The sequence below is a fragment of the Mesoplodon densirostris genome, chromosome 3 (genome assembly GCF_025265405.1).
Source record: "Mesoplodon densirostris isolate mMesDen1 chromosome 3, mMesDen1 primary haplotype, whole genome shotgun sequence".
NCBI lineage: Eukaryota > Metazoa > Chordata > Mammalia > Artiodactyla > Ziphiidae > Mesoplodon > Mesoplodon densirostris.
Window position 1 is genome coordinate 34,849,169 of NC_082663.1, and position 144,179 is coordinate 34,993,347.

At 39.6% G+C, this 144,179-nt stretch overlaps 2 protein-coding genes across 2 annotated transcripts in view; both read right to left on the reverse strand.

Moving 5' to 3' along the window:
• Window positions 1-2,072: 2,072 nt before the first annotated feature.
• Window positions 2,073-68,969, reverse strand: MROH2B (maestro heat like repeat family member 2B). Its single transcript, XM_060094321.1, is given in 46 exon segments — window positions 2,073-2,178; window positions 2,634-2,703; window positions 3,732-3,834; window positions 4,507-4,641; window positions 4,964-5,119; window positions 9,291-9,473; window positions 9,725-9,871; window positions 10,725-10,762; window positions 10,765-10,838; window positions 11,241-11,381; window positions 12,650-12,838; window positions 13,310-13,435; window positions 13,968-14,125; window positions 16,271-16,423; window positions 25,055-25,136; window positions 26,713-26,731; window positions 27,181-27,301; window positions 27,617-27,706; window positions 27,960-28,055; window positions 28,151-28,286; window positions 33,381-33,460; window positions 33,671-33,790; window positions 34,513-34,539; window positions 36,846-37,000; window positions 37,551-37,656; window positions 40,210-40,326; window positions 43,729-43,830; window positions 47,641-47,672; window positions 48,243-48,384; window positions 49,011-49,051; window positions 49,198-49,354; window positions 51,624-51,737; window positions 52,481-52,603; window positions 54,437-54,510; window positions 55,496-55,590; window positions 55,777-55,795; window positions 57,450-57,519; window positions 57,609-57,699; window positions 58,092-58,231; window positions 60,933-61,087; window positions 63,991-64,089; window positions 64,710-64,737; window positions 64,740-64,871; window positions 66,199-66,309; window positions 67,749-67,810; window positions 68,948-68,969. Coding segments are annotated over 46 exon segments (4,737 nt in total).
• Window positions 68,970-97,922: 28,953 nt separating this feature from the next.
• The window catches only part of C6 (complement C6), a 78,918-nt gene continuing 32,661 nt past the window's right edge, over window positions 97,923-144,179 (reverse strand). The window contains exons 7-17 of the mRNA XM_060091657.1: window positions 144,041-144,179; window positions 138,919-139,041; window positions 129,505-129,671; window positions 126,973-127,198; window positions 125,935-126,106; window positions 125,458-125,569; window positions 122,167-122,299; window positions 121,078-121,266; window positions 116,289-116,379; window positions 107,008-107,249; window positions 97,923-98,098 (exon numbers count right to left, since the gene is read on the reverse strand). The exon at window positions 144,041-144,179 is cut by the window's right edge and continues 102 nt beyond it. Coding sequence (XP_059947640.1) covers window positions 97,923-98,098; window positions 107,008-107,249; window positions 116,289-116,379; window positions 121,078-121,266; window positions 122,167-122,299; window positions 125,458-125,569; window positions 125,935-126,106; window positions 126,973-127,198; window positions 129,505-129,671; window positions 138,919-139,041; window positions 144,041-144,179 — 1,770 coding nt within the window. The remainder of the gene's footprint in view (window positions 98,099-107,007; window positions 107,250-116,288; window positions 116,380-121,077; window positions 121,267-122,166; window positions 122,300-125,457; window positions 125,570-125,934; window positions 126,107-126,972; window positions 127,199-129,504; window positions 129,672-138,918; window positions 139,042-144,040) is intronic.

Consider the following 144,179-nt stretch of genomic DNA (forward strand, 5'->3'; position numbering starts at 1 on the left):
TTTTACTAAAAAAATTACTCATCGTTAACCTGTAATTCAAATTTAATTGGGCAGTCTGTCTTTTATCCCATAGTCCAGTCAGTGTGTCAACTGAGGCTTCAGTCATCTGAAGCTTTACCCAGGGCTCATGGATCCATTTCCAAGATGGCTTATTAACGAGCCTAGTAAGTTAGCTCTGGTTGTTTGCAGGAGGCATCAATTCTTGGCCACATGGACCTTTTTTGGGCCGCTTGAGTGTCCTTATGTTGGCAGCTGGCTTCCCCCAGAGTGAGTGATTCAAGAGAGTGCAATACGATTTATGACCTTGGCTTGGAAGTCACACTGTTATTTCTGAACTATTGTATTGATTGCACAGGGCATTTCTGTTCACTGTGGGAGGGGGGTACATAGCCATCAGGAGGAAGGAATCATGGAGCCATCTTGGAGGCTGGCTCCATCCTCTGGTATTTCTATACAGATGTCATAGAGTATAAGCTCCATGAGGGTAGAATTTTTCTATTTTTTTCCTCACGATTGTAGCCCCAGTGGTTATAACAGTGCCTTGTAAATTATAGGCAGTCAACAAATATTTGTTAAGTGAATGAATAAATGGGACTCTGGCCTAAAATCTCTGACCTAAAAGATTCCTTTGGTCCTTAAAATGTTTTGTAGAAACAAAAGATGCTTTCCCAAAGAGCTTGGGGATGAAGGGGTTAGAATATAGGTAATAGGGGTTTATAAAGAGGAACATCAGTTTAATAAGTTGCTGCTGTTTGAGTAAAGCATCCTAGAACTTGTTTGGAAAACTGGGGATCTTTGAAGAATGCACTAACCATTCTGTCTCTAGACTGCTGTTCTAATCTACAGATTCTGGACTTGAGCTGCAACATTTCCAGCCTCCAGCCAACCCTGCTTACTTCAGACTGGCCTCCACAATCCCAACTGGCCAGAGCCAATTCCTTAATATCCTGTTACTGTTTGTCCTGAATTCAGTGGTTTTTGTATGCTGACAGACTCCTGGTTTTTCTCAAGTCTGAAGTTAAGGGGAGATTCTGTCAGCAGCCAAGGACCTCTCTGTTCGGTCCTGAACAGGTTTTTTCCTCCAATTGCATGGCTTGTCCCTATACTTGTGCTACTAAATGTATAAAGGTATATAGTTATGCCACCCCTTAGATTTTCTCTGATTATTTAACGTGCAATGTTAAATACATTGCACCCTTAAAGCTGTCTGTCCATTTATCTTTATTTCAAAAATCTGAACAAAGGGCCGGCATATACTTGAGCTCAGTGTTTGAAATTTAAATGTCAATAAGATAAAAATAATAGCAAAAAAATAATGTTGCTCATGAATGATCCTGATAGCGGTGGTGTTAAATGAGTCCCAGGCTCTGTGTTAGAAACTTCTTTGTCTGTACATGATTTCCCGTATGTAACCTTTCAGGTGTGCATTGTGAAAAAAGAGTGAAGAGTTATTATTCAGATGCTACGAAGGTTAACACATGCGCACCCGCATACACACAGTTCAAAGGGATCCATGTTCTAGGATAAAAATGGAAAGGAAACTATGAGGTTTAATAGAATGTCAGAAAGGGGCTTTTGTAGAAAAGTACCTGACACAGTCTTGACACATAAATTACAGCTTAAGAACAGGCAGGTTAAAGTTTGTTGTAAGACTGTTCTTTAGAGAGAAAAGAGTGTGAGTAGTAGGCCAAAGCTGGCAAAGATGTGAGACAAAAGGGCTCCATGTGGAAGATAGCAGTGGTTCTCTTCTTAATGGTGGCAGAATTGTTTCATGTTCTGTCATTTTTTGATACCTGCTGGGATGTAAGCTTCCCAAGATAGAGGGCTGTCCTATGCAAAGCCATGGGGCTGTCACCGCTCAAATCACAAGTTATTCCTCAAGTGAATTGGTGGGCGTGCTTTTTGCTAACAGAAGGCACCAGGGAGAGCCTGGAGGGTAAGGAAGATACCACCAGTTCAACATCCCCACACTAGGTGCCATCTTTTTCTCAAGATGTTGCAAGTCTGTGAGTTATGAGGATGAAGACAGGAATCAGTTGTAGAAAAGGCCTAGCAGTTTATTTCCTGATGGTTTATAGATGGATGCTCATCTCTTTGCACCTTCTTAGGAGGGTCTGCAAGGCAGCTTCGGCTGCTCTCTGGACACTCATGCAGGGGTCTTGTCGAGTGCTTGGAGCCCTGAAATGGAGAGAATAGCAATGTCCAGTGAATGAAGAAAGCCAAGGCCCAAGCTGTGCAGCACAGAAAGGCTCCCACTGAGGGTCAGTGCTGGGTGGGGCTCAGGCCCCCATGCTCACGTTTTACCCTAAGAGGTAGGATTTGGATCCACAAATTGAGCATCTGTTTTAACACTGAAATAAGGGAAGAGAAGATCCTGACCTTGTGAGCAGTAGGTTTATAAACAATTGGAAAATCGAAGTCTGTTGGGAATGATGCCTGCAGTGGGATGGAGCTGGGGGTCACCTTACACTCTGGAGAAATTCCAGTATCTAGGGAGTATCAGAGACGATTGATAACGGGGTGCACTACGATTTTACACTACGATTTTACGGCTGACATGGGACTTGGAGCAGCATTCGTTTCTCTTTCTCTAAGAATGTAACAGTGCTCTGGGCAGAAACTAGGGCTGCTACTCACGTGTGGTCAGCTGTTCTCTGTCTATTAACTCCACATATTGGTAGGTCAAATTGAGAACAACGGTGTCTAAAATCAACAGGAGAGAAAGTTACTGATTTCACTGTAGAGGAACAGGCCATGGAAAGCAGGTCGGGGCACACTCTGCACCTGGTAAGAAGTTAAGTGATCTAGCTAGTGAATGCACAAGCTATAGACTCCCTTTGCACCCCCAGGATGATGTGAGGGTGATGTCTATAGGGTCTTGAGTGCCACGTCTGGAAGTGGTCACTCACCCACCATGTATTTGGGAAAGCTCACACCGTGTCCTCCAGGGGGCGCCAGTTGTCAGGGTTTCAAACGTGAGTAAGCTATGGTCCCTGTCTTCCAAAAAGTTACAGTGTGGTTAGGGGGATCCTCTACATGATCCAGTAAGGAATCCTTAGGTTTTAACTCAATCTTAAATGTGGCCAACCAAGTGGGCCTATTTGCTGGGGGCTGGATTAGTTGGAACGCGTTTCATGATAAGACTTAGAATTTCCTAACAGAAGGATCCTCAGAGATTCACTTACTTTCCTCTTTTATTTTATAGATCAGACAAAGAGGCAGCACAGAGAAATTAAGTGCCTTGTCCAGAATCACACAGCAGAGCCAAGGTCCGCTGGTCCCCCGCCCACACACTTTGCACTAGTATCACATCGCTGCTAAAGCTCTCAGCTCGAACTGAGCTTAGAAGGTTGATTGTGGTTTATATTAAAGGATGATGCAAAGGAAAACACTTAGGCAGGGGCAGCAGGCTTGGATCAAAGACTTGGGGAAAAGAAGGAGCAATGACTTGGAACCAGAAGAAGCATGAAGGACCCAGTAGGGAGAATGGTCTGATGGAAAGAAAGTGAGTGTTGGCAATTCAGAAGCTGTTACTGTAAGTTTGCAAAGAGAACAGGTTCTTTTGAGGGAAGATGTTGTAACACGTCAAATGGATTCTTTCTGGCTTTCCTGTTTTTCTTTTTTTGGTCTTCCCAGTCATATCGGCATTCATGCTGGGGTAGCTTCCAGGCAAAGCAAAACTGGATGGCAAAGAGCAGACCTGTGAGTGGAGAGCGTGGACATGCCCTCACCTGTGAGTTTGGTGGCCGCACTTCTGATCAGCTCCCAGCTGCTGCTGAAGAAGGTGAATGAGTGTGTGTGGAGGATCCACAGGATTTCTTGGGTTTTCTTTGCCTGGAAGAGATGTGTGTTACAAAGAGGGCAACTGAAAGGGGGAGGGGGTAGGGGAGGGAAGGACTGGAAGTTTGGGGTAGCTGATGCAAACTATTATATATAGGATGGATAAACAACAAGGTCCTACTGTATAGCACAGGGAACTGTATTCCATATCCTGTGATAAACCATAATAGAAAAGAATATGAAGAGAATATATATATGTATAATTGAGTCACTGCTGTACAGCAGAAATTAACACAATATTGTAACGTATAGTTGTGTACTTCAATAAAATTAAGAAAAAAAAAGAGGACAACTGAGAAGCGACACTTTACGAAATTCAGCATCCTATAGGCCCTTAGAAGGGACATCTAAAGGAGTGAGCACGCATACAGCCATTAATTGTTCTGTTGGAGGGTGTGTTACAGCTAGTTCATTCTAAATTTAGTCAGGGTGGCACTGGGGCTTATAGGGCTAATCAACAGATGAGTTTCAGGAATTGAGAACAGATCCCAGTTGGGACTTGGGGACAGAGCAGAAGGTGATAGGACAGGATACCCAGAATCACTGCTGTCCTTCCCAGATGGTTCCGGCTCTGGCTAGGATTCCTTGCTATGCTCTTTGCCTTCTGGGATTTGCCTGGACTCTTGGCCTGCATTTTTTTGGAAGCAGCACCTACTGCACACTCACCAGGTTCGCACAGAATTGCCTGTAGAAATCCCTGGCCCTTGGTAGATCCTGACCATTAGGGAGATGATCTAATACCCCATAGAGTTCCTGGAGGCCCAGAAAAGGAATGCAGGTGATCAGGACATCACGGCAAGCCTGAAAAACAGAGTTTCTTGCATCACAGTCCATAATGTTGGCTCCCCTTCCAGATGGGAAGACACACTGACTGGTTGTGGGTTGGGAAAGGAGCAGGAAAAGTCAGTGATGTGATGCTGCCACCTTCCCAGTTTCAAAGACGGAAGTGCAAACTCGGGAAGTGATGGCAGAAAAGCACCCAGGATGGGAAAATTGGTTTTCAGGTTCATTTGCGAGTGGTGCCTTCAGACCTGGCTTCCGGTCCAGCTAGACCAGGCTTCCCGGCACCCTCTCGGCCATGGGGAGAGGAGGAGGTGCAGGTGTCTGTGCAAGGGCCACTTACAGTTCTCATCTTGGGATTGGGATCCCAGAGGTGGAGAAGGAATGAAATCATGCTCTTTTTTATTTCTTCAGCAAAAAAAATCTTCCACCTTCTTCCTGTTAGGGATGCCAGATTCGCAAATAAGAGGACGGCAGTCAGCCTCACATCATCCTGCTCCTGTGGTGACAGATACGTGTTGTGGGTGAGTCCTCCACATAGGCCATTCCCAGCTGGTACCCCTACCCTGCCCGCCCTTTCCCACTTCCGTAAAGGCAGGCTGGAGCCCTGGCGCACCTTTGGCATAGCCCCTGGGTGTCCCAAGAATACCTTTCGTTTCCCAGCAGCTCTCTACCCACACGACATGAATTTAGAGCTGGAGACTTCGTTTCTGACTCTGACGAGCTAGTGGGGAAATGTGACCACAGGAGTAATAAACAGGGAGAAACAGGGAGTACTGGCAGCACAAGGCCGGGGAGGGCGCTTGTTTGTCCTGTACTTTGTACAAATTAGCCTGATTGCGCCATTAGCCTGGAGTTATGGGGCCTCTGATCTAAATTGCCCAAGGCTGAAGACTCTTCTCCAAGATCCCAAATACTTTCCAAAGGGATTACAGGAAGCTCAGAAATTTGGGCCTTGTGTCTCAGAGAGAGAGAGCAGATAAACAAGTGCTTAGCCCTACTCTTGTATGTGAAGTTATGGAACTGCCTTGCTTTTTGTCCAAGAGGGTGGACAGTGCTTTTTAGTAAAAGATGAAGGATGTATGCGATCTGAAGAGAAACCAGAGTATGGCAATGCTTTTTAGAGCCAAAGGGTAAGGTGGTGGAGAAAGATGGCCTTCTGTTATGTCAGACACTTTGTTGATATGATTCAGAGTTCTGGTGAATTTTCTGGAAGTATTCTTTTTTTGGGGGGGGTATCTAGAAAACTAGTTTAAAATACCCATAGAAAGGCAGAGGGATGAGAGGAAAAACCATTTTGAGTATCAGAATATAATTTATTTATTTAAAAAATTAAAAAAAAATTTTTGGCTGCGCCTCGCGGCATGCAGGATCTTAGTTCTCTGACCAGGGATCGAACCCATGCCCACTGCAGTGGAAGTGCAGAGCCCTAACCACTGGACCACCAGGGAATTCCCCAGAATATTATTTAGATTAGCAACAAACAAGGGCCAATAAAAAAGCACTCCTATGAATATGACGGGGAGAAGATAGAGGAGTTTATTTTGATGGCAAAATAAAATGTCTGAGAAGTGGGCACATACACAAAAATGCCATGAAAAAGGAAGTTAACAAAGATCTTCCATAAAAAAAATAAAGATGGGTTGTTATGAAAAGGCTAGAAAAGTTAATTGAATAACATGAGGTGTGACCTCATAGAAGGGAAATATAAGTAGAACCGTTCTTTAAATGTACTAGGAGTAAGGTCAAGGTATATTTTTTAAGGATCTCTTTTTAGAAAAAGAAAACAAACCAGTAACAAAGTATCTAAAAGGTAGAGAGGTATTTACTTAAGAGTCCTCTGAATTTTCTAAAATCAAAGACCTAATGATAGGTCAAGGGAGAATCAACCAATTGGGATGATGAAAAAACAGAAAAGAGAAGGGGTAAAGTGTTTTGGGTGCTGGGAGAGATATTAAAGTATTACTCAGGTGCCAGCATGGGAAATAGCAGTGAGCAGGTCCTGGAGCATGGGACAGCAGCCATATTTTCTGTTGTACCACTTTTTCAAAGTGTAGCCATATTTTTAGATTTTCAAGAAAGTACTTAAATATTGAAGAGAAGAAAGGGAAAACTTAGAGATTACAGAATTGTATGCTTAATCTACAGAAAAATATAGGGGCAAAGTATCATAGTTGAATATATTTGCAGAAAGTGCGTTATAGGACTGTAAATAGCATGTCATGACTAAGACTCAATTTTTGTCAAACTTTACGTTTATGCATATGTGATGAAATTGATACCTATTAGGAATGTGAAAGGTCTAACCTAACAACCAGATAGACTTTAGTTATTTTTTTTTCTTATGCATTAAGACTGAGAAATATTCTCTTGACTGCAAAACTTGTAGATGGACTTGTGATTATTGGAGGCTCAGATCCAAGAGAGTTACTATCATTGGATCAACAACAGTCCAGGGAAACCTAACAGGTAGGGCTCTGTAGGGCTGACTTTAACCCTTTGTTGTTAAAGATTGTCATCAATTATTTGTTTCATGAAAAAAAGAACATCTTCATTATTTTACAGAAGATAATAAATTGAGTGAGAGCCCAGTAAGTAATTTTGGGGACAAGATGAGAATTAAAAGTAAATATTGGTACACTGGAGTAAATAGTTGGAAACCAGCAGAAAGCTGCTCTCAAAGGCCAGGTTTAGGCTAGTACACAAACAAGAGAAACTGAAAAATACAACACTGGAGGACGATTGACTGAGGGCATGTGTTGCAGACTGCAGTCTGGAGGTTGGTGTAGTTAATAAATTGCTAAAGAGTCAGGAAGAAAGGGCAAGATTAAAAAAATTTGGAGTGAATAAATAGGAAAGGATTGGATTTGAGAGGCAACTTTTCTTTAGATTCTATTCAATACTTCTCAGGTCTCATTTAGGGATACAACACAGTCACTGGCTTGTAAAATATTTAAGGAGCTGAAAAATTAAGTTTACGGTAAATAATGAAGGAAATAAGGACTTTTCAGTCTGGAGACTATCAGGTGAATAGGTAATTTAATAAAGCCTTAATGTTTAAGAAGGATGCATTGGAGGAGGCAGCCAGAAATTTCCATCTCCTCTGACCACATAACAGGAGCAGGCAGGTTTAGATCACAAAAAGTAGGCTTCAGTTAGATATGAAATAGATTTTTACATTGATGTCAGTGATTAAACCAAGATTTTTACATTGATGTCAGTGAATAAACCAAAACGAAATAATAAAATCTGGTTTCCCAGAAGGTATAAAGAAAAATGACCTTCCTTTGCCTAGGATTGTGTTGACTGACTTTTTTTTTTTTTTTTGCGGTACGCGGGCCTCTCACTGCTGTGGCCTCTCCCATTGTGGAGCACAGTCTCCGGACGCGCAGGCTCAGCGGCCATGGCTCACAGGCCCAGCCGCTCCACGGCATGTGGGATCTTCCCGGACCGGGGCACGAACCTGTGTCCCCTGCATCGGCAGGTGGACTCTCAACCACTGCGCCACCAGGGAAGCCCGACTGATCTTTTTTGAAATGAGGGCTATAAACCATGTCAGGGGTTGACAAAATTTTTCCGTAAAAGACCAAACAGTGAATAATTTAGACTTTGCAGGCCACATGGTTTCTGTAACAACTAATCAGCTCTGTGGGATGAAGTGTGAAAGCTGCCATAGATAATATGTAACCAATGAGCATGGCTGTGTTCCAATAACACTTCATTTACAAAAAGATGCTCTGGGTCGAATTTGACCGATGAGCCATGGGCAGTTTACTGACTCCTGGATGAAATGAATCGCGCAAGCATTTTGAGTCTCTGAAATCTTGCACGTGGAAAAGGTAGTGTTGGAGCCAATAACATCTAGCCCTGTAGGGAGTACTGTCATAAGCTGTGTGCCCCCAACAACAGACTTTCTTTTTCATTTTTTTGAATTTTTGAACTTTATTAATTTTTTATACAGCAGCTTATTAGTTCTCCATTTTATACATATTAGTGTATATATGTCTATCCCAATCTCCCAGTTCATCCCCCCCCCACCCTCTGTTTCCCCCCTTGGTGTCCATCATTTGTTCTCTACATCTGTGTCTCTATTTTTACCCTGCAAACCGGTTCATCCCAACAGCAGACTTTGAGATGGGGATTTAGGTGTAAGTCACTTATCTGGGAGGTGGGCCCAGGAAGCATGATAGGCAAGAGAGGAGAGCTACGAAAGGGAACATTAGTGAGTGTGGTACCCTTATGGACAAGTGGAGCACCGTCCTTCTGAGGGGTGAGGAAGCCAGGGAGTTTATCTACAAACTCTCTTTTCTTGTTGTTTGAGGGTCCTTTCCCAACACATCCGGCCCACCTTGCTCAAACCAGTCATGATTCATGGGCCAGAGAATACCCTCAGGCAGACACACAGGAAGCCAACAGGCTGCACAGGAATTGAACAGGTGACTTCTGGGGCAGGTGATCTCCAGGGCAGGTGATCTCTAGGGCAGGTGACCTCTGGGGCAGGTGATCCCTGGGATAGGTGACCTCTGGGGCAGGTGATCTCTAGGGCAGGCCAAGGCATGCAAATGAAGACCAAACTGGTCTGCCACAAGCACTACCTGAACCTCTTTCTGCTACAAGCACTACCCGAACTCACTTCTGGGGAGGGAAGATTCCTAAACAGGCTCACTTACGTCTTCAAAGAAGGTTCTTGTTTGCAGCACTATTTCTTTGAAGTAGAAGCTTACATCTCGGTCTGTGAGCAGCTCCAGGATCTTTTTTAGAGCCTTCAAGCTTTCACAGACCACCTCGGTGCGGGCTAGGTGATAGAGGCCTCTGATGATAGATTCTAACATTATCTGCTTGTGCTTCTTTAGCTATTTTGAAATAAGGTCTCTTAATCTTGAAAATTGTTCTATGTATATCTGGAATAGGGTAGGAGACCCCAGACAAGGGGATTGACATTCTCTTAGGGTCACGTGTCCTTCAACCCAAGAGCCACCACTTCAGCAACTTATTTGGATTTTCACTTAATTTTTATGCAACCACCGGGTGTGGGTTAGTAAATAGTTATTTTAAAACTCTACTTGGATGAACTATTTTGTGTCCCCGCCCAAACTCCTTTTACCTTGTGAGGGGCTCTAGAAGCAGTATTACTGAGCCCTCGGATGGCCATTTGCCTCAGAATGGCGTTGGAGTCCCAGGCACTCTGATCCATCAAGATCAGCACATCCTGTAGATTCCCATGCTTCCAAAGGATTGGCTCCTTCATGAGCTGAAAGTGACACACTTCTCCCCTTTAGTTCAGGGAAGGGCCTCCCTTCAGGAGAGTTCCAAAGGCATTATAGCTATGATTAAAGAGTAGGGCCCCAGCTGCTTGTGGGGCAGAGGAGGGAGCCCTCGGGTGAATTCAAATGTCTGGCAGGGGGCTTCCCTGGTGGTGCAGTGGTTGAGAGTCCACCTGCCGATGCAGGGGACACAGATTCGTGCCCCGGTCCAGGAAGATCCCACATGCCGCGGAGCGGCTGGGCCCGCGAGCCATGGCCTCTGAGCCTGCACGTCCGGAGTCTGTGCTTCGCAACGGGAGAGGCCACAACAGTGAGAGGCCCACGTACCGCCAAAAAAAAAAAAAAATGTCTGGCAGGAACTAAGCTCTAGAAGTGAGCACCCCACAGATCAAGGTTATGTGGTGATGAGAACCAAAACACCTAGTTAAGAAGGTATTTCTAATCTAAATGGAAACATGGAGCAGGGAAAACAGGAGTTACTGACAATTTCCTTCTTTGCATTGGCTGGGTCAGCCTTTATCCCAGAGTTTGAAAGGACCATAATATATTTGTTGGTTGCATTTTGTTTTGTCCCTTCCGGGTTGATTCTCTACCCTTCTCTGTCTTGGGAGTTAATGTCTGTAGACCAGAGGGCAGGGAGAGGATGAGGCTGGGTTCTTTTTCCTCTCTCTTTCTCCCTCTCTCTGCTCAGGTACTGTGTCTCTGGCAATAGCTGGCTCTCTCCATTGCCAAAGATCCCAGAGAGGGTCCCTCTTCCGTGGCTCAAATTCCCACTGAACTCCTGAGAGAAATACCCAGCTGGGACCCAACAAGCCTACTGGGATGGCTGTGCTCCCTTGCCTCAGAGAGGAAAGCTGTGCCCGTTATCCAGTAGTTCCTGAGGAGGAGGTCAGGGATGGGAAGAGTTGTTCCGTGATGTCCGGAATGACTCTGTGCTGCCACGCTGCCACGCTCCTAGAAAACCAAGGCTCCCATTGCAGCAGAGGCTTTTTTCTTTCTAAACAGTGGAAGACATTTTAGTCTATTTCTGTATCAGGAAACTAAATGATCCAAAAAGGAATGTTAAAAAGGAAAGAGCACCAAGGCTTAACTTTATAATAGCCTATCCAAGTGCCCGACTGAAGTGTAGTTTGCCTAAAAGTGTTCATTGTATCACTATTTTCTGCGGGGTTGGTGAGTTTGGGGCTGATCCTACTGTCTCTTCCCAACCCCTTTGCTCTTTCTTCCCTGTTTTTTTTTCCTGGACTCTTAAGTCCTTACTGAATCAGTTGCTGTCAGTGAAGTTGCCTGCATTGCATTTTTACTTTGTCTTCAGTTTTTTCCTTCATATCCAGTTCTGGAATATCTGCACATTACCTGGCCAGTGCACAGACTCCTATGTGGTGCATACTGGGACTGCTGAGGAGGGTCCACATGTTGTCCCCCTCGTCAGATTCTTTGGCCAGCCCTTCTTTCATGGCCTGGGCCTGCACACACTTCAGAGTTGTAGTCGAGAGCCTGAAGGAGACAGTTGGCATCACAAAAGTAAGTCAGTGCCATGCAAGGAATTGTGAATCCCCAAGTCCTTAATAAAATATCATCAAGCTGTCTGTATTCTGTATTTTCACTTATTATATCTTGGGGCTCTATATCGATATGTGTGGATCTGGTTACCTGTAAACACTGTATTCTACAGAATAAATATAGCACATTGTGTTTCTTTTTTAAAAAAATGTTCCCTACAGTGCTCCCTCACTCCTGGATGAATGGAGGTTGTTTCACTTGTTCTAAAACAATACAGCACCTTGGAAATCAGGATGCATCTCGCAATGGATAGTGCGTTGCAATTGTTGGCCAGACGGTAGTTGTGATGCAGTTGCTATTGCCTGTGTATACAATGCGTGTACATGCATGGATTTAGGTATGGCTCTTTGAGCTGTGGGCATTTCAGTAAAGTTACATGTACTATTGGAACTACATGTGCTGAGCCTAACTGCTATTTAAAATGTCTTTAAAAAGGTTGATTTGACATCGGAACAAAAAGTTAATGCAAAAGAACAGGAAAGCAGAGCAGTGTGATAAAGGATAAAAATCTATACCTGATAATCCTCAAAGAGCTTTTTGGATTGATATAAAATGCAAATTTAATAGTATAAGAAAGCACTGGGGCTTCCCTGGTGGCGCAGTGGTTGAGAATCCGCCTGCCGATGCAGGGGAACGGGTTTGTGCCCCGGTCCGCGAAGATCCCACATGCCACGGAGCAGCTAGGCCCGTGAGCCATGGCCGCTGAGCCTGCACGTCCAGAGCCTGTGCTCTGCAACGGGAGAGGCCACAACAGTGAGAGGCCCGCGTACCGCAAGAAAAAAACAAAACAAACCACTGATTCCTGACTTAATTGAGAATTTTTTTTTTTTTTCCTTAATGTGACGGGAAATAATGTTGCTTCCTTCAACTGGAGAAGTCTTAGATTTGAGGAAATGTGGTATTTATTTTTATTTTATATTCTTTCCTTGGTGTCCTTGAAAATCACAGAATTCCAACTTTCCTTGAAAGGTCTCAATGAACGAAAACAAAGGAAGTGGATTGGGCCCTCTAGGGAAGAAGACATAACTGCTTATTCGTTATGACCGTTCTGGGCAACTATGCCGGGTACCCAGGGAAGAAGAGCTACGAGGCTCAAGGATGGAGGGGCCTCGTTTCTTCACGGGTAGTTGAGGCCATGCCAGCCCCGTCTGGAGTCTGGGGTCAGGACTGCTCTGGAAGTCCCTCTCCGCCTGGCTGTTTACCTGCAGGGGTCTGCGATCTGCTGCCACTCCCCATGCTGCATCACCCGCCAGCGGCGGTTTAGGGTCGACATGGGCATCTTCTGGCCCAGTGTGCAGCTGACCAGCTTCAGGAAAAGGGTGAACATCTTTGAGTACAGGCCTGCGACAGGGGTGCCTATCGACACCACTTCATAAATTGCACAGGCCACCTGAGGGGAGAAAGGACCCTGTGGTCAGGCAGGGCTGATCTTCCAGTTTGTTTTCTCTACAAAGGATTGCTTTCCAGGTTGACCACACTTGTGGTAAAAGCACATAGAAAAGAGTGGGTTTATTTGTCTGGAAACTTCTTAACTCCTGCTGTGTTTCTCTCTCAGGGCTGCCATGTGGGGCGACTCCAAACTCCAGGGGGCACCAGTATTGGGGTCTTTCAATAACAAGTGGATATCTTGAAGACTAATTTGGAAATACAGAGACACAGATTTTCTCTGGGCTGATGAGAAATTTCCTTCTAAACATGATCAACTGCAGACAAAATCACTGCCATATTTGTCCAATATAAACTGGAATTGATTTAAAACCGGGGTATGAGAGGGGAAGAAGTGCGATTAATGCTGCGTCACCCAGTGCCAGGTGGGATGGAGTGGGACAGCATCCTGGGTGGGTGGCAGGTTGTCCAACTCAGAGATCGCCTCTGTCCCCGCGAGGTCATCTTCTAACTCATTCTCCAATTTGTCTATTAAGGCTCGCAAGAGTTTGCCACTGGAGCCTGGGTTCTCAGCCAGAGCCTTCCACAGTGTCTTTGTGTCCCTAGGGAAGCACGGCAGGAAGCCGATAAGGCTCTGCTCCTTGGGATGTGAGCTTTTTCATCTGATCCACTCTAAAACCGCATTATGACTAATCACAGTTGCAAGGATGGATGGACATGCCAACATGCCTGGGGATAATAAGAATGTTTTATTTAACAATCTAGCATTCTGGCCTTGGGTTGCTGAGGTTTGTTAATGTCCATCAAGACAGAAGCCTCTCATATAGATTCATTCTAGGCAACCAGAAAGGGGAGAAATATTCACTTTCTATTACTCACTTATTCCTATTAAAGAAACACACACACACACACACACACACACACACCCCTAAAACTCTCATAATCCAATGAGGACATATATTTGAAAAATACTTGGAAAACCATTACCTGTGATTCAAACACCATTTTTGAAATTATTCAGGTGAGGTGTTTTCAATTTTTATTTGCTATCTTTCTCTCAAACCACAGATTCTTCCCCAGTACCTTACAGAATGGCCTTCCCTAGGAAAAGGGACCAACTCAGTTAGAATCTACCTGTCAAAGGGCAGAGGTTTCTGTAAAAGGTTGGCAACAACTGCATCCATGTGAAAGCTGGCTATTTGGGAGATGGCTTCCAGCATAAACTGAAAACTTTCCCCCTTTTGTCTGAGGACCGGCATGTGATGGTAAATTATGCCCAAGATCTCCAACAGCTAAAAAGAGAAAGCCAAATCAAACACTGAGTTGCCATTTTTCCTCTACACAGATGGCTTAGGTCACGTACGGTCAGCATATTGTAGGTGGTGGTTGATGAATTAGAAATAATGTTAAAAAAGCAATTGATTCTACACAGGGCCTATTTCTTGCTCAGGATGATTATTGATAAATTGGGCATTTATTCTTAAATCAATTTAGCAAACATTTAGCGAAAGGCTGCATTAGGCCAGGTGCTGTGTAAATGCCAGGGGCATTTACCAGGGATGAATAAGATGCAACCCTTTCTCAAAAGGAATGGGTGGTCTCATAAAGGACATCAGCCATATACCCAAGGGCTGTGCACAAGGCTCTGTATGGCAAATGGTGTACAAGAGGTACAGGACTGATAGGGGAATCCAGAAGTAACTGAGGTCACTGTGGAGGGACATCTGGTCTGGGTCTCAAAGGATTAGCAATTCCAAAAGGCAAGGTGGAGATGGTGGCGAAGGTCATCCTCATCAGAAGGAAGAGCACAGGTAAAGGTGTAAAATCAGACACCATGAGAATAGAGCACAGAGGGTTTAGAGAGCAGTGAAACTGATCTGTATGATAACTCCAGTGGTGAACACGTGTCATACATTTGTCAACACCAAGAGTAAACCCTAACGTAAACTAAGGCTTTTGGGTGATTCTATGATGTGTCAATGTGCATTCATCGATTGTAGCACATGTACCACTGTGATGTGGGATGTGGGTAGTGTGGAGACAGGAGGTATACGGGAACTCTGTGCCTTCAGCTCCATTTTGCTAAGAACATAATGGCTGTAAAACCATAAAATCTATGTAGAAAAATGGCATGAGAGCATCGTAGAGGCAAATGTGGAAAAGGCTTATGGAATAGGAGAATGGTCCAGTTTGGAGCAAAGAAAGAACGAAGGTGATAAAAGGAAGATAACTTGATAGGAAAGATGAAGCCAGATGCTAAAGGGCATTGAGGGCCACCTTTCTGAGTTTGGGTGTTAATCTGTGTGCAGGAGGGAATGATATTACACATCTGGCTTTTGACATGGATAAGGGCATGTCTCCATGCTAAAGAACCTTTGCTTCTAGTGGAAATTTTCCCCGCTTACTTTGGATAGGCACTTTTAGGTAAATATAATATTTTCTCAGAATTATAATTCCTTAATCATAAATATCCTGCAAACATGAATACCACACAGTCCCATTTCAATGATTCTTGGAGAGGATTTAGGTCCCTATTGTAAGCCTTTACTTAGTGTGTGAACAACTTCCCCTTTTATGCTAAACACACAAATACATGGACATTCCAAATTTATTAACCTTTGATTCTCTCATGACTGGCCCAGGGCCTGCCACATAGTATGTACTCAATGAATGATTTTGAAAAAAGCTGACTGGACAGTAATTAGCACAGAGGTCATTTCTAAAAGTCATGCTTTGGAAAAATTTTAAATTTAGGGTGGTTGATTCTGGGCTATGGGGACCATAACTTCCTCCTCCTGTTCCCCTTGGAAAGCCTTTATTGAGTTAAAGATTCTTTTCCTCCTGAATCTCTGAATTGCTGGTGTTCTGTTTCTGACTTTAAGAGAGAGAATAGAGTATCTCCATTTGGAGCTCTTAACCAGGCTTCCTGAATTTAAATCCTGTTCTCTCTGCTTAACTTTCCAGTTGGGAGGAGGGACTGAGACTTTTCTTTCAGTCAATTCCCCAATGACAGCCTTCTTTACCAGAAAATACCTAAGGGGTGTTCAAGAGCAGCTCGCAGAGTGGCAGTGGGATTAGAAAATTTTCTTGGCCCTCAGTGGCCATCTTAAAGGCATTCGTTCACAAGGTCACGCTCATCCTTGCAGACCTCACAACCCAGTTTTCCATGATCCACATGCCTCTGACCAGAGAGTGGCAGTCTGTAAAGTTCTTATCATCACAGACTAGAGAAGCAATTGAGTCAGGCTAGACAGGCACTCAGCGTGAGCCTGGCTGTTCACACGCAACTTGGGTCTCTGTTGAGGCCTCCTGAGGCCGTGCGCACTCCTGCCTGTGGCCCATCAGAGGACCAGCTGAGAAGTGGCGACCTACTTCTGGTATTGGAATTTCAGAAGTGTTAGAATTCTGCTCAGTTGTCAGATTGACCCTTGGTTCACCTGATCTTCTAAAGCAGCTCCCTGCTCTTTCAGTGCAGCGATCATCCAGATGCCACATGCCTTTGTACACGTGGGGTTGAGGCTCTCCAGACCATCCAGCGTTTCCCTCAGGAACATGAGCATTTCTTTACTTGGGATGAGTCTACTGACGATCTGAGAATGAACCAGAAAGACTCATGTCATCATCCACCTCACTTCATATCTGGACACCTATGCTTGGTTTTAGGATATTAGAAACCACCGGGCTTTCCACAAAGTTAGCATGTGACTGGGGCCATAGAAACCGGAGAGAATACTAAAATAGGACATAGACATGACCTTTCAACTTTTTTTTTTTTTTTTTTTTTTTTTTTTTTTTTAAATTTTTTTTTTATTTTACAAATTTAATCAGTTATACATATACATATGTTCCCATATCCCCTCCCTTTTGCGTCTCCCTCCCACCCTCCCTATCCCACCCCTCCAGGCGGTCACAAAGAACCGAGCTGATCTCCCTGTGCTATGCGGCTGCTTCCCACTAGCTCTCTACCTTACATTTGGTAGTGTATATATGTCCATGCCGCTCTTTCACTTTGTCACAGCTTACCCTTCCCCCTCCCCATATCCTCAAGTCCATGCTCTAGTAGGTCTGTGTCTTTATTCCTGTCTTACCCCTATGTTCTTGATGACATTTTTTTCTTAAATTCCATATATATGTGTCAGCATACAGTATTTGTCTTTCTCTTTCTGACTTACTTCACTCTGTATGACAGACTCTAGGTCCATCCACCTCATTACAAATAGCTCAATTCCATTTCTTTTTATGGCTGAGTAATATTCCATTGTATATATGTGCCACATCTTCTTTATCCATTCATCCGATGATGGACACTTAGGTTGTTTCCATCTCCGGGCTATTGTAAATAGGGCTGCTATGAACATTTTGGTACATGTCTCTTTTTGAATTATGGTTTTCTCAGGGTATATGCCCAGTAGTGGGATTGCTGGGTCATATGGTAGATCTATTTGTAGTTTTTTAAGGAACCTCCATACTGTTCTCCATAGTGGCTGTACCAATTCACATTCCCACCAGCAGTGCAAGAGTGTTCCCTTTTTTCCACACCCTCTCCAGCATTTATTGTTTCTAGATTTTTTGATGATGGCCATTCTGACTGGTGTGAGATGATATCTCATTGTAGTTTTGATTTGCATTTCTCTAATGAGTAAAGATGTTGAGCATCCTTTCATGTGTTTGTTGGCTGTCTGTATATCTTCTGTGGAGAAATGTCTATTTAGGTCTTCTGCCCATTTTTGGATTGGGTTGTTTGTTTTTTTGCTATTGAGCTGCATGAGCTGCTTATAAATTTTGGAGATTAATCCTTTGTCAGTTGCTTCATTTGCAAATATTTTCTCCCATTCTGAGGGTTGTCTTTTGGTCTTGTTTATGGTTTCCTTTGCTGTGCAAAAGCTTTTAAGTTTCATTAGGTCCCATGTGTTTATTTTTGTCTTTATTTCCATTTCTCTAGGAGATGGGTCAGAAAGGATCTTGCTGTGATTTATGTCATAGAGTGTTCTGCCTATGTTTTCCTCTAGGAGTTTGATAGTGTCTGGCCTTACATTTAGGTCTTTAATCCATTTTGAGCTAATTTTTGTGTATGGTGTTAGGGAGTGATCTAATCTCATACTTTTACATGTCCCTGTCCAGTTTTCCCAGCACCACTTATTGAAGAGACTGTCCTTTCTCCACTGTACATTCCTGCCTCCTTTATCAAAGATAAGGTGACCATATGTCCGTGGGTTTATCTCTGGGCTTTCTATCCTGTTCCATTGATCTGTCTTTCTGTTTTTGTGCCAGTACCATACTGTCTTGATTACTGTAGCTTTGTAGTATAGTCTGAAGTCAGGGAGCCTGATTCCTCCAGCTCCATTTTTCGTTCTCAAGATTGCTTTGGCTATTCGGGGTCTTTTGTGTTTCCATACAAATTGTGAAATTTTTTGTTCTAGTTCTGTGAAAAATGCCATTGGTAGTTTGATAGGTATTGCATTGAATCTGTAGATTGCTTTGGGTAGTAGAGTCATTTTCACAATGTTGATTCTTCCAATCCAAGAACATGGTACATCTCTCCATCTATTTGTATCATCTTTAATTTCTTTCATCAGTGTCTTATAATTTTCTGCATACAGGTCTTTTGTCTCCTTAGGTAGGTTTATTCCTAGATATTTTATTCTTTTTGTTGCAATGGTAAATGGGAGTGTTTCCTTGATTTCACTTTCAGATTTTTCATCATTAGTATATAGGAATGCCAGAGATTTCTGTGCATTAATTTTGTATCCTGCAACTTTACCAAATTCATTGATTAGCTCTAGTAGTTTTCTGGTAGCATCTTTAGGATTCTCTATGTATAGTATCATGTCATCTGCAAACAGTGAGAGCTTTACTTCTTCTTTTCCCATTTGGATTCCTTTTATTTCCTTTTCTTCTCTGATTGCTGTGGCTAAAACTTCCAAAACTATGTTGAATAAGAGTGGTGAGAGTGGGCAACCTTGTCTTGTTCCTGATCTTAGTGGAAATGGTTTCAGTTTTTCACCATTGAGGACGATGCTGGCTGTGGGTTTGTCATATATGGCCTTTATTATGTTGAGGAAAGTTCCCTCTATGCCTACTTTCTGCAGGGTTTTTATCATAAATGGGTGTTGAATTTTGTCAAAAGCTTTCTCTGCATCTATTGAGATGATCATATGGTTTTTCTCCTTCAACTTGTTAATATGGTGTATCACATTGATTGATTTGCGTATATTGAAGAATCCTTGCATTCCTGGAATAAACCCCACTTGATCATGGTGTATGATCCTTTTAATGTGCTGTTGGATTCTGTTTGCTAGTATTTTGTTGAGGATTTTTGCATCTATGTTCATCAGTGATATTGGCCTGTAGTTTTCTTTCTTTGTGACATCCTTGTCTGGCTTTGGTATCAAGGTGATGGTGGCCTCGTAGAATGAGTTTGGGAGTGTTCCTCCCTCTGCTATATTTTGGAAGAGTTTGAGAAGGATAGGTGTTAGCTCTTCTCTAAATGCTTGATAGAATTCGCCTGTGAAGCCATCTGGTCCTGGGCTTTTGTTTGTTGGAAGATTTTTAATCACAGTTTCAATTTCAGTGCTTGTGATTGGTCTATTCATATTTTCTATTTCTTCCTGAGTCAGTCTTGGCAGGTTGTGCATTTCTAAGAATTTGTCCATTTCTTCCAGGTTGTCCATTTTATTGGCATAGAGTTGCTTATAGTAATCTCTCATGATCTTTTGTATTTCTGCAGTGTCAGTTGTTACTTCTCCTTTTTCATTTCTAATTCTATTGATTTGAGTCTTCTCCCTTTTTTTCTTGATGAGTCTGGCTAATGGTTTATCAATTTTGTTTATCTTCTCAAAGAACCAGCTTTTAGTTTTATTGATCTTTGCTATCGTTTCCTTCATTTCTTTTTCATTTATTTCTGATCTGATTTTTATGATTTCTTTCCTTCTGCTAACTTTGGGATGTTTTTGTTCTTCTTTCTCTAATTGCTTTAGGTGCAAGGTTAGGTTGTTTATTCGAGATATTTCCTGTTTCTTAAGGTGTGATTGTATTGCCATAAACTTCCCTCTTAGAACTGCTTTTGCTGCATCCCATAGGTTTTGGGTCGTCGTGTCTCCATTGTCATTTGTTTCTAGGTATTTTTTAATTTCCTCTTTGATTTCTTCAGTGATCACTTCGTTATTAAGTAGTGTATTGTTTAGCTTCCATGTGTTTGTATGTTTTACAGCTTTTTTCCTGTAATTGATATCTAGTCTCATAGCATTGTGGTCGGAAAAGATACTTGATACAATTTCAATTTTCTTAAATTTACCAAGGCTTGATTTGTGACCCAAGATATGATCTATCCTGGAGAATGTTCCATGAGCACTTGAGAAAAATGTGTATTCTGTTGTTTTTGGATGGAATGTCCTATAAATATCAATTAAGTCCATCTTGTTTAATGTATCATTTAAAGCTTGTGTTTCCTTATTTATTTTCATTTTGGATGACCTGTCCATTGGTGAAAGTGGGGTGTTAAAGTCCCCTACTATGATTGTGTTACTGTCGATTTCTCCTTTTATGGCTGTTAATATTTCCCTTATGTATTGAGGTGCTCCTATGTTTGGTGCATAAATATTTACAATTGTTATATCTTCTTCTTGGATTGATCCCTTGATCATTATGTAGTGTCCTTCTTTGTCTCTTCTAGTAGTCTTTATTTTAAAGTCTATTTTGTCTGATATGAGAATTGCTACTCCAGCTTTCTTTTGGTTTCCATTTGCATGGAATATCTTTTTCCATCCCCTTACTTTCAGTCTGTATGTATCTCTAGGTCTGAAGTGGGTCTCTTGTAGACAGCATATATATGGGTCTTGTTTTTGTATCCATTCAGCCAGTCTGTGTCTTTTGGTGGGAGCATTTAGTCCATTTACATTTAAGGTAATTATTGATATGTATGTTCCTATTCCCATTTTCTTAATTGTTTTGGGTTCGTTATTGTAGTTCTTTTCCTTCTGTTGTGTTTCTTGCCTAGAGAAGTTCCTTTAGCATTTGTTGTAAAGCTGGTTTGGTGGTGCTGAACTCTCTCAGCTTTTGCTTGTCTGTAAACGTTTTAATTTCTCCATCAAATCTGAATGAGATCCTTGCTGGGTAGAGTAATCTTGGTTGCAGGTTTTTCTCCTTCATCACTTTAAGTATGTCCTGCCACTCCCTTCTGGCTTGTAGAGTTTCTGCTGAGAGATCAGCTGTTATCCTGATGGGGATTCCCTTGTGTGTTATTTGTTGTTTTTGCCTTGCTGCTTTTAATATGATTTCTTTGTGTTTAATTTTTGACAGTTTGATTAATATGTGTCTTGGTGTATTTCTCCTTGGATTTATTCTGTATGGGACTCTCTGTGCCTCCTGGACTTGATTAACTATTTCCTTTCCCATATTAGGGAAGTTTTCAACTATAATCTCTTCAAATATTTTCTCAGTCCCTTTCTTTTTCTCTTCTTCTTCTGGAACCCCTATAATTCGAATGTTGGTGCGTTTAATGTTGTCCCAGAGGTCTCTGAGACTGTCCTCTGTTCTTTTCATTCTTTTTTCTTTATTTTGCTGTGCAGCAGTTATTTCCACTATTTTATCTTCCACCTCACTTATCCGTTCTTCTGCCTCAGTTATTCTGCTATTGATCCCATCTAGAGTATTTTTTATTTCATTTATTGTGTTTTTAATCGATGCTTGATTCGTCTTTAGTTCTTCTAGGTCCTTGTTAACTGTTTCTTGCATTTTGTCTATTCTATTTCCAAGATTTTGGATCATCTTTACCATCATTATTCTGAATTCTTTTTCAGATAGACTGCCTATTACCTCTTCATTTGTTAGGTCTGGTGGGTTTTTATCTTGCTCCTTCTCCTGCTGTGTGTTTTTCTGTCTTCTCATTTTGCTTATGTTACTGTGTTTGGGGTCTCCTCTTTGCAGGCTGCAGGTTCGTAGTTCCCGTTGTTTTTGGTGTCTGTCCCCAGTGGCTAAGGTTGGTTTAGTGGGTTGTGTAGGCTTCTTGGTGGAGGGGACTACTGCCTGTGTTCTGGTGGATGAGGCTGGATCTTGTCTTTCTGGTGGGCAGGTCCACGTCTGGTGGTGTGTTTTGGGGTGTTTGCGGACTTTTTATGATTTGAGGCAGCCTCTCTGCTAATGGGTGGTGTTGTGTTCCTGTCTTGCTAGTTGTTTGGCATAGGGTGTCCAGCACTGTAGCTTGCTGGTCGTTGAGTGAAGCTGGGTGCTGGTGTTGAGATGGAGATCTCTGGAAGATTTTCGCCGTTTGATATTATGTGGAGCTGGGAGGTCTCTTGTGGACCAGTGTCCTGAAGTTCGCTCTCCCACCTCAGAGGCACAGCACTGACTCCTGGCTCCTCAATTTGGGATGATTTGTTGTCTATTCATGTATTCCACAGATGCAGGGTACATGAAGTTGATTGTGGAGCTTTAATCCGCTGCTTCTGAGGCTGCTGGGAGAGGTTTCCCTTTCTCTTCTTTGTTCTCACAGCTCCTGGGTCTCAGCTTTGGATTTGGCCCCGCCTCTGCGTGTAGGTCGCCGGAGGGCGTCTGTTCTTCGCTCAGACAGGACAGGGTTAAACGACCTTTCAACTTTAAGTAAACTTTTCTTGAAGTTGTCTCTTGATCATCTCATTATTTATTAAATTTCAGGCCTACCAAGGCAATTTCCTCTCCAAATCTGAAGTTACATCATACCCCATAATGGAAAAATAATGCATAATGTTTATATGCCATTTTATATGTTGTAAAGTACTTTCACATACATTTCATGTATCATAGAAATAAGGCTTGTGTCTGCCAAAGAATAGCTAGGCTTGAAAATTCAGGAAATCTATCACTGTGTACTAAGTGCTGTGCTAAATACCCAGTGCCTCACAGTATCCATACAGAGGGTGCATTATTATTATTATTTTAACATCTTTATTGGAGTATAATTGCTTTACAATGCTTTGTTTCTGCTGTATAACAAAGTGAATCAGCTATACATACATATATCCCCATGTCTCCTCCCTCTTGTGTCTTCCTCCCACCCTCCCTATCCCACCCCTCTAGGTGGTCACAAAGTACCAAGCTGATCTCCTTGTGCTATGTGGCTGCTTCCCACTAGCTATCTGTTTTACATTTGGTAGTGTATATATGTCCATGCCACTCTCTTACTTCATCCCAGCTTACCCTTACCCCTCCCTGTGTCCTCAAGTCCATTCTCTACGTCTGTGTCTTTATTCCTGTCCTGCTCCTAGGTTCTTCAGAACCATTTTTTTTTTTTTTTTTTTAGATTCCATATATATGTGTTAGCATATGGTATTTGTTTTTCTCTTTCTGACTTACTTCACACAGAGGGTGAATTATTATGAACACTGTCTTTTGCTTTTGCATGTTTCAAGATCAAGAGTAGTCAATGAAAAGTGAAGAAAATAAAAACTTTGCAATTTTTGTCTCTAAACAAGAACTATACACAATGCTTGGTTGTATATGTCTCTCTGTGTGTATGAATGAAAAGGCAGGCAGGGGAGGTGAAAAGTTAGAAGTTTGAATAAAGTCCAGGAGCATTATCTGGGGCTTTAGCCAAGCAAGATGGTCATGATTATGAGTTTGTGGGTGTGAAAACATTCCTATTCACAACCGACTTTCTCCAGTATTAAATGGCCCGATGATGTTTGGTAGAACCATCTTTGAGAGGAAATGAGTTCTTTTCATGAGTAGTTGCATATCCCAGCCGGTTTCTGAGTTACCATGGCTCCAAGATCAAGGCCTAGACTCGTGCCTCTGTTCTGTATAACACGAAATACCTGCATGGGTCCAAGCTCAACAGTTATTTTATTTTATTATTATTATTTTTTCATATTGGGATGGATATTGGTTAAGGAAGAAAGGGAATTCATGTTTTCGAGCACCTCTCATGTATCAGACACTTTCTTAGGCATCTGACATGTTCCCTCCCTGTCCCCCACGGGCTTGTCTCCTATGTCCTCATCACCTTCTCATCCCCACTGCTGCCTCCTTAGTCCAGGCCACCTAATCTCATATGTAGATTCTTACAGTTTCCTTCAAACTAACCTCACTAGTTTCACTCTTGCCGGCCTATAGTCTAGTCTCAACATGGCAGCCCGATGACCCTTCAGATAATATAAGTCCGATCACGTTCCTCCTCGCAGAACCACCACTAGCCCATAAGGAGCTTTTGCAAATTAGGAAAAGTGCCCTGTTCTCAAGAGAGCTCTCTGTTACTGTCACAGTGACTGAGTTTGTTGGACCCTTTACTGCCCTCTGTAGATAACTGCCATAATAGACATATAAACCTATAATGTCCACGTTAGGAATGATGCTGCCTTACACAAGGGTGCCCTTGTACATTTCACAATTGCCACAGTGTACCTAGTGGTCTTGACTCTTCTCTTCAAAACCCTCTGCTGGCTTTTGATTCCAATTGGAATAAAAGCCAAGATCCTTAACAAGTCCTGGAAGGCACTTCAATCAGCTCTGGGCTGTCTCTTGGATCTCATGACCCACTTCTTTCTCCACCTCAGGGCCTTTGCACATGCTGTTTCCACTCTGCCTAGAATGTTCTTTTCTAGATGTCTTCATGGTTCTCCCTTTCAGAGAGGTCTTCCTAGGGAATCACCCCTCCCGTACTCTTTATTCCCTTCCTTGATTTTATTTTTCTCAATTGTCACTACCTGACATCATATTTATCTGGCTGCTCCATCTACTAGGATGCGAGCTCAATGAGGGCAGGTGTTTCTATCCTTAGAGCTTAGAAAAAAGTGTGGAATGTGGTAGGTGCACAGGGCATGTTAGGCGAATGAATAAATGAATGACTTGATTGACCAGTCCTCACAACAGCTCTGAGACGGAGGTTATGCATTTTTTTTTTTTAAGATGAGGAGACTGATCACCCAGTGCACACACTTCAAGCAGTGCACACAGAGTGCGTCTGACCGACCCCAAAGTCCTGTTCCTTCCATTTCACCCCCCTGCCTCCCTCACCCTGGAGAGGGCCACTTGGTTCCCCAGGTTTCCCAGAGTATGAAATGATCAGTAGCAGGTGTTGCCTGTGCACATGGACCCAGAGTTAATAAATGAGTGGACAAAGGTCTTTCATTCAGCTAGAATGGCTAGGCTGTTGCCCTCCTGGGTGGCAGGGTGTACACAGCTACCTCATTTGGAAATCAACCCGGAATCATTCTTACATCCCTTGGCCAGTCCTCCATATCTATTACCTTTGCTATTTTGGAGGAAATCTTGATCTGGACCTGCACATCATCACATTACAGCCCTTCCTGCAAGTCCTGTAGTCTTCCACTTCCAGGCGAATGCCTACAATCAACAAAGGGTGACATAGGAGTTCAAAGAGCTGATAGGGGTTGAAGAAGCTGTGTGTATTTTGATGTGACACTAATTCAGCTGCTGGATGCCTTTAACAAACCCACTAAAGCCTGCCGGATTAGATGGTGGGCATAAGATCAAACACTGATTGAGTAGTTTCTGCATTCCAGCAGCATGCTGAATACTCTGCACGTAATGATCTCATTGCTCCTGAAAATGATGTGAGGTTATTTGCAGTTGAGAAAGCTGAGGCAGAGAGGTGTAAAGCCATTTGGCCGGATCACGCAGTTAGTAAAGATAGGAGAGCTGGAACCTGAACCCTGGTCTGACACCAATGCCCAGGCTCTTACTCCTCTGCTCTACTGCTGTCTCTGTTGGAGCTCCATTCTGCACTGAGCCACTTTGGAGGAAGTGGTAAGGAAACCATTGTAAGAGGAACATCAGCAACTGTGTAAGTGACTGTTGATATCAGTTTGTAAATGCAGACCTAAACGGTAGTAATATTCTGTTTGTTGTTTGAATGGAGTATAGTAATTGGGGAAACTCACACCTGAACCACTCTGGAAGGCAGCCTAGCCAATGGGCAGACGACCTGGGCTCAAAGTCCAGCTCCACTGCTTTCAATTGTCCAAGCAACTGGTAAATTTCTTAACCTCAGATCCCTCATCTGCTTTAACAACTGACTGAACAACACCCATGAGTATTAAATGGGTATTTAATTTAGTATCACACTAGTTACTTGTATCTAGTAAAAAAAATAATCATCGTTTTTCTCTCTACCATATTTATTTGGTCAACCAAGAAAAAGAGTTAATGTGAATAATAAAGTATGGGATTTCTTGTTAACAAAGAATATTTAAGGACCTGAACTTTGTATGTTTCAGGAAAATAAAGGACACTGAAGGGGGAATAGGTAGAACAATAATAGAATTCTAATTCCTTTCTTCCTATGAGGTCCCTCTCTGGCACATTTCTTCTCTTATTAAAATGGTCCTTTAGTTCTCACTTCCTTAATTCATTTTTTTCCCCCTGGCTTTGGTAAAAGCATATACCCTTCATGAATTATCTTCCCATATCCCAAGGGACTGTCCCTTGACTGTCCCATATCCCAAGAGACCTATTCGGACTCTGTTGAATAGTTTGTCCTTTTTGACTGACTCTACCCTCTGCCCCCAACCAAATCCCACCTTTTGGCTCAAAAGCTTTTGCACAGCAAATCTAACATACTTTTCTTATGCGAATCTTAGAATTATAATATCTCTGTGCTTCCAGCATCAGAACAGTGCCTGACACATGAAAAGTCACTCAAGAAATGTTTACCGAGTACCTAAGAGAATGAAGAGCCAAGGGTGGGCATGAGCTGCAGTCAACCTGGCCGAGTGTTCCTGGCTGCACCTGGTCTGCAGAGAACTGTGCATACGATGCAGGGACCACCTCGGTGAAACACCTGCTTATTTAACCTGGATTTAATCAGGAAGCCCTGAGTGTTGGTTTCAGCCTGAGACTGATGTTTTAAAATTCCTTGTATTTCCTGACATTGACAGTTATTCACGTGTCCTGGCAGAGAGGTCCTGCTATGCAAGCTGGAAAAACCTCCACAAAGTTATCTCTCTTAGGAAACTCTGAAAGGCACTTTCGCACCATAATAATAGTGCAATTTCCTCTGGAAGAAAGCCGTGTGATAGAGAAAGCTTTGCTAATATGCCCAATTGCTGTGTGATTTAAATCGGACTCTCTCGAAACATTTTACCTGCTTTAATGACTCTTTATCACGCTCTGGTGTTATTAGCTTTATTTAAAAAAAACCCAGAAAATAGAGCCACTGAGGAAAAAGGATCTAAAAGAGAGACAAATTGTGTGACATAATTAAGGTATCAGAGCTCAGAAATGGCTGAACTGGGGGAGGAGAAAGAGAAATAGAGGAGGAAGGAGAGAGATACAGATGGACGAGGAGAAAAGCTGAGAACAAAAGAAAACAGGTATCGTCTCTGCATCTGTGGATTTCACATCCTTCCCTCACCTTTTATGCAGAACAGACCAATAGCCGAGCTAGCAGCCGCCTGGCGGATGGAGGGCAGGGTGTCACAGGAGTGAGGAACCAGGAGGCCGAGGAGTGAGCCGATTTTAAAGTTCTCTGGTGCCTGCAGGACAAAGGGGGACCCCAAGGTGACGGGGTGGCTTGATGATGTCCCAAGATAGTCCCAACACTGGATATTAAGTCCCTTGTTCCTTTCGTGCAGGCCCTTAGAATAAAATGGAATCTCGGACTTTAAGGGCGGTGGTCAAGTAAGCGAGCAAAGACGCTCTGGGTTAGGACAGACCTCGCTGGTGGTTCTCCGGAAAGACTCCACCTGGGACTGGAGATCCGTCACGCAATGAGTTTTGGATTCCAGCGGCCTCAGAGGTCGCTGCTGTTAGCAAGCAATGCCATCCATCCATTTTAGGGGCTTCCTTACCTCAATATCATTTGTCAGCACTTTCGCGGTGATCTGGAAGGCTCTTTCCCTTTCCCACTCTTTTTGTGAAACAAGCCACATCCGGAGAAGCTGTTGGTCAAAAAGTAAAAGTCTTTCTTTAGTATCCTCGTATTCATTCGCTCTTGTTCTCTCGCTCTCTGCCTCCTCTGGAACAGGGTGCTGGCCTCCCCACAAACCCTTTTTAAGTGGGCTGGCCCTCGTGGGGGGCCATGTGGGTCGAGCTGGACGAGTCCCTGTGACGAGGATGAGGCAGAGTTTGGAGGGTGCCTTGGAGCACCGATTAGGGACTATGAGAGTCCGTTTGAGCAGCGGCCCTACTCACGTTGAACATCTCTTGACAGTCCTCTGCTTTCACGTTATCCCACATCATGGTCCTCAGCAGCTTCCCCAGAGCATCCATGGATCGTTCGTAGAGAAACTGAAATCAAAGTGAGTGCGAGGGTCAGGCCGAGGGGAGCAAGTTCATTCATTCTACTCCACTCTGCGCTCCCCTCGGGCCTCGCCCCCTCATACATGAATGTGCTCCTTGTCCTTGTCTGTCTTGCCCTCATTTTTGAGTTTTTCCAGCAGTGGAAGGGACAGCAGCTCCCGAATGTTCTCCTCAAGAACATTGAGATGGTCATTCAGTGAGAGCTGAGGTGTCAGTTGACTGAAACGAGAACCACGTGGAGGAGTGGATAGTATGTTGACAAACAAAACATAACCCAGTAGAATTCCCAAGAACTGCCAGTCTGAAGGGGCTGAAGGGGTCAGGTACGTTTCTGATGGGTTGGGATGTTGAAGGAGGTGGTGATGGAAGCAGAGAGAGATTGGGGACATAGAACCAGACGATAGCGGTGGGCGTGGTCCACACGCTTCGGGTCTAATTTATTAAAGTGATAAACCATCACTTGGCTTTGCATTACTTTACCCTTTATTATTATATGACCTAACATTCATCTACTTGTTTTCTTCAGCACTTGATTGTGTGTGCGTGGGTGTGTGTCTGTGATAGAGAGAGAGAGAGATTCTAAGTTTGGAGCAGTGAGTTTTATAAATTCTATATGTCCTCTCATGTTATATGGAATGTCACACATACTGTAGGTTCTTATAAATGCACAAGTGAATAGATGATAATGGAATCTTCCTTCTTTTGTTCCTTTCTTTCCTTCCCCTCTTTCTTTCTTTCTGACATATACTATAGACATTACGAGGATATAAACAAACCTGGACATAACTTGGAAAAATGTAAATGTTCAATAAACATGAAAAACTCCATTTGTTATTAAATAAGTGTAAATTAAGACAATACAATACCACTTGTCAGCAACCAAATTAACAAAGAAGTTAAAAAAGATGACACTGTCAGAGAAAGGTGAAATTGGTCTCTCACTGGAGAGTACAAGTCAGTAACAGCTGGGACAGTGCTATTGAAAGTGTTAAATGTGTTGATAGATGCTGAACAATCTTCTCATCCTTACTGTCTGTCTGGCTGTTTAAAAAACTCAACTTATTGAGCTATAATTTATGCACAACCAGCTGCATCCATTAAAGTGTGCAATCAAATGAGTTTCATACTCATGGAACCACCACTATAATCAATATAGAACATTGCTATCATACCCCAATTTTTCCTTATGCTTCTTTGCAGCTCGTCTCTTCCTGTACCCTGGCCCAAGGCAACCACTGATTTGCTTTCTGCCATTAGCGATTAGTTTGCAAGTTCTACAGGTGTCCTGTCCATGTGAGGATAGCCATTAGCAACATGTGGCTATTGAAAGCTTGAGTTGTGGCTGGTTTGATTTAAAATATGCTGTAATTGTAAAACACTGGATTTTGAAGATTTAGTATGAAAATCATGTAAATTATCTTATTCTTTATTTTAAATACTTGAAATAATATACTGAATATATTAGATTAAAATTAATTATTAAAATTAATTTAACTTGTTTCTTTTTACACATTTAAAAGTGGTTACTAGAATATTTTAAAGGACATATGTAACTTGTATTATACTTTATTTCTACTTGACAATACTGTTCTGGAGCCTGGTTAATTCTTAATTTATCTTTAAGATTTATTTGCACTTTCTTTAAACCTCCCTCATCTTTGTAAACATGGCAACTTGTGCCTTCCTTTATTTTGCTTCTTATTGAGTTTTAGAGAAATTATGTGAATGTGTTTTGCATTTATTTCCCCTAGTTGACTAAAACTCCTTCAGAGCAAGGCCATATTTTGTTCAACATTGTCCTTTTAGAACCTAGCTCAGTGTCTGATACATGGATGCAACTCAATGATATTTATTGAAACAAATTGTCAACTTTTATAATTAGAAGTTCAGAGAACACTTTTTGCACAAGGGTGTTCACCAAAGTATTACTTACAGTTTTTAAAAACAAGAAATAATTAAATGTAGCAATAGGAGGTTGATTAATAATTAAATGTAACAATATGAGACATATCTATGCACCAAGATATTAGGCAGCCATTAAAAATGTTTGTTACCTCAACATAATAAATGCCACATATGAAAAGCCTATAGCTAACATCATGCACAATGGTGAAAGACTGAAAACTTTCCCTCTAAGATCAGGAACAAGACAAAGATGCCACTTCTATTTAACATAATACTGGAAGTTCCAGCCAGAGCAATTAGATAAGAAAAATAAATAAAAGGCATCCAGATTGGAAAGGTGAAGTAAATTATCTCTGTTTGCAGATGACATGATCTTATACATAGACAATCCTAAAGAATCTACAAAAAATATTAAAACTAATAAGCAAATTCATCAAAGTTGCAGAATACAGAGACTTCCCTGGTGGCTCAGTGGTTAAGAATCCTCCTGCCAATGCAGGGGACACGGGTTCAAGCCCTGGTCCGGGAATATCCCACATGCCATGGAGCAACTAAGCCTGTGTGCCACAACTACTGAGCCTGTGCTTTAGGGCCTGAGCGCCACAACTACTGAGCCCACATGCTGCAACTATTGAAGCCTACATGCCTAGAGCCTGTTGTCCGCAACAAGAGAAGCCACCGCAGTGAGAAACCCATACACTTCAGTGAAGAATAGCCGCCGCTTGCCACAACTAGAGAAAGCCCACGCACAGCAACAAAGACCCAACTCAGCCACACACACACACAAAAAGTTGCAGAATACAAAATCAACACACAAAAATCAGTTGCATTTTTATACACTTAAACAATGAACCATCAAAAAAAGAAATTAACAATTCCATTTACAATAGCATCAGAAAGAATAAAATACTTAGAAATAACCAAGAAGGTGAAAGACTTGTACACTGAAAACCACAAAATATTGCTGAAGGAAATTAAAGAAGACACAAATAAAGAGAAAGACATTCCATGTCCTTGGATTTGAGTATTTATTATTGTTAAGATGTCCATACAAAGCAGTCTACAGATTTAATGGAATTCCTATCAGAATCCCAATGACACTTTTTTTTTTTTTTTTTTTTTTTTTTTTTTGCGGTACGCGGGCCCCTCACTGTTGTGGCCTCTCCCTTTGCGGAGCACAGGCTCCGGACACGCAGGCTCAGTGGCCATGGCTCACGGGCCTAGCAGCTCCGCGGCATGTGGGATCTTCCCGGACCGGGGCACGAGCCCATGTCCCCTGCATCGGCAGGTGGGCTCCCAACCACTGCGCCACCAGGGAAGCCCCCCAATGACACTTTTTGAAGAAATAGAAAAATCCATCCTAAAACTCACATGGAATCTCAAGTGACCCCAAGTAGCCAAAACAATCTTGAAAAAGAACAAAGTTGGAGATCTCACACTTCCTGGTTTCAAAACTTATTACACAACTTCAGCAATCAAACCAGTATAGTACTGGCATAAATAAACAGACATACAGACCAATGGAATACAATAGAGAGCCCAGAAATAAACTCTAGTATATATGGTCAGATGATTTCCAACAAGGGTTCCAAGACCATTCAGAGGGGGAATGATTGGATTTGGTAATGATTTCTTGGATATGACACTAAAAGCACAGATGATGAATGTGCAAATAGACAAATGGGCCTACATCAAAATTAAAAACTTCTGTGCATCAAGAACACAATGTAGAGTAAAAGACAACCTATGAAATGAGAGAAAATATTTGCAAATCATATATCTAATAAGGGGTTAATAACCTTATAGAGAATAGAAAGAATATAAAATATATAAAGAACTCCTACAACTCAACAACAACAAAAAGAAAGAACCCCCCAAAAAAGGGACAAAGGATTGAACAGACATTTTTCCAAAGAAGATATACAAATAGGCAATAAGACTATGAAAAGAGGCTCAAAGTCATTAATCATTAGGGAACGGCAACTCAAAGCCACAATGAGATACCATCTCACACCCATTAGGATGGCTACTGTAAAAGCAAACAGAAAATAACAAAGTGATGGCAAGGATACAGAAAAATTAGAACCCTTGTGCACTGCTGGTGGGAATGTAAAATAGTGTCACTGCCAGAGAAAACAGTATGGTGGTTCCTCTAAAGATAAAAATAGGCTTGACATATGATCCAACAGGCCTACTTATGGGTATATATCCGAAATAATTAAAAGCAGGGTCTGGAAGAAATATCTGTGCACCCATGTTCATAGCAGCATTATTTACAATAGCCAAAATGTGAAAAGCACCCATCAGATGAACGTCCAACAGATGAATGGATTAACAAAATATGGTATACACATAGAATGGAATATTGTTCAGCCTTAAAAAAGGAATGAAATTCTGATTCATGCTACAACATGGATGGACCCTGAAGACATTGTTCTAAGGGAAATAAGCCAGGTGTCAAAAGATAAATACTGTATGATGACACTTACATGAGTTACCTAAAGTATAAAATTCACAGAGACAGAAAGTAGAATGGTAGCTGCCAGGGCTGGTGGAAGGAGGGAATGAAGAGTTGTTTAATGGGTACAGAGCTTCAGTTTTGCAAGATGAAAAGAGTTCTGGAGATTTCTTTGCACAACAATGTAAAAGTACTTAACACACTGAACTGTACACTTAAAAATGGCTCAGATGATAAACATGTATATTTTACCACAATCAAAAATAAAAAATTTAATAAAAAAATGACTGATGTCTGTGAAGAGTTGGTAATAACATGGGAATATGTAAGATGAGGTGAGAAAAAAAACCAGGATAAAAAATCATATGCAGAGTAGAATCTTAACTCTGTAACCAACATGGAAGACTAGAAATAAAGACCTAGAAATATACCAAAATGTTGACAATAAAGCGGGGGGGAGGATTGGGTTGATTTTTATTATTTTTAAAAACTTTCTATAGTTTCCAGGTTTTAACAGTGAACTTCTATTTCTTTTACTGCAGGGGGAAAATATTATTTTAAAAATGTGCTTAAAATTATTATTGTCTTCAGGCTTATTGCTGCTAACCAAACTAGGGTGTGATTAAGGGTTTCATATATGTCTAATGGGAAGATTAAAATTTGCCTACAGGCTAAGATAAATTATTTTTGCACAGAAATTTCAGTCCTCATATATCAATAAGTCTGACTCTTGTAAGCAGCTCCGCTAGTCCCTGTGAGTCAACAAATGATCAGGCTCTCAGTCAATTCTGTCACCCTGGAAAGAGAAAAATCCCCCATTTGAAATAACCTATTGATGAACTGTGTTCATGTTTGATCGGTGCACTAGAGTCTGCACCGATCGATAAGTCAGAATGAGGATATGGGGGAGGAAATATTTTTTCAATGAGAACAAACAAAAAATTCTCTACCTGAGGTATCTGATGGCGATTAAGGCTTTCCACCGAACAGGGCTAGCCAAGGAATCCAGGGGCTCATCCCTGATGAAGTCCTGCAACACAGACAAGGAGGTGAACTGTCTCAGGAAGGACCAGGGGAGTTTCTAGATGCAAAGAGGTGGAAACCTCATTGGACCGTTGGGCACCCTCAGGCAGAAATACGCCCAAGGTCTGCTCTTCGGGACCGGCGAGTTTTACCCATTACCTGCACTCTTGGTGATGAACTTCTCAGGGTCTTGCCCATGTCCTCCCTGCACACTCACCAGCATGTAACCCAGCAGCACCTCCTTGTAGGAAAACTTGAACTTCTCATCCTCAGCACCTTGGACAGCAATGCCAATTTCCGTGATACTTCTTATAAAACTCATCTGCAGATCCATGTCCTAAAGCAAAATGACTCACAGTGCAAGCCAGGGTCTTAGGTACCACACCAGTTCTACAAATAGGGTTGAAATATGTGCCCAGACAGGAGTGACATTCTGCTCCTTTTGCCATCTCCACCTTAGTCTCGGATCCAAGTTACAGGGAAGTTGAGAAACTAAGGTCAGTCTCCAGCCTCTCCAGCTCCCACCATAAATTGTTTCTCTAGAGCAGTGGCTTTCAAACATTTTTGATCAGAAATCAAAATAGGAAACAGTTTACAATTCTACCCAGTACTTATATGCACAATATAGTGAATATATATATATATAATACATAACTGAAATAAAAGTTTTATGATATTTATTATTCTATATGCAATGTGCTCTTCTATTTCTCTTTTATTTCATTACAAACATTTTGCTGGTTTTGATCTATTAGATATATTAAATTGATTTCATGATCTACCAGTGGTTTACAACCCACAGTTCTAAGAACACTGTTCTAGTTTACAGTCTAACTTCCAAACCACCTAGAACCAAATACATCTCCTTGTTCTGTCTTAAATTAGGCTCAGGGTTCCTGGCTTCAGAACTGGATTAATTAGTTATATTTTGGGATCCTTTCCTGTGGAATCAAATCAAGAGAACATTTATGCTTACTGTACTTCCAGGGAACATAATTTGTATTCAAATATATTTATACTCAAACACAGGTATTCAAATATATCACATATGCTGCATACCTTGTTCATCACAGCCATGCCCAGAACCTGAAAAAAAATCAAAGGCAGAAGCAGACACTAGAGCAGCAGTTAGAGTTCCCTCATCCCTACGGAGAGACCCACCCATTAATCTGAAGGACAACAGTGAAGCAGGATGCTGAGTCCTTCCAACTGGTGGGAGCTGTTGCCTCCCTCCCCCAGTTTCAAAGGGAAACCCTGTACACTGGTAGATTCTTTGCCCTGGGTGAATCATGACTAAACTACAGAAAGCAGCATAAAGATGTCAAGCCTTTGGGCTTCAGCCTTCTCATTTTAAAGAGGCTCTATCAGGCTTTGGTAAGAAAAAGGGTATTAAGGCTCTTGGCAGAAAGAGCAGTGAAAAGTTATAAAATGAAAGTTAATAGGGCAGCTGACTTTGGAATTGAGATATAGTTAGTTCTGCGACAACGCCTGTGTTGAAAATGCAAATTTGTTCCAACGAAATTGATACACGAGGGAGTACTTTTATCATATTCTGAATTTTGTGTTTGCTTATGCACAGTTTTGTCCATGAGAGCAAAAAGGTGCAACAGTTGAACTGAGCCTCATAGGAAGATTTGTGCACATACCTCGAAGATCCGTCAGCTGCCTTCGTTTACTGTGTGTGATGAGCTGCTGTCATTCAAATCTGGCATTACAGCTGTTTGTCAGATTTCAGATAACCCTCTTTCCCACCACCATTTCATAGTAGCTCATAAATTGCACAGCTGACTTCAGGTGTTTTTCAAGGAAACGTGCCATCATTTCTTGGTAGTATTTATATATTTCCTAAATGTTTTTAAATTACTTTTGAACATTTAATTCAGTTTTTTTTAATGTGTCATTGATTTTTTTTTTAATGTTGTTCCCCTCACCCCATTTCCCCCATAATCCCTGTGGTTTTTCTGGTACTATCTTGTGCAAATGTTGCCTTATAGCAGAACTGACCTCAAAGTGTCCAGTGATCTTTATCTGAAACACCTTTGTCTCTTTCCTTTTTTATTTTTATAATAACTTTCCTCAATGATGGACTAAATATTAATGTAACATAAAACGTCTTTGAAAATTTTGTTTTCAGTTCTCATCATTGCTTATCAAATTTTGGGTATGTCAGAATCCATTTTTGAGGAAGGTGTTAAAATTACAGATTCAGTGATCCATCCCTAAAGACTGATTCTTTAGGGATCTCCATTTTTAACAGGCTTTCCAGGTAATTCTCATGCAGCTGAGGTGTGAGGATCACTGCCTTACATCCTTCCACTAGCGCGTACCTATATCTACAATACCGTGAGCTCTCTATGAGTCCATTCTTCTCACATACACACATGAACAAAGGTCAAGGGCACAGATTTATCAAATAGATGGTTTGTGGAGGACACAGAAGAGGAGATAAAGGAACATAAAGTACAATCCCTACCATCAAGGTGCTGCCAATCTAATGGGAGAAGCAGATGTGTAGGTAATCAATGAAAACCCCTAAACCTGGCTGTGAATAAGAATCATTCATAAACCTTTAAAAAATACAAATGGCAGACCCCACCCCAGACTTACTGAGGCAACCTCCCTGGATAATGACTCTGGGAAGCCATATTTTAAACTTGATTGATAGGTGGGTCTTAGGTGGCTAACTTGGTACTAATCAGAAAAATGGCTGAACTGACCACATGTAGAAAGCATTTTATTAAAGATACAAAAAGTGCTATGGGGGACAGAAATGATTCGATGAATTCCAACTCGGTTTTGTGGTTCCGAGGCAGAAGCATCCTTGGCATGTTTGAGGAGTGTCAAGGATGGTCAGCGTGGCTGGGATGAAGGTGGAGGGGGAAATTAGTACAACTTGAGGTGGATTGAGTAGATTGACAAGTGATGCATTTTATTCACTTAAAAATACATAAATGGCTCTTACTATTCGTGAGGCATTCTTATAGATGGCTTATAAGTATTACCCTATAAAAGGTTAAAAAGCTACCATTAGCTACACATCAGAGACCATTACAGGGAAGTAATAAGCCAGCAACCCTAAAGTAGTACAGGAGTCATTGCTTTAAGTTTAAATGAGGGTGAGATCATGGTGGGTACAAGTGGTCTAGGAAGGCAACACAGGGGTGGTGGGATGTGAACTGCCCAAGGTCTTAAGAAAGAAACAAATCACTCAACTCTGTTTCATAATAAAATGTTCTCTTTCCATAAGTTCTCATCCTCCAAACATACTATACCATACTCTATCTTTCCTTTGGTCTGTATCCTTTGAGCATGAAGATTTCCAAGAGCTGAGTCCCTCCAAGTTTTGGGAACCCCAGCCTTGGAAATCGAGGTGTCCCTGTGTTGGTCATTACCTGAGAGCACTGGCCATAAAGAAACAGGACTTGGGATACAATGTCTTGATAAAGCCTGGTGAGGAGCTGCCTCTTGGGAGCATGGAGGGCCATGGCTCCATAGATTACCATGACGTCAGTCTTGGTCAGCCTCTTTTTCCCAGAGAAAATACCCTGAAGAGGAGGAAAGAGAGACAGAAAAAATATGACTGAAGGAGTTTCTTTTTCTCTCATATTTTTTCCTAATTCTATGGGCCACTAGGGGGTTAAGAAATGGGACTGAGATTATTACAATTAGTCTGAAGCTGACACTCTTGCCTATATAAATTTAAACACACGGGACGGTGTTGTGGATCTATCAGGCGTTAAGAGAGGTACCTGTGAGAAGCCTTGCATTAATTTTTACTCATTAAATTCTTCTCCTTTAGGGGAAGCAGAGTGTACACAATGGAAACTCTCCATGAGGCCTGAGCAGCTGGGACAAACCTAGGCACACACGGAACTCCTTAGGGCCTCCCAGGTCAGCATTAGCGACAGAAAGTGGAGGAGACTTGTTACCTAGCTGGTCATTCTTCAGGGCCTGGGTTTGGACAGTTCTGACCTGGAATAAAGACCTGGGGACGGGAGCAAGTATAATATGGAGAAAGGATATTCACTGAAGGAGTCAGTGTCATTTGCCTTTGCAATGACCAAGGGCTTTGGAGGAGAAAATTCTTCTTTTTATCTTGCATCAATTCATGAAAAACGTTTCCCGATCTTGGAATATTTTAAGAACTTTTAAAACAATTTCAAAGTGGTTCTCAGCACAGTATCCTAAGATAGATGTTATTCCCTAAAATCAGAAAAGATAGGACATTTTGAGTTTATTCATCTATTCAACAAATACATATTGAGCACCCATTATGTGTCAGGAACTCTTCTAGGTTCAGGGGATACAGGACTGAACAAAACACATCAAACTCCCCATCCTTTTGAGTGTGCAACCGGGGGAAGTGATGGAGAAGTGACATAAAGTGAACACAAATTTGGTAAGCATGTAAATGTAAATGTATAGTGTGTCAGAAGGTGATAAGTGCTATGGAGATAAGAAAAGCAAAAAAAAAAAAAAAAAAAAAAAAGTAGAAGCTGCACACTGGGGGGAGTTGGCAATATAAATAGGGTGCCCAGAGAAGGCCTCAATACAAGGGTGACATGGAGAAGAGTCCTGAAATAAGCAAGAGACTGAGCCATTGGACTACCTGGGAAGCAGAATTCTAAACAGATGGAGTAAGTGCAAAGGCCCTGAGGTCCATTGAGGAGGGCGGAAGGAACAATCAACGGGAAGGGCAGGATGAGGTGAGAGAGGAAGTGGGGGTTGGTCTGAGTAGGGCCTTTCAGGCCACAGCCAGTAATTTGGATTTCTAATCTTAGACTAGTGGGAAGCCAGTGGAGGTTTTTTTGAGCTAGAGCTGACTGTCATTTCTATAGGATCCCTCTCCTGCTGAACGCTCACTATATCTCAAGTGGCTAAAATGTTGAAAGCTGCTAGCTCCTGTTTCATGCTCTGTGGTCCTATTCCCCCCTTGCCCACATTCTTCCCACCTCTCTTGCTCGAGGCTCACTTCACCACTGTACCTTCATGGCAGTTTGTTTACGAGTCCTGTTATATTTCATCCGATTGCATAACCCGGCTAGAACCACCATGACCACTGTCACCAAGGTCTCAACCAGCACTGTCCTTAGTCCTCAGATACCAGGCCACATACTCTCCATTATCAGAAGATGCTTGGAAGAGATCTTTAAAGGCTGTGGCCTGATGTCTCTGTGTTCCTTGGTCATGGCCTAACATATAAACCTCTCTGTCTTTCAGCTTCTGGGTCCTGTCACCCCACAGTGCTCTGTGTTTCTCCTCTCACAACCCATCTTCCTAACGTCTTAACTCCTTCCCCTACTTTTCCACCTATGTCCCACTGTCTTTCTATCATGTAAGTCTGGCAAAACCCAAGCCCTGGATAAATCTGACTCCACATCTTGCCGATCACCTATCCCTACACCACATCTGCAGGAGGCTACTGGAAAAAAAAGTGACCCCACTGAGAAAATAGGTGCCAGTAGAAGATGATTTCAACCCCCCAATGGGGCCCTCAAATCTGCACAGATGTCCTACATCTTCCCCTGAGTCCATTTTCTCTCTCCAGTTCCTCACAGTTGCAACCTCAGCTCTTTTCTCCTGAAACTGTTCACTAAGCACTCTCCATGAATAAGAACTTTGAGAAGGGTTCTATTTTCCCTTATTTTACTTGGAAGAACCTGAGGGATGTAGGTAGCATGTTGTAGAAGCAAGACTTGAATCCAGCTAGTCTGACATCAGAATCAGAGCTCAGGTGTCACCTGAGGGAGAGAGTCATGCTCAAGAGATGGAAGGCCAGCAGGCTCAGTGAGACTAAGAAAGTTACGCGTTAACACCTTACCCATCCAGAGGTCATTCACTAAGTGACTTGAGTGTGTGGGACACACTCAAGAACTTGAAGTAAAGTTAAGTAAAAGAGGAATTTGAGAAGCTCAAATGGATGTCACAAAGTTCATCTTTTAAAGTTTGTGAACCCCTCAGACGTTGAATGACGGCCATATTGTATGCTTATATCTGAAATAAACTGACATTGTTTCCTAGCCCAGAGCAGAACTAAAAGGGTAATTAGGATGGGAAAAAATGGTGCTAGGAATAATGCCAATGAGAAATGTGATGACTGAATATCTGAGAAGGAACAGTTTCAAAAGTTCAGTAAGTCTAGTGGTTTCTAGCCATTTATGATGGGGAAAGGACCCTAAACATCTGAGAATTTCTTCGAAGAGTATATAACAAGACAGACTATGAAAATTTATTTTTTACTAGCTGGTCTTTATTAGCCTTGCAGAGTTTTTTTTTTTTTTTTTTTTAAACAGACATCCTCCTTTTTCTTCCACATTCACATATGCTCTCCAACTTAGGCTAGGGTAGGGAAGAGGCAAAAACACTTTGCAAAAGCTCTCCAGGTTATACTTATATTTTCTCTAGGTGGAAAACCAATGGTACATAAGCTTACTTTCAGCTTACAAGTTTAATGATTTTGATACTTACAATCATACTCTTAAGTTATAAAGCCAAGGTCAAAATATATTTAAAATACTCTTGTTAAGTAAGAGTGATTAAAATTCATTTTTCAATATTTTCACAAACCTGGTTAGATAATGAAGCACTGATATTTAAATAAGGAAGTTTCATTTTTTCTGAAAAATTCTGTTGGACTCTCTTGAATGCATGGATAATTCTGAATGAGTAAGACATTAATATAATAACTGTCAGAGGTTTTCCAGAGGGAATTCATTGTCGTTGTCATGAGAGGAAATTGAAAGAAAGGGGTACCACCTGGTGTTGATACCCCAGGTGGTTGGGAGCAGCCAGAGATTCCTTAATCTGTGAGCTTACAAAGCCTGTGTCTTGGCAGGATGCTAAGGTGGTTCCCAAGGCTTTCCAAAGAAATTTCTGGAAAACAAAGGACAAGCAACATAGTTAAAGGTTGGAAAGCAAGACTGATGAAAAATGGAAAGAGTTAAAACAGTCATTTAAAGAAAAGACATTGAGGTAACTTATGACTGCTTACTAACCATGTACTTTCCTATACTATCCCTTCAAAGCATTCCCCGCCCCCCCGCCAAGGCTCTGTCCTCTACCTGTGTTCTGCTCTGTCCTCTACCTTTCACTCTCTACTGTAATTTTTAATTTTCTTATTTGTCTCTATGCTCAGAATTTCAATTCTTGGTTGCAGAGGGTCTTATTGATTATTTCTAGTGGACAGTCACTGGTAGTTAATAAGTGCTCATTGCATTAACATGCTCAATAAAATTGGGTAATTTTGAAGATAATGTCATCAGATATTCTCAGACTCTACAGTATATTGACTTAGTTTATCATTTAGGAGATTTAGAGTATAGTAATTTTGAAAATAATACTTTGTATGCTCTACTATTATCTCTCTCCCAGGAGTAGAGTGAGTTGTTCAGAAGTGCTGCCAGAATGGTATTAGGAGTGAAGAAGAAAATTCACATAGGAACTTTTACACACGCATTGTGTCTTTAGTAAGGAACTCCTCTAAACTGGGAAGGGAAAGCACCCCATGGAGGAAAACTGGAGGCGGAGCATGTGGGGGATCATTCTGTGGCTTCCACCTCCCTTACAGGTGGTGAGAATGTTGGATTCATTATGCCAGCCCTACCCTGGTTACTTCTGCAGTGTCGGGATGGAGAAAAGGCAAGTAGGAAAGTCGTGTCTTCCTGTCATCCTTCGTTAGAGGCCATGTATGATGTAGAGCTATGCCTGGAGGTGTGGGGCAGCCCCTCAGTGGCTTGTGTTTGAACAGTATAGCACACTCCTGGATGTAAATAGGTATATGAACATGTGTGTGTATATATAGCTATATAATACCAGATTGGCATCTCTTTATTTAGACTGTCCATCTTGTTACACACAGGAGAGTAAAGTGGCCAGTTGGAAGTCCACTCTAAGGACCCTGCAGAGCTCCAAGGATTGTAGCTATGGAGTGGTCATTATTTTTTTTATTTTTTTATTTTATTTTTTTTTCTTTTTGCGGTATGCGGGCCTCTCACTGTTGTGGCCTCCCCCGTTGCGGAGCACAGGCTCCGGACGCGCAGGCCCAGCGGCCATGGCTCACGGGCCCAGCCGCTCCGCGGCATATGGGATCCTCCCAGACCGGGGCACGAACCCGTATCCCCTGCATCGGCAGGCGGACTCCCAACCACTGCGCCACCAGGGAGGCCCCTGGAGTGGTCATTATTGATCAGAAAGGATGTATGGCACAGGAGGAAAGGAAAATCTAGTAGTAACAAATGAAATTAAATTAGTACATTCAGGAGAAATTGTACACATTAGTCTGACTTGGGATGAGAGGGGGACCTAAGGTGATAAAACAGGTGGAAGAGCTACCAGAGTAAGAGTAAAATCAGAGTAAGAATCTGACAAGGTAGCAGCCACTTCACTCTCAGTTGTCAAGGCAAAAGACCCCCATGATCATGGAATCATAATGAGGAAAACTGTTTACAGCACTGGAGTAAATACTAATTAGGGTCAAAGCTGCTAGAGTCTATTTAACTCCATCTTGGGAGAAGGACAGGAAAGAGTCTGGAAAAGTCTTGTGCTGAGAAAAAATTGATTTGATCAGGGGGAAATATGATTTACATGTGAAGGGCTAGCTAGCCTCAGTGGCCCCCAGTACTGCTGATCTGTTGCTTCTCTGCTGAATTTGGTCAGATTCAATGTACAGTGCATTCTTACTTGGGGACTTGGCTAGGAATCCCAGAAATCAGAAACCCAGAATTGGAGAAAAAAATGTCATTGATTGCAAAAATAGCCATAACCTTTCTATCCCATCTCTATCCACACCTCCCTGCTATGGGAGTTTGCAGCTCTTATCAAGACAAGTCTGTTTCTCCATTCCTTGCATCTGGGCTGGTCTTGTGACTTGCTTTTGTCAATGGAATTGGTAGAAGCAATAGTATGCCCCTTCTGAGCTTAGACCTCAGGAGACATTGCATACTTCATCGCCCCCACCATGAGAGCAATCCTGGGCTAGCCTGCTGGAGGATGAGGGACTGCAAGTAGCAGAAAAAAGCTGTCCTAGTTAAGATCATCCCAGACCAACCAATCCCCAGTGCACTGCAGTGAGGCTAGTTGAGATCAGAAGACTGCCCAGTTGAGCCCAACTCAAACTGTCAACTTGCAAAATTATAAGCTAACTAGGTGCCTGTTACTTTAAGCCACCAGGGGTAGTTTGTTATGCTTCTAAAGCTAGTTGGTACACTCACTTTTCTGGTGTTAAGTGTAAAGGTTTAGAGCCATCTAAGCAGCTCATTGCTTAATTGCTCTGCCTACTCATACAACCGTTATCTTGGACTAATCTTGTGGGTTTGGAAGCTTTTGGTTGAATGGTACTACATGAGATGCACAAGGCTAGTTCGTGTATAAGAGGATGAGTCATTGCTCACAAAATTTTCCTGATGGGTGTGTCTGCAGGCTGGATAGACCAATTTGGAGAATCAGTACTCTGTACCAAATTAGAGAGTCAATCAGTGAGGGGAATTTTGAAAATTACATAGAAGAGTTGGAGGTTGCTAATAAAGAATTTGTGGGAAGAGACACAGTACTGGGAACAGTTAATGACTTAGGAAATGTTTTTTCAGGAAAAAAAATTTAGGAATAATATAACCACAATGATAACCACCATCTACTTTTTATTGAACACATGCCATGTGCCAGGCACTTCACTTGGGACTTTATCTTATTGAACCCTCATAACACTACAATCCTCAGAGGTAGATAAAATTTCCGTTTTGTTGGTGAGTATACTGAGGCTCCAGAGAGATTAAAAAATTTACCTAAACCTACATAAGCAGTAAGTAGCAGAAGCTGGATTCAAACCCCATTTGGAATGGATGGTTACAATGTGGAGGGTTTGGTAGAGGTCATGTGGAGAGAGAGGAATGAAAGAAGTGGCCTTTGAGCATTCTTTTTTTCCAAGTTTTTAAAAAATTGTAGTAGATCATTTCTCGTAGCCAGCCTCACAAGACTGGCCCAGTGTAAACCAAGGCATAAGCTGCATTAAACTAGTGCTATGGTAGGGGCTGCTATTTGCCTTCTAGTATCCATTTTTCTTCCTTCTCTAGAACAGAACCCCCGAATTTTAGTTAGGCATGTATTTGTCTTGAAGGCACTATACTCGGCAGTTTTCCTTGCAGATAGGTGTGGCCCTGTAACTTCTGGTCAAATGTAAAGTGAAGAGAAGGGAGCATTTTTCTAACCATTTCTCCCTCCTTTTGGTCATAAAGTAGAAGCTAAGGTCTCTGAGCTGAAAAACCAACCTTCTCAACACACGTGATAACTGTCCATTTGCTGGTTGAAATCCTGACTCAGTTGAATGGTCCAGGCTATGTCATTGATCTTCCATAACAACTCTTTGAGCAACCGTTGTAGGAGGTGAAAGTCAGATGCTAATGTGACGGTTTAATGTGCTTTCTTGGTGCTTTTTTGTTACAATGTATTCTAAAAGTATAAAGTATATATTACATGGGATTATTCCTTTTCTGATAACAACCTGTTCCGAATTCCCATTAAGAATTAGATGCACAGGAAGGGCAAGTAACTCCGTGTAAGTGCCTTCCTTTTTCCTTTTAAATAAAAATTGCCGAAAAACTTAAAATAGAAACTCATCCAATCTGAAACTTAAAATTGAAGTTAACATCTTTCAAGGTTTGGGTAGATTTGGAAAAAAACTCCATTTGTCAAAGTTAGTTTGCTTTACACCATACTAAGAAAAAGGGACATTTTTGGAATAGTGAATTAAATGCCTTGAAGAACGAATTAGATATACAAGCACAAGTTGCCAACTTCAACTCGAGTAGTGAAATATTCCTCATTTCATCAATTATTTTGAGCCAGGGCCACAATCAGTTTTCTGAACCCATGTCCCTCTTCATTGAACAATACATAAAAAGGTGTTTTTGTCTTTTTGGAGGACAAAATCCATTTGCAATTTCTATAAATCTACAATTTCTCCTGTGTTTTCTCTACCTTAAGCTTAGAAAGAACACAATGTCAAAACCAGTGAAAAGATTTGTATTCATTTTCTTAATAGGAACTCATTCAGTGGATCCTTTGAAGAGAAAAAATTGTACAACCTTGGCAGTATAAGGGAAGAAAGCAACTGCAGACAGTTTGGAAAAAGAAGCCAAGAAGTATACTCAAGATTGGAGGAAGGAAAAGAACTGTTCTCAAGGATTCTCAAGAAAGAACCTTCCTTCCTAGTAGGAACAGTTATTTTAAAATGGTAGCAGGGGGGCTTCCCTGGTGGCTCAGTGGTTAAGAATCTGCCTGCCAATGCAGGGGACATGGGTTCAAGCCCTGGTCAGGGAAGATCCCACATGCCACGGGGCAACTAAGCCCATGCACCACAACTACTGAGCCTGTGCTCTAGAGTCTGTGCCATAACTACTGAGGCCACATGCCACAATTACGGAAACCCGCGTGCCAAGAGCCGGTGCTCTGCAACAAGAGAAGCCACTGCAATGAGAAGCCCACGCACCGCAACAAAGAGTAGCCCCTGCTCGCCGCAACTAGAGAAAGCCCACGCCCAGCAACAAAGACCCAATGCAGCTAAAAATAGAAAAAATTAAAAAAGAAAAGAAAAAAAAAATAGTAGCAGGGGAAAATAAGATAAAAATTTCGAGAGAGTGAGGGGAAGATAAAAGAAGCCTGAATATAGGAGGAGAGGTGGATCCCAGAGTTAAGGACCAGTAAGCATAGAGCCATTGCTTTCAAACCTCATATGAGATAAGATTCACTGTGGGTATCATTAAGACCTGTGAGCTCGCAGGTACCCCACCTACAGATTCTGATTCTGGAAGGGGGGTGTTGGGGGTGGGGTGCTGTGGAGAGGTCACTGAAATCTGACATTTTAAAGAAGCCATAGTTCACATGAAAAGAAGCTCAACACTGCTAATTATTAGAGAAATACAAATCAACCCTAAATGTCCATCAACAGAGAAATGGATAAAGAAGATGTGGTACATATATACAATGGAATATTACTCAGCCATACAAAAAAATGAAATAATGCCATTGGCAGCAACATGGATGGACCTAGAGATGATCAAACTAAGTGAAGTAAGTCAGACAGAGAAAGACAAATCTCATACAATATCACTCATATGTGGAATCTAATTTTAAAAAAAAGGTACAAATGAACTTATTTACAAAACAGAAGCAGACTTATAGATATCAAAAACAAACTTATGGTTACCAAAGGATTTGGGGGGGGAGGGGGAGGGATAAATCAGGAGCTTGGGATGAACACACGCACACTACTATATTTAAGATAGATGACCAACATGGACCTACTGTATAGCACAGGGAACTCTTCCCAAAATTCTGTGATAACCTATATGAGAAAAGAATCTAAAAAAAGAATGAATATATGTATACATATGATTGAATTACTTTGCTGTACACCTGAAACTAACACAACATTGTAAATCAGCTATAATCCAATAAAATTAAAATATTTTAAAAATCTAGCCAATTTTATAATCAAATTCTTCAAAAATATTTGACAGGTATTTTTAAAAATATAAATTTAAAAACCATTAAAATTACCCTGAGCTTTCTCTAAAAAAAAAGAGTTACCTATTCTATAATAAATAGTAATAAATACAGAAAAACCCCACAAAAAAACAAAAACAAACTACAATGAGGTACCACCTCACACTGGTCAGAATGGCCATCATTCAAAAGTCTACAAATAACAAATGCCAGAGAGTGTGTGGAGAAAAGGGACCCTCCCTACACTGTTGGTGGGAATGTAAGTTGGTGCAGCCCCTATGGAAAACAGTATGGAGGTTCCTCAGAAAAAAAAATAGAGTTACCATATGATCCAGCAATCCCACTCCTAGGCATATATCCAGAAAAAACTATAATTCAAAAAGATACATGCACCCCTATGTTCATAGCAGCACTATTTACAATAGGGAGGTCATGGAAACGACCTAAATGTCCATCGACAGAAGAATGGATAAAGAAGGTGTTGTACATATATGCAATGGAATATTACTCAGCCATAAAAAGGAACAAAATGATGCCATTTGCAGCAACAAGGATGCAACTAGAGATGACCATACTAAGTGAAGTAAGTCAGAAAGAGAAAGACAAATATCATATGATATCACTTATGTATGGAATCTAAAATAGGACACAAGTGAACCTATCTATGAAACAGAAACAGAATCACAGACATAGAGGACAGACTGGCTGTTGCCAAGCAGGTGGGCTTGGGGGAGGGATGGAGTGGGAGGTCGGGGTGAGCAGATAGAAGCTTTTATATACAGAATGGATAAACAACAAGACCCTACTATACAGCACAGGGAACTATATTCAATATCCTATGATAAACCGTAACAGAAAAGAACATTAAAAAAAAGAAAGTATATATATGTATAACTGAGTCACTTTGCTGTGTAGCAGTAATTAACATAACATTGTAAATCAACTATACTTCAATAAAAATAAATAAATAAGCCATAGTTAATTCTTATACAGGTGGCTTATGAACCAAAACTCTGCTGGATTAAAAGCTCCCTGCCCATGGGTTCCTTGATCTCCTGTAGGCTCCTGAAATCAAAATGCTCTCTGTAAAGCCAATGTCCAACTCCTGTCTGCAATTTACTCTTTTGGGGATTTGACATTGTCTGTGGCACTGTTTGGTTGTCAAGGTCCAAAAAGTTATGGATGAGAGAAAGATTCTTTTCTGGAGAAGGGGTACAACACGGCCTTTTTGTGTTTAGACATCAGGAAAAAGATAGTGAGAAGCAGATAGAGGAGGAAATGGAGTTGTATTTAGGAGCAAAGAAGTGGAAATTATGTTAATCTGTTTCTTTTTATGAATGGTGAAAGAATGCAATTGCAAGGAGAGGAAAAATACTGAAAATTAGAGAAGATTTAAGAAAGGGAAAAAATATTAGTAAGAAAAATATTAGTAAGTGATATCTTCAAAACTGTCTTAAATTCTGAATCAAATTGAAGACTAACGATTATTGTTCAAATTGTGGTGATTTAAAGAGCATAAAATTCTTATGTGATCATGTCTAACAGTCTAGTGATTTTCTCAAGAAAAGGAAATGTTGTTTCCTGTCCTTTGGAATCTAATTTTTTTTTGTAAAGATGGGTAACTTTAGGTGAATTCATCACCCCATCATCAACAATTAGTCTAGGAGCCATCTTTACCTAAAGCAGCATGGTCTCCCACAGCATGATACTAGTGTTCTTTCCTAGAAATAGAAATTGATGCAATAAGTGCCAAAAAAAAAAAAAAAAAAAAAAAACCACCCAGTATCCAGGTCAGCACTGGCTGCGACTGTTCCGTTTCAAGCTTTCTCCCTATGCAGGATGGTTATTTCAGATTAAATTTACTATGTTGGCAATTCTGAATTGCTAGTCAGCTGGACAGAGGGTCTTCAATCCATGATAAAAATCCAGGCTTTTTGCCAATTTCAACAGTAACTACTGAATTACCATATCTTAATATTCTAGCATGGATGAATAATAACTTTTTAGAACAATACCAAAAGAGAGCTTCTCTAAATACAAAAAAAAGACCAGAGCAAAATTTTCTGCTAAATATGTAACACACCTGGTCCTCTTATAATATCAATATAAGTATTTGGTAGAGAAATAGAACATAAGGAGTCCAGGACAAAATAGAGCTGTCTACCTTGCACATCAAGTTCATTGTCTTTATTGCCTAATATGAACATTAATGGCTTAAGACATAGAAGTGGTGCCTCATTTCCTTGTGTTCTTGCCTCCTTGGATAAAGACCTGATCCCACTCCCTTGTACCTTCCAGAGGCTGCAGGAGCTCAGGTATGCGTGTTTTCCATAGCTCTACCAAATTTGGGTGAATTATCTCAGGCAATATCTTCAAAAGTCCTATTGAACCGACCCCACGTAATTTCCCTAAACTGGCAAGCATAGATATTACCTGGAGGAAGGAAGAAAAGTTGTTAATCAACTCAGGGATATTTAGAAGGCTCACCTACCTTTTCCTTTTTATCACTGTTCTGTATTCTCTTGAATCCTTCATTAGATAGTCTTTTAACAAACCATCACAGTCTATTCTTACTTATTCTAGATCAAAGCTAATACTTAGACAATCCATCTGCCCAATTTTCTTCTGAGGATAAAGGTGTAAAAACATATGGAAACCATCAACCAAAAATAAATGAAACATACCAACACTTAGATATATCTATTAATTAAATAAGGGCATGTGGAAATAGTGCTCAAGCACATATGTGGCCAAAAAGAGAGAGAGAAATCTAAACAACAGATGTGGAATTTGTTTGAATGGTTCTTATGGATCAGATTCAGTCTATGTTTATTTAAAAAATCATAAATGAAGTTTAACAAACATTTCAGAGTGAGAAGATAACCTTGCGAATAATAAATCTTCATCAGTGTCATTAGTATAGCAGAACATTTATTATGCCATTTTAGTGTTTCTTTTGTTTTGGAATATCTATGTAATTTTTATTATCATTTATTTGGAGCTGAATTGTCTATATTAGTTTAAATTCATACCACATTGGTTTTTCATAACTCACTCACCAGAAGTCTGGCCAGTAGCTGTTGTGGTGAAGGAAGTTTCACTAGAAAGAGAAAGCAATTTTCATGACTGCTGTGGGGTCTAGAAAAAATCAGATGGGGCTTGGGTTTACAAGCAACGCCCTGTAGCCTTTCTGGAAACTAGTCTCTCATAAGAGAAATGTTTTGCTTTGTTTTTCAATGTACAAACCAGCTCCTGTAGAGATGACAAGTGCTGTTGACTCCTTGGCATTCTTCTTCTCCCTCTCCTCTGCCATAAACAGAATTCTGATTATATTAAACAGGTATTTCAGCGTTCCCATATATTCTGCAGGTACCACAAAAGTCAGGATTCTTGGCCATAGCACCTGTGGAAAACATAAGGCAAGATGCAAGGATTGCTTATTCTTTTTCATTATTCCTCTTTGGTCCTCTCTGTGTGTTTCCCTCTAACTTAGAAAACTTTCTCTCACGTGTTATTATTTTGCTCTTCAGGCCAAATCAAAATGAAATCATGAAGCACAGTCTATGCACAGCACATTCACTTTCAGGTGCTACTTGCAGTGAGTGTTGGTCAGTGTTTCTCCGTGAGGTTGCTGCTGGAATTTGGGACAGGACAAGTCGTCATTGTGGGTCCCTGCAGCAAGGGCTGGGCTCCACTCACCAAGTGCCGTTAAACCCCTTGTCAATATGACAACCAAAAATGCCCCCAATATTTCTCCAAACTCCAAGACTGGAGTGGAACTGTCCAAAGTGAGAAAGATGGGGAATGGATGGCGATTGGTCTGCTGTTGCTGTCTGTGCTCCAGGTGCTGATCTTCTTTTTCTTCTTTTTTAATTAATTAATTTATTTATTTTTGGCCATACCACGTGGCTTGTGGGATCTTAGTTCCTTGACCAGTGATTGAACACATGGCCCCTGCAGTGAAAGCGCCAAGTCTTAACCACTGGATCACTAGGGAATTCCCCAGGTGCTGATCTTCTTGCTCTGGAAATCTGCAACACCTGATTTCTGTAGTCTGTATGTTTCACGTCCCCTGAAAAACTCCATTATTGTTCACATCCTAATGGAAACTTAGGTGTCAACTTGGACTCCTCCCTTTGTCTTGGCATCTGTATTTAATCACCAAGCCTAAGCCTAATCCTTTCCTTTTTAAAAAAAAAAACAATTTAATTTTTTTTTTTTTTGCGGTATACGGGCCTCTCACTGCCGCGGCCTCTGCCGTTGTGGAGCACAGGCTCAAGACGCGCAGGCTCAGCGGCCATGGCCCACGGGCCCAGCTGCTCCGCGGCATGTGGGATCTTCCCAGACCGGGGCACAAACCCGCGTCCCCTGCATCGGCAGGCGGACTCCCAACCACTGCGCCACCAGGGAAGCCCCAAAACAATTTAATTTTTTTACTTATTTATTTTTTGTCTGTGTTAGGTCTTCGTTGCGGTGCGTGGGCTTCTCATTGCAATGGCTTCTCTTGTTGCGGAACATGGGCTCTAGAGCGAAGGCTCAGTAGTTGTGACGCATGGGCTTAGTTGCTCTGAGGCATGTGGGATCTTCCCAGACCAGGGCTTGAACCTATGTCCCCTGCATTGGCAGGCAGATTCTCAACCACTGTGCCACCAGGGAAGTCCCGAGCCTAGTCTTTCTTAAACTGTAAGATTTCTCATGCCCTTCCATATTGCCCTTCCTACTATTATGACACAGTTCCAGCCCCTATGAATCTCATCTCATCTCATATATAGACTCTTTGTGCTTAGTCTACTCTTAAATCAGTGTCTACTCTAAAATCAGTGTCAACACACTGATTTCCCACAGTTATCATTTAAAATGTTTAGCCTTTGCTTAAAATTTTCATTGGCTCATCAAGGACAAGGAAGGAATTTGGCATTTCAGACCCTTTGGAGTCTGGCCTTAGACTACTCTTTCATCATTTACTACTAGATCAGAATTTCCCAAACTTTAATATGCATCAGAAATGTTGGAATTTATTTGCATGCAGATTTATGGGCCCCATGTCCAGATATGCTGATTCATTTAGGTCTGGCATGTGGCCTGAAAATCTGCATTTTAAATAAATAGCCCTGGTAATGCAAAACCCACACCTTAAAAAACCATCCTAGATAAAGCCTGTGACCCCCTTAAACTAGCCTTCTGATTGTCTCCTGGCTGTGCCATGTATTTCTGGCCATTGAATCCTTTTCCAGGTTGTTTTGCTTAAGCAAAATGCAGATTCTAAGGCTTCTCCCCTTGAGGTTCGGGTTATATTAGGCCTCAAGTGAGGTCTGAGAATGTGTGCTTTTAACACCTTCCCAGATAAATGGGGAAAGTTTAGCATTCACTGCGTTAGAATCACCACTTACAGTATGTGTCTAAGTATGTCAGGGGAAGAAGAAAAATAATATATTAAGATGCTTATAAACTGCCATTTGCCATCCAGATATAAAAGATTATTTAGCTAATTTTACACCTGTTTTTGAGGAACTATTATGTGCTGGCACTGAGCATCCCAACATACTTCCTCTAGTCAGAGCATCAAAAAGCTGATGACACATTGAGTACCGACTCGTATCTTTACTCCTAAATGGACAGAGCTTTAGAAAGATGATCAAATTAACTATGAGTGGTGACAAAAGACCCCTTACCTGAGGCATTCCAATGATCAGTGGATCCAGGGTTTTTAAGACCTCCAGGCTTTTTTCTTGGATACATTTCTCTCCCTTTTTGGTCTCCTGGGAGTTAGGCTGTATTGGATTCTCCTTTAAGAAAGATGAAATAGGTGACTTGCTCATAATCCCTGCTGTCGGTCGCCTCTGACCTTACTTGGACGTGTTCTTAGCCTCTGGGGTGGAGGATGCAATCACTCAACTTAAAGGGCTTGTGGAATCCAGCAATCTTGGTCTCCGGTATCTAATCCTGTTTTAAAGTGCGCTTTGGAGGAATGGATTAGAAAAATACATCCCTGGCTGAAGCAGAAAAGCAAACATTGTGAGGATCCTTGGACTGCAATTACTCCTTTTCTACCTCAGGCCTTTCCCCTTTTTCTCTGGGGCAAAAATTTCCAATGACACTGCTTCCTAGTGGAGTGGACTATAATTTCAGTTGCAATGAATTTGCTAAGATTACTGAGATCTTAAGCATGTGTTTTTCAGGCTCTTCATCCAAAGGAACTAGTGTAACAAGTATGGATGTTTCTTGTTTTCTAGAAACAATTCACTTTCTCTGCCTTTCTCCAAACCACCCCCAAGCTTTTGAGGCCAGGTTGCCTCCTTTTTAGGAAAAACTGATTTAACCTACCTTGGGTTTATTATATGTTAAAAAGGATATCACTGAAAGAAAACTGAGAACACTAGAAGCTGAAAAATTTATTAGTGAAAGTGATAAGGCTGAAATATAACCTCTAAGTCAGTTTCTATCTTGGACCACAGATACTTTTTTAAAATCCAGTTGAGTCAACTGAACTTGCTACAGGGCAGCACTCAAAATGGCGCCCTCTTCGTACCAGATTCTTGTTGGACATTGTAAACTGGGAGAAGATGTAGTCAATCAGTGGCCCGCCTTCCTGGGCTTCAATATAGCATTTTCCACACATGGTTTGGATGAGGAGGAGGGTGGAATTCCTCACCTAGAGTAAGGAAAATGCATTCACAACATTTTACTCTGAATAGAAATTTAGATTCTCCTATTCTGTAACCTTCATGGATCATTCAGTGGAATCTTTCCAAAAAAGAGTATAAATTGAATGATCTTACTGTAATATATAGAGCAGGAAGTTATCTACAGGCTATGATTTAAGTGTCACTGGCAAAGCTCTCTTTAACCAAAATCTTTCTTGCTAGTTCCCAAGACATATTCTCTATTACTATATATTATGAAACATTAGTAACTTTGGGCTAAAACATGGCCTCGCTTCAAAAATCCTCAGTGAAAGATACCACACTGAAACAAAGTTCCACAACTCCTTATCCACAAATTCAAACTCTAAATGACTCTGAAAACTGGGATTTTGTTTCTTAAATTTGGTGCCAACTAATTGGTAGCAAAACCCAAACTGAACTGTTTTAAAGCTATTTGTAGTCTTTACCTCTTTTATATAGTGTGATATGCATGCATTTTCTTGAAAAAATATTAATAGGTTTGATTGTGGGCTACTGTCACAGTAATGTTTTTCTGAAATCTGGAAAGTTGTGAATTCTGAAATAAGTCTGGCTCTACAGATTCAAATAAAGAATTATGAACGTGTGTCACAGGTTTTTAATAATTTGGCTTCAATTAATTTATTGGATTGCTTCCCTGGAGGATAGAAATCTCAGATCTAATTCCTTAGTGAACGGGTCTTTTAATGGAGGGTGGGAAGAAAATAATTTTGCGCAGGGAGGAAGGGCCACAAGGTGGCAATTAACAATTAGCATACAGGGACTCAGTAATCTCCCTAATTAAGGAGAAAGAGGTATATTTTCTCTTTATTTTTGCCCGATTAACTGGCCTTCCTTAAAGTTTCTATGCTCTTTTATTCTACCCTAAATCCTAGCAATTCTTTGATTGGCTTGGTCAGTTACTGGGTCAGGTTTTTATATATAATCACTCCATTGTTGTTTTTGTTTGTTTGTTTTGTTTTTTGTGGTACGCGGGCCTCTCACTGTTGTGGCCTCTCCCGTTGCGGAGCACAGGCTCCGGACGCGCAGGCTCAGGGGCCATGGCTCACGGGCCCAGCTGCTCCGCGGCATGTGGGATCTTCCCGGACCGGGGCACGAACCCGTGTCCCCTACATTGGCAGGCGGACTCTCAACCACTGAGCCACCAGGGAAGTCCTCCATTGTTATTTATTGCATAGCTTTGGTTATTTTAAACATAGTTATTGGTGACCAAAACCTCTTAGGGGAATTTTTTTCCTCTTCATTGGCTTCTGTGTAGGGCTTTGATCCAAACAAAATATGGTTTTCATACAAATAATACTACAATTGCTAATTTAAAAAATTGTTCCCATTTAAGTTCTATGTCTTTTCCAAAGTGGAATACTTTAATCAAATAATCAGGAAATAATGACAAATCTATTGTGTGTGCAAGACTTGCTCTAGGTGCTTCCTGATTGGAAAATAAGATGTCTCTGCTCAGAACAGGGTTCAGGGGTTATTATTTTTTGGAGGAAGAAGTATTATCTTTATAATTAACAATTAATTTTTCAACTAATTAAATTTAAAACTTTTTGAAGAACATGGCAGAGTGATGCTCTGGGCAAAAATCTTTTTTTTTTTCTACTGAGAAGCCCTTGAACTGAATGTGCTTTAGAGCTTTACTTCGATAGAGTTTATTTTTTGGGGAAAGATGGAGTTCTTTTAAAAGTAGAATGGATCACTGAATTCTTTATAAAGCAATCTCATAAGCAGATTCTCAAAACCATTTCATTTACTCCTAAAACTATTATTATCCAAATAAAAGTCCCCATTAATTCTCTTACTTTAATACTAAGGTCGCCCATGATGACTTTGACTGTTTTTTCAATTGAAGTGATGTGATCTCCCAACTGGGGCTCTGAAAGATAGAGGGGAGAAATTGAGAGACCTGCTTCAGAAGGACTACAGTATGTTCTAGAATTGATGAAAACCCATTAGAGTTATGGTACATAGTTGCAAAGTCTCTGGTCCTTAACATTTTTTGTTATTCAGTTCCCTCCTACCTTCTCCTTTTCCAACTCTTTACACATGTTGATTGCTTTTTTGTTCTCTATTACATTTTGTTTACCTTGTTTAAAATGTTAGATTCTTAAGTGCATTCAATACATCATGCCTAATGGATCGGCTTTAAATTTCGTAGACGACTTCATGTTTCTTCTGCCAAGTCTTCAGTAAATCCCAGGGTAAACTGAATTTAAAAAAACTACGATAATGATTCACTTTGTTATAAAGCAGAAACTAACACACCATTGTAAAGCAATTATACTCTAATGAAGGTGTTAAAAAAACTATTACAATGCTGTGCAAAAATGAATTGTCATATTTTATTGAATCCAAGATATAATTTTATGAGGCATCATTATCTCATATTTGCCGAGTGAAAAACTCTAGTGGGTGATGATAATTAAAGATGCTATCAATTATAAGATGCATTCTGATACTGTGAAAATATGTGCTTTTTGGAATTAATGAAATATGAAAATTTATTAAATTCTCCTCTTTTCTAAATGTACTAATTTATATAATATTGTACATTCTTCCCACCCACTCCCTGTTTATCAGGCTATGTAACCAGTTTACTAGCTCTTTTAAATTCTAGATTCAATTCTCAGATATTCTACTCATTTAGTGGGTGCATCCATAAATATCATGAAAGAAGAGAGGTAACTAGAAATGCCTGTTTAGAAGTAGTAGCTTGTAGACACCTAAGAAAACCAAGCTTCACCTGAATATGATGCTCTATAAATTTCCCAAAGACATGGGATAGAATTAGAGACAATGCACAAGTTTCAGTTTGCTTTTTGGTACAAAAAAACCACTCTGCTGTCATCTTTACTGCTTACCTTCAGCACTGATAGCCGATATTAACAAAGTCAAGATTCCCATTCGAGTGGCTTCATTATTACTTCTCATTTGTTCATCAAAAAATTCTATCAGTACCAAACGTAAGGTAGATAGCTAGTGGGAAGCAGCCGCATAGCACAGGGATATCAGCTCGGTGCTTTATGACCGCCTGGAGGGGTGGGATAGGGAGGGTGGGAGGGAGACGCAAAAGGGAGGGGATATGGGAACATATGTATATGTATAACTGATTAAATTTGTAAAAAAAAAAAATTCTATCAGGTCTGCAGGGCTGGAATGGGCTGTGGGTTTAAGAAATACTGGAGTCATAAGAACTCATTTTCACCTTAGGTAAAATACTTGTGAATGGGAAGAGGATCATTCCATGAGGATTGTCAAAGTCACTCTTTGGTTGGTAACCAGATTTTATTATGTCCGTACTTCTTAAGTTACACAGAATTAATTAAACAGTTTGGTCACTAAGAGAGCTAGACCCACTTCTGTTCATACTTGTGAATGTAACCTTATTTGGAAATTAGGTTCTTTGTAGATGAAATCAAGTTAACATGAGGTTGTCTTAAATCAATATGACTGGTGTCTTTATAATAAATGGATAGAAGATACAGACAGAGACATAGAGGGAAGCCTTGTGAACATGGAGGCAGAGATCAAAGTGATGCTTCACCAGCTGTGCAGCTGGAGACTTGCAAGGAAGCAGGGAAGAGTGAAGAAAGACCTGGATGGAGTAGAGAGGTTTGGGTTGGAAATGTTAGAGATAAAGTGAAGAACTTAATTAGGCTGGGGCATAGAGAAGTGGAAACTATAGAAACAGAGGTGGTCAGTTAGGAGAGAACTAGACCATACTAGAAAGGTATGCAATGAAGTAGAGGAAATGACATATTTTGGGAGGGTGCAGGTGTTGGAGGTCTAGGATTGCTCTTGTCTCTTGCCCTGAGGGACTATATTAGAGTATAGTTTTGTATCCTGACCCTGGGAACTTGGTGCTTCCTCGACAACCTGTGTCTGGTATTCTAACCAGGTGATGGGCGGGGTTGTGACATGAAAGCAAGAACAAAAGGGGGAGAGTGAAGGAGGGAGAGAGAGACAAGGGATAGATACAAAGAAATGACAGGGAGGAAAAAAGATGACTCGGGTTTGATAGAGTTTCAAATAATCTCAAATGCCAAGAGAAAAGCATTTCCTTGACTTAGGGTTGCCAACTCTTACAGGTTTGCCTGGAAATAAACCCATGCATATATAGTCAATTAATTTTCAACAAAGCAGCCAAGAGTAAACAATGGGGAAAGAATAGTCTCTTCAATAAATTGTGCTGGGAAAACTGGACAGCCACATGCCAAAGAATGAAATCGAATTCCTACCTTACACCAAACATGCAAACTAAATCAAAATGAATTTAAGACTTGAACATAAGTTCTGAAACTGTAAAACTCCTAGAACAAAACATAGGAAGAAGCTCTTTGACATTGGTCTTGGCAATGAATTTTTTTGAATTTGATACCCAAAGCAGAGGCAACAAAAGCAAAAATAAACAAGTGGGACTACATCAAACCAAAAGGCTTCTTCTCAGACAAGGAAACCACTAACAAAATGAAAAGACAACATATGGAATGGGGAAAAATATTTGCCAACCTTATATCCAGTAAGGAGTTAATATCCAAAAATATGTCTGAGACTTTTCTGGTTTTAGAACTGAAAGTTCTATTTTCCTGGAAGTCCTTTAGTCCCGGGCAGATCAATTTGATTGGTCACCTTACCAGCTTCACTTTTCTTGGGAGCAGAGAGGATAGGGAAAGGCATAGAATACTCTGAGTTGAAGAAACATTTTGTGTGTATGTGTGAAAGTAACAAATGTGACAGTTTGCACGCACTTCATCCTTGTCATCATCATCACTTGGAGACATTTTAATTAAAAACCCTCTGGATGCTGGGTCCTACCTAGAATGAGGAAACAGTCTGAAGCTTCGATTTCATTTTTCTTTACTGGAGGATCTAGAACTCTGCACACCTGAATGAGAAGAAAAAAATCAGGTGGTAGATGTTAAAAAGAGAAAGTTGTTGAAAATGAAACAATCAGATCTGACAACATGGTCTTACCTGGTGGAGTAAATTGATAAAGACGGTCTTCCTCAAGGCCTTTGGAAGGCTAATGTCATAAAGGACTGCCGCGGTCAATATCTGTCTTAGACTCTGGAATAAAAGCTCTTGAAGGTTAGCTGGAGGCTGCCTACGGAGCAGCAGCACAGGATGTGGAAAGCAAATCATTACTCATTACGTTTTGTGAGGAGAACAAACCCATAACCTTTCTGTCGTTACCAGTTGTCTTTAGTGATTCTGCTCCTCTACCTTGTTTAGTTCCCCAGCAGCTTGAACAGAAATTCCTTTCTGGAGTTTCCACCATCCGGCTATGCCACCGATCGATTCTCTACCTCATATTTCCCAAGAGGTATTTAAGTTCGGCTGCCCAAACACGTGTTCCTGAGTTGAGTTGAGTTCCTTGACCCCTCTTGAAAATTAACATCCTCCAGGATGATTGCTGGTCAACTATCAGAATCGGTTTCTTTAGGGTGTGGCTCTCACCTGAGTGAATGGAAATCAATCTCTTTGTATTTATACTGCTTCAGGAGACAAGAGACCTGGCCCAGGGCGAATTAACAGAGGTCTTCCCGATGGAGCAGCAGGCTCACCGTGGGGCTGTGAGCCTTAATGATGGCCAAAATCTGCAGAGGCAGCAAACAAATACTGTTTCTCACACTTCATTATGCTTTTTGTACACTTCTCAGTATACCAGAAGCTTTAGATAACCAACAAAAAACTTTCCTCACTGCTTTCAACCGAGCGAGGTTTCTTAAAAAATGTTTAGGTTAAGATCATTGTATGAAGGAGAGTTATATTTGTATCTACATCTATATCTATATTGATGCTCATTTCAATATTTTTCCCCACTCTTCTATTTCTTTAACCTCTCTCTAATGGTCACTTTCTTTTACTATATTAACAAATTTAAAATTTCCCTTATATTAAAAAAATTCTTTGATTCCATATCATTTTAGCCCCACTGTTATCCTCATCCAATTCTGTTTCTCTTTCCTTTCTTGCATAGCAAAGCTTTTTGAAGGAGTGGTCTACCATTTTTACCTCCACTCCCTAACTCCCCTTTATTTCTCAATCCACTGTCATCTGGCTTCCACATGACATGAAAAATGAACCAGTACAAAATATAAATGCAATATATTGATGATAAAAATGTAGAAATCATGGGCTTCCCTGGTAGTACAATGGTTAAGAATCTGCCTGCCAGTGCAGGGGACACGGGTTCGATCCCTGGACCGGGAAGATCCCACATGCTGCAGAGCAACTAAGCCTGTGCACCACAACTACTGAGCCTGCGCTCTAGAGCCCGCGAGCCACAACTACTGAAGCCCGCGTGCCTAGAGCCCGTGCTCCGCAACAAGAGAAGCCACAATAAGCCCACGCACTGCAACAAGAGAAGCCCCCACTCGTCGCAACTAGAGAAAGCCCGTGCGCGGCAGTGAAGACCCAATGCAGCCAAAAATAAAAAAATAAGTAAATAAATTTATTTTTAAAAATGTAGAAATCACAAAAATTAAGAGGAAGCAGAAAACACAGTACCCACAGTACTCATAGATAAGCACTGTCTGGTGTGTTTTTAATAAGTTATTTCTTTATTTGACATTCTTTCCTATCTTTTTCTTATGTATTTTAATTTCTTAAAAATTGACACCATTCTTTAATCTATAGTTCTATATTCTGCTTTTTCTACCTAATAAATGCTTTTTTTTCTATTAGCTAAATTTTGCTATACAGCAAACCACGTCAAAACTTAGTGGCTAATAACAATAACCATTTATTTCACTCAACACTGTGTGTCAGCTGGAAGGTTCTACCACATTTCCATGCAGTAGACACGTTTCAAGATTTTTCTTTCTTGAGCACCATAGCAATGTCCTCTGTAGATCTGTCTCTGCTTCTTGAAAATCACTCCTTTCTTAGTTTCTAAGATCTCATTCTTCTTGCTTAAGCCCTACCGAGGTTTCTTTTCTTTTGGTTTTTTAAAGATTGTTTTGATGTGGACCATTTTTAAAGTCTTTATGGAATTTGTTACAATATTACTTCTGTTTTATGTTTTGGTTTTTTGGCCGCGAGGCATGTGGGATCTTAGCTCCCCGACCACGGATCGAACTCGCACCCCCTACATTGGAAAGTGAAATCTTAATCACTGGACCACCAGGAAAGTTCCCCAAGGTTTCTTATTTCTTTAAAAAAAAGTGCTGTGTAGCATTCTTTATTATGTGGGCAAGACCACTTTCTGGGTTTCTTTTATTTCTGCCTCTTTATATCCCCTTTCCTCTCCCCACTTTCCCTTTTCCCACTGGACTCACTCAAGTATCACGTTATCCCATCCCTAACCTATGCTTCAGTGGGTTTTATCCCCTCTTTAGGGACTGCACGTCTCCTGTAGTGATGACTTCATGGGTTGCAAGCTCAGTTCCAATGTCATGGCCTTTCCAGTGCTCACCAGGGGTTAAGTGCTTCTCTCCCGGTGCTCCCTTATTACTTTGTGCACCTTCTTGTTACTTGCCTAACTTCCTGTGGGAGGCTAGGAAAGTAGTCAGCAAATTTGCATTGAATTTTGTTTTTCAAGTGGCTTGAAGAAAAGACATCCTCAGAATATTTTAAAAATTTCATGTTTGCTAATGATTTAACTATCCCAGCATGTTAAAAAATGATTGCTTTAAAAGCTCAAAATATAGAAAGGAAACTGCACTAGAGAAGGTAGCTAAGTGTTAAATCTTTTATAATTTAGCAATAGAGATTGAAAAAGAATATAATTTAGCCTACTTTAAAAAATCATAGCAATTAAGCAAGATAAGGATGGGATTATATATGTGAATGCACTTTGTAATCTATTCTTTGTAAGTCATTACAGTATTTTGAAGCAGACACCCTCCTTCTTTAGATATCATTTTAATTCATTGTGATATTCACAGACACAGGAAATTTCTCTGGACTGGTGTTTTTCCTAATCAGTGACAGCCCAAATATGGGTTATGATATAGCTAAAATTCCATATATTTTGCTCATTTTAGTTATTTATTGTTCTCTGCACACTTTGGCATGTCCGTTCCATGAGAGTGGGGATTTCGGTCTGTTTAACCTCTGCTGTATCCCCAGTATGGGAATGATGTCTGGCATGTCATGGGGACTCAATAAATATTAGTTGAAATAATGAGTAAATAATGATTTGAAACAAGAAAAACAAAAGATTTTATAAACCTGATAAGATACAACCCACAGCTTTCCAAGAGAACTAAGATGAATTATCATGTCAAAAAGAGAAGAGGAAGTTCAACCAGCATGCCAGGAGAGCTAGCTGGAGGCATGCTGAACCCCTCTCACTTGTGTGGGCGAGGTCATTGCTGTCCACTTGTCCATGATATACCGGAACAGCATGAAGATTTTGTCAGAGAGGCGATTGGCATCCAATCTGGGGTAGGGGAAGTCTCTCCAGTGGTTGACATACTTGTAAATGGCTCTGCTGAACTTCTCAAGGGCTGCATTTTAAAAACAACCACAGACTGAGAAAAATATCAAGGTAGGTAGGACAATAAAATAATTTGAGAAGAGTGTACTGATGATTAGCAAATGTGTAATAGTTTCCATAAAATCTTTTGACTGCACCAAGTAAATATATAAAAAGTGTTCAAGCCACTTTAGTGAACTGTAAATTAAAACCATAATGAAATATTACAACATACCATCTGGAATTGCTAAAATTTCAGATAGTCAATGTCAAGTGTTGACAGGACTAAGGGGCAGCTGATATTTTTATATTCTGCTGGTGAGAGTGTGAATTGATTACAAACACTTTAGAAAACTGTTTGGCATTATCAACCAAAGTTGAATATGCTTTGTCTATGACCCAGAAATTCCACTTCAAGGTATATATATGGGCACTAGATATGCATACATATGGGCACTAAAAATCTTGTACAAGAATGTTCCTGTTCAATTATTTTTGTAATAGCCTCACACAAACAAAAAAAAATGATCCAAATGTTTGCCAACAGGTAGAATGGAAAAATTGTAGTATAGACATGTAATAGTATACAGAAATGAAAATGGACTACAGGTACACAAAACATGTATGAATCTCACAAATAGACAAAGCTAATCTATGGTGTTAGAATTCAGGATTGTGGTTACCCTTGGAAAAGATGGAGAGGTGATGACCAGGAGAAAAGATGGGGGCTTCTAGGGAGTTATTAATGTCCAAATTTTTTCTTGAGTTGTGGTCAAATGGATGAGCTACTTTGTGACAATTCATCAACCTGTATATTTCTGATTTTTATGTTTTTCTCCATGTATGTTTTACTTTAATAAAATTAAAAAATCTTGGGCCTGCAAAAATATCATATATATCACATATATATTTGCATCAAATACATTAAATAATAATTTTTCCTTCAGCCCCTCATGCTATCCCTCTCATTAGATAGTAAAAAAACTGTAGTTTACTCTCTCAAGGATACCTCATCTACAAATAACTCTATGGAAAAGATCCCAAGTATCTTAGCTTTAGAGCTGGTCAGTTTTGGTTTATTCCTATCCCCTCCAAACTCTCTCTGATAATCTCATGTTACATTTTGTCAAATCCATTTTGTGTGTGTGTGTGTATGTGTGTGTGTATGTGTGTGTGTCTTGCACTGCCCTATAATGAGAAGGGATGGTGCCTGGTTTGTTGATGGTATCTGAAACAACAAGCAATGTCTGTTTATTTGCTGTTTGATTGAACACATAGCTAGATGGATGGCTATTAAATTTTATACCTTTTCTTTACTGGCAGTCAGTCAAAGTTGCTTAAAGACTAAAGCGCACTTAGATAAATTTATAACACACAGATGAGAATTCCCTTATTCATTGCCATGATGATTTCTGATTTTATTTTCTTTTATCTTCTTTTTTTTTGTCGTTGTTGGTTTTTTTTTTTTTTGCGGTACATGGGCCTCTCACTGTTGTGGTCTCTCCCGTTGCGGAGCACAGGCTCTGGACACGCAGGCTCAGCGGCCATGGCTCACGGGCCCAGCCGCTCCGCGGCATGTGGGATCTTCCCGGACCGGGACACGAACCCGTGTCCCCTGCATCGGCAGGCGGACTCTCAACCACTGCGTCACCAGGGAAGCCCCTTTTACCTTCTTGGTTATTAATATTGGAGGTAGAAATGCACTTAGTGGCACCAACATTTTTTTGCTGGGACACAATGTTAGCTGTGATAGTAAGTAGGGAAAGTAAAAAATATTGAAGAGTGGGCTAATCTAATATAGTAGTTTGAGTCCTTGAGTCCGATTGTACGTGTCTCTGCCACGTGCCAGCTGTGTGATTACAGGCAAGCTATTTAACCTTTCTAAGCCTCAATTTCTCATGTGTAAAATGAACAGAAAATGTTAGCCACCTAATGAGGTCGCTATGAGGGTTAAATGAAATAATAATCTTAAAATACCCAAGGCAGTGCCTAGGTACATGGTAAATTCTCAATATTTGTCAGATACATATATTACCTTTATTGAGGACAGACAAGAGGAAATGGGTAAAATAGAATAGAAAAGACTTGGTTGATAGGTAAAGAAGATATTCCTAACAGTATAGGCTTTAAAACATTATAAAATAGTAGTGCTGGGGATGTCAGAGGTGGAAGGGGTCTTAGCAATCACTTCATTTGTTGTTTTTAGAGGTGAAATTGAGGTTGAGAGAAGGGCAGAATCACCAGATGGCTCAGTGACTGATCGGAGAAAAGAATCCTGGTTTTCAGACTCATCCAAGAAGTCTCTCACTGTGCTGAAAATACGTTTTCCAGGAACTCAAGGGCATGTTTTTCTCTGTAGATTTTTGATTACTGAAGTTGTATTTCAGTTTTGGGGTAGACGGATTTGTGACCATAGCTTGTTTACCCATTTTCCTTGATTGTATAATTGCTTGTATTTTGATTAGATTGTTCACTTATCACTTTCACAATATTTCATTACAAAGAGATGCCAAAATTTAGCTTATGGATAAGAGCTCATAAGCTCTCATAATCACTGTTGAAAAGTGTGATCCAATTGAAGAAGGAGGCTAGTATAAATGGACCTGGTGTAAGACAGTGGGAAGAATATGGACTGGGTGATCATGTAGACCTGGATGCCACCTCTCCATCTCACTGACTGTCACCACCCTGAGAAAATCGCTTAACCTCCATGACCCTCAGTTTCTCATCTGTAAAATGGGCTAATAGTACTTTGCAGAACTGCTGTGAAGATTGACAGAGATAACTCCTGAAGTAGGCCTTCCATGTGGTAGGCACTCAGTAAATGGTAGCTACTATTACTAGAAAGGACAAGACTGGAGTAAAGGGAAAAATAAGACATTTGCTTCATTCATAGTCTGGTCTTAACAAAGAGAAAACCACAGGGATACCCACTGATACAGAAAGCTCCCTTCATCCTTTCCTCCTTGGCCAACCTGAGCATGGTTTGCATGGTAAGCAGGATCATCATCATGAAGGGAATGCTCTGGGACACTGCAGTGAGGAATCAATAAGCATGTCAAGGCTTCGTAGGGGAAGCAGATGAGGTACAACGGGAAGTTGTTCTCTATCCCTCCACCACTGTAATGCCAGGCTGTAGTTAGAGAATCAATCTGTAGTTAGAGTACCTTAAAATAAGGTACCGGCTATACGGCCATCTGTACCTGTTGCTTAGTAGCAATTACTTACTTGAATAATTATTTATGTTTGTCCCTCCCATCAGAACTTGCCTGTATCCCCAGGGCCTAGCACAGGTGATAGGTGCTCAATAAATATCTGTTCAATAAAGTGGTTTAGAAAAAAACATCCTAGGAAACACTTACTTCATGTAAGAGTTGAGTGGCTTGTGGAAAATGTGCTTCTGCAAACACAAAGCCAGACAAAAGGGAAAATGAGGGTGGGAGAGAGTCCAGACAAATTCAGAGCAGTGTGGACCCGTGACTGGCCAGCAGGCTCATCTATGCTCATAAACAACAGCCCAAATGCCGCTATCAATATTCTTTAGTATAAAAGAAGGGAGAGATCCTCTCCCTTCTGCTGTTTGCTCCCATTTGTGTTTACACAGTTAGAATGATTGTTTCCCAGGGAAAATGTGGACACTATTCCCTCCGTACTGTAGCTCATTGCCAGTTCAGCCAGGGCAAAAGCACAACGAATTCATTTGGTAGCTCCAGGATCCTGAAGTTACTTTGTACTTCATACATCACAGAGTTGAAATCATGTTCAGTGAGAGACACCAACACCCCCCCAGCTAGCATTCTGATTTCTCTGAGGATCTGAGGAAGAAAAGGAAAATAACAATAACAGCTAGGAAGAGCAGAACGAGTCAGCAGAGGGGAAATATTGATAGTTTACATAATATTTATAAGTTCCTTACCTTTTCAATAGAGGGAGAACAGGCTGTTACAAACCCAGGTGTAAGACTCTAGGGTAGGTGTCAATAGCTGGGAAAGCAGAGGTAATTCAAAAGCACCTCAAAGCCAGATTTTAATAGGATTCTTGTAAACTTGGGGCAATACATGTTTTCTTGTTAGTTAATCAGGTACCATGAACGTAAGATTTATGTTTTATGTTGAAGTGATATGAATTACTGAAGGGAACGGAGAGCGAAAAATGGGCTAGGATTTGGGCTAGAAAAACCCAAAGCTAGCTAGAGATTTGGGTTTTAGTATTGTCCTGATCTAATTATCTTTGATGTTGGAGATATTTGGAGGTACTTCTGCTTTTGGTAATAGTGAATGAGGTCAATTTGATCAACTTTCCTGCTCAGGAAAATAAAAAGTGCTGGGCAAGATATTAAAAAATATACTCATAGAAACATCAATGAGATCACAATATAAGGTGGAATGAATTACTCAGTTGAGATCTGGACAAGACTGGAAATCCAGAGAGATAAGCCCTGCTTTTGAGGATGCTTTGTAGCAGTTTCGGACAATAGTCAGAATTCAGGGCCAACCAATGGTGAGATCCTGGTCATCTCACCTCTTATCTTTTAGGCTAAGACCTCAAAGGGCTGCATTGATATGAAAGGTTAAATAGGCTCTCCACAGACTGTAGTACAACATTGAGTCACAGAAGTTGCCCAGAAAAATCTTAAGCCCTGAAATTAATCATAGATTGTTTGTGCCCTTGGCAGGTAAACAAGTAAAAATTCTTTCTGGAAGGAAATAACATTATTTTAAGACTCAAATTATTTCTACAAATAATTTTTCAGATACAATGTCTAGTAGATATAGACAAGTAGGCACGAGAAGAGATAAGAATTCATATGGGAACCAAGAAACTTCGGTTCTAGTTATTTGTTCTGTCAATAGATAGCTGTATTACTTTGCAATCTCTCTAAGCACCAACTTCCTCATCTACAAGTGGATGGGATATTACTCCTAAAGACTTTCTTAGCTCTACCTTGGTTTCCTCATCTGTGTTGGGGTAAATACTATGCACTGTAACTGTATCCAGGTTACCATGAAGAACTAATAAAAGGGACCTGTGGTCCTGGCAGTGATGTAGAAAATTTTATGGATGTCTGCATGGGTGCAGTTGGGTTAGGTAAAGACCTGTTGCTGGTCCTGACACTGACTCATCATCAAAGATCAAACATACATTGTCATCTCTTATGTCATTAGAAGTGTAATAAATCAACCTTTGGACAATTGCGTCATCCAAGATGTCAGTATTCTGAAGAAGGGAAGTGAGATGACCATAAATGTCTTCCTGTGAACATACAAGGTTACACACAGAAATTTATCTTTAGGAATCAAAGGCTTATAGGTAAAGCAAAGTTCATTCTAAAACCTATTTTAATTTGACTATATTTCTATGGCAAAATCTAACTGAAGGTAGGGGTGGGCTACCCAACATACCCAACATACTAAAGTCTCTTGAATTTCACTGTTGTAGGGCACTCAGGGCAATGGAAATGTCTATCAACCTAATTGTTGCTCTTACTACCAGAGACTGACTATGGCATTAAGGAATGCAATGCGATTCCCAAAGAGGCTGCTAAGCTATGAAACTTGTACCTAAAGGGGATTTATAGGCCCTTACTTCATTCATGCCTTTGTGGAGAAGTTGTAAATCCTTTTCCACAGAGCTGCAGCCTCTGGCAATTATATGGCTTGGCAGATGCTGGTGTGTGAGGGCTCTTCTCAATCTCTTAGGTGGCCACATGGCCTTTGGAAGATGAGAGACTGGTGTTCTGAAATCTCTAAGAGCCTCAGGCATGCTACCTTGAGGTACTATGTCTATGTTTAACGTGTGAAATAGCTCACTTTGCATAAGGGATTCTAATATGGAGTCAGGGTTGAGAACCAGTGGATTAAGGGATAAAGGTGTAGGCACTGCCCTTCTCAGGGAGGCTACGTTGAATAATGATTAGGAGCATTATTTTGGAGTCAGACAGGCTTGTGTTTGAATTTAATCCTGCTGTTCTTAGGCATGTAACTTCTTTGGGCCTCACTTTTCTTAGTTGTCAAATGGAAGTAACAATACCTACATCATAATGTTGTGAGGAGTGAACATAATACAATGCACTATTGTTTAGAAAGCATCTAGCTCTCTCCAGCCTTAGGTAAGTGTTCAATGAACAGTAACTGTTGTTATTTTACAAAAGGTTGTTAAAGCCAGAAAAGCCTTGAAATCTCAGAGAAATAAATCTCTAATTGTGAAACAGCATTACAGATGAGTAGGGGGCGATCTTTGGGGATTTCCATAGGAGCCCTCAAATTCCTTACAGGACATTTGGTCCTGTCCAAAACGTTCATAAGACATTTGGTCCACACCAAAAAGTCCTTGACATGTTTTGGACAGGACCAAAAGTCTGCTAACCCTCAAGTTCCACAGGAGGAGGCTCTAATCCACATGGTTTTAAGTCTGACATCTCCCTTTTCCCGCATCTATCTGTGTGAGGTTACGTAAGGGGCATTCTTTTGCGAGCTTCTACAGTTGGATACTCTGAATCCTCAAATGCCAAATATCATTGTTTAAACATTACAATGACTTCCATTATCACTGCATTTTCTGAAAAACTGAATGCCACTTAAGAATCGGGAGAGAAAAGGGGAAGTTGAAGCAAAGAATGATGTAGATGAAATGTTGCATTAACTGGATTAGAAAATGTGAATGGGAAAGAGACTTTTCTCTATTTTCCTTACCTTGCTAATATTACCTTCCTTGTTCAGCATGTTGAGAGTGAGGTTAATCTCTCCAAAAATCTCTAAAATGGGCAAGAAAAGAAGAATTAAGAACATGCTGAAATGCCCTCCTGTGAATTACTATGCTATGGTTACCTCTCTCTTCTTCTCATTCTCTCCTTCTCCCTTTCTCCTTCTCTCTCTCTCCTCTCTACTTTCCTTCTCTCTCCTTCTTTCCTCTCTCCCCTTCTCCCTTTCTCCTACTCTTCTCTTCCTCTTGGCTGCCACCTCTTTGATGGCAGGAACTGTGTCTTTTTCATATGTCTTATAATTGACATACTTGAAAATAGAAGATGCTTAGTATTTTTCAAAACCTGAATTAGACGTGGAGGGGAAGATAAAAGATGCTAGATCCCTGTTTATCTCTCCAGTCATGTAGGCATCACCATATATCCTCTTGAGCAAGGCTCAGCTCTCAGATTCCATGAACTGAATCCCTTACACCTGACTTGAGTAGGGGAGGGCAACAGTGTAATAGAGCTTGTTATTTTCCACCTCCTTCCTCATTGCCCCCACCCTCCCAACTTATTTTTTCACATCCTCTTTCTCTCTGACTTCCCTTCTGGCCCTCTCAGGTCCCTCTTCTGGTATCATGCTTATGCAACCTTGTTTTTTTCTGATAATGATCTAAATATTTTTGACTTTTACCTTCCAGGAATTATTTGAATAAAGCTTGTTGGAAAACTGAAAACACATATTTGAGTCCAGGGAATTGAGCAATTTCACACCACATGGCAAGTTGGTAGAAGGGATATTTCTTGATGTAGTGATTTCCCACAAGCCTCCAAATCAAACAACATAACCCTTTAGAACAGTCTTTTTTGGCAAAGCAGAATATTTCCAAAGGACTCTGCCAGTACTGAAGATTAAATGTGAAACTGCCTTTCTTTGTGTTGTAGCCCCACTTTCTCCCAAGTAGACTATACATTTTTAAAGAAGGTAGGACACAATCATCATTGGTCCTTTACAATCCATGTGATTTTATTATTCTGGAATAAAGGGAGAGTAGAGAGAAACAATCTTACTTTAGCATAGCTTTTCATAAAACCTTTTAAGGTGTACAGATCTCCCTCAATGATGTACACCATTCCTCACCTCACATATGCATATCGTCACACAGATACAAAACACCTAATTCCTCAGGATCCGATGATGCTCACCTGCAGATTCCTCTGTGTCCATGTCTTGGCTGTTTCAGGCTCTCTAAGAGACAGCACCTAAGTATCAGAAATAATAAGGCTAACAAATCGAAGAAGCAGGTTGGCAAGTTTCTCACATGAGGTTCACATAAGGGTCTCTAAATGAAAGTCCCTCCACCACTTGATTGGCACAATGATCTGGAAGCTTCCAGTGATGGGCTGCTGCTGAGAAAGATGTTGCTGTATTCTACCACTAGGACATTTTCTTGCTTCTGAGCTCCTACTGACCAACAAAATGGCTTCATCTCACTGAATAGTGTCCCTTTGGTGGAGACCAGAGTATCTGAGAAGGAAGAAATTAGAGACTGAAACTCAAACAATTTTGGTAGACCAAAGGAGTTCTTCTCCCTAAACCTGGGTCCATTGATCACAGATTTGGGAATGGCTTTCAGTGGTCACTTTACTGGGCTTGTGTTGGTCAAGCCTTTATGGTGATCTTGTTGATTGTTCTACTTGGTGAAAGTCAGTCCACAAACTAGGCATGCTCAGTGGACTGAAATGCCTGTCAGGGGCAATTGATTGGAACCTCCAACTGACAGCAGCCTCCCTCGCCTTCTCAGCCTCCCTCACTTTCTCAGCCTCCCTTGCTATGTCCCCTATCACTGACTTGATCTAGATGCTGCCCTCACTCCAGGCTTAGGCTTTTTTCTCTGACTCCATTCTCTCTTCTTGTTTTCAAATCATTCTTTATCTAGACCTCTTGGCTATAATGCATTCAACTTTACTAGTACTTCAATCTGTTCTCAACTCCCCCCCACCCCAATCCTAAATCTATATACCATTTCCAATGTATGTCCAGATTGTATGTTAAGGTGGCAGATGTCAGAGAAAGTAGGAACTGGGTATCAGCAATCTATAGGTCTGGGTGTGAAAGGTGCCAAGGAGAGGGGCTCATGACTGTTCTCAGCTGCTGCTTCTTCTCCAGCTATCATCTTCCTTTCATTAAGGATATTTCCGATTCAAAGGTTAACTGCTTCCAACTAAACCTTTGGACTCATCTTCCTTTTCATAGATACTTTGCTCTGGATCTATTACAGAGGTCTTCAGTAGGCTGGTGGTTAAAAACATTTTCAGCTTCCCAAGTCAGCATCACTGTTTCTCAGAGTGTGGTCCACAAGTGTCTTGTAACAGTTGTCTTTATTTAATCTGGTGTCCTTATTTAAAATATCCATTCCCAGGGATACCTCACACTTGATAAATTACAGCAGGCTTTGGAATTTGTATTTTTAATGAGTACCCCTCATGATCCTTAGCTTCACTAAAGTCTGAGAGGCACTGGCCAAGATTCTTGTGCAATCACCCACTAGTGGATAATTGAAAACTTAGCACTTACTTGAAGGGTGTTCATTGTGTTTGGGCAAGAACAGCAGCTGCTCATCTCCAGAACCATGACTCACTCACCCACTGGAGAATAGACCACGAATTAGTGGGTCAGAGAGGTAACGAGGTGATGAGAGGTAACCCGAATCTCTTAATGTCTTATAGGGAAATAAAAATGTTGGAAATGATGTACCCTTAGAACCTTAAAGAACAATGTACAGTAGAATCAATACTAAGAGAGCCAGCCATTTAGGTGATTGTTATAATCAATTTCTTACTCTTTTTGTGAATTGTGACAAATGATTTTTTTGAGTGTACATAAAGATTTTCTTGATTTCATAGAGATTTGGGAAGCTAGGAGATGATTGATTTATACTGACTTTGTAATTTATTCATCAGGGCAATCAAAACATCTTTTTTGCTAAATATTCTTTCAGATAAAGCAATTTACCCATCAACCTCTCTTTTCATAAGGTAATATTGCAGATAGATTTTTAAAAAGTCATGTTCCCATTATTTCCTACTCTTTATGCTAAGCTAGCACAATATGGGTTTGATTTCTCTGAAACCCTAGAAGCATGCTAAACCCTAATTCTCAAAGCTAATAGGATGGTAGGTGCTAACTAATGAATTATTGTTTCTAGCTATATGATTGCAGGGGAGTTGATATGCAACTTGCTAAAGAACTGAGGTGTCTCCCTGGGTATAGTGTAACCACTTCCTTTCAGTGTGACTTGTCAAATGATACTACCCAACCCTAGGAGTACTATGTTCCCAAATGCAGTGTTATCGGACAAGAGTATTAATAAGACAGTAAAGGAAAAATATAAAGCTATGGAAGAATAGATATATGAAAATAATATCAAAATATTATAGAAATTTAAATTTTGTGAAGATAAAATTTTAAATTTTTGCGGTTTTAATGGTTTCATCATAGAGTACAATTCATTTAAACCTTAACATGAATCCTTTTATTCTTTAAAAGAAGTGTTGGATTTTATAAAAGATATTAAAAATGAAATTAGGCTCTGATTTCTTTGGGTTTGTTTCATGATATAAGCCTAATTCCTTGTACTCTAGTACATAAACAGGCAATAAATATGAGATGGCAGTTTCATACAGAAGTAGATTAAATATGTCTCTGTTGTAAGTGGGCTCCCATTTTCCTCTTTTTATTTTCCCTTCCTCTTTCTTTCCTCCCTCCTCCCTCTCCTCTCTCTCCTGTCTTCTATTTGCTTCTCTCCTCCTCTCTGGCCTCTCTTCCTCTCTTCCGGTTTCTCTTCCTCTTTCTTTGCTTTTTCTTCTTGTAGTAAACAATAACAACAAAAGAATGATGTCCAGTACAGTTAAGTGTGGTTCAATACAACACACATTTACTGACTACTCTTTGGGCAAGAAGCCCCGTGATGGAGGTGCATGGATGTACCATCATGATAGGTCACGTCCTAACCTCAAGGAATTTGCAATCTATGGGGAGAAGGCAGTCCAATGATACAACTAACTGAGAAATGATCCAGAGTAGTGATAATTATGCTAAGGCATAAACAAAGAGCGTAACAAATTGTGAATTCTGTTCACAGAGCACAAGGGTAGTGCTTGAGATGGTTTTTGAAAGTAGAGATGAGCCCTCTGGACAATATACAGAGAAACTCATCTTCTTTCTCTAAGTAGAAGACAGCAGACCCTCTAATTAAACTATTTCTTCATCAATATGAATAGTGAACATAAATAATAACATTTTCTTGACTTTTTTCTATTTATTTACCAAAATTTAGACTGCTATTCAAAGCAAATGTACAGCGTTCAGCCATGATACTATGATAAAATATATATTCATGGGCTTCCCTGGTGACGCAGTGGTTGAGAGTCGCCTGCCGATGCAGGGGACATGGGTTGTACCCCGGTCCGGGAGGATCCCACATGCCGCGGAGCGGCTGGGCCCGTGAGACATGGCCACTGAGCCTGCGTGTCTGGGGCCTGTGCTCCGCGACGGGAGAGGCCACAACAGTGAGAGGCCCGCGTACTGGAAAAAAAAAAAAAAAATATATATATATATATATATATATATATTCAAAATACTTTTTTTTCTTCAGAGCAGAATTCACATAGGAAACAATAAAATGAAGAAACAGTATGAGATTTGGAGTTCAGAAACTTGGATTGTGTCTAAATTCTGCTACAAACTAGTTGTATTACTCTGGGAAAAATCAATCTCTCTGGACGGAGTTTGAGTTTTCAGTTGCAAAGATGAAACGATCAGGTTAGTTAACATAAAAATCATTCCCTGCATGAAGCAACTTAGTTTTCACTTTCTCAGTGATTCCAAAACCAGGTATACTGTTGTTTTTAATCCCTAAACAACAAACTTATAAATGAATTGTTTGGACTGTGCCCTTTTGTCGATAGGGAATTTCTGATACTCTTCCCCACATAAACCCAGCACAGAGACTTCCTTCTTCCTTGCACTGATAGCAGCAGCCAGTGATGTAGGGAGAGGAAGTTGGAGGAGCATCTAGGGATTGAATACAAGGCAACCATCACTGTGGACAGCAAAGGAAGACACATGAATGTACTTTCACAAAACCTCATACAATGACTTGAGCCTCAGTTAATGATTCTTTTTTTTTTTTTTTTTTTGCTGTACGCGGGCCTCTCACTGCCGTGGCCTCTCCCGTTGCGGAGCACAGGCTCCGGACACACAGGCTCCGCGGCCATGGCTCGCGGGCCCAGCCGCTCCGCGGCATGTGGGATCTTCCGGGATCGGGGCACGAACCCGCGTCCCCTGCATCGGCAGGCAGACTCCCAACCACTGCGCCACCAGGGAAGCCCAGTTAATGATTCTTGATGAACAATCCTCAAGAGACATGAGCTATGAATTGCTAATCTGAAACACGTATAAACAGCAGTTACTCTCTTGTATATTATTAAGCATGCTGCATTTTAAAATTGAGGCTATGGTTTTAAAGTCATCCCTCAGGAATTCAGAAGAAGCTTAAGAATTTAGTCTTGACAAGGGAAATTGCTGATGGATTTATAAAGTGGTTTCACTCTCAAGTGATAAATAATTCAAGCCTCTGTAGATGAGTAGGTAATTTTCTAGCAAATTGTTTCCCCAAAGCCTCTCATATTAGGCATTTCTAGCTTCATTACTAACAGGTGTCAGGAGAAAAACACAGCCTGACTTTGTAATTTGGAGTAGTGAGAGAAGCGACAGGAGACCTTTGTACCTCTGAACACCATGCCTGTTGGCCTGGCATCATGAGAGTTGGTTTTCTGCTTTCTGAAGCTTATTCAACCCTAGTCAGAGATTTTAGAAGGACTAGGTCTTAACTGTCTCAGTGACCTCTTGGACCCTCAGGTTGCATTAGTGAGAAATGAAACATCATCTTTTTGGCTGAGGAGTTCACCTTTAATGGTTTCTAGATAATTCAAAGTAAGATTCTTTCATTACCACAGCGTTTCAGAATGAATTACTTGGGTCCTGTAACTGCATAAGTATACAAATCTTAGAAGAAACAATCATCAGTATATTTTTAAGGAATAGAAAAATAGTTCTAGAAATACAATATTCTTTTCAGCTGTTTCATTCATTGTGCTCTTTTTTTTTTTTTTTTTTTTTTTTTTTTTTTGCGTTATGCGGGCCTCTCACTGTTGTGGCCTCTCCTGTTGCGGAGCACAGGCTCCGGACGCATAGGCTCAGTGGCCATGGCTCACGGGCCCAGCCGCTCCGCGGCATGTGGGATCTTCCCAGACCGGGGCACGAACCCATATCCCCTGCATTGGCAGGCGGACTCTCAACCACTGCGCCACCAGGGGAGCCCCATTGTGCTCTTATATCTCCAACAAATATTTCTAAGTTTTGCTGTATTAATTTTTGTAATGATCATTTTTTACTTCAGAGAAAATAAATTAAAAATACTATAAAAAAGAGACAATTCCATTGCCTATGGATGATTTTCTTATATTTAGAAAGAAAAATCTTTTACTTTTGTTTTTGAAGAAACATCACGTTTCTGTTGTTTTTTGTAATAAGTAATCTTATTATTTTTATAAGATTAAAAACACATTTCTAATTCATGATTTTGATGGTTTCAGTGGCTTCTAGCTATGCTGTAAAAATGTGGGTATCTTTTTTAAATATCTTTATTGGAGTATAATTGCCTTACAATGTTGTATTAGCTTCTGCTGTACAGCAAAGTGAATCAGCTATATGTATACATATATCCTCATATCCCCTCCCTCTTGAGTCTCCCTCCCACCCTCCCTATCCCACCCCTCTAGGTCGTCACAAAGCATTGAGCTGATCTCCCTGTGCTATGCAGCAGCTTCCCACTAGCCACCCATTTTACATTTGGTAGTGTATATATGTCAATGCTACTCTCTCAAAAATGTGGATATCTTCACATTAGACTAAGAAACTTTTAAAATTCTACAGTTGTTCAATTAATTTTGTAAAAACAACTTATTAAATAAAACTGTTCAAAACATTTTAATCAAGTGATAGTAAACTGTTAGGTAAAATTTCAAATAATAAAATTTCTGGTTACAAGTCACACTCAAATATGAGTAGGAATTTTTGCTGGAAAGAAGGCAAATCACAAGACCATACTATGGATCCAGGGTTGAGAAATAAATGTAACTTTCATGGCTGGTCCTTGTGTTGATGTATGTAATTCTTCCTCTGCTTCTGTAGTGCACAGAGATGAACACACAAGTTCAAGTAGAGGAAACTGGAGCCCATGACAGCATTTTGTGCTGACTAAAATAGAAAAGTAGATATATTCATTAATAAATATTGGAGATGTTTAGCAATAAAGTTACTTGATCTACCCAAGGTTCACTTTTATCTTCTATAAAATGGTTAGGTGAGAAGATTAAATGGGTAATGCAAGGGAAAGACATAGCACCAAGTTTTCATTGTTATTGTTATTTGTTATTTTGTTTGTGTTGTTCTTGTTCTTGTTGAATTTATAATGTAAACAGAAAACAGACTAATCAGGCCATATTATTCCAGCAGCATTATGCTTATTGAAGTTTTAAGAGTATGGTTTCTGATTTTAAGAAAATGTGTTTTTCCAGGACTTTTTATCAAATAATCATACTCATGATATAATCAATCTAATTGTTACTCAATAGTAGTTACTTCTTAAGCATTTCTCATTTCTATTATATTTTTTCAAATAATATTCCTTAAATCCTCACTGCTTCCTGATAGTATATTAACTCAACAAAAGCAAATATACAGATCATTTTACAACCTAAACTATGTGATTTCTAAGTCTGTTTCTCTTTACTGATTATTTTTATTTCTCTTATTGGTCATATTTTCCTGCTTCTTTGAATGTCTTTTTTTCCCCATTAGATGATGGGCATTATTACTTTTTTTCTTGTCAAGTGTTGAATATTTTTGAACTTTGTTCTGTGACACAGCTAAGTTACTTGGAAACAATTTGATCCTTTCGGAGCTTGCTTTTAAGTTTTATAAGGTGTGGGGACCAGGCAACCTTAATATAGGTCTAATTTGGCCCCATTACTGAGGTGATGCCTTTCTGAGTACTGAGTCCCATGAATTATGAAGTTTTCCACTTTGGCTGAATTCTCTGTTCAAGAGTCCAATCCACCTCTAACAATACCTACCCAAAGATAGCATCAGATGCCACAGGTAAAGGGTTCAGTCCCAAAAGACTGCCCCACACCCCACTCCCCACTTTACATGCCAGTCACAAGCCCAGGTTATCACCTGTGCTTCTGACCTACCAGCTATAGATTGGAGGTTCCCATGAACCCCTCCTCGGGTTCCACTAATTTACTAGAGCAGCTCCTGGAAACTTAGTGAGACATTTTATTACTGGATCACCAGTTACTTATAAAAAGCTATAATTCAGGAACAGCCATATGAAAGAGATGCATAGGGCAAGGTATGGGGAAAGGGCACAGAACTTCCATGCCCTCCCCAAGTGCATCATTCTGCCCACATCTCCCAGTGTTCACCAACCCGGAAACTTATTGAACCCTGTCCTTTTGGGTTTTTATGGAGGCTTTATTGCTTGTGCTTCATTGATTAAATTGTTGACCAATGGTAATTGAGTTCAATCTCCAACCCCTCTCCCATCTGCAGAGGTCATGGACTGAAAGTTCCAGTCGTCTTAAGCTGGCTCCATTGGCAACTAGTCCCATCCAAAAGTCACCTCATTAACATAACAAAAACTTCTTTATCACTCTTAATACTTAGGAAATTCCAAGGGTTTTTGAAGCCCTGAGCCAGGAACCTGGGAGGAAAACAGATATATATGACAAATATGTTTTGGTCATCTGAATTTTATATATATATATATTTATTTAATTATATATATATATATATATATTTTGCGGTATGCGTGCCTCTCACTGTTGTGGCCTTTCCCGATGCGGAGCACAGGCTCCTGAAGCGCAGGCTCAGCGGCCATGGCTCACAGGCCTAGCCGCTCCGCGGCATGTGGGATCTTCCCAGACCTGGGCACGAACCCATGTCCCCTGCCTCGGCAGGCAGACTCTCAACCACTGCACCACCAGGGAAGCCCAAATATATATTTTTATATATAACAATATTGTATATGATTTTAAGGCCAACATGAATCAAAATCTGCTACAGCTTACTGTAACTTAACAACATATGGGCTATATCAGGATAATTGTTTTTCCCAATTTACAAAACACTAGTGCAGTAGAAAAGATAATAATAAGGAAAAGAAGAGAAAATAAGCTTAAAAACAGCAACGCTGTACAATTTAAACTATAAATATTTGCTTTATAAAGATAATCTATACAACATAAGAAGGCATACTTTTACAAGCATGTGTGTGTGTCTACGTGTTGTGTCTGTGTCTGTGTGTGTATGTATATACCTTATTTGCATTAAAAATTGGCAAAGTATCTCATTCTCAAGTTATAGTATTTAGACAGATTTGTAGCTCTGAAGTTGGAACTTAAATATTTCACTTGCTTGTCAAGAAATGTCACTTATAAGATTTATTAAATGAGTACCATATGCACATCTAAATTTAGACAGTTTTAATTAAGCGACTGAACTAGAAAGCGACTGAACTAGAAATGGAAAAAAGACAGCCTCTTCAATAAGTGGTGCTGGGAAAACTGGACAGCTACATATAAAACAATGAAGTTAGAACACTCCCTCACACCATACACAAAAATAAACTCAAAATGGATTAAAGAGCTAAATGTAAGACCAGACACTATAAAACTCTTAGAGGAAAACATAGGCAGAACACTCCATGACATAAATCACAGCAAAATCCTTTTCGACTCACCTCCTAGGGAAATGGAAGTAAAAACAAAAATAAACAAATGGCACCTAATGAAACTTCTGAGCTTTTGCACAGGAAAGGAAACCATAAACAAGACAAAAAGACAACCCTCAGAATGGGGGAAAATTTTTGCAGATGAAGCAACTGACAAAGGATTAATCTCCAAAATATACAAGCAGCTCATGCAGCTCAATATCAAAAAAACAAAAAACTTAATTAAAAAAAATGGGCAGAAGACCTAAATAGATATGTCTCCAAAGAAGATATACAGATGGCCAACAAACACATGAAAGACTGCTCAACATCACTAATCATTAGAGAAATGCAAATCAAAACTACCATGAGGTTTCACTTCACTCCAGTCAGAGTGGCCATCATCAAAAAATCTACAAACAGTAAATGCTGGAGAGGGTGTGGAGAAAAGGGAACCCTCTTGCACTGTTGGTGGGAGTGTAAATTGATACAGCCACTATGGAGAACAGTGTGGAGGTCCCTTAAAAAACTAAAAGTAGAACTACCATATGACCCAACAATCCCAGTACTGGGCATATACCCTGAGAAAACCATAATTCAAAGAGTCACGTACCACAATATTCATTGCAACTCTATTTACAATAGCCAGGACACAGAAGCAACCTAATTGTCCATCAACAGATGAATAGATAAAGAAGATGTGGCCCATATATACAATGGAAGAAATGAAATTGAGTTATTTGTAGTGAGGTGGATGGACCTAGAGACTGTCATACAGAGTGAAGTAAGTCAGAAAGAGAAAAACAAATACCGTATGCTAACACATATATATGGAATCTAAAAAAAAAGGTTCTGAAGAACCTAGGGACAGGGCAGGAGTAAGGACGCAAACATAGAGAAAGGACTTGAGGACACGGGGATGGGGAAGGGTAAGCTGGGACGAAGTGAGAGAGTGGCATGGACATATATACACTACCAAATGTAAAATAGATAGCTAGTGGGAAGCAGCCACATAGCACAGGGAGATCAGCTCCGTGCTTTGTGAACACCTAGAGGGGTGGGATAGGGAGGGTGCGAGGGAGACTCAAGAGGGAGGAGACATGGGTATATATATATATATATATCTGATTCACTTTGTTATACAGCAGAAACTAACGCACTTTGTAAAACAATTATACTCCAATAAAGATGTTAAAAAATGTAAAAATAAAAATTTTGTTATTTTGCTGAACACTGAGGTGTAGAACAGGATGAGGGCACTTCAAGAGGCTTAAAGGTCGAGCTGAGAGTTAAGTTAATGTCATCTTGGTAGCATCTGGGTGTCATGGAGGAGGCAGCAGTGTAGAAAGGGAGCAACTAGCCCAGGAGGCAGGAGACTGAGTGAGGTTTTGTGAGAGCAATAGCCATAAGATATTAATAATAAAATAAGAAAAAACTTAGTGTTCAGAATAGAAACCCTAAAAATAGAAACCATTGTTCACTAAAATATCCTGGATCATGTATAATCCAGAAGTGCTACTTTATTTTGGACCTTACTCTCCTTCAGGAAAAACCTGCTCCTTTTAATTTACACCCAGCATCTTGGCACAGCGGTGGTAATTTCCCAGCATCCTCCTGTTCAATTTCTGCTGAGCACTGACTGTTGGGATGCTGTTAGTGAGGTCTATTATCATTTTGGCAGCTCAACAAGACTTCCATGAAAGAAGCAGAGAGTATGGCTTGGGACAAACACATCCCTGAGCTATTTTCTATTCATATGGACTACACAGCTTTTTTGGTAGAGAGCTAGACTTGTGTAAAGATTAATTGGTATATTAATAGAACATGCCTAAAAGTCATAACTGTGGTGCCAGGAAGCTAATAAGCTACATTTCTGAGTGGCATATTCTTTGGAAATCCCTTAGTTTTTCCCTCAAAACAAAAGATACACAAAGATGGGCTTCCCTGGTGGCACAGTGGTTCAGAGTCTGCCTGCCGTTGCAGGGGACACTGGTTCGTGCCCCAGTCCGGGAAGATCCCACATGCCGCGGAGAGGCTGGGCCTGTGAACCATGGCCTCTGAGCCTGCATGTCCGGAGCTTGTGCTCCGCAACGGGAGAGGCCACAACAGTGAGCGGCCCGCGTACAGCAAAAAAAAAAAAAAAAAAAGATACACAAAGAGAGCTAGGGTTGGTGCTTGAGTATTAAAGAAGAAGCTTTTTGTGTTCTTTAAATTTATGGCCAAATGTTTTAGTGATATTTCAGGTACAATAATGTTGGGTAGAATACAACCTGGAAATCTCATGGACATGCAACCACAAATATCTATGTTTCCTGCTCCTGAGTCTGCAGGTCAGCTGGGGTGGTTCTGCTTTAGGTTGCAGGTCAGGGGTTTCTTCCATGTGTCTTTCATTTTAAGATCAGGGGCCACAGTGGCATGTTTACAGCTCTGGTTAGACATGGAATACAATGATCACTAATTGGAGCAAGCCACATAGCCAAGCCCTTCCTCAGTGGGGATAGGAATTACAGTACACCACAAGGCAGTGGGTGTGTAATTTAGAACAATAATGAAATCTCTACCACAACATTTAAAGTTGGTGATTTTCACATAAAAGTGGACAAATTTATAGAAAAATCTGGATTCTTAAATCTTAAATTTGATAGATTTTTCTTCTGAGCCTATATTTCCCTATTGGCAAAAATTAAGTGGACCCAAGTATAGCTTCCACCCTTCAGAAGAGATGTGCTCTTTCAGATAGCCAGGAACTCCACCACCCAGAATTGCCATTTGTCAACTCTCTTTACTCATCATTACCCTTCTGGTCTTTGGAGGTAATTCAATTTATGACCTGTTGTATTGCAGATGGGTCAAAATGCACAAAAATACCTCAAAATCCAACTGGAAAGTATCAAAAAACTACTAAAAAAAGTGCAAATAAATATCCAGGGGAGAACTCTGGGACAGAGATTATCTTTGGCTAGTTGGCAAGTCATTAGGCTAGAAAGAGAGAACAATCTATGGAACTCTTTATTAAAGAGTAAAAATTGGAGTTGAGTCTCAAGTCATGGGTAAAAAGTCTTATCCTAATAAGTGGCCTTCAGACACTAAAGAATATGCAAAATAAAAGCATGCCCTGGTTGTTAGTATAAGGGGCAATAATAAGCAAAAAGAGAAAATATAACTAATCTGTTTATCTTCACATAGTCATTTTTCTCTTACATAAAGGAGAATTAAGTAAGTTCTTTGGAGGAAGAGAGACTCTATGAAACTGTAGGAATAAAAGATAAAAACTAGTTAAACTTTCCCTACAGTTATTGTATTTAAAGTGTGATTTTCATAGGTGGAAGTTTTTACATACCCCTTGCTTTCAGAGTCATAGCTGGCCAGCGTCTCTTAGAAACACATAACCCTTATCCCTGGAATGTTGATTACATTCTGTGAAGTCAAACGACTGCTTATCTTGATACTTATTATTTCATAGTTGCTTAACTATGTAGTGTGGCTAACATTTTTAATATTTTAAGAACTCTTAGGGAATATTTCTAGGAATAATTGTTTGACTGAAGGATTTTCCTTCATTGCGCATAGAAGCAACATTCACTCTTTTGTAGATTTTGCAACCTGAAGGATTAAAAAGAAAAATACAACCCAATTCCTGTGCTATGTTGGGACAGGTTTGGGGGGTAGATTAGTCAGCTATTGCCACAAAACTGTGTAACAAATCACCCCAAAGCTCAGTGGTTTAAAACAATGGGATTTATTTTCACAGGTCTATTGGTTGGCTGAGTGTGGCTGAGTTAGGCAGAGTATGACTGGATGGTTCTGCTTGTCTTGGTTACATTTACTCATGTGTCTGCAGTTTGCTGGGTTCAGCTGATCCAGGCTGGTGGACTTGTGTCATGTTTTTCTCATCCTCCCTCTGGACCAGTGAGTCTTTCTCATGGTTCTAGCAGAGGTACAAGAAGGCAAACCCAATCTTGCAAATGCTTTAAAGCGCCTGCTTTCATTATGTCTAGTAATATCCCATCTCAGTCACATGGCTGAGACCAGACGAGATGTAGAGTTTACTCTCCATCTATAGTGAGAGGGCCCTATAAAGTTACCTGGCAGAGGGTGTATATGCAGGAAGTAGTTTAAAAAAACCTGGGAGCTACATGGCAAAGGGTGGTTGTACAGGAAGCGGTGAAAATTTGGGAGCATTAAGGCAATCTGTCACTAAGAGATAGATCACACTCTCATTCAACAGGAGCACTACAGTACTCAAGGCTGAAAAAATAAATGGTTTTGGAATTTAAACAGACTTGGATTCATACCTTGGCTCTGCTCTTTATTTGCTCAGTTTCGTTAACTTTAAAATGGGGTTGGTAACAATATCTACTTATGCTGCAGAAAGTGCTTGGAACCTGGTAGGCACTTAATAAGTGCTAGTTCCTCCCTCTTCTAACATGCTTTCTTTCAAATATCTCTTCATCTTGCTTTATGGAGCTGTGGTTTATTTATCAGATTGATTTTATAATCTCTATCTTTAATGAAACCCTCACCTGATATTGTTTGGGGGCATGAATTAACTACCTAGAAGGACTCTTTTAATCTTTCAAGAGGGATGTAGATGAACGTATTCTACCATCATCATATCTCCCCAGGAATAATTCCTTCAATTATTTTTCAAAGCCTGCTCACTGAAAACTCTCCTGACAAAGAACATTTTTTTTAATCAGAACACAAGTCTAAACTGGGTTAAGATAGATTTGTGATTTCTAATGAAAGCCACATAACTCTAAAAATAAACATGAATTACAGACACACCACAGTGTTCTCTGATCCTGCAGCAGACTGAAATACCAGAGAGATGCTGCATGCTGGGAGTGCATGAGGTGGTATGCTTGCAACCAAACTGACATTACAGAACGGGATGGAATCAAATTTGTTGTCATGGCAGAATTGTCATGGACCATATCAAATTCCCATCAAAGAAACAAACAAAAAAATATTAGTTTCTAGAAGGAATATTTTCAGTGCTAGGAAAATGGGCTTTGGCTATGAAAGGATGCCAGTTTGTACAGTTGAGGCAGGATGGAAGGATGAGCCCAAATGAAAGTTCTGCTCAAAGTGAAAAAATAACTCTGGGGACAAACATCATCTCTACTAGAATCATTAGATCTGTTATCATATTTTCCTTTCCTGGAGCACTGCAATTTTTATTCCAGTGCTGAGCAGGAGTAATACAATCACTTTTATTATATTAGAGGTGAAAATTATCCATGACATTTTGTCTAAACTCATCAGCACTTGGAAATTATTTATGTGTATGGAAGAAAAGTCATCTGACTTTAAGGATGGTAAGGCCATTATCTGGTTAAAGTCAGAACTTGTTCTTAGTGGCTTTTTTTGGATAATATCAAACTTAAGCACAAGAATGAGAGTAAAACTTCGGCAACATTCATTTAAAAAGGGTTAGTATTGATCCACATATATATACAATATTATATCAAATTGAAAGCTGTGGAATAAGGAGAGTGCACATGCATTCACAAGGCCTGTTTTAATCTCAGCTATATAGATTATTAACTGATAGGTTTGGAACACATTACCAATGGTAATATCTTCTACAGAATTGTTTTGAGTATGAAATGAAACAATATATAATGAGAAAGTTCTTTTTAAAAGTTAAAATGCTGTATCTCTGTCAGGAAAACCCTCATTCGGGATTCTCACGTTTTCAGGATCTTTTAGCCTTTGAGGTTCCTTTGTTACATAGGTTTCTTTTCAAGTCAACCCAGTGCCGTATTTAAATAGCATCACCAAGGTTAGAAAGCATACACCAAGGGCTTCAGCATTGTTCATCCTTGTGTGACCTAGTCACAATCTCCCAAAGAAACAATGAAACAAAGATGCTTATCACGGTAATATTTACAAAATAAAAATATTAAAAAATTGTTAAAAAATAAGGGAAAAATTGAATAAATTATGGCATGACCACAGCATGGACATTATAAGCATTTTTTAAATTTAAAAATTCTACATGGCATAGTAGAAGTATAGTATGGTACAAATGCTACTGGTATGGCACAAGTACTAATGTATTTGTGCTGCAGTAGAGTTCTGGAACCCTCTGGCAGTGTCAGACACATTCCTCTAGTTTCTGAAATGTGAGGGAGTCTGAGTAGGTTCTCGGGTGGAGCCACACCAAATTCAAGAGGGGCATATGGAAGCCTCGAGGTAGCAACTATTTCCAACCACTATGGAAATATTTCAATATTTTAGTGACTGAAATGGTTGTACTGTGTGTTCCAGCTTAATATCAACTCATATGTGAACTCAAAAGGACAGGACATAAAACTATTTGTGGTATTACCCCATTAAATTGTATTTATACATAGGAAAAATACTGAAGACAATGTAATTATGTTTTTTCTTTATTTTTGACCATATTTTCTAAATTTTTTACAATGAGCTTTTTTTTTTTTTTTTTTTTTTAGCACTCTGGCTATTTCCAGTTTTTTTTTTTTTTTATTACAACCTAGAAATGATATGAACTTTTTTCATGTCTTTAGGTAAATTGTGCAGGAATTTCTCCTGGTTACACCCCTAGGAATGGAATTGCTAGATAGTAAGGTGTATGGCTGCTCAGCTATCCAATATAATACCAATGTATTTTCCCGAGTGTCACAATTATACCCCATCAGCAGTAGATAAACAATCCCAATGATATAGCTATTCTCTCACATTCAGTATTGTCAGATTAATTTTTCCTAACAATATGAGGTACATTTGTTTTTCATTGTGCTCTTGATTTGCATTTTCTCATACATGATTTTTTTAAATTTTATTTATTTTTGGCTGTGTTGGGTCTTCGTTGCTGCGTGCAGGCTTTCTCTAGTTGCTGCGAGCAGGGGCTACTCTCCGTTGTGTTGCACTGGCTTCTCATTATGGTGGCTCTCTTGTTGCGGAGCATGGTCTCTAGGTGCGCAGGTTTCAGTAGTTGTGGCATGCGGGCTCAGTACTTTTGGCTCACGGGTTCTAGAGCACAGGCTCAGTAGTTGTGGTGCACGGGCTTCGTTGCCCCAAGGCATGTGGGATCTTCCTGGACTAGGGCTTGAACCCGTGTCCCCTGCATTGGCAGGCAGATTCTTTTTTTTTTTTTTTTTTGCTTTATAACAAATTTAATCAGTTATACATATACATATGTTCCCATATCCCCTCCCTTTTGCGTCTCCCTCCCGCCCTCCCTATCCCACCCCTCCAGGCGGTCACAAAGCACCGAGCTGATCTCCCTGTGCTATGCGGCTGCTTCCCACTAGCTATCTACCTTACGTTTGGTAGTGTATATATGTCCATGCCGCTCTTTCACTTTGTCACAGCTTACCCTTCCCCCTCCCCATATCCTCAAGTCCATTCTCTAGTAGGTCTGTGTCTGTATTCCTGTCTTACCCCTATGTTCTTCATGGCATTTTTTCCCTTAAATTCCATATATATGTGTCAGCATACAGTATTTGTCTTTCTCTTTCTGACTTACTTCACTCTGTATGACAGACTCTAGGTCCATCCACCTCATTACAAATAGCTCAATTTCATTTCTTTTTATGGCTGAGTAATATTCCATTGTATATATGTGCCACATCTTCTTTACCCATTCATCCGATGATGGACACTTAGGTTGTTTCCATCTCCGGGCTATTGTAAATAGGGCTGCTATGAACATTTTGGTACATGTCTCTTTTTGAATTATGGTTTTCTCAGGGTATATGCCCAGTAGTGGGATTGCTGGGTCATATGGTAGTTCTATTTGTAGTTTTTTAAGGAACCTCCATACCGTTCTCCATAGTGGCTGTACCAATTCACATTCCCACCAGCAGTGCAAGAGTGTTCCTTTTTTCCCACACCCTCTCCAGCATTTATTGTTTGTAGATTTTTTGATGATGGCCATTCTGACTGGTGTGAGATGATATCTCATTGTAGTTTTGATTTGCATTTCTCTAATGAGTAAAGATGTTGAGCATCCTTTCATGTGTTTGTTGGCAGTCTGTATATCTTCTTTGGAGAAATGTCTATTTAGGTCTTCTGCCCATTTTTGGATTGGGTTGTTTGTTTTTTTGTTATTGAGCTGCATGAGCTGCTTATAAATTTTGGAGATTAATCCTTTGTCAGTTGCTTCATTTGCAAATATTTTCTCCCATTCTGAGGGTTGTCTTTTGGTCTTGTTTATGGTTTCCTTTGCTGTGCAAAAGCTTTTAAGTTTCATTAGGTCCCATGTGTTTATTTTTGTCTTTATTTCCATTTCTCTAGGAGGTGGGTCAAAAAGGATCTTGCTGTGATTTATGTCATAGAGTGTTCTGCCTATGTTTTCCTCTAAGAGTTTGATAGTTTCTGGCCTTACATTTAGGTCTTTAATCCATTTTGAGCTTATTTTTGTGTATGGTGTTAGGGAGTGATCTAATCTCATACTTTTACATGTCCCTATCCAGTTTTCCCAGCACCACTTATTGAAGAGACTGTCCTTTCTCCACTGTACATTCCTGGCAGGCAGATTCTTAACCACTGCACCACCAGGGAAATCCCTCTCATACGTTTTTGAAATGCCCCTTTCTGTAAGCTTATATAGGCATGTGTGGAAAGAGGAGGATGTCAGACTTAGAACCATGGGGATTAACGCTGCCTCCTGTGTAATTTGAGGGTTCCTATGAAAACCCCCCAAAGGACTTCCCTGCTGGTGCAGTGGTTAAGAATCCGCCTGCCAATGCAGGGGACATGGAATCGAGCCCTGGTCTGGGGAGATCCCAGATGCCGCAGAGCAACTAAGCTGGTGCGCCACAACTACTGAGGCTGTGCTCTAGAGCCCGTGAGCCACAAATACTGAAGCCCATGCACCTAGAGCTCGTGGTCCACAACAAGAGAAGCCACCGCAATGAGAAGCCCTTGCACAGCATCGAGGAGTAGCCCCCGCTCGCCACAACTAGAGAAAACTTGCGTGCAGCAATGAAGACCCAACTCAGCCAAAAATAAATAAATAAATAGATTTATTTTAAAAAAACAAAAACCAAAATCTCCCCTACTCATCTGTAATGCTATTTCATAATTAGAGACTTTTTCCTCTGGAAATTTGAAGGCTTTTCTGGCTTCATGAACCTTTTGTAAAGTAACAATGCTACCCTTCATTGAACACTTATCTAGGAAGTAGAGTTAGATGTTTTTCAAACAATAGCACATCATATTATATTCACTTCTCACAGCGTTATGAAGTAGGTATCTATTTATACCTGACAAGCAAAAAAAGTGAGGCACAGAGAAGTTACATGACTTGCTAAGAATAGCAGGATTATATCCAAACACAAGCCTGTCTGACTCCAAAATAATGCTCCTAATCATTATTCAACATAGCCTCCCTGTGAAAGACAGTGCCTACACCTTTATCCCTTAATCCAGTGGTTCTCAACCCTGACTCCATATTAGAATCCCTTATGCAAAGCGAGTTATTTCACACGTTAAACATAGACATAGTACCTCAAGGTAGCATACCTGAGGCTCTTGGAGATTTCAGAACACCAGTCTCCCATCTTCCAAAGGCCATGCTGTCACCTACAAGACTAAGAGCCCTTACACACAGCATCTTCTCAAGACATATAATTCCCAGAGACTGCAGCTCTGTGAAAAAGGAATGTCCAATGGGCAGTGTTTAAGTTACATTTAAGTTTTGGATCTCCATCCCCTATTATATGTCAGATTTCCCTTCCTCCCTCTCTCCTCCCTCTCTGTCTCTTCCTTCTCCTTTTCTCTTCCTTGGCTTTCTCCTTCTCTCTCATGTTGCCCACTTCCATTATATTTAAAGCTTCCTTCCTGCCTTGTATAAAAAAATCCAAAAATGTATTCACCTTGAAACTCCATAAGAAAGTAAAAAATCTGAAGCTCTCAAATTCCTTTTTGTTGTTTATCTTTTTATTATGGAAAATTTCAAACATACTCACAAAAGAAGAAAACATGTAATAAGGACCACACATAGGCCTTCATAAGTCTATCAACCAGCTTCAGTACTTATCAACATTTTGGTATTCTAATTTCATCTATCACTTTCCACATGAGCATTTTATTTCCTTTACTTTTCTATTGAGTGTTTTTAAAAAGTTCACAGGTGTCAAACCATTTCAGTTGTAAGTACTTTATTTTGTATCTGATATCTTTTTAAAGGTTTTAAAGTGTTATCCCTTAGGGTTTTTGATCTAGTTGTTGGAATGTAAGACAACATAAGCAAGAATTCAGTGTTTTAGGAGCACTTTCTCAAACATGGGATTTAACACCCTGCTAAGGACCCCAGAAAATGGGGCAAGTGTAACTGCTGGATTGGTTATTAGAAGTCTGGAGAAAGTAGTAGCTCACGCTGAGTGAAACTGAAATGCTTGAGTTGCTGAGGTAGATTGTAGAGGAAGCAAAAAGGCTGAGGGAGTTATGCATGCTGGAGGAGATGTATTATGTGAGGTCAGGAGATCCACCAGAAGATTGCATTGCATATGTGGACCCAGAGGACACTCCACTCATTAAGACCATCTGCCCAAGAGGGGCAGCCAGTAAGGGTGCTGCTTCATTCTACTATCAGAAGAAGGCAAGGGCTTCCCTGGTGGTGCAGTGGTTGAGAGTCCACCTGCCGATGCAGGGGACATGGGTGTGTGCCCCTGTCCGGGAAGATCCCACATGCTGTGGAGTGGCTGGGCCCGTGAGCCATGGCCACTGAGAGCCTGCGCATCCGGAGCCCATGCTCCACAACGGGAGAGGCCGTGGCAGTGAGAGGCCTGCGTACCGCAAAAAAAAATTAAAAAAAAAATAATAAAGCTGAATAATATTCCATTGTATGTTGTATATACTACAGTTTGTTCATCCACTCATCTGCTGATGGACAATTGTAGAACCCATATCTTAATGGAAGAGTGTCAAAGATTTGCAGCAATCTCTATAACCACTACAATAACCACAGTATAATTATAAAATCAATACATTTAGCACTGATACAGTACCATTGGCCTCTGAGTTCTTGAGTTAGACTGGCCAAGTTTGGAGTCTGTCTCTGCTTTTTATTAGGTATAGACTTTTGGCAAGTAGCTCTGGCCTCTGATCTTTAGTCTCCTCATCTCTAAATGAGGCCAATAATACCTATGTCTTAGGGTGGCTGTGAGGGCTAGTAAAATACTTATGTGATGATTCTGGCACCCAGTAGTGGCTTAGTAAGCTTTAGGTCTCCCTTTCACCTCAGAGAATTAAACATGTCACTGAGTGCTCAATAGGCCTATAATTAAATACTGGTTGGTTGGGAAGATTTAGAGGTGACTTTGGTTTTCTAAGAAATAATGAAGAAATTTATTATACACTTAAATTGTTGCCTTATGAGTTCCCATTTCTGAAGGTTCATCTTCTTTTTGTTAGATGTAGGTTAAGTATCATCAACCAAGAGAGAGAATTCTCCATTTTTTAAGAACAAGTTATAGTCATTCAAAAGAAAAATGTATTATCAATCTACCAGCATCATGAAGGTACAACAAACCTAATTTCTGAATCAGGATAATTTTGGCTACAAGTAGCAGAACACCCAACTCAAAAATAGCTTAAGCTATAGAGAAATTGTATTATTTTATAACAGGAAGACCAGAAACATGGATGCTCCAGAGTTGGGTAATTCAGTGGCTCAGTGATCTCACAAGGGTCCACAAAGGTTTTGGTCTAAGAGAACACAGAGGTCTCTATTGGAGCCTCTTCCATAGGTTGGCCTAGACCACAAATGGAAAACTTCTCATGGTGGCAAGATGGCTGCAGTAGTTTCAAGCATCACATTCAGAAGAGACCATCTCTTCCTATGAAGTCTTGGAGCGTGAGAAACTCCTTCTAAGAAGCCCTCCAGAAGATACTCCTTACCGCTCATTCATCAGATTTGCATCACTTGCCCATGTCCAGACCACCCGTGGAAGGGAAATGGAACCCCATTAACTGACTTAACCCAATTGTGGTTAACTTCTTGGGTCTGGTGTTGGGACTGGCACCAGCCTCTCCTGAAATACTGGCCATTGGCTGGGAGCTGAAAAAATGTGGGAGGAAGGACAATAAATTCTACCTGCTACAGCGGCGGTCCCCAACCTTTTTGACACCAGGGACTGGCTTCATGGAAGACAATTTTTCCATGGGGTTGGCGGGCGGGGAAAGGTTCAGGTGGTAATGTGAGCAATGGGGAGCCATGGGGAGCGGCAGATGAAGCTTCGCTCCCTTGACCGCCACTCACCTCCTGCTGTGCGGCCCGGTTCCTAACAGGCTGCGGACCGGTTGGGGACCCCTGTGCTACAGTATACTAGTTAGATTTTGTTACATCCAAGCATTAGCAATTAGAATGAAAAATCCATTTTTGTATATCTGCATCATTAGCAAATGCCTGAAGTTCTTTAGAATGTAATTTTGATAAGCAAATGGCATGAAACATAATAGTTATGATTTGGTAATCAAGAAATATGAAGTAGATTTAATTAACTTTGAAATGCTTTTTAAAATAATGCGTTTCTAAGAGTCTAAAAAACTTCCCAAGTATACTAAGGAGTTTGTTAAAAGTGTGTTCACCATTTTTGTATTTATGTTTCTTTATAGTCCTAGCAGGTAAACTCTCTATGTAAGAATTTATTTTCTTTTAATTTTAATTTTCCACTAAGCAATTTCTCTATAAAATGATGGATGCAATTAAGAATGTATTTAAGGGGCTTCCCTGGTGGCGCAGTGTTTGAGAGTCCGCCTGCCGATGCAGGGGACACGGGTTCGTGCTCCGGTCCGGGAGGATCTCACATGCCGCGGAGTGGCTGGGCCCGTGAGCCATGGCTGCTGAGCCTGCGCGTCCGGAGCCTGTGCTCCACAATGGGAGAGGCCACAGCAGTGAGAGGCCCACGTACCGCAAAAAAAAAAAAAAAAGAATATATTTAAGAACTAAGTATAATCTCTCCCTTTTCCTAATTTTAATTTGTTCTGTATTTTTGTCCCAAGCATACTAGTGGTTATAGGCCATGTTCACAGCAGTACAATTCCTATTTACTCAGTAATGCCCATAGGAAAACCGAGAGTCCTGGGATGCAATTTGCACAAGTGAAAGAGCTCAGCTTCCCAGGTCATCATGTCATCTGTTACAGTTAACATCAGACAAGTACGCTAGGTAACAATGTAACAAATATACCCCCCCACCCCAATCTCAGAAACATTTATATTTTGTTCATGCCATAGAAGTTCCATAGAAGTTCAATGGAGAATAGAGGACTCTGCTCATGTTACTGACTCAGGGACTCAGGTTGATGGGGGAGCCAGCATTTCAAATGTGCCACAGGGAAAAGGGGGCTTGGGGGAACCTTCACGCCAGCAATTACATGTTTTGTCCAGAAGCTACACATGTACTTCTAGTCATTTTATTGGTCAGAACCAATTACATGACACCTTAACCCATGGGGACCAAGAAGTACGTTCCTGCCAAGTCCCTGGGAGATGGAGAGCCAGCAACACTGGTGAGCAGTATTTTTGACAACTGCAACAATGTCCCAGTGTGTATCACTGTCTTTCAATGGAAGGGGAGACATGCCCTAAGGAACAATTAGTCCTCAGTTGTTATAACCAAAATGGAAATGCTTCAGTTAGGATGGTTCTCTATACCCTGGTATGACTACAAATACAGCTTCAGCAAGGACAAAAAATCTCATCTCATGACTTGAACTGCGGTATGGCTTTTCCCTCATGTTAAGGGTCATGTTTTAGGTAAAAATGTAGCTTTTTTCAAATCTATTGTGTCACTGCATACTGGCGGGGTGGTATCAAGCAAGTAATCCTTGGAGTGTATTTCCAGCTGCCCAGTCTAATTTCCTCTTCACTTTCTAATCATGGGTCTTCTGTCCACATTACTTGATATCATAGATTGTTAGGTTTTTGATTGTAAATGTTGGGCCATCTCCATTTATTTGGTATAAAGGGTGATTCATTCTAAATAGAACTTAAAACCTTTATTGCTGATTTTGATCATTGTGGTCATGCCTGTGCAAGCACAGTGAACAAGTACATTTAATCAACTTAGTCTGAAAACTTTGTCTGAATATTTAGTCTGAATACTCCAGCCATTTCTCGCCCCTGAACAATCTAAGTCAGTCCATGGACTCTTTAATAAATCATGCTTCAATGGCAAGAATGGCAATACAGGAAGAGTCTCATGTGACAGGAAATAAAGGGAGAAGTCCAGCCACTCTTCTCCATTGGTGTTAAATAATAATAGTATTTGAATAGTTGAATGCACATTTCGTTCTAGGCTCTTTAGTAGTTGCTGTGTGTATGTATATGTGTGTGTGTGTATGTGTGTGTGTGTGTGTATATATATATATATATATATATATATGTATATATATATACAAATATATAGTACACTCTAGCCAATCCTCAGCACAAATAGAGTGAGTTGGCTGGTATCATCCGGTTTTCATATGAGGAAACAGTCTCAGATGTTTGTCCACGTTCAAACAGCTACTCAGTGTCTCCAACTGTAATAAAACTTTGAGAATTTAGGCTTGATTTTATTTTATTAACTGTCCAGTTTTCTTTTAATTCCCTAAAGATGTTATTTGTACCTGTAATTTTTAAATAGCTTTCTATTTTGTATAATACTGATTTAATTATATCTTGAAAATCTTCCCAGTGTACTGTAAGTACGTCCAAAATCTTTGCACAATTATAGGTCTAACCCTGTGACTTAGCAGGTATTCAGACAATGCTTTAAATGAATGAATGCATCCGTGTGAGGTTCACATGTCTGGCTGAGAGTTACTACCTGCTTTATGCACGCAAATCCAGACTAGTTGAGCTGGCTTGAACTCCAAGGCCTATTTGCTATCAGTTTTCTAAACAAGCAGAATTAGCTATGTGTTTTTTCTACCTAAGTAGAAGAGAAGATTTAAGAATGATTTTCTTGACTGATTATATTAAAAAATGCATGCTGAATAATATATTTAACAACAAACAACAACAAATAATAACAAATGTGTGAGCGTGAGAACAAATCAAAATGAAAATAACTTATTAAAGTATAAATTTTGTACTATATTTTCTAAAGTTTTTGCAACAAGCTTGTGTTACCTTCATGACTGGAATAAAAACAAAAAAGATTTTTTTAAAAATGCATGCTGATTGTAGAAAATCTAGCAAATGCAGAAAAACTTAAATAAGAAAATAAAAATAACTCCAAATTCCAGAGGTTTGTTCTCCCAATCATTGTTTTTAAAGACATGTGTATACACACAATTTACACAACTCTCAGTATCTATAGTATTGCAGCCTGGTTTTTCACTTTATCATGTCCTTTAAAATCTTTTTTAAAAGATGCTTGTCAGTGGTCTCATACTGTTTCATCATATAAAGGGGACATAATTTATTATTGGATGTTTAGGCTGTGTCATTTTTTTTTTTTTTTTTTTCTTTTTGTGGTATGCGGGCCTCTCACTGTTGTGGCCTCTCCCGTTGCGGAGCACAGGCTCCGGATGCGCAGGCCCAGCGGCCATGGCTCACGGGCCCAGCCGCTCCGCGGCATATGGGATCCTCCCAGACCGGGGCACGAACCCGTATCCCCTGCATCGGCAGGCGGACTCTTAACCACTGCGCCACCAGGGAGGCCCCAAGGCTGTGTCATTTTTTGCTATTATAAATAATGTTGTGATGAACATCTTTCTATATAAATCTTTGTGAGCATGATTTTCAATGTACCGTCCGTCCTTTGGAGTCCCTTGATTGGTGACACGTACCTCTGTTAACTGATATTTGACACATGGGACTGAAGCTGTGTAGCTAGAACTTGTTAAGAAGACAAGTAGTGTAGCAGTGGCCTGTCTCATGCTCATAAAATAAAATGGATACAACTATAATTTTGCAGGTCATTTATTTGGTTGAAAACTGGATGCCTCATTGATTCCATGCACAATATATCCCAAAAGAATAAAGGTGACCTTGGAGACAGCCAGCCATTCAGGATCCAATTAATCAAGCCTCAGGATATTTGGTTCCCAACACCAACCAGAGCCATCATGATCTGTCAGATTCTTGTTACTCAGATTTTAGGAAGGGATGTGGGTTCTGTTTAGCTTGTGGGTGCTCTTCTGGAAACAACAGAAGATCTCAGTCTTTAACTCTAAGGAATGTTGGTTGTGGGAGTTGCAGGCTTTTGTAGAAAGAGTAACAATTTAGTCTAAAATTTAGTGAGCTTTACTGAAGACCGCCAAAAAGAAGAAATCATCATTTAAACTTGAATATCCCCCCACCAGAGGACTGGAAAAAAGCACAGTCTTAGAACTCTGTGTTTCTAGGACATCTGAGATATATATATCATCTATTTATAAAGTTCTTTAAACTGGGGTCTCATTTATTTTGTCAATATCTTGCAGAATCAACAAAAATTAAAATCCATATTAAAAAAAAGGACCTGAGTTGGTTTCCAGTTATTTAAGCTACAGGCACCAAAGCTTAGCAATCATCTCTAATAGCCTAAGAGGATGAAGGTTTTACCTTTGATCTAGAATTTGTTTAATCTTCTAGGACAGTGCAGGAGATTCTAGGTCCAAATTCCAGGTATTTAATATGTTTCAGTTTTGCTCTCTGCTTCATGATGACAATTTTATCACTAGCTCTTAACACTTATTGTACTAAATTGCTATGTTAATATTAATGTCATATAGCTGATTCACTTTGTTATACAGCAAAAACTAACACAAGGTTGTAAAGCAATTATACTCCAATAAAGATGTTAAAAAATATTAATGTCAAAGTGTGAAAAATTCAACTGGTAAATGGTATTTAAATTAGCCTAATGCAAACTTTAATGGATTCCTGCACTCAAAAAATCCTTTGAAACAAAGGTAACTAAAGTGGTAAAAAAGACTAACCAATGACCATTAAAAGGGAAGATTGCTACAAGTTAAAGAATAAAATACTTTAAAGCAAACAAGCAAGCTTGACTGATTTTAATCAAACAATATGAATGCAATAGCTGGTATAAACCTTTGATTATATTATGGGGTATGAACAGGAAATATTCTTTTCCCAATCACAGTGCTGTGAGTTGAATTGTGTCTGCAGTAAAAGATAAATTGAAGTCCAACCCCTGGTACCTGCGAATGTAAACCTATTTAGAAATAGGGTCTTTGCAGATGTAATCTAATTACAATGAGGTCATTGGAGTGGACCCTAATCCAACAAGGCTGCTCTCCTCATAAGATAATGCACATTTGGGCAGACAGACATACACAGAAGGAAGGCAATGAAGGTGACCATGAGGTGATGGAGGCAAAGACTGGAGTGATGCATCTACAAACCAAGGAATGGCAAGGATTTCTGGCAAACACCAAAAGCCAGAAGAGGCAGGGAAGAATCCTCTTCTAGAGTCTTCAGAAGGAACGTGGCATGGTGGACAGTTTGATTTCAGATTTCTGGCCTCCAGAACTGTGAGACAATATGTTTCTGTTATTTTAAGCCATGCAGGTTGTGGTACTTTGTTATGGTAGCCCCAGAAAGCTAATAATAGTCATGGTTTTCTCTAGGTTCTGCCAAATCCCTGTCTTCTCTTGCCTCAATTAAGGCTGAGACAGATCACATGGATTGCTGGTCAGTCACTATTTTTAAAAGTCAGTCCAGTTTAAGTCTCTAATCTTATATTCAATTTACATCTCATCTCTTTCGCCACCTCCGGTGTCAGCCAGGCTTCTGGGTCAGAGGACTTGGGGTAGGGAAGGGATGAGGATTGTTCTTGCAAATTTCCTACCCCTCATAGAAGTGATGGAGAAGCATGTCTCATTCTAGGACACCTTGTCCCCTGCATCTGCTGGGTCTGGTGTTGGAAGGAAGTGGACTCAGAGAGATGGCAGGAGTCAGTGATGGGGTGTTCCTTTTGGTCTTGTTCTCAATGAATCTGGTTCTATGTTATTGGTGGCCCCTGTGTTTCCATGGGGTGGTGTTTGCTTTTCTCCTACCAACACTGTCCCCCAGAACTTCCTGTGAGAGAGGCAGCTGAGTCTCCATTTGGTGCTTTCCATAGGTTCATGTCCAAGATGCAGGGTGGCCTCAGAGCGCCTGCTTTTCCTCTTCTCTCTGCTCCTTCCTAGGGAGCCATGGGAACCACCAAAGTTCTTCAGTCTTTCTGTACACCCTGGGACTGAGATGGAGAAAGGGCTGCACCCATCTTTTTCCCAGTCATGCCACAGCACTCCCTTGTCACCCTGGAAACGTTGCAGACCACTCTGTCAGCATCCTGCCTTCAGCATGCCCTAGGCAGGAAGTGGTCTTGTGCTCCTGTAAGAGAGAACTCTCCCGGTGAGAATCCATGCCTCCCAGAAACTCCTCCAGCAACCTGCTCACCAGTGGCAGCTCTAAGATTCCACAGCCTCCAGCCACCGAAGGCAGCACTGTATATCCTGGATGTAGGTGCCCTAACAAATGATTCTTTCAAGGCTTTGGTTGCCTGGCTTCAGTGGATACTTACAGCATCCTCCTCCTCCTCACCAAGGAGAAGAAAAGGACTTGAGGGAGATAACAGGACTCTTACTATGAGCACTGCCTTCCTGCGCCTGCAGATCCCTATGGCTTCCCTCCCACCCCTAGTCCTGCTGTATAGCCCGGAAACATGTGGAGCTAGTGTGAGAGTCGTCAGTCCTGAGCAAAGTGTCTTGACTCAGTTGGTGGTGGTTCTCCTTTGAATGTGGGAATATTTCATGCCTAAACTTTGCCCTCACTTTGGCGTCTTGGGAGTGCTGAGGGCGCGAAGCTTACAAGAGTGGCCTGCATCATTTTTGTAGTGAGAAGGGTGTAGGGTGGCATGACTGGGGAAAAGATGCATCACTGACTCCTGGGCAAAGATTGATTCCCACTCAATTGCCGTTACACCAGGAAAATGTGTTTTCTCTTTCTTGGTTTTTCCCTTCCTCATACTTAGCCTTTGATATTCCAAGATGTTTTATATTTTTGCTAAGATCTTATGATTAATGAGATGGAAGAGTGAGATTTAATGTATAAGGTCTAAAGAGGGTGCAGCCAGATGGCTGTGACTCATAGACCCCTTCCATTAACTAGGCATCCCAGTGAGTTTTAGAGGAAGGGAATCTGCTTCCACTTACCTGCTTGGAGATTGGCTGGCTAAAGTTTTGAGATCATTATTTTAGTAGTTGTATTAGCTGTTTGATGACTCCATTTCTAGGCTAAGTGTTCTCACAATGCGACACCCCTGATCATCATGAGCAGTCCCATGTGGAAAGTTGCTAGAAATACAGATTCTGAGGCCCCACCCCAGAACTATTGAACCAGAAACTGGGGCTAAGTCTCAGGCATCTATATTAACAAGTGCTCCAAGCGATTCCAATGCACACTTATGTTTGAGAACTGCTGTTCCAAAGATGTTTCTCTTCCCCAATTCAAAATGATACTCTAAGAAGTGGGTGTCTACTTGGTATGGCCTAATACGAAAGATATGCCTTACCTTAAAAATTATACCTTTGAAATTCTCTTATGATTTTCCATCCATCACATACTTTAACTTAAAAGCTTTCTGATGTGCTTTAGCTGAGGCAAAGAGAGTTTCCTAAGGAGAAAACTCCAGAAGTTTATTAACTACTTTAAGCGAGGCAACTTCCACTTGAGTCCAATCATCTTTTCTGTGATACTTATTAACTATAGAATATTTCCTCGTGTAAGACGAGGATTAAGGATGGGACTTACCTTTCCCTGCATTATCTTCTCCATAGCAATTGTCACCATCAAACATACTATATATTTTATTTGCTTATTTTATGTTCTGTATGTCTTCCTCCACATGAATATGAGCTTTATGAAGGCAAGGGCTTTTGTATGTTTTAGTCACTGCTGATTCCCCAGCACCTTAAACAGTACTGGGAACATTGTAGACATTCACAATTATTTGTTGAGTGAATGCATGAAGGTTGGGTTTCAAGAATGTGTTCTACAAGTTGTTGTAGATTTCTATGCTTATTGATTCATTGAAGAAAATTACAGTTTTTATTCTGATTTCTACTTGTCAGGATGCTTAATACCACAGGCTTCATAAGGTCCTCAGAAGTCCCATCATTTTAGTGCAACATGAACAGAAGAATTTATTAGATTGATGTGGAAGTTATTACCTAGGGGTGTGTTACAGAGCATCATGGATGGGAACTGGACAGGGGAGAAGACACGGGAGGCAGGGAGAACAATAATGTGAAACAAACACAAAAGGATTTATGTTGGTAACTCCTGGATATGACAGTCTGCTGTTGGTGCAAGAGTGTCCTTTTGTAGGGATTATTTTGGGGCAGTAAATCTGTTTATCAGTAACTGTGTTAGGTCTAACACCTCCCAGGATGCAGTATTTCCACTTTCCTGTTGGCACACCTGACAGCTCCTACTTCACAGATGTTCACTGTTCTCCCGCTCATTGATGATCCCATTTTGACGCAGAAGAGCTCGTTTCCACTCTTGAAGCACTGGGAGGGCAATAGGCAGACACACTTGGAGGTGGCAGCTGCAATGAGAGAGACAGTGTGACTCACCACAGTGCTTTAGGGCTTGATTTTACCTAACTCGTCCCCAGAGCAGTGAGCACTTTGGTGGCAATGAGTGAGAATGCTAGAACAAAGGCAATGACCCAACTGTGGCTGAATGGAGTGATCTGGGTATAAGAGAGGAGAGGGCACTGGTAAGTCAGTAAGATGCAAAAGCTGGGCTACCTCTGACACCTCCCTCTCATTCACTGCCCACATCCAATCAATCCATTTCCACAATGTCTTCAGTCTGTCCTTCATGTTCTTTTCTCATTGGCACCACCTGGGAACCCTTATATAGGGTATCATTTATTGAGCCTGCACCATGAAACCACACACTATGCCAAGTGCTTTGTGTGCTTTATTTTATTTAATTCTCACAATAAACATATGAACTATATGGCATTATACTAATTCTACAGATGAAGAAACTCAGCTCAGAGAGGTTAAGTGATATGCCTATGGTCCCACAATTAGTAAGTGATAGAGGCATATTTTAAATCATGAATGACTCACAAGCCTGAACTCTTTTAACATAACTCTGTGTCATATTTTAAATTTCTTTCTAGAATATTCCTGGGTTATGACTAGAGATCTGGATTTTTAATAAGCAGTTAAATTAGATGATACTTTTATAAGGCCTGGTTTTAAAAACACCCTAACACTTCATAATTCATATAAATCTTGTGTTCATGAAAGAGTTTTAAAATGATCATTTAGGGGTAAAGTTACCAAAGCCAAGCATATTATACCAGTTTTAAGTAAATGGATATAGTCTCATTTATACACACGTATGTTTTAGTCAAAGTTCAAGGTCCTCCACAGATGGTCTCAACATCCCTTCGCAACATTATCTTTTCTGCTTTCTCCATCCCAGGTAGAGTGACTTCCTCTCTCTTTCCCAAGCAAGACCCCGAAGGTGTTCCAGGTTGTGTGCTTTGCCCACACTAGCCCCTTCCTTTGCCGGACTGATGTGCTGTATCCAGTTCCCCACATGTCCGCTGTGTACAAGCCTCTCCTCCTTCATGAAGCATTTTATAGCCACATACCCCCACTGATGTTTCCTTTAAATAAACTTTAATGGTGTAAATTTGTCAGCACTACCTCTGATTTTTTTATACTTTCTTGTTAGTTAGCTTTTCATATGTTTTTCTCCCAAGACAGTTATAAGTGCTTTGTTAGAGAGCTGTAACTATGGTTCCTCCATCTGTTTATCCTATTCAGTTGTTAACAAGGTGCTCAATTAATTCTGCTTCATCAATTGATTTCAATTCTGAATTTGAGGGTGCAGGTATAAGTATTCAAAAAGAAATGTATTTGGTGGATCTGTGATAATATATGTTGCCAAAATATCTGAGTCAGCCTGAGAATCAGGCTGTAGCCTCTTTGGGGCAGGTATCAGTTCTTTCCCATGTGTCTCAACTGATGGGAGAAAATAGGGAAAGGGAATGGGGAGATGATCATTAACTGTATAAGCTTCCTGGCCTCAGTAGGAAATAGTTCATGAAAAGGCGTGAATTTCCCTTTTACACATTTGCCAATCAGCTAGAGAAATTCTAGTTGGGGAGAGTCTTGTTTGTTGTTGGAAACTATAGTGTTTGGTGAAGGACAGGAGACTGTTCTACCTCTAGAGAGATGTCAGTTCCCCAGGCTTCCGGAAAGGCCACGGTCACCACTCTTGTAGTATGGTTATAGCTTAAATACTCTTAGCAAGATGATTTTCAGATTATTAGCATGAAAAGGCCCTTCCTGCCACCTCCACTAATTCATGTTTCCATCCTTATGAAACCCTTCCTGTCCAGAAGGTATTTATCTCTCTTACTGCTCTTGTCACATACTGTCTTGTATTAAAGTTATTCATGTAATCATTTGAAAAACTGTGAAAATTAACTCCCCAAACTGAACAATTTGAGGGTACAAAGCTCCTTTTTCATCACACCTCTCACCTTATTATGTACAGTGACTTTGGCATATGGATACTAAATGGATGTTTATTGAATACATTTTCCCCTCCTGTTGGTTGATGCTGGATATTTTTGAAATTTAGATAAAACATTTCATAGCTATAAAAGTAGGCTCCTTAGGAAGGCTTCTGTATTCTAAATTTTTCAAAGTGAACTTCATGTTACTTTAGAGTTCCATTTTAAACATTTTCTCATTTCTTTCTTTATAGAGAAGGAAAAGAGTAACAAAGTAGTACACAATGTAATCAAGAACACAACTTAATCAAGGTGACATTCAATTCAACTCAAAATTAGTAATATCCCAATTTGTCATGAGTGGTTTGGGTATAAAATACATCTTTAGTTTCCTCTCTTTATAAATGCTGTGGTTTGTACATTGACTCTGTTCTGTAGTGCTACAGGAACAGAAATTCTGTGACACTGACTTTTGCTCACCAACTAAGAAGGCTGGCAGAGGCAGACCATATCTTTAGGGGGAAAAAGGCTTTCAGTTTTCTAACTGTGTGTAGGATCAAAGGAGATTTTATTGATTGATTGATTGATTGATTGCGGTACACGGGCCTCTCACTGTTGTGGCCTCTCCCGTTGTGGAGCACCGACTCCGGACGCGCAGGCTCAGCGGCCATGGCTCACGGGCCTAGCCGCTCCACAGCACATGGTATCTTCCCGGACCGGGGCATGAACCCGTGTCTCCTGCATCGGCAGGTGGACTGTCAACCACTGTGCCACCAGGAAAGCCCCAAAGGATATTTTAAATGACTTAAATCTCTTATTAAGAAATGTTCATGTTTTAGTATGACTACCCCAAGACATTCTGCTAACTTGACCAGTACTGGTAAGGATTCAAACTTCTTATGTTGTTTTTTTTTTCTCAAGGTAACAGTAGTTTTTTTTTTTTTTAAATTGCACACATGTCTATAAACCTAATAAATAGGTTTTCTCTATTTTTTTATATAGTAGGTTCTTATAAGTCATCAATTTTATACACATCAGTGTATACATGTCAATCCCAATCACCCAGTTCATCACACCCCCCCCACCCCCCCGCGGCTTTCTGCCCTTCGTGTCCATATGTTTGTTCTCTACATCTGTATCTCTATTTCTGCCTTGCAACTCGGTTCATCTGTACCATTTTTCTAGGTTCCACATATATGCATTAATATACAATATTTGATTTTTGCTTTCTGACTTACTTCACTCTATATGACAGTCTCTAGATCCATCCACGTATCAAAAAATGACCCAATTTTGTTCCTTTTTATGGCTGAGTAATATTCCATTGTATATATGTACCACATCTTCTTTATCCATTCATCTGTCGATGGGCATTTAGGTTGTTTCCATGACTGGGTTACTGTAAATAGTGCTTCAGTGACCATTGGTGTGCATGTGTCTTTTTGAATTGTGGTTTTCTCTGTTTATATGCCCAGTAGTGGGATTGCTGGATCATATGGTAATTCTATTTTTAGTTTTTTTAAGGAACCTCCATACTGTTCTCCATAGTGGCTGTATCAATTTACATTCCCACCAACAGTGCAAAAGGGTTCCCTTTTCTCCACACTCTCTCCAGCATTTGTTGTTTGTAGATTTTCTGATGAAGCCCATTCTAACCGGTGTGAGGTGATACCTCACTGTAGTTTTGATTTGCATTTCTCTAATAAATAGTGATGATAAGCAGCTTTTCATGTGCTTCTTGGTCATCTGTATGTCTTCTTTGGAGAAATGTCTATTTAGGTCTTCTGCCTATTTTTGGATTGGGTTGTTTCTTTTTTTAATATAGAGCTGCATGAGCTGTTTATGTATTTTGGAGATTAATCCTTTGTCCGTTGATTCGTTTGCAAATATTTTCTCCCATTCTGAAGGTTGTCCCTTTGTCTTGTTTATGGTTTCCTTTGCTGTGCAAAAGCCTTTAAGTTTCATTAGGGCCCATTTGTTTATTTTTGTTTCTATTTCCATCACTCTAGGAGGTGGATTAAAAAAGATCTTGCTATGATTTATGTCAAAGAGTGTTCTTCCTATCTTTTCCTCTAAGAGTTTTATAGTATTCGGTCTTACATTTAGGTCTCTAATCCATTGTGACTGTATTTTTGTGTATGGTGTTAGGGAATGTTCTAATTTCATCCTTTTGTATGTAGCCATCCAGTTTCCCCAGCACCACTTATTGAAGAGACTGTCTTTTCTCCATTGTATATCCTTGCGTCCATTGTCATAGATTAGTTGACCATAGGTGCATGGGTTTACCCCTGGGCTTTCTATCTTTTTCCATTGATCTATGTTTCTGTTTTTGTGCCAGTACCATATTGTCTTGATTACTGTAGCTTTGTAGTATACTCTGAAGTCAGGGAGCCTGATTCCTCCAGCTGTTTTTTCCCCTCAAGACTGCTTTGGCTATTCGGGGTCTTTTGTGTGTCCATACAAATTTTAAGATTTTTTTGTTCTAGTTCCGTAAAAAATGCCATTGGTAATTTGATAGGGATTGAACTGAATGTGTAGATTGCTATGGGTAGTAGAGTTATTTTCACAATATTGATTCTTCCAATCCAAGAACATGGTATACCTCTCCATCTGTTGGTATCATTATTAATTTCTTTCATCAGTGTCTTATAGTTTTCTGCATACAGGTCTTTTGTCTCCTTAGCTAGGTTTATTCCTAGGTATTCTGTTCTTTTTGTTGCAATGATAAATGGGAGTGATTCCTTAATTTCTCTCTAAGATTTTTCATCATTAGTGTATAGGGATGCAAGAGATTTCTGTGCATTAATTTTGTATCCTGCAACTTTACCAAATTCATTGATTAGCTCTAGTAGTTTTCTGGTGGCATCTTTAGCATTCTCTATGTATCATGTCACCTGCAAACAGTGACAGTTTTACTTCTTCTTTTCCAATTTGTATTCCTTTTATTTCTTTTTCTTCTCTGATTGACAAGGCTAGGACTTCCAAACCTATGTTGAATAATAGTGGTGAGAGTGGACATCCTTGTCTTGTTCCTGATCTTGGAGGAAATGCTTTCAGTTTTTTACCATTGAGAATGACGGCTGCTATGGGTTTGTCATATATAGCCTTTATTACATTGAGGTAGATTCCCTCTATGCCCACTTTCTGGAGCATTTTTGTCATAAATGGGTGTTGAATTTTGTCAAAAGCTTTTTCTGCATCTATTGAGATGATCATATGGTTTTTATTCTTCAGTTTGTTAATAAGGTGTGTCACATTGATTGATTTGTATATATTGAAGAATCCTTGCATCCCTGTGGTAAATCCCACTTGATCATGGTGTATGATCCTTTTAATGTGTTGTTGGATTCTGTTTGCTAGTGTTTTGTTGAGGATTTTTACATCTATATTCATCAGTGACATTGGTCTGTAATTTTCTTTTTTTGTAGTATCTTTGTCTGGTTTTGGTATCAGGGTGATTGTCACCTCATAGAATGAGTTTGGGAGTGTTCTTTCCTCTACAATTTATTGGAAGAGTTTGAGAAGGATGGGTGTTAGCACTTCTCTAAATGTTTGATAGAATTCACCTCTAAAGCAGTCTGGTACTGGACTTTTGTTTATTGCAAGATTTTTAATCACAGTTTCAATTTCATTACTTGTGATTGGTCTGTTCATATTTTCTGTTTCTTCCTGGTTAAGTCTTCAAAGGTTATTGCTTTCTAAGAATTTGTCCATTTCTTCCAGGTTGTCCATTTTATTGTCATAGAGTTGCTTGTAGTAGTCTCTTAGGATGCTTTTTATTTATGTGGTGTCTGTTGTAACTATCCTTTGTCATTTCTAATTTTATTGATTTCAGTCCTTTCTCTCTTTATCTAGATGAGTCTGGCTAATGGTCTATCTATTTTGTTTATCTTCTCGAAGACACAGCTTTTAGTTTTATTGATCTTTGCTATTGTTTTCTTTGTTTCTATTTCATTTATTTCTGCTCTGATCTTTATGCTTTCTTTCCTTCTGCTAACTTTGGGTTTTGTTTGTTCTTCTTTCTCTGGTTCCTTTAGGTGTAAGGTTAGATTGTTTATTTGAGATTTTTCTTGTTTCTTGAGGTAGGCTTGTATAGTTATAAACTTCCCTCTTAGAACTGCTTTTGCTTCATCCCATAGGTTTTGGATCATCGTGTTTTCATTGTCATTTGTCTCTAGGTATTTTTTTATTTCTTCTTTGATTTCTTTGGTGATCTCTTGGTTATTTAGTAACTTAGTGTTTAGCCTCCATGTGTTTGTGTTTTTTACATTTTTTCCCATGTAATTCATTTCTAATCTCATAGCATTGTGGTCAGAAAAGATGCCTGATATGGTTTCATTTTTCTTAAATTTACTGAGGCTTGATTTGTGACCCAACATGTGATCTATCCTGGAGAACGTTCTGTGCGCACTTGAGAAGAAAGTGTAATCTGTGGTTTTTGGATGGAATGTCCTATAAATATCAATTAAATCTATCTGGTCTATTGTGTCATTTAAAGCTTCTGTTTCCTTTTTTATTTTCATTTAGGATGATCTGTCCATTGGTGCATATGAGGTGTTAAAGTCCCTAACTATTATTGTGTTACTGTTGATTTCCTCTTTTACAGCTGTTAGCAGTTGCCTTATGTATTGAGATGCTCCTGTGTTGGGTGCATATATAACTGTTATATCTTCTTCTTGAATTGATCCCTTGATCATTATGTAGTGTCCTTCCTTGTCTCTTGTAACATTCTTTATTTTAAAGTCTATTTTATCTGATAGGAGTAGCACTACTCCAGCTTTCTTTACATATAAAAGAATGAAATTAGAGCACTCCCTAACACCATAAACAAAAATAAACACTAAATAGATCAGAGACCTATATGTAGGACCAGACAGTATAAAACTCTTAGAAGAATACATAGGCAGAACACTCTTTGACATAAATCACAGCAAGATCTTTTTTGATCCACCTCATAGAGTAATGGAAATAAAAACAAAAATAAGCAAATGGGACCTAATGAAACTTAAAAGCTTTTGCAAAGCAAAGTACAAACAAGATGAAAAGACTACCCTCAGAATGGGAGAAAATATTTGCCAGTGAATCAATGGACAAAGGATTAATCTCTAAAATATATAAACAGCTCATGCAGCTCAATATTTAAAAAAACAAATAACACAATCCAAAAATGAGCAGAAGACCTAAATAGACATTTCTCCAAAGAAGACATACAGATGGCCAATAAGCACATGAAAAGCTGCTCAGCATCACTAATTAGTAGAGAATTTCAAATCAAAACTACAATGAGGTGTCACCTCACACCAGTTAGAATGTGCATCATCAGAAAATCTACAAACAACAAATGCTGGAGATGGTTTGGAGAAAAGGGAACCCTCTTTCACTGTTGGTGGGAATGTAAATTAATACAGCCACTATGGAGAACAGTATGGAGGTTCCTTAAAAAACTAAAAACAGAATTACCATATGACCCAGCAATCCCACTACTGGGCATATACGCAGAGAAAACCATAATTCAAAAAGACACATGCACACCAATGTTCATTGCAGCACTATTTACAATAGCCAGGTCATGGAAGCAACCTAAATGCCCATCAACAGGTGAATTGATAAAGACAAGTGGTACATATATACAATGGAATATTACTCAGCCATAAAAAGGAACAAAACTGGGTCATTTGTAGAGACGTGGATGAATCTAGAGACTGTCATACAGAGTGAAGTAAGTCAGAAAGAGAAAAACAAAATCATATATTAACGCATATATGTGGAACCTAGAAAAATGGTACAGATGAACCAGTTTGCAGGGCAGAAATTGAGACACAGAAGTAGAGAGCAAACGTATGGACACCAAGGGGGGAAAGCGGTGGGGGGTGGTGGTGGTGGTGTGATGAATTTGGAGATTGGGATTGACTTATATACACTAATATGTATGAAATGGATAACTAATAAGAACCTGCTGTATAAAAAAATAATTAAAATTAATTAAATAAAAGAAAATTTTGTGGCAGAATAACATTATGACATGGGAATAGCTTCATGATATATTTAGTGAAAAATAGCAATATATAAAATAAGATGTAGTAGATGATCCTATTTTTTAAAAAACTTGTAATATAATCAATGCCACCCCTGAGGTGTGTGAGGCCTCAGGGACATTTTTTTAATGGGGTGCCTCTTTATATAAATGATTAAAGTCACTTCAAATTAGTGTCACACCATCTTAGCTGTCTGATCTCAAGCAATTTGGAGAAAGACTACCTTGCTGGCCAGTGGCTCACCAGACTTCTCTCTGGGAACGAGGTCTAGCTGTGAGTGAGGGATGACTCTACAGGTGGAGTCCCAGAGCTCCTTGGAACATCTGGTTGACCCCATGCCTCGTGGGGGAGAGAAGCAGGAGAGAGTAGGAGAATGTCCCACAAGGAGGAAACAGGGCCTGGGCCCATGAGGGACTGTGTGTGGGCTCAAGACATCCTGCCTATATAACCCTGTCAGCCTGAAGTGATTCCAGGCACTGCAAGAGGACTTCAAAAAATTTGAGACAGATGCTTCTGGTAATTGGTATCCATGTCCAGGCTCAGGGCACTGTACCTAAGCTGGCCCCAGCTGGTTCCAACTGCCAGAGGAAACTTAGACAATTTTGATAAAGGCCCTCCAAAACTGGGGATGGGGAAGAAGCGTACCTAAAGCATAGATCAGGATGGGTGTTCTTCTTACTGGGGTCTAAGGGTGGGACTGATTATGTATGTGCAGAAAAAGATAGGAGAGATTTACACCAGACTTGTGGGTGGGCTGGGTTCTACTTTTCCCTTCTATTTCAATCAATTCATAAATTTTTTTTACAATGAAAAGAATTATTTTTGATTAAGGAAAGGTTATTTTAAAGAAAGAATGTATAAATGCAAGTAAGATATACTAGCTGAGATGAAGGTTAAGTGAGAGCTTTTCCAGTATGGGTCACTGCTGGAGCTTACCTGAACATTTTTCCCAGTCGTAGCAGGTGTCATAGCCACAGGATTCTTTCTTTGTGCTACTGGATGAAAGTTTTGTCCTTTCAAGGCCCCATTCTAGCTGTGGACCATCTTGGCATGAACCAATATGTAGAAAATGGAGTTGCTGATTGTTTAAACATTTCTCGGCCAAAAACTTACAAGTGGTTGAAGTAAAGTGATGACTGGAGCGTGTATCAAGCACACAGATATCTTCTGAATAAAAGCTGTCCAAGAGAGGAAAGCAAGCATTTATATATGAAGACTAGAAAAGAAGAGATGGCATGTAGCCAACACATATGTTAACTTACCACCTAGCTATTCTTTCCCCCAATTTCTCTCCTTTTAGGCTCTCATTTTATCTGGCATGCACTGGGATTCCTCTTTCTAAAATTTCATTTTAAGCATGGTACTACTCCCAATTGCCTTCAAATTAAAGTCTGAATTATTAAATTCTGATGATCAAAATCTTCCATATTTTGATCCAATCAACTTTTCTTTCTAGAATCATTTTCCCATCCTCCTTAATCCCTCTTTATCATCTGAAAAATTGACAATTTTCTAAACTAATAAGATTATTGTTCCTTTGCTACCATGCCAAGCCCTACTCAATCAATGTCGTATTGTCTCTCCTCTCTGCCTATTGGCATCCAGATCATTTCCTGGCTACATTTTGAAGCTAATCCTGATCGACCTAGCCGATGGTAGACTGTACCTCCTCTGAACACTTTTTAACACTTATTAATTGTAATACAAGAGTCTTATATATAATTATACATATAATTATATATATTATATATAATTATATATATATTATATGTATAATTATATATATATATAATTATATATTATATATAATTATATAGCTTTGTAAGTGTATTTGTATTGTGGTTAAGAGCATGAGCTTTTAAGTCAATTAATCCCTGGGGAACTTGCTAAATCTGAGTAAATGGATGGGTCCTGCTAACAAAAGTTTAGCCATAGTCCTTCTCTTACTGAGAGGACAAGAACACCTTGATTACTCCAAATATGAGTTTCTTCTCTAATGTCAAATTTAGAGTTAACAATCAGTGCACCAGTATGTAAAATTGTTTCCAGGAACTGAAGCCCATAGCTGAGAACAAAAGGCCACTTTCTGAGAACTTAAGCTGTGGGGTCAGCCACTCTCACAAACATCCTCAATGCCATATAAAAGAGGACTGAGGAGTATAGAAAGGGGCTAAAGAGGTAGGACTGAACTGAAATTCAGACAGTTCCAGAGGACAGTCTGTATTCTCATGGTTGGGTATTGCAAAGATAAAGATAGAAGTTTCCTCTGGGTTAAATGGACAATGGGAACATTTTAAGTACCCCTTAGAAGGCCATTTGCTGGGTGAGGGGACCCCAGCTGCAAGAAGCTCATACAAAGTGGACCACTTGTGGTTAATACTGAGGAGGGTAGATAGAGCCATCTTTGGGTTGAATTCTACCAGTGGAATGTTACAGAAAAAGACCCTGTAGTGTTCTCATAAATAAATAAACAAACAAATTAATGTGTCCCTACAAGTGTTTGTTCACTTGTAGCTCAGAGGAATGTGGGAGCGAATCAGTGTTAAAAGTGAAAAAAAAAGTTGGTGCAAAGAAATAGAAGAAAAAATTTAAAAGTAACAATTATGGACACACAGTTTTAAAGATGAAAATTGCCTTAGAACAGTCTGCGTTGTTTAAAATATATATTTCAAAGCAAAAAAACGTGAAATATCGCAGCTGGGCACAGTCTGTTGGCTTCCTACTCCATCATTCATTCTCTCCCTCAGTCATGTAACTCTAATTTTATTCAAAAAAGCTTTTGCTTCCAGCCAAAAAACTGCATTTCATAGCCTCCCTTGCAGGTCCACCGGGCCATGTGAATAAGAGAAGGGTAATGAGATGGACACCATGATAATTTTCCCAGGAATTCTCCTTAAAAAGAGAGACTGTGTCCATTTCTGGTCTTCCTTCCTTTGTACTCCAGCAGGGAAGTCTTGGATCATGAAATAAATTTAAGAATGTCAAAAGAGAAAATTTACTTTGATAAAAAGAAATAAATAAGTAAAGTATCAGTTATACTTCAAGGAAAAATAAATTATGAATATTAGATTTAAAAAAAATGAATGGCAGAACAGAAAGCAGGAAGGAGGAGCAGTCCTATCTGAAATGAGAGAATCACCAGACCATCCCTAGACTGCCTTCCCCTGCATTTATTTTGTGAGATAGAGAAACAAAACTTTACCTTAAGCTAATGTTATTTCAGATTAAATTCCCCTGAAAGTAGCCCTTAAATTAATCAGCACCCTCGACATGCCAGGGTTAGTTCATGTAAAAAAAGGCAGTTATAACATCAGAGAGTCGTGGCAGCCATATAAGGATATATCATTTTTCATCAAGCTCTCTGCCACCACATGAAAGACTAATCTCACAAAGGGATGTGTGTGCGTATGTGTGTGTGTGTGTGAAGTCCATGCTCACACCTCTTTCTCTACTCCAAGCTTTTGGAGGCACAAACTTGCCCTATATTTAGGGGGAAAAGAAAGGCTTTGATATACATGAGTTTGATTTTAAACTGGACAGGAATGAGTTTTTATCATCAGAATGAGACTATTTTTTTAAAAAACATCTTTATTGGAATATAATAGCATTACAATGTTGTGTTAGTTTCTGCCATATAACAAAGTGAATCAGCTATATGTATACATATACCCCTGTACCCCCTCTCTCTTGCCTCTCCCTCCCACCCTCCCTATCCCATCCTTCTAGATGGTCACAAAGCACAGAGCTGATCTCCCTGGGCTATGCAGCTGCTTCCCACTAGCTATCTATTTTACATTTGGTAGTGTATCTATGTCCATGCCACTCTCTCACTTCGTCCCAGCTTAACCTTCCCCCTCCACGTGTCCTCAAGTACATTCTCTACGTCTGCATCTTTATTCCTGCTCTGTCCCTAGGTTCTTCAGAACCTTTTTAAAAAATTTTTTTTTAGATTCCATATATATGTGTCAGCATGTGGTATTTTTCTCTTTCTGACTTACTTCACTTCGTATGACAGACTCTAGGTCCATCCACCTCACTACAAAAAACTCAATTTCATTTCTTTTTATGGCTGAGTAATATTCCATTGTATATATGTGCCATATCTTCTTTATCCATTCATCTGTTGATCGACACTTAGGTTGCTTCCTTTTCCTGGCTATTGTAAATAGAGTTGCAATGAACATTGTGGTACATGACTCTTTTTGAATTATGGTTTTCTCAGGGTATATGCTCACTAGTGGGATTGCTGGGTCATATGGTAGTTCTATTTTAGTTTTTTAGGACCCTCTATACTGTTCTCCATAGTGGCTGTATCAATTTACATTCCCACCAACAGTGCAAGAGGGCTCCCTTTTCTCCAGACCTTCTCCAGGATTTGTTGTTTGTAAATTTCTTGATGATGACCATTCTGACCCGTGTGAGGTAAGGCCTCATTATAGTTTTGATTTGCATTTCTCTGATGATCAGTGATGTTGAGCATCCTTTAATGTGCTTGTTGGCAATCTGTATATCTTCTTTGGAGAAATGTCTATTTAGGTCTTCTGCCCATTTTTGGATTGGGTTTTTTTTATATATATATATATTGAGCTGCATGTAAATTTTGGAGATTAATCCTTTGTCAGTTGCTTCATTTGCAAATATTTTCTCCCATTCTGACGGTTGTCTTTTCATCTTGTTTATAGTTTCCTTTGCTGTGCAAAAGCTTTGAAGTTTCATTAGGACCGATTTGTTTACTTTTGTTTTTATTTCCATTTCTCTAGGAGGTGGGTCAAAAAGGATCTTGCTGCGATTTATGTCATAGAGTGTTCTGCCTATGTTTTCCTCCAAGAGTTTTACAGTGTCTGGCCTTACATTTAGGTCTTTAATCCTTTTTGAGTTTATTTTTGTGTATGGTGTTAGGGAGTGTTCTAATTTCATTCTTTTACATGTAGCTGTCCAATTTTCCCAGCACCAGTTATTGAAGAGGCTGTCTTTCTCCATTGTATATTCTTTCCTCCTTTACCAAATATAAGGTGACCATATGTGCATCAGTTTACCTCTAGGCTTTCTATCCTGTTCCATTGATCTATATTTCTGTTTTTGTGCCAGTACTATACTTTCTTGATTACTGTAGCTTTGTAGTATAATCTGAAGTCAGGGAGTCTGATTCCCCCAGCTCCATTTTTCTTTCTCAAGTTTGCTTTGTCTATTCGAGGTCTTTTGTGTTTTCCTACAAATTGTGAAATTTTTTATTCTAGTTCTGTGAAAAATGCCATTGGTAGTTTGATAGGGATTGCATTGAACCTGTAGATTGCTTTGGGTAGTATAGTCATTTTCACAATATTGATTCTTCTAATCCAAGAACATAGTATATCTCTCCATATGTTTGTATCATCTTTAATTTCTTTCATCAGTGTCTTATAGTTTTCTGCATACAGGTGTTTTGTCTCCTTAGGTAGGATTATTCCTAGGTATTTTATTCTTTTTGTTGCAATGGTAAATGGGAGTGTTTCCTTAATTTCTCTTTCAGATTTTTCATCATTAGTGTATAGGAATGCCAGAGATTTCTGTGCATTAATTTTGTATCCTGCAACTTTACCAAATTCATTGATTAGCTCTAGTAGGTTTCTGGTAGCATCTTTAGCATTCTCTAAGTATAGTATCATTTCATCTGCAAACAGTGACAATTTTGCTTCTTCTTTTCCCATTTGGATTCCCTTTATTTCTTTTTCTTCTCTGATTACTCTGGCTAAAACTTCCAAACTTTGTTGAATAATAGTGGTGAGAGTGAGCAACCTTGACTTTTTCCTGATCTTAGAGGAAATGGTTTCAGTTTTTCATGATTGAGAATGATATTGGCTATGGATTTGTCATATATGACCTTTATTATGTTGAGGAAAGTTCCCTCTATGCCTACTTTCTGGAGGGTTTTTTTTTTTTTGTCATAAATGGATGTTGAATTTTATCAAAAGCTTTTTCTGCATCTGTTGAGATTATCACATGCTTTTTATCTTTCAATTTGTTAATATGGTATATCACATTGACTGATTTGCCGATATTGAAGAATACTTGCATTCCTGGGATAAACCCCACTTGATCATGGGGTATGATCATTTTAATGTGCTGTTGGATTCTGTTTGCTAGTATTACATTGAGGATTTTTTTTTTTTTTACATTGAGGATTTTTGCATCTATATTCATCAGTGTTATTGGCCTGTAGTTTTCTTATTTTGTGACATCTTTGTCTGGTTTTGGTATCAGGGTGATGGTGGCCTCATAGAATGAATTTGGGAGTGTTCTTCTCTCTGCTATATTTTGGACAAGTTTGAGAAGGATAAGTGTTAGCTCTTCTGTAAATGTTTGATAGAATTTGCCTGTGAAGCCATCTGGTCCTGGACTTTTGGTTGTTGGAAGATTTTAAATCACAGTTTCAGTTTCAGTGCTTGTGGTTGGTCTGTTTATTTTCCATTTCTTCCTTGTTCAGTTTTGGGATGTTGTACTTTCCTAAGAATTTGTCCATTTCTTCCAGGTTGTCCATTTTATTGGCATATAGCTTCTTGTCATAATCTCTCATGATCCTTTGTATTTCTGCAGTGTCAGTTGTTACCTCTCCTTTTTCATTTCTAAGTATTTTGACTTGAGTCTTCTCCCTTTTTTTCTTGATGAGTCTGGCTAATGGTTTATCACTTTTGTTTATCTTCTCAAATAACCAGCTTTTAGTTTTATTGATCTTTGCTATTGTTTCCTTCATGTCTATTTCATTTATTTCATCTTTATGACTTCTTTCCTTCTGTTAACTGTTTTTTTTGTTCTTTCTGTAATTGTTTTCGGTGTAAGGTTATGTTGTTTATTTGAGATGTTTCTTGTTTCTTGAGGTAGGCTTGTATTGCTATAAACTTCCCTCTTAGAACTGCTTTTGCTGCATCCCATAGGTTTTGGGTTGTCATGTTTTAAGTGTCATTTCTTTCTAGGTTTTTTTTTAAATTTCCTTTTTGATTTCTTCAGTGATCTCTTGGTTTTTTAGTAATGTATTGTCTAGGTTCCATGTGTTTGTATTTTTTACAGTTTTTTTTTCCTGTAATTGATATCTAGTCTCATAACATTGTGGTTGGAAAAGATACTTGATATGATTTCAGTTTTCTTAAATTTATCAAGGCTTGTTTTGTGACCCAAGGTATGGTCTATCCTGGAGAATGAGCACTTGAGAAGAAAGTGTATTCTATTGTGATTGGAAAGAATATCCTATAAATATCAATTAAGTCCATTTTGTTTAATGTGTCATTTAAATCTTGTGTTTCCTTATTTATTTTCATTTTGGATCATCTGTCCATTGATGAAAGTGGGATGTTAAAGTCCCCTACCATGATTGTGTTACTGTCTATTTCCCCTTTTATGGTTGTTAGCATTTTCCTTATGTATTGAGGTGTTCCCCTGTTGAGTGCATAAATATTTACAATTGTTGTATCTTCTTGGAGTGATCCCTTGATCATTATGTAGTGTCCTTCTTTGTCTCTTGTAATAGTCTTTATTTTAAAGTCTATTTTTTTCTGATATGAGAATTGGTACTCCAGCTTTCTCTTGATTTCCATTTGCGTGTAATATCTTTTTCCATCCCCTCACTTTGTCTGTATGTGTCCCGAGGTGTGAAGTGGTTCTCTTGTAGACAGCATATATATGGGTCTTGTTTTTGTATCCATTCAGCCTGTCTATTTCTTTTGTTTGGAGCATTTAATCCATTTACATTTAAGGTAGTTATTGATATGTATGTTTCTATTATCATTTTCCTAACTGTTTGGAGTTTGTTATTGTAGATCTTTTCCTTCTCTTGTGTTTCCTGCCTAGAGAATTTCCTTTAGCATTTGTTGTAAAGCTGGTTTGGTGGTGCTGAATTCTCTTAGCTTTTGCTTGTCTGTAAAGGTTTTAATTTCTCCATCAAATCTGAATGAGATCCTTGCTCAGTAGAGTAATCTTGGTTGTAGGTTTTTCCCTTTTATCACTTTAAATATGTCCTGCCACTTCTGGCTTGCAGAGTTTCTGCTGAAAATTTAACTCTTAACCTTATGGGGATACCCTTGTATGTTATTTGTTGCTTTTCCCTTACTGCTTTTATTAGTTTTTCTTTGTATTTAATATTTGATAGTTTGTTAATATGTGTCTTGGCATGTTTCTCCTTGGATTTATCCTGTATGGGACTCTCTGTGCTTCCTGGACTTTATTTCTTTTGCCATGTTAGGGAAGTTTTCAACTATAATCTCTTCAAATGTTTTCTCAGACCCTTTCTTTTTCTCTTCTTCTGGGACACACATAATTCAAATGTTGGTGCATTTAATGTTGTCCCAGAGGTCTCTGAGACTGTCTTCAGTTCTTTTCATTCTTTTTTTCTTTATTCTGCTCTGTGGTAGTTATTTCCACTATTTTATCTTCCAGGTCACTAATCCGTTCTTCTATCTCAGTTATTCTGCTATTGATTCCTTCTATAGTATTTTAAATTTCATTTATTGTGTCATTCATCATTGCTTGTTTGCTCTTTAATTTTCCTAGGGCCTTGTTAAATGTTTTGTATTTTCTCCATTGTATTTCCAGGATTTTGGATCATCTTTACTATTATTACTCTGAATTCTTTTTCAGGTATACTGTCTATGTCCTTTTCATTTGTTTGGTCTAGTGGGTTTTTACCTTGCTACTTCATCTGCTGCTTATTTCTCTGTCTTCTCATTTTGTTTAACTTACTGTGTTTGGGGCCTCCTTTTCCCAGGCTGCAGATTTGTAGTTCCTGTTCTTTTTGGTATCTGCCACCAGTGGGTGAGGTTGGTTCAGTGGCTTGTGTAGGCTTCCTGGTGTAAGGGAATGGTGCCTGTGTTCTGGTGGATGAGGCTGGATCTTGTTTTTCTGGTGGGCAGGGCTGCCTCCAGCAGTGTGTTTTAGGGTGTCTGTGAACTTAGTATGATTTTGGGCAGCCTCTTTGCTAATGGGTGGGGTTGTGTTCCTGTCTTGCTAGTTGTTTGGCATGAGGTGTCCAGCACTGGATCTTGCTGGCCATTGGGTGGAGCTGGGTCTTAGGACTGAGGTGGAGATCTCTGGGAGAGCTCTTGCCTATTGATATTACATGGTGCTGGGAGGTGTCTGGTGGTCAAATGTCCTGAACTCAGCTCTCCCACCTCTGAGACTCAGGCCTGACCCCCGGCCTGAGCAGCAAGACCCTGTCAGCCACATGGCTCAGAAGAAAAGGGAGAAAAAAAGGAAACAAAGAAAAAAATAAAATAAAATAAAAATGTTTTTAAAATAAAAAATATTAATAAAATTTGGAAAGTAATAAATAAAAAAGAAGGGAGCAACCAAACCAATAAACAAATCCACCAATGATAACAAGCACTAAAAATTATACTAAGATAAACATAAAAATTAGAAACAAATCAGTCACATACAGCAATCCCCAAGTCTCCAGTTGGTCCCAAAGTCCACCTCCTCAATTTTGGGATGATTCCTTGTCTATTCAGGTATTCCACAGATGTGGGGTACATCAAGTTGATTGTGAAGATTTAATCTGCTGCTCCTTAGGCTTCTGGGAGAAATTTCTCTTTCTCTCATTTGTTTGCACAGCTTCTGGGGTTCAGCTTTGGATTTGGCCCTGCCTCTTCATATATGTTGCCTTCTGGCATCTATTCTTCACCCAGACAGAAAGGGGTTAAAGGAGTGGCTGATTATGGTGCTCTGGCTCACTAAGGCTGGGGTGATGGAGGGGTACAGAATGAGTGGCGATCCTGCAGTGGCAGAGGCTGGCATGATGTTGCACCAGCCTGAGGTACACCTTGTGTTCTCCCAGAGAAGTTGTCCCTCGATCATGGGACCCTGGCAGTGGCGAGCTGCACAGGATCCCAGGACGGGAGGTGTGGATAGTGACCTGTGCTTGCACATAGGATTCTTGGTGGCTGCAGCAGCAGGCTTAGCGCTTCATGACCATCTCTGGTGTCTGCACTGATAGTTGCAGCTCGTGCCCACAGAATGAGACTGTTTTAGTAACAAAAGCCATGCAAACTTAGTGGACAAGGGTGAGAGGCAATTAAGAAAGCTTGCTACCAAGTGAGGAAGGAGGAATTCAACAGAGCACAGTGGGTATCAGTTATGTGAAGAATTAATATGCCTTGTATTCATGGTTCAAGAAACCCAGCTCCTCCATTAAGTTGGTTACACTAGACTGGTTTTCTATTTCTAAACAGAGTCCATAGAGTATCTCTTACCCACAGTCTTCTTCTGGAGACATGCAAATGCATTCAGATCCCAACTGTTTTTGCCCTGGTTGACAATGGCCTTTTAAGTGTGCCAAGGTATCTGAAACAGAGAAAATGTAGATAAGAACAATGCACAGCATGGATTTCAAGTGATAAGTTTGAATTTAGGAGAAAAGGCAGTGGTGAAATGTTCTTATTTATTTTTTGGAGTTAGAGCGTTCATTTTGGTTTTTCCAAATATGTTGTCATAAAATAGTCCATCTGAAAGGTCCTTTCTAGCTCTAGGAGCTATCGTTTTCCAACCTAGAGCTGCTACTAAGTTCAAAGAACTAAAGAAAATGGAATTGGTGAAATTTTTGCTCATTTGTTATTCAAACATTTATTGAGCGACTATGATTTCCCAGCACCACCATAGGTTCTGGGGATAGTGGGGTGAGAAAAATTTGACCCAGATCCCATGCTCTCAAAGCTTCTAGTCTTGTGGAGCAGACAGAAATTAATCAAAAAAACACACTGTATACATAGAATTGTTGCTGTTATTAGTGTTATTAAAGAGAAAGCATATAATCAAGAAAATTGATGTAGCCAGGAAGGTTATGAACAGTAAAATGGGAAGAGAAAAGGGAGTGTGTTTGAAGCAAAGGCAATAGCAGGCATAAACATGGTCAAAAGAGAGGTAATGTGTGACTTTCTTGGAACTGTAAGAAAGCCAGGAAAACAAGGGCATGGAAAAGGTACAGCCAGAGAGATGGCTGTGTGGCAGACTGTGTAGGGTCATAAAGGGCTTTCAAAGTATTTTTGTCTTATTTTATAAGCAGTGGCAACTCTTTGATAGGTTTTAGCAGGCGGTGGTTTGACAAAATCAGGTCTGGATTTGGAAAAACAATTAATTTTGGTTTCTCTATGGAGAATGAATTTGGAGAGGCATGGTGGTCAAGAGAATAGACAATTTATGAGGTTATTATAGGAGTTTGGGTGAAAGAGAATGGTAATTTTGACCAAAGTGCTAGAGGTAGAAATGGAGAGAAGTGGATGAACTTGAGACATTTTAAGCACATAAAATGGATGATATTGCATATTGTGAGTAAGTTATGAGAACTGCCAAGTATAATTCTTAGGTTTATAGTTTGCATAAGAGAATAGATATTGGTGCCTTAAGTGAAATAGAAAATACTAGAAGATGTTAGTTGCAGGGAAGCTATGGTGATGACTCAAGAATTCCTCTCTGCATATGTTGAACTTATAGTCTCTTTAAGACATCCAAACAAAATAGACACATAGGAATTTGAATATTCAAGTCTAAAACTCAGTGGAGAAGTCTGTGATAAAGATTTAAATTTGTTATTAGCCTATGGGGGAATCATTGATGCTATGGGTATGGGTGAGATTCCCCAGCAGGAGAGTGTAGCATGAGGTGATGGGACAGATCTGAGCCTTGAGGAACTCCAACATTTAAAGTCCATGCAAAGGCAGGAGCCTGCCAAAAATAGAGGGCAGCAGCCAGAGAGGTAGAAGCTAAACCAGACAGCACTGTGTCTTGGAAGCCAGGGAAAGAACGAATGTGCAGAAGAAGGTCAACACTGTTGAATGCTGCTGAGAAGGCAAGGCAGATGAGGACCAAAATATTGTCTATTCTCTTTAGCAATATGGATGTCAGTGACGACAATCGTGTGAATGGATTTGGGGGGATAATGGCTTGAAAGTCAGATTTTTCTTATAAGAATCATCAATGAAGAAATGCGACTCCCAAATGTGACAATTTATCCCTATGATATTCTAGATATTAGGATGTTATGTGGAAAAAAATAGAATGAAAACAGCAGTAATCCCCTAATAGTGGGAAAACAGACATTAATCAAACAATCATAGTGATGGGTTTATAATTAAAGGCAGAGATAGGTATTTTGAAAAAATACAGTTCCAGGAGATCATATCACCAAAAAAAATACAACTGAGAAATGTAAGGAAGATCTATAAGGAAATGATGCTTGACCTAAGATGAGCAATTGAATAGTGTGTATGAGAGGAAGGGAGATTAAAGTAGAAGGAAGAACACTTGGATATATTATATGGAAGGGGAAATCTTGGTTATCTTTGCTTTTGTTCAGGCTCATACAGAGAAGCTTTAGACTGGTTGAATTAAACCTGGAGCTGACATCCTGAGCCTCCTGGATGAAACACAGTCTAGACCTTGGACTGGATCTGACTAATCAGGCATCCACAGAACCACAGTGACCTCTGTAAGCAAGTAGTTGTCAAAGGAGGGCTGTAGGCAGGTATATCAGGCAGGAGGTTTGTTAGGGAAGGAGGTTTATGTAAGAGGCAAAAATAAAGATTTAGAAAATTGGTAGGTTTTCTTCTTTGCTGCTATGCATTTCCATTCCCCATTATTACTCTCTGTTAGGACCCTCATTCCATCTGGTGAAATTTGGCTCAGAACTTTCATGAACATGGAGACCTATAGCTGCTGGTAAGGTCTCAGATACTAAGATTTCCATTGACATGGGCTCGATTTTCTTTGGTTTCTGTGTGGCCTTTGGCTTTTGTAAATAAATCCACACTTAGGTCAAGGAGGGACTCTAAGCTATACATTGTTTCCAAAGAGCATCAACTTTCAAGCACACAGAGCATTGCTCCCTCCCTACCGATTTGCATTATCAATGACCACCTGCAAGGACTCTTTGCTCCCTCACTAAGCATCAGGTGGAAGCCCAAACTGGCCCTCAGCTGCCCATGCTGCCTGCCCTGCACAGTTTTTGAGTAACACGGAAATGAGAACATTGAGATTTTTAAGTGCTGAGGCCAAGGGGATATTCTGGAGGTGTTGATTTCTTAGAGGAAGGGAAAAAACTAACAGTGGAGGTGTGCAGTATCTCATTTCTTCAGGAAGCAAAATTCTTTTTCACATTGAAAGAATTAAAAGTCTTCCTGCCCAACAAATGACCTGAAGTCTCTATCACACAGCTCCTCCCACATTGACAGGAAAGAGTGCTCAGTTTTATTGATGATTTTCTTTCTTTTTCTGTGACTCCCTTCATTGATCTTCCTGCCAACGTTGTTGAGAGGAAGTATATGAGATGGGATATTTCTTTCCTTTATCTCGATGTAGAACATTTTGTTATCTCTCAGTTTGGATAATAATTTTAATTTCTTTTCCAAACACGGAGATGTGTGTGCATTTGTGTGTGTGTGTGTGTGTGTACGTACATATGCTGTTATTTTTATAAAGAGGAGGATGCTACCTAAGATGCCCAGAGGATCTTAACTCTCTAAACCCTGTGGTCCCCAAATGCATTCATACCTCTGACATATATGATCAAGAGTCGTGTGAAACCAAGCCACAATACTAACCTGAAGTTCTCACAAATTTCCATGGGGTCTCTTTATCAATAGTTTTAAGGTTATATAATAGGTTAAGTTTCCCCTTTCCCTTCACACATGGTAAAAGCCCGGAAGAGGATAAAGAAGTCAAGATGGCAGAGAGCTTGAGGAATTATCAGAGCTGCTGCACAGTTCTTGTTTGACCCAAACTGTCTGACTTTGGGTCTAATTTAGCCTCTCTGTGCCTTTGGTTTTTCCTTGACAAAATAAGCTCAATCATATCTGAGCTCATCAAGGATTCTTTGATTAAAAATGAGACATTATTTGAAAAAGCATGTTGAGAAAGTTGGAAGCTATGAATTAGTAGAAGCTCCCTTAACTGTCCTCCAAGTAACCAACAGGCCAGACTAACCAGGGTTTTCAGCTGCTCCATGCCAGCTGCCTGTCCAACACTGAGCTGCAAGTTTTACAGGCCCCTCTCTTCCACAGCTTCGCACTTCTGCCCCTACCAGTCCAACTATAGACTTACCAAGAGTCAGTTTTGTTTGTTTCCAAGTCTATTTATGCCAGTTACTATTGTGTAAGTTGATTAAACATATCAACTGATAAAGGAGGAAAAAACGTTATTTTTATAAAAACTAAGTTGAAAATGCTGAATAATTGAAAGTGGTTTGCAAAAATTTTGCTTTGAATTAATGTGGATGAGACTACTATAAAAGATTAAGGAAAAATAAAAGCATTTTGTAGTCAAATTTGCTGCAAAAGTTGCCTTTAAGCTTTTACCTCTCTTCAAAAGAGAGATAATTCTCAACTTTGTCTGTATCTGGATTAACTCGGAGAGATTTTATACAAACACAAAATATTGGGCCTTCCAAGCTCAATGGCATCAGAACCAGGGGATGGGACTTAAGCAGAGGTGTTTCTTAAAGAAGTGTCCCACTTGGAGTTAAAAAACCCATTGTTTTAGAGAAACTGATATGGGATAACATAGATGATGAATTATGCATTTGTTTTATTTGAGAAAAATCTTGAAACTCAAATCAGGAGACCGTTTAGGAACTAAGAGGTTGGTCCTATGTCAGAAAATTGGTGAATATTTGTGTATTTCTATGTTCTAAGTTAAAATAAAATGTTTAATTAAAAAGTAGTGTGGACTACTTTTCTATGGCTCGCCACTTGAACTAAATTTTCAGTTAACCATCAATTCTGATTTTTTCATATGAGAGCGCTTGCACTCCCTCAAAATCGTGAAGTATTAAATTGGAAAAGAAAACTGACCTCACAGTCTAATATTTGAAGATATTCACTTGACCAATAGCTACTTATGTGCTGCCTGACCTCATCATCGACACGGGGTGAAATACAACCCAGCCCATCAGTGGAATCTTCTTAAGAAATAGCTCCTCTGTAGATGCTACACAACCAACCACAAAGGACACCACCTTAGCAGACCCCAGTATACTGAGCAGCTACTCACCTTTTTCACAGGTGAGTGAGCTTGAAATGGGAGGTGTCCAGGAATCCCCACTGCATGTGTACCTTGATGGCCCAGCAACAACAAAGCCTCTGGGGCAGGTTAGCTCAATGGATTCACCAATTTTATATAATGTCTGAAATGGTGACAGTGTCAGTACTTCCTGCACCACTGGCTTGAGGCACTCTGTCCCTGCAGAGAGAGAAATATTTCAGATGTATTTGGTGGAGCAGAATACTCAATGGATACAGGCAGATTTTGTGCAATCCAAGAAGTGATTTTAATATGATTTACTGCATTGGTTCAGCTTTAATGCTGCCTTTTGATGAGAAAGACTGGGGGTTGAGGATACCAGTTTAGAAACTGGGAAACTGTCTTTAGTTCCATTAATGGAAGAACTTGCTAAGGAACTGGTTTCGGATACTCCTTTAATTACATCATTGGGAGCTTTTCAAGAAATAATCTTTTCCACTCTTCTCCCCAGTGAGTTTTCCCCAAAGCAAGTCACCACATTGTGGGTGACACAGAGACAGGATGTTCTAATTGACACTGGTCTCAACTTTGTGTCATGATATTCCAGAATAACTCTTTGGAGTCCCCATCTGAGCCTTGTTTGAATCGCATTTGACTTTCCTGAAGCATGGGTATGTGGGGAGCCTGCAAACTCCTCCTCTCTCTTTGAGCAAAGGATGTGGATATGCTCCAAGGAGAAAATTGCATTTCACAAAAAATCCCATCTCTGATACACAAAGAGTGTAAGTATCAGCTTCCTGGAACTCATTATTTCACATTTCTTTGTATGTCGGGCAAGGCAGATGCCTGTGGTTAGATGCAGTTAGCAGACTTCCCAGATTTCTTCTTAAACACATGCCTCACAGTCCTGCTAATACGCAGGAGCAGGAAAACTAAAATATGAAGATAGTTTGAAATCTAATTTGAGCAGATGAATCCTACTTTCTGCCTTACTAAACATTTTCACCAGTTACTAAAAAATAGTAAAGTGTACTAATCTAAGGGTGTGACTCTTCTCTATCTATTTGGGGCACATCCATTCTCTAGCAGAGTCATGTGGAAGGCCTGCCCAGTTCTCACGTTGGCATTCCACATCTCCTTGCCTCCAGGTTCTGTCTGGTAAGCAGCTGAAGTACTGGTATCCAACAGGTTTGAAACCAGTAAGGCATACAATTTCAACTTCTTCCCCAACGGAGTACAGTTTCCTTTCATTCTAGAATTAAAACAGAAATCAGCACATTACTAATGTTATGAATAATACCTTCAAACACCTCGGGGTCCTCCTGGATTCTTTCTGTTCCTTCACTCTTGTATCTACTCAGAGTCTGCTCAATTTCTACTTCTAAATATCTCTCAAAATTCTCTCCTTTCTTTTGCCATCATCATTGTCTTTGCTTACAGCATGTATTATCTCTCACCAGGACAACTATCTAATCGGTCCCTCTTCTAATCCATCTTCCATATAGCTGCTTAAATTGATTAGAATATATATATTTATTTTAATTAGGAACTTGCTCCCCTCTGTATATGAGATGGCTTACTATTGCAAGAAAAAGAAAACTATATACGTATCCTGTAGTGGCTATAAATGGAATAAATAATGTATCCTGCATACACAGCAAATATATGCAGAGGCTATGGTAACACATTGACTACAAATCATTTGAAAGTGTTCCTAATAACCTATTGGTCATCATATACTTTCCCAGTTAATGTGTAATTAAAGTACAACTCCTGGCATTTGGGGTTCACTAAAAGATTTTAAAGATAAGATGGGTTTTATATTCTTAGCTTGGAATATGAGATTTAACCCACTTCCCCATCCTCACCTCTTGTCATTTCCTCCCATACAACCTATGCTCTAGCAAAACAAAGCCATCTGATATTCTTTGCACATAATACTCTCATGCCTCCCTGTCTTTACCTGGCTGTTCCCTCTATCCTCAACATCTTCTCTCTTCCGTTCTCTCAAGACCCAACTCAAATAGAACTTCCTCTGTGGAGAATCTCTTTCATTTCCCCAGCTTCATCAGGTGTACCATCCTTTCAGTACTGGGGGGAAACTTGTACAAAGCTCTAATTTATGTTTATCACATTTATCATCCCCACCCCTACACTTGAGTGTCATTTCTATTACCAGGTCTCCCCTCACAAACCTTTACACGGGGCTTAATAACTCTTTGCTGAAAAAAGGCAAAACATTCTGCTTCTTAGGAAGACAGTAATGTAACAGTAATGTAACTCTTTCCTTACCTAGTGGGAGACAAGTACAAAGAATTGACTAGGAAATTATTCTCTGAGAATCAAAGTTGGGAATTTTGAGGGAGGTGAAAGCTCGATCATCAACATTTGTTATTACTTGGCCATGTGATTCATCTTTTCTCCTAGAAGATGATTAATTTCCTGAATACAAAAAAGAGCATTCCATCTTTGGTTATTATGGGTATGGCTGTGTTTCCAAGGGAAATGGCATGATGAGTAGTATTAATGATCTAGATGTTTTATTCAAAGGCTGCACATTTTTCCTGCACATTCATCCTGAAGTAAATTATTGTCATAAACTTCTGCTTCCATTTCTTTTATGAAGCTATAACGTATAAGTGTATGCTGCAACCATCAAGCTTTGTCCGACATATCTGCTAGACCGACTAAACAAGGACCCTTAGTCACTGTCACTTGCCAATGGGGGTAGGACTTGTGTCTTGGTCACTGAAAAGATATCTTCATGTGCAATGACATGATTGCTCTAGCCTGGAATGAGGCATACCTGCCTCTGTTTGACTCCATATAAGGGGCATTTTGCTACTAAGAATCTAGAAGGTACTCATTAGGAAAAGTTAAAATTGTATTACTTTTGAGCAAAAACTATTGTCAGGTAGGAATTAGGCCTTTAATAAAGAACAAATTAAAACAAGGAGTGAACTTATTCATGGAAATGGAAACATATAATCTAATTTTGTAAAGAGTCATTAGAAGAATGAATCACTGTTTAAATCCTTTGTGTGTTTTTAAAATTAGAATGTCAATCATTTTAATACTTTATTTAAGCAGCTGGCACAAATGGATTAAAAATTATTTAGGTATCTGGATCTGACAAAATGTAATTCTGAGGATACTGCTGTAGGGCAGGAACTGGAAAACTTTTTCTATAAAGGGCCTTGATCATCAATTGCAGGTCAGGCAGTGTCTGTCACCTTGTGTCACGGTTGCACAAAACAGCTATGGTCATTATGTAAACAAAGTAACGTGGTTGTGTTCCAACAAATTTCATTAAAAAAAGAAAAGAAAAGAATACAGCGGGCAGGCCAGATTTGGTCTGTAGGCCATAATTTGCTAACTCCTATACTAAAGGATTCGTTTCCAAAGTGTGATTTCTGAACTAGCAACATTGGTATTACCAGGGATCTTGTTAGCTATGGAAGTTTCTGGGCCCTGCTCAAGACTAGCCTCTAGTGCAACTGGAGTGTGAGAATACCTGGTTCTAGAGTAAAGACTAATTGACATTACTCCCCCTCCAAAATATTTCCTCCCCCTCACACCTTTAGGCCTGGTACCTTATACATGAACAGAAGATGAATGAACAGGGAAGATACATTAGCCCCAGACTATGCTCCATGGATATTTATTTGCTGGCCCTGAAGAATCGAGGGTATTGATTTTTGATCATAAATATGATACAGTTGGAAACATTAAAGACCTTACTGGGTTTAAGAAAGGTAAACTTTTTTAAAAAAGGTAAAATTGATTAGGGCACATGCATCCTGTGATCAATTTTAAATATTATCTATCTCCTGAAAGTTTATATCTAAAGCCACAGAACTGTCTAACAAAAAGTATTTAGTTGTTTCTAATCATAGAAACATATAGTGGTTAATGAAAAAAGATAAAATTAAAAGGTATTAAAACTGTACTGACTGCTTAAGAGTTCTATAGGTTTTTAACCTAAGAAGCCATTACAGACTCAACACCTCCTATGTTACAGTCAAGACTAGTTTGTTTCTCTGATAACGTGCCTTAGATAGGGGGTTACTTTGCTCAGATTTGGAAATAAACAGTCAGATCTTAGTTGCAGATTCCTACAGAAGTCATCCAAACCATTCTCCACTCACATAAATGTACCACCACACGAGTTAGTAGTGTCAAGGCACACAAAAGTGTGTGTGTTAGTTTGGTCTAACAACTAGGTATGAGGACACCTCCAGGGAATTCACAGGGAAAAGTGATGGAGCCTTTCTAAATATTCCTTTTTTACTTTTTAAGTCAACAGGTATTAAACTAAGAAAAAAATAACCCTAAATAAAAGAAAGTGCATGTTTCTTAAGTTCTATTTTTTTTGGATTCCAAACCTAAAGTAAAGGTCAAGATGCTTACCCGGATAAATGCATTTTCTGGAGGGACTGGTTGAGGACACCCTGAATCTGATTCTAATTCAGGAAGGTCTATTTCTTTCACTTCCTCATTATCACTGATGCATGGTTGTCCACTAAAAGGGAAAAATAAATGTGTGTATAATACAATAAATATGTGTATATATATATATATATATATATATAACATTTACATGTTTGTGTATATACATATATGATTGCGTATATACACTTTATATATGTGTATGTGTGTGTGTATATATATATATATATATATATGTATATAATACATTTAAAAAGGAGAAAACACAGAGAAAAAGGGGTAGCAGCCGATCTAACACCTCACTGGTATGTTGTGTTGGAATAGGTAAAATTCTAATCATTTCTTTACTTAGCAGTAAGAAAATAAATATCTTAACTGTCTAGTTTAGTAGCAGTGTTTGGGGGAGATGCCCTGCTCTCTCCCCGTATCCATCCTTACTCGTTCTGCATTATGGAAAATGTGCAATGCTCCACTTGCTGCCTCTCCCCCTCACAGCTTTTCCCTCCTTGCTGGGGGGCAGGGTTGTTGCATTCTCGGGTTCTCGATCTCTTGTAAGTAGCATCACACGTGCTCCAGGAAGACCAGCAGCCCCAGTTCCCGTCTACAGCATCTGGAACACAGGAAGACCCACCCACCGATCATGGTGCCTCTGGGAGAATTGAGGCTTTGAAGCCAGGTCAACTTGGCTTCCTCACAGTTTAGCTGTGGGAACCTTTGTGGAATATCATAGGGTTATTGTGAGGATTAAAAGAAATTATCTGCGCAAAGGGCCTGACATATCACCTGATTTCCCTTTCCTGTTCCCACAGCCTGAATAAAATGGCAACAACTATGAATCATTTTCAACTATCAGCAACATATCACACACATACATATATACATAAATATATGTATACATGTGAACTTCTTCCAAATAGAATATATATAAAATTACATTTTTAAAGGTAACAGACTATATTCTTACTCCTATGACCTATCTTCTTTCTAAGGAGGGTTAGAGGTAACCATAAACATTGCTTGGTCCTGAACCCTCATTCGACATTATAATGCACAAGAGGGTTATAACAAGAGCATCACATATTTTACTTTATAGTGTGTTTTATTATTTTATTTATTTTATGTTATAGGCATTGTGCTGTATATTTTTTATATATATACACATATATAATCTTTGGGTATATAGTGGAATTATCCCCATTTTATGGATGAACAGATTGAGGCATAGAGAGGTTAGGCGACTTTCCCAAGGTCACGTAGCTGGTAGGTTATAGCTGAGATTCATACCAGGACTGTTTGACCTCTGAGTCTAACTTTCTCCAGGCCTATTTTCCTTGTAAGTTTGCATAAGGTGGAAATTGCTTATGCAGTTCTCTTATGCAGAGAAGTTTTGTTTTGTTTTGTTGTTTTCATTGACCAACCTACAATACCTTTGGGAGTGGAAAGCTTCCTACCTCATAGCAAGTTACTGACACTTACTTGATTTGTAATCCGGAGAGCGCCTCTCACAGTTCTCACCATAGGTGCCGCTCTGGCACACGCACAGACATTCGGTCCCTGAGAGCGTGGGGTGGCCATTATTAGGGCATCGAGCACATTGACAGGGGTCAAACTTGGCTGCATATTCTTGATAAGCTCTCCTGAGGTTGTTCCGTCTTGTCACCGCACAGGGGATATTTCTTACCAGGTCTGTAATGGGAGCAAGCTAAGAGCAGATGGGAGAGAGGAGGTCCAGTCAGAGTCACATCTCTTTGGCATATGTTGCCATCATCGTCCAATTCCCGTGGAATGAGAAGCAAGGTCTGGAAAATCCCACACTTCAAAGGGATTGTTGTAGAATATGGTATATCTGTCGATTGGACTAGTGGAGAACAGCCCTCCTCATGAGGGCGGGGGAGCTTCTTTCCCTTCTACAGTAGGTAGAGCAGCTATCTGCAAGGTTAGCTGGCTTCTGCTTTCCCTAAAGCATGGCAGGTGTAAAGTATTTGGAGCTTACTTTCCTCGGAATTCTACTATGGAGGAAGCCTCACATGAGGTGTCGCTTACTTGGATTTACATCGACTTGTTTATTAAGCATCAAATGCATGCATCAAAGTACTGAGAAAAGTGACCAAGAGTTAGGCAGCTCAGGAATGCTTTGCTGAATGCTCATCCAGTTTGACTCAAGGAGAAAAATCTGGAAAGGCTGAAGAGAGGCTTTCAGTGTTCTTTGTTTTTCCAGGGACACTACTACTGGCTTTTGATGGAACCAGATGAGAAAATGTGGAGAGATAAAATAGAGAAATGAACTTGCTGGCAGGATCAATAGAAGAATTACAGTAACAAATATGGAATTAACACAAAATCAGAGCTCATTTTTTTTTTTTAAACATCTTTACTGGAGTATAATTGCTTTACAATGGTGTGTTAGTTTCTGCTTTATAACAAAGTGAATCAGCTATATGTATAGATATATCCCCATATCCCCTATCCCACCCTTCTAGGTGGTCATAAAGCACTGAGCTGATCTCCCTGTGCTATGTGGCTGCTTCCCACTAGCTATCTATTTTACATTTGGTAGCGTATATATGTCCATGCCACTCTCTCACTTCGTCCCAGTTTACCCTTCCCCCTCCCCATGTCTTCAAGTCCATTCTCTTCGTCTGTGTCTTTATTCCTGTCCTGCCCCTATGTTCTTCAGAACCATTTAAAAAAAATTCTATATATATGTGTTAGCGTATGGTATTTGTTTTTCTCTTTCTGACTTACTTCACTCTGTATGACAGACTCTAGGTCCATCCACCTCACTACAATGTCACATCTTCTTTATCCATTCATCTGTCGATAGACACTTAGGTTGCTTCCACGTCCTGGCTATTGTAAATAGAGCTGCAATGAACATTTTGGTACATGACTCTTTTTGAATTATTGTTTTCGCAGGGTATATGCCCAGTAGTGGGATTGCTGGGTCGTGTGGTAGTTCTATTTTTAGTTTTATAAGGAACTTCTATAGTGGCTGTATCAATTTACATTCCCACCAGCAGTGCAAGAGGGTTCCCTTTTCTCCACACCCTCTCCAGCATTTATTGTTTGTAGATTTTTTGATGATGGCCATTCTGACCAGTGTGAGGTGATACCTCATTGTAGTTTTGATTTGCATTTCTCTGATGATTAGGGATGTTGAGCATCCTTTCGTGTGTTTTTTTGGCAATCTGTGTATCTTCTTTGGAGAAATGTCTATTTAGGTCTTCCAGGGCTCATGTTAATTAACATTTTAAGACCTCAGATGAATGACTGTCTAGTGCAGTGTATGACTCACAAGTGCCCGGATGGACCTCATTTTCCTACCATAACATGTAGAGCTCCAAGTATCTTCACGCTACGTGTAAATCATTCTGCCTTCATGATGATTGAACTCCTTTATTTTCATTTAAATGAAATGAGCAGAATAGCTCCTTAAGGGGCTTTTTAAAATGTGCTTATGTTTTAGGCAAAACTGGCTCAAAGTGGCATATGACTGATTTGTGGACAAAGTATTTCATACCTAATAAAAATCACCCTTTAATGTAATTACAACAAATATAAGACTGGTAAATTTAATCAGTGGTGATAGAAACAGAAAATCAAATAAGTCTAGAATCCCATTTACCTCACAGAGCTATAAATGAAGATTTAAGAGGGCTCATCAAGTAAAGAGTTGCAAGAAAAGTACAGAAATCAAATTTATTACATACATGGGGAGTAGAACACTACTCCAGGTAAGTTTAGGCAGTTTGGTGCACTAAACTCCCTCTTCTGGTATTTAATGTGTGCTGGGAATTCTAAATGCTGTACTACAAAATGCTTGTTTGAACAGCATAAACAAGAGATGTGTAATTTAATGGTTTTTAAAAAGGTATGTTGTGCATACACACTAAAGAAAGACATTTCTTTTATCATCTGAGAAGAAAATGGAAAAGGAATTGTGTGATGTACAGTTTGGGCTGCCAGAGAACTGCCTTAGCTCTTACCCATAATGCTTTTCTATCTTACCTTAAAGTCAATCACAGTAGGATTTTCCTTCACTGATTCTAACCACTCAGAAAATGTCTTCTCTTCTGGACCAGAGCTCCCTTTCTCCCACGCCAAAGTTGCTGCATACTCACTCCTCCCGCCTTGAACCAGGGATATGGATTTCTCTGATCCCTGCATAAACGAACCTGCAAGGTATTTCAAGAAAATTACGCGTTTAATTTTATTGCAAATTCAAACTTGAAAGTAAAGCCTATTTGCACAAGAGAAAGAAGCAGATGGTAGAGTCATGTAGCTCAATTAAGTAAACAAGTGAAAAGCAAGAGAACACGTCTCTTGTCCCTATAGGGAGTTTAATAATAGAAATGATAATAATAGTGCCAACAGCTACCACTTATTAAGCAACACATGTATGCCAGGCACTCTGCACTCATTATTTATGTAATTCCCTTAACAACCCGGAGCAGTAAGTGTTATAAATATGGACATTGAAGCCAGAAGTAATTTGTCCTGGAACACATGGATACTAAGGGGGCGGAGGGGGGCTGGGATGCAGATGTAGCCCAAGGCCTGAGGACTCTGTCTCCTGCTCCTTGATGCCAAGCCTCCCACTTTTGACTTATATGGGCATATGTCTTGGGCCCCCGGAATAACATAAACCACATGGTTTCTGGTACTGCCATGCCATAACTGACTACAATTACAGAAAAATGTTGATAGAATACCTTTAAGCTTAAAGACAGGAGTAAAAGTACAGCTAACCAAAAAAAAAAAATTAAACCTCAAGTTAAAAGTTGGCACAATGTTGCTTTAGAGGTACTGGCATTTACTCTATACAGCACAGATCTTTCATATAAATTTTCAAAACAATTCCTCTTAACTAATGGTGTCTTTAATATGGGTAGGAACTGAGTAATAAGAAATTATAGTGAGAAATAAAATCAAATGGAAAAAAGGCTAGTGATATGGGTAATAGTTAATGACATTAATCTGGTATCTGTTCTGGAGTGTCAGTAAGGATCAGCCATGCCCCTAACTGTTTAGGAATTCTACAGTAAGAGAGTCTAGGATGATTAGAACAAGGGGTGAAATATTCTCTCTATGAAAAAAGTATGGTCCTTTTCAAAGTGAGCTGCTTAAGAGGGGTATAAGAAGAAATTTTTAGAGTTTTTTTGCATTTAATTTTCAAATAAAATAAGGGAGAAATTATTATTTGCCCATATATCATATACCTATTGACAGTGACTCTGACATGCAGATTGATATATGTCATAAATGGATTGACACTGGTAAGAGCTATATATGATAAGCATGGGACCCTGAAGAAAGAACTAGTTAAGTCTATTTACTATTCTATTAGCTACTTTGAACAGAATGCTTACAAATGAATAAATTGCTTAAAAGGATTCAAGAAAGAAAATGCAGACTGAAGATGATACCAACAATGCAAACATAAGGAAAACAAATAATAGAAGGAAGAACAGACACTTGTATTTCTTCCACAAGCTTCTCATCAATCACAACATGAGTTTGACAGCAAGCCACTCTCAAAACATATCAAAAATTTTAAGGAATTTTATGAAGTATTATCATTATGATATGAGCAAGACAAGGAAAAAGTCTGTTTATTTCATATAGATTATCTTTTGATATTTTCTATTTTGCACACTTGTGTATATTTTTGTCCATAATGTATTTTTAGAATAATATATTTATAAACATTTGTTAGTAAGTGTACATATATTAGGGATATATCCTCAAAAAAATTTAATGGTACCATTACAGATTATAAAAGTTTGGAGTCAAATGATTTAATCAAAGTAGCTCAGGGTTAGAAATAGAAAAATCTAAGTTCTTTTTAAAATTTTTATTTCTTTTATACAGCAGGTTTTTATTAGTTACCTATTTTATACATATTAGTGTATATATGTCAATCCTAATCTCCCAATTCATCCCACCCCAGTGTTTTCTCACCTTGGTGTCCATACATATGTTCTCTACATCTGTGTCTCTATTTCTGCCTTACAAACTGGTTCATCTGTACCATTTTTCTAGATTCCATGTATATGCATTAATATACGATATTTGTTTTTCTCTTTCTGACTTACTTCACTCTCTATGACAGTCTCCAAATCCATTCACATCTCTGCAAAAGCCCCAATTTCGTTCCTTTTTATAGCTGAGTAATATTCCATTGTATATATGTACCACTTCTTCTTTATCCAATCGTCTGTTGATGGGCATTTAGGTTGTTTCCATGACCTGGCTATTGTAAACAGTGCTGCAGTGAACACTGGGGTGCATGTGTGTTTTTGAATTATTGTTTTCTCTGGGTATATTCCCAGTAGTGGGATTGCTGGGTCATATGGTAATCTTATTTTCAGCTTTTTAAGGAACGTCCATACTGTTCTTCATAGTGGCTGTATCAATTTACATTCCCACCAACAGTGCAAAAGGGTTCCCTTTTCTCCACACCCTCTCCAGAATTTGTTTGTACATTTTCTGACGATGCCCATTCTAACCAGTGTGAGGTGATACCTCTTTGTAGTTTTGATTTGCATTTCTCTACTAATTTGTGATGTTGAGCATCTTTTCATGTGTCTCTTGGCCAGCTGTATGTCTTCTTTGGAGAAATGTCTATTTAGGTCTTCTGCCCATTTTTTAATTGAGTTTTATTTATTTATTTTTATTTATTTTTATTTATTTTTTTTGCGGTATGCGGGCCTCTCACTGTTGTGGCCTCTCCCGTTGCAGAGCACAGGCTCCGGACGCGCAGGCTCAGCGGCCATGGCTCATGAGCCCAGCCGCTCCGCGGCACGTGGGATCCTCCCAGACTGGGGCACGAACCCGCGCCCCCTGCATCGGCAGGCGGACTCTCAACCACTGCGCCACCAGGGAAGCCCGAATTGAGTTTTATTTTTTAATATTGAACTGCACGAGCTGTTTATATATTTTGGAGATTAATCCTTTGTCCGTTGATTCATTTGCAAATATTTTCTCCTATTCTGAGGGTTGTCTTTTCATCTTGTTTGTAGTTTCCTTTGCTTTGCCAAAGCTTTTAAGTATCATTAGGGTCCATTTGTTTATTTTTGTTTTTATTTCCATTACTCTAGGAGGTGGGTCACAAAAGATCTTGCTGTGATTTATGTCAAAGAGTGTTCTTCCTATGTTTTCCTCTAAGAGTTTTATATTGTCTGGTCTTACATTTAGGTCTCTAATCCATTTTGAGTTTATTTTTGTGTATGGTGTTAGGGAGTGTTCTAATTTCATTCTTTTACATGTAGCTGTCCAGTTTTCCCAGCACCACTTATTGAAAAGGCTGTCTTTTCTCCATTGTATATCCTTACCTCCTTTGTCATAGGTTAGTTGACCAAAGGTGCAGGGGTTTATCTCTGGGCTTTCTATCCTGTTCCATTGATCTATATTTCTGTCTTTGTGCCAGTACCATACTGTCTTGATTACTGTAGCTTTGTAGTATAGTGTGAAGTCAAGGAGTCTGATTCCTCCAGCTCCATTTCTTTCCCTCAAGATTGCTTTGGCTATTTGGGGTCTTTTGTGTTTTCATACAAATTTTAAGATTTTTTTGTTCTAGTTCTGTAAAAAATACCATTGGTAGTTTGATAGGGATTGCATTGAATCAGTAGATTGCTTTGGGTAGTATAGTCATTTTCACAATATTGATTCTTCCAATCAAAGGACACAGTATATCTCTCCATCTCTTTGTCTCATCTTTGATTTCTTTCATCAATGTCTCATAGTTGTCTGAGTACAGACCTTTTGTCTCCTTAAGTGGGTTTATTCTTAGGTTTTTTATTCTTTTTGTTGCAATGGTAAATGGGATTGTTTCTTTAATTTCTCTTTCTGATCTTTTGTTGTTAATGTATAGGAATCCAAGAGATTTCTGTGCATTAATTTTGTATCCTGAAACTTTACCAAATTCATTGATTAGCTCTAGTAGTTTTCTGATGGCATCTTTTGGATTATCTATGTATAGTATGATGTCATCTGCAAACAGTGACAGTTTTACTTCTTTTCCAATTTGTATTGCTTTTATTTCTTTTTTTTTCTCTGATTGCCATGGCTAGGACTTCCAAACCTATGTTGAATAATAGTGGCAAGAATGGACATCCTTGTCTTGTGCCTGATCTTAGAGGAAATGCTTTCAGTTTTTCACCCTTGAGAATGATGTTTGCTGTGTTTTTGTCATATATGGCCTTTATTATGTTGAGATAGTTTCCCTCTATGCTCACCTTCTGGAGAGTTTTTATCATAAATTGGTGTTGAATTTTGTCAAAAGTTTTTTTCTGCATCTACTGAGATGATCATATGGTTTTTATTCTTCAAATTGTTAATATGGTATATCACATTGATTGATTTGCATATATTGAAGAATCCATGCATCTGTGGGATAAATCCCATTTGATCATGGTCTATTATCCTTTTAATGTATTGTTGGATTCTATTTGCTAGTATTTTGCTGAGGATTTTTGCATCTATATTCATCAGTGATATTGGTGTGTAATTTTCTTTTTTTGTAGTATCTTTGTCTGGTTTTGGTATCAGGGTGATGGTGGCCTTGTAGAGTGAGTTTGGGAGTGTTCCTTCTTCTGAAATTGTTTGGAAGAGTTTGAGAAGGATGGCTGTTAGCTCTTCTCTAAATGTTTGATAGAATTCACCTGTGAAGCCATCTGGTCCTGGAGTTTTTTTGTTGGAAGGTTTTTAATCACAGTTTCAATTTCATTCTTTGTGATTAGTCTGTTAATATTTTCTATTTCTTCCTGGTTCAGTCTTGGAAAGTTATACCTTTCTAAAGAATTTGTCCATTTCTTCCAGGCTGTCCTTTTTATTGTCATAGAGTTGCTTGACTTGTGACCCAAGATGTGATCTTCCCTGGAGAATGTTCCATGCACACTTGAGAAGAAAATGTAATCTGCTGTTTTTGGGTGGAATGTCCTATAAATATCAATTAAACCTATCTGGTCTATTGTGTCATTTAAAGCTTGTGTTTCCTTATTAATTTTCTGTTTGGATGATCTGTCCATTGGTGAAAGTGAGGTGTTAAAGTCATCGACTATTATTGTGTTACTGTCTATTTCCTCTTTTATAGCTGTTAACAGTTACCTTGTGTATTGAGGTGCAGCTATGTTGGGTGCATATTTATTTATAATTGTTTTATCTTCTTCTTGAATTGATCCATTGATCATTATGTAGTGTCCTTCCTTGTCTCTTGTAACATTCTTTATTTTAAAGTCTATTTTATCTGATAGGAGTAGCACTTACTCCAGCTTTCTTTTGATATCCATTTGCATGGAATATCTTTTTCCATCCCCTCACTTTCAGTCTTTATGTGTCCCTAGGTCTGAAGTGGGTCTCTTGTAGACAGCATATATATGGGTCTTGTTTTTGTATCCATTCAGCAAGGCTGTGTCTTTTGTTTGGAGCATTTAATCCATTCACATTTAAGGTAATTATTGATATATATGTTCCTATTACCATTTTCTTAATTTTTTTGTGTTTGTTTTTGTAGGTCCTTTTCTTCTCTTGTGTTTCCCACTTAGAGAAATTCCTTTAGCATTTGTTGTAAAGCTGGTTTGGTGGTGCTGAATTCTCTTAGCTTTTGCTTGTCTGTAAAGCTTTTGATTTCTCCATCAAATCTGAATGAGATCCTTGCTGGGTAGAGTAACCTTGGTTGTCGGTTCTTTCCTTTCATCACTTTAAGTATATCATGGCAGGTGGATTCTTAACCACTGTGCCACCAGGGAAACTCCTGCCTTTTCATTTTGTCTGTCTTTCTGTCCATAGGGTTTTTGTTCCACAGGCTGCAAGATTGTAGTTCTTCTTGCTTCTGCTGTCTGTCCTCTGTTGAATGAGACTATCTAAGAGGCTTGCGCAAGCTTCCTAATGGGAGGCACTGGTGGTGGGTAGAGCTGGGTGTTGCTCTGGTGGGCAAAGCTCAATAAAACTTTAATCCACTTTTCTGCTGATGGGTGGGGCTGAGTTCCCTCCCTGTTGGTTTTTTGGCCTGTGGCAACCAAGCACTGGAGCCTAGAGGCTCTTTGGTGGGGCTAATTGTGGACTCTGGGAAGTCGCAAACCAAGGAGTACTTCCCAGAACTTCCACCGCCTGTGTCCTTGTCCCCATGGTGAGCCACAGCTGTCCCCCACCTCTGCAGGAGACCCTGCAAGACTAGCAAGTAGGTCTGGTTCAGTCTCCTATGGGATCACTTCTCCTTCCCCCTGGGTCCTCATGTGAGCACTACTTTGTGTGTGTCTTCCAAGAGTGAAGTCTTTGTTTCTCACAGTCCTGTTGAAGTGCTGCAATCAAATTCCACTAGCCTTCAAAGTCTGATTCTCTGGAAATTCCTCCTCCTGTTGCCAGACCCCCTGGTTGGGAAGCCTGACATGGGGCTCTGAACCTTCACTCTAGTGGGTGGACTTCTGTGGTATAATTGTTCTCCAGTTTGTGAGTCACCCACCTAGTGGTTATGGGATTTGATTGTATTGTGATTGTGCGCCTCTTACTGTTTCATTGTGGCTTCTCCTTTGTGTTTGGATGTGGGGTATCTTTTTTGGTGAGTTCCAGTGTCTTCCTGTCAATGATTTTTCACAGTTAGTTTTGATTCCTGTGCTCTCGCAAGAGGGAGTGAGCACACGTCCTTCTACTCTGCCATCTTGAACCAGTCCATCCAAATTTGTTCTTAAGTGTGCTTTGCTTTTAGAAAACAGCATAAATGCGTCTTTGTTTTTAGGCAAATTGTCATTGTGATTAATAAGCATTAGTTGAGAACCTGCTATAAGCCAGGCACTAAAAACTTGGGTTGGGGAGTTGACACATTCAGGAATATTAGAAATGTGTCAGCTGGGCAGGATTGGTAGTTGATTAACCAGTTTGGAGACTATTGCAATAGTCTCTGATTTTGCAGTGTCCCTACAAGCTGAAAACTAGAATTCATATTTGACATTTTCTCATCTCTATGTTGGATGGATTTTATAGTCGAGTAGTTTTTTTTCAGTAAGTATTCAAGAATGAATATTTCCAGAATTCTCTCATGTTTTGAGATGTCTTTCTGTTACCTCTACATATGAACATATTTTCTTTTCTCTTTTAGAAATTTGTGGACATTGCTCTATCATCTTGTAGCTTTGCATTTTGTCAAGAAGTCTGACGCCAGCCAGATTTTGTTGTTATTCTGTAGGGAACTTGTTCTTTCAGCTAGGATACTTGAATTCATTTAAAAAAATCTTTGTATTTAGTTAATTAACTAGAATTTGTCTTGAAATTGTATATTTGAACAATATTTCTCATACAAATAATCAAGACAAATTTCTTCCTTTATTTCAGGGACTTTATATATATATATATGTATGTATATTTATATATATTTTAAAAAATAGTTTTTCTGTTTCATTTCTTAGGCTCTCTATTTCAGGAACACTAATTCCCATCTATTGAATTACATTTATCATTCCATTTCCATTAGATATTCTTTAATAATGGTTAATATCTGGATTTTTTCTCTGCATTCATTATGAATTACTTTAGATCTTTTCTTTAATAATTTTATCTTCAGACAATTATATTTTGAAGTTGCAGTGTCTATTTATAGCTATAATGGCAATACTTTTCAATATTTGTTGTCTTTATACCTTAGCTTTGAAATCTTCCTTTTCAATTAATTCTTATATTTAATGTTTTAATCTCTGAGCTTTTGATTTACTGAATTCACATTCTTATTAAATTATTCTATTGCAAAACAAACTGGTATAGAATCTGTACATTCTTTGGTTTGTATTACTAGGTTGATTGCTTTGCATACTGTTCTTTTTTTGGGGGAGAGAAATACAAATGTGTAGTTGTCATATCAGCTCTCATTTTGCTTATGCTCAACATGGGCATCCACATGTAGACCATTGATAGGCTCTGATATTTAAAACTACCTATTTATTATTATAGTAAATATGATATTATTATCTGTTCCTTGGCTGTCCTCCCATGACAATATAAACTTCATATTTTGGGAGTTTTTGTGGTTCTGATTTGCTTTGTTCTGAGCAGAAGTAGCAATCAGTCAGGAAGAGTAAGGGAATAAGAAAATTTTACACAGAGGAAGGAGTTATTTATAATGGTAAGGCACAGAAGAGAGCATGACTTATTTAGGAGACTACATAAAGTTTAGCTAGGCAGAGAGAGAGGCAGGAACCTATCTTCAAGGCTATTTGAAACCATGACAAGTTTAAGGCATGAGTGTTTCATGATAAGATTTCCCTTGGAGAATATTCCTTTAACAGAAAATGTGTAGAATAGATTGGAAGAAGGCAAGGCCAGAGGCAAGGGAACGAGTTGGGAGGCCTCTGTGGTAATCCAGGTTGGAAATGATGAATGGAAGGCATGTCTATGGAAATGAAGAGCTGGGGAGAACTGGGAGAAATATTAAGGAGGAGGAATGACTACTTATTGGATGTACAGGCTAGAAAGAGGGAGGGAGAAATCAAAGACAGCACTCAGGTTTCTGGCTTTGTTGCCTGAGCCTTTTTAATGTACTTCTCTTACAACTAATTTGTCTTTTTAAAAAAATTTTTATTGAAGTATAGTTGACTTACAATGTTCTATTAGTTTCTGGTGTACAGCAGAGTGATTCAGTTTTTCATATATATGGATATACACACACACATATATAATTCTTTTTCATATTCTTTTCCTTTATGGTTTATTACAAGATACTGAGTATAGTTCCCTGTGCTATACAGTAAGACCTCGCTTATCTATTTTATATATAGTAGTTTGTATCTTCTAATCCAAAACTCCTAATTTATCTCTACCCACCTTCTCATTTGATAACCATAAGTTTGTTTTCTATAATATGTCTATGAGTCTGTTTCTGTTTTGTAATAAGTTCACTTGTATCATATTTTAGATTCCACATAGAAGTGATATCATATGGTATTTGTCTTTGTCTGACTTACTTCACTTAGTATAATAATCTCTAGGTCCATCCACATTGATGTAAATGGCATTATTTCATTCTTTTTATGGCTGAGTGGTATTCCATTGTATATATGTACTACATCTTCTGTATTTTTAGTGATTGTCTATATGTATCCTTACTTTGTAAGTTCCTTGACTGGAAGACCTAGTTCATGCCCATCTGTACTTTACAATGCTTAATACTGAGTTTGACCGATAGGAAGAATCAGTAAACGTGCATTCAGTTAAACAAACTAAATAGGAGATAAAGAAAATCTTAACCATGTCCCCTTTTAAGTAGTACTAATATTTGATTTGCCCCCTTCCCCCACCACACATAGGGCTCTGAGGTAAACAAATGAAACTAATGAAAAGTGAAAAATAGTGTAGTCACAGTCATGTGCAATATGGTAGTTAAATTACTGCCAGTCAGGACGCACTGGGTAAGCTGCTAAGAGAAAGCATTGTTACCTCCATGTTTCTCTGAGAGCTTGTTAGTGGTGCACCGGTATTCCACTGTTTTTTTCTTAAAAAAAAGGAAGCGTTTCGTTGTTTCAACCCGGATGCAGTTTTGGGCTTCTGCCTTTGTTAAACCTAGGAAAAGGAATACAAGCAAAAAACCCTGAGAATGTACCATGGAGAATTCAGGGAAGAGGAGCATGAGGCTCTGGGCACTTGGGGAGCTACAGGTACTCCATATCAGCACACAACTCCTCCAGTTCCCGTGGGCTCAAATGATTAATGGCTTTTACTACAGAGGCAGTCCTTCACAGGCCCTGGGACATGCTGAAGAGAAGAGGTATATATGAGTCCCTGCCGTTTCCCCCATGGGGATCATGTTAGCATCTCCATGTTGCCTACACACAATAAATCTCTAAGCTTTCCTGTCCTGCTGGCCACTGCCCTTGTATAGCCCCACAAGTCAAGAGATGAACACATGCTCTGTTTGGTGCCCCGCTGACAGGTCTTCTTTTGGGGTCACAGCTGATTCTGTGAGAACTGAGTCCATTTCACTTCTTCGCCTGTTCACCACCTAAAATGTAGATCTCATTGGTCACCTCTCCTTCCTGGAACACTCATTCTCATACTTGGCTATGCTTCCTTTCCCTGACTTAGCTGCTCACTCCACCTCTACCTCCAAAACCCTTTCATTTTACTATCAGAAATTCTGACTTCCTGACTCATGAACTCTGCTTTTATGTCCTCGATGACTGTTCGCTCTTTCCCCTCATCTTAATTCAAGCCTAGACTTGATATATTTCCACTGTTGTATCCAAGGGAGGTTGATGCTGCCTCATTCCCAGCCTCTTTAGGAGTTGGACCTGGGCTTGATATCTTCCTAGTTTCCCAGTGCTGCTTTCATAGGATGACACTCCACAGTTTTATAACTCTTGTAAAAGTCTTGATGCTCTGAAGCTCAGGACATCCAATTCTAATTCCTTTGGTCTTCATTGTTCTTATCTTTTAACAAACTTCAAAGCATCATTTGTTAAAGATTTTGGTATCTGAATCAATCTTTTCCACCCCAATGCTAACCATTATTCTTAATGACTTCAAAACCGTTGGGGATGTCAGGGATTGAGTGGGACAGAGCACAGAGAAACAGGTCTGGCTGTTTGGAGGCTAAGTTGGTACTGCTTATCTGGGGTAATGTGAGGAGAATAAGTGTTTCCTTTTTTTTTTTTTTAACAGCTTCCCAAGTCATCTGACCTGGTACCCAAAACACCTAAATTAGAATCCAGTTTTTTTGATGTTTAGTTAAAAATTGCCTTGAGAAATACAAGCTCATGAGAGATAGAGCTATTATGTGAGCTCTTAAGCATCTTAAAGCAAAGTAGTTTATCAGATACTGATTCTTAGGGTTGCAGGTTACAAGAGACAGGGAAGAATATTTTCAGAGCTGGATGAGTCATGTGAGTATGATGCTGAAAGTTAAACCTGAGGGCTCAGATCACCGAGGAATGAGGCTGAGTAGATGGGGATGGGGCTTCCTACTTCACCGTTTTTTCAATAGTTTGACCCATTCAAAGAAATATATTACAGGTTGGAGTAAAGAATTCTTGGTTTGATGGCTGTTTTGGTCAGACTGAATAAACACAACTCATTTTTCTTTTGGTAGTATTGTTCTTTTAAGTGGGTCAGACAAATGTTTAGGCCACATGAGGAATTTAATACGTCTGCAGTGCACAACTCTTATCCTTTCATTAAGTTTCTATGATTTATAAGTGAAAATTAAATTATATGTGACTAATTCACTAATTATAACATAATTAATTAACTATTAAGTTAATTACATTTGCTGAGGGTCATAGGAGAACGCTTAAAGATTTGAATGATGAATCTCTCTTATGAGTCATGGTGTTGGTCATGCAGTGATCAAAATATCAAGGCTTTATCAGTGAATTTCTGTGCTGGCCTTTTCTTCTTCACAAGATGTCCTATAGCTTGTGCCTGACCCAATCCACACTGACACAGGAGTTTCTTGATGCTGAAGCACTTGCCCTCTCAAGCCTGAGTGTCCCTCTGATGTGACACAGGGATGAGTATTTCAGAAATGTCCTCAGCTACTCTGACTGGGCAAAGGTCAACCATGTCAATCAAAAATATCATACTGATAGGGGCTTCCCTGGTGGCGCAGTGGTTGAGAGTCCACCTGCCAACGCAGGGGACACGGGTTCATGCCCCGGTTCGAGAAGATCCCACATGCCGCAGAGCGGCTAGGCCCGTGACCTATGGCCACTGAGCCTGCGCATCTGGAGCCTGTGCTCCACAACGGGAGAGGCCACAACAGTGAGAGGTCCTCCTACCCCAAAAAAAAGAAAAAGGTCATACTGATAAATAGTAGGGTGTATAGTTTTTCTCCTCTAATTCAGAGCAGAAAATGACTTCCCAGTCAAAGGACTTTAAAATTACCATCTTGTATATCATGATATTTTAATTGTTTAATGTTCTCTCTGTATTCCTGAAATTCTTTTTACCTTGCATGCCGAAGCAATGGCAACTTTTATTCAAGGTTTAAAATTGACTATGGGACACTGTGCAGTAGAGGAATAAATCAAGGGATGCAAATAAAAAGCAATTTAATTTTGTTTTATTCTTCTTGCACTAGAGAAAGTGCTATGAAGTATTCAAGTCATTTTAAAAAAAGTTAATGACAAGGGATATAATTCTTATTGAATAAGGCAAATAATTCTTATTGAATAAAGCAAATAAAAACTAAGCCTAAACCTAACTCTACATTATCGAGAAGTAAGGGGAGAAGGACTGAAAGAGGGAAAAGGGAGGCCAGAATATGTATTCATCTGAAGAGTGGGCAAAAACAGGTAAGCACACCCACCAGAGAATACCATTTTATTGAGATTTGTTTCTGTCTGAGTGAGCTTCATCTTAACAACAATTAAAATTGAGCTCCAATATTATTATTGTGACTCAGAGAAGTATATATATACATGGAAATGCACATATTTAATGACTATAAGAATATATATTATATATAAAAATATTGAATATAAGGATATATATCTTATTTAATATATTAAATATAAATATATATACACATACTATAAATACTATGTATATATATAGTGTGTGTATGTGTACATATGTGTGTATGGTTATATATTTCAGTTTTATATCATATCTCAAACTCCCTTTCTTTCTCTTATTATGTGTGGCTCTGTGTCTGAAGTCTCTATTTTATTTAAAGAGAAAAAGATAGAAGGTGAGAATATTTCAGGAAGAAAGTATAGCTCATCACTCTTCATTTTTGTTATGGGGCTTCAACTATTAAAATGCTGGATGGTTGACTAAAGATTCACATCGTTCTTTAACTGACCTGAACTCTAAGCCTTTAGAGGCTTTGCTGTGAATGCATGATGAGTATAGCTTATCAAGTGAGAAATTATTCTTGGCTACAGCAGCAGTGACCAGAATAATTTTATCCCAAGGATGAGATGAAACCAAGTCAAGGGCCAGAGACTTCCCCGAACGATTTTTGCTCATCATAAATGTTGATGAAATTCATCAAGCAAACATTGCTCCAGTGGAAAGGATAACGGTAAGGAAACATAAGAGGCAGGCAGTGTGGAAAGCCCATCACAGCATAAGCCTTGGATTTCAGTAACTCTGTCAGGCAAAAAATTTTGAAGACCTTCTTACTGAAAATCTTTCTCAAAGACATTTATCCCATCTCCTTTCTTAAAAAGCAGGTCTTGATGGACATCTGAGCAATTAAGGCTTAGAAGGACTCAGGGAAGCCCCATTAAACATTACCATTTGCCATAATGAGATATAAGAACAGAAGGATTGAAACTATAGTCACCTCAGAGTTTACTTGGTGTCTTTTAAAATAAATTCTTAATTTCTTTTGTATAAAAGTTAAATGATCGGGGCTTCCTTGGTGGCACAGTGGTTGAGAGCCTGCCTGCCGATGCAGGGGACATGGGTTCATGCTCCGGTCCAGGAAGACGCCACATGCCATGGAGCAGCTAGGCCTGTGAGCCGTGGCCGCTGAGCCTGCGCATCTGGAGCCTGTGCTCTGCAACGGGAGAGGCCACAACTGTGAGAGGCCCGCATACCGAAAAAAAAAAAAAAGTTAGATGACCAAGAATTCTGATTTATTTAGGGGAATCTGTCAGTTGGGTTCTGGTTATTATACAATTTCCTAGCCATGTTCTCAAGATAGAAGCATCACAAGGATGCTGTGTCATTTCACACAGGAGCCTGAAAAATTTATACAAGGTACTTAAGTAATAATAATTAAAATTGGCAATCTAGGATAATAAGCAACCAAGATTAATTTTTTAACCAAGGTTTATATTGTTATTTTATATGTAAGCAGAAAAATATCACTGCTTATATCCCAAGATATAAAATTGCAACCTTTCCTCAAATGAAAGTGCTTCCCATCTGGTTTCAAGTTTTGTCACCAGTAGGTGCGTATCTGGCCGATATTAACTTAGTCCCTTGTCAAGTCCTTAATTGCTTTTCATCCTTTGCCCTTGGCTTTCAGTTAAAATCATTAAAAGAAAAAGAATTAGTCTAGTGGCTAGGACTTTGCACTTTCACTATTGAGGGCCTGGGTTCAATCCCTAGTCAGGGAACTAAGATCCCACATGCTGCTCAGCCAAGGAAAAAAAAAGAAAAGAAAGAAAGAAAGAAAAAAGACTGTCAGTGGATTTGCTGTAATTACAGTTTTATAAAATTATTATCTCCTATAAAATTGCTATAAGTAAATTATCTTTTAGAGTTTAGTTCCAAGGCAAATTTTGTTTTCCTTGAGGTGATGGCATGCATCTCTCTTTAGTTTACCACTACTAAGCAGCTTATGATGTTCTTAATGTCAGGAAATTCTGGGTCAAATCTGATGTCCAAAGAGGTGAAGCCTATTTATTTTTCCTTCTTCTTTATGTCTGAATTTTCTATTTCTATTTTATTTCCTTGAGTGTGTACTTTTTGGTTTTTCTTCATATCATTTTGGAAATAAAGCAGGGTCAAAATAAAGTCAATAAAGAAGAACTAAAAGGATAGAGAAATAGAAAAATGTATTGCACACTATCTTATCAGTTAAAAATGAAGGTTGAAGAAAGCGAACCTGAGTTCTTTAGTTCTTCCTTGCTAAACTGATAGAGGAGATCATACACGCCTCCCAGGGAGCCAGAGGTGAAATAGTGAGTCCCGAAGTCATCAAATATCCGGCTGTATAAAGCAGAGTTGTATTCTAGAGGCAGATG